Consider the following 102828-nt stretch of genomic DNA (forward strand, 5'->3'; position numbering starts at 1 on the left):
AATGTTTTAGATGGAATGCCCAAATCTTTCAGTTCAGTAAATGTTCTAAGCAACTTTTTGGGGGTGGGTTTCTCTCACAGGTATTGTCGACTACATGATTGAACAGGCTGGTCCTCCATCCAAACAGATTCAGGCTACCAAGCAGGTACAAGAATTTCTGAGGGATGGGGATGATGTCATCATCATTGGTGTCTTTAGTGGAGAGAATGACAAAACCTATCAGCTCTATCAGGAAGCAGGTAAGGAATGTTTTAAAATATTAATGGAATATATGTTTTGTTGGGATTCTGCCTAGGACTTTGGGCATGGAGAGATCATTTATTTCTGCTCCTAGTATAGTAGGGAGGGTTGGAGAGGAGAAGAAGTAGTAGGAGGAAGGGTGATCTTCTACTTGTATTCAAAAAATAAGCTCACACCAGATTTTGAGGCTGTAACTAAGGTGTCAGCAGGTCACAGAATATACCTCTGCTTGATAATTGTGTCACTAAAAACATGTGGACTAGAGAGGAGGGAAAAATGCTTTCCTGAGGAACAAACCACAATTTCTTGGCTTAAAGCCTGAATATGTTTGCTGTCAATTACTCTAGTTTCATATCTGACAGCCCAGAGTCATTTGTCACCAAACTCATTTTGGATAAGAGGTCTGGAGAAAGGATCCTCATCCACTTCTGGGTCAGTTTAGTTAGACCATTCCTGGCAACCTATGTCTATGTCTGATTCTGGGGCTGCTGTCGTAGCTGGATTAGGAGCTCATTTGTTTGCCTCAGCATGGCAAGACAGAGAACTGTTTCCCAGGCTGTCCCAAAGCAAATAGTTTGGCTAGCTGACCTATTTGGGGAGAGGCCAAGAGGTAAGAGATTGACAAAAGAAAAACTGTTTTGCTGCATATGTTTTGGAAGCTGTTCAAGGTGTTTGAGTGTGTAGAATAATTCACCAAGTAGGTGGGTTGTTGAACAGCATTAAAATAGTGCTGCTGGAATTGTATGTATATTCACGTGCTTCTCACCCCTGAATAAGAGCTGTTGTCTAAGACTGGGTTGTTCTGTGTCACTTGGAGAACAGGAAGAGCATTTCCTTGCAGTTATCTCAGTTACAGTCTGTAAGTTCACTTTCTAATGACTTTTCCTTCACCCTAACCTTAATTTTTCAGCTAATGGTTTGAGAGAAGATTATAAGTTCCATCACACCTTCAGCAATGAGATTGCAAAACTATTGAAAGTTTCTCCAGGAAAACTGGTTGTCATGCAGCCAGAAAAATTTCAGTCGAAGCATGAGTCCAAGATGCACGTTCTGAATCTTAAAGTGAGTAGATGGTCCAGAGCTAAAATGTTTGTGTGTGGGATTGAAGGTTCTCTTTCTCTGTAATTACAATCAGTTGGCATCTTCCTGTTGGAAGTACTCCTACTAGATATTTGAGTCAACCTGTTTGTCCACTGAAACTGTATCTCTTTTTCAAGAGGACTTTAGGAAATTAGTCCAGATGTTATGTTTTCAAATAATAATTTGTCCATACAATATTCAGTGCTCAAAGGTTTGAAGAAAATGTGGTGGCAGCCATGTTTTTTTAACATGTCCTTCCCTCTTTCGCACTCGTGTGTACCAATACTGGTTTTCTTAGTAGTGCGTAGCAGATATGCTGCTTAAATCTGTTTGCTTGAACTTTTGTCACTATTTCTTTACAGGACTCTACAGATGGATCTGAGATTAAAGAGCATGTGCTGAAACATGCTTTGCCTCTAGTTGGCCATCGCAAGCCTTCCAACGATGCCAAGAGATACTCCAAGCGTCCTCTGGTGGTTGTCTACTACTCTGTGGACTTCAGTTTTGACTACCGTGTTGGTGGGTTGGCTACAATTACCCTTCCTTCACTTTGAGAGGGAGCAGGCACTGAATAACTAGAAATTACCAATTCTGTACTGTTCTGGTTTTTCAGCTACTCAGTACTGGAGAAGCAAAGTCCTGGAGGTGGCCAAAGACTTCCCTGAATACGTGTTTGCTGTTTCTGATGAGGAAGATTATTCTTCTGAAATAAAGGATTTGGGCCTGCTCGAGAGTGGAGAGGATGTCAACGCTGCCATTCTGGATGAAGGTGGCAAGAAGTACGCCATGGAGCCAGAAGAGTTTGACTCTGATGTACTCAGGCAGTTCGTGGTGGCATTCAAAAAAGGTACAGTTTCTAAAATGGGGTTCTCCAAGCTATTTTGTTTACACTTCCAAGAGTTGTTTCCTGAGGCAATGGCTCCAGTAAACATAGTCTGGTTTATGTGCCTAAAATGTTCCTGTGGCTTTAAAGTGTGAGCTGGTCATTCATATTTGGGACTACTGTATTAAATCATGGGTTATTACTTTGTGGATGGACAGCCATAAAAAGAGAAGGGTTCTAGGGGGAATTGCAAAAAAACCTGTTGCCTGTATTTCATGAGGTTATTGGGCCAAAAGCTTACCATTTAACTAGCTTGTGTTTCATGCAGAGGCAAGTTCAATTGCCAGTGCAGTGATCTTTCCCTGGCAGGAGGATGTACTCTTCTGCCCTTTCTTAGGGGAGATTGTAAGGGCTGCTCTTACCACATTCTAATGGTGTTGTGTGTGTTTTGCTTCCTTCTAGGAAAACTGAAGCCAATTGTGAAGTCCCAGCCAGTGCCAAAAAATAACAAAGGGCCTGTGAAAGTGGTAGTGGGTAAAACTTTTGATACCATAGTGATGGATCCAAAGAATGATGTTCTCATAGAGTTCTATGCCCCATGGTGTGGACACTGCAAGAAACTAGAACCAGTGTATAATGAGCTAGGCAAAAAATACAAGAATGAGAAAAATCTGATTATAGCCAAGATGGATGCTACTGCCAACGACGTGACGAATGACCACTACAAAGTGGAGGGATTCCCCACCATCTACTTTGCTCCAAAGGACAAGAAGAACAGCCCGATTAAATTTGAAGGCGGGGACAGAGATTTAGAGCATTTGAGCAAATTTATAGAGGAGCATGCAACAAAACTCTCCAGAACAAAAGAAGAGCTTTAGATAAGATGAGGGTGGAGAAGAAAAGTTGTTTGTACAATGTAGTTAAAATCAAGTTACTGACAAAACTTGGTGAGAGAAGAATTAAGCAGTTTTGAGCAAAGAGATTCTTGAGCAGTAAAGCAATTTCAGTATCTTTTTTTTTTTATATGGCAGATGAGTTTTTTTCTGGACACTGAACTTAATACTCTAATATGAATGTCTTATGTTAGTTACGGTTTTGATCTTTGGAGAAAAATACATCCTTTATTTTTTGTGACTATCTCGAGCTTTGTTCTTTGACTCCAATGCAGCTGTTTTTAAGTTAAAGGATACTACCAAAAAGAGAGAAGCAGATCCCTCAGACAAACAGATTTGTCATATTTGTTGTTATGGTTACTGGGGGGAGCAGTCTTTTCAGCTAGTGTTTTCTGTTATGTTTCTTTGTACCTATTCATGTGACTCTATCACTGTATTCATAGCTGAGGATAAGAATGGAGGTTTTCTAAAGTGTGCATGAATTATTTGGTCCTACTGAGATAAGATGCAGGGACTAACTAAATATGCTCTAGACCTGTTTTAGCTTTGTGCCTCTCTGTAGAGAGGGTGATGCTAAAATAGCAAGTTTTTCTAATGTACCTCTCTTTACTAGTCCTTATTGATCCATTTACATCTCAGTCTTCCTGAATATGTTTTGGAGTAATTGGAGCATGGCAGAAAAAGAGCATGTAGTGGGTGGAAATGCTGGGCTTCTGGTGTCAGATCTATGTGTTACTGTCTCCTTTCCTTTTGCAGAGAGGAAAGTTTGGTAGTGATTCTTTGGGCAAGCAGACTGAGACCTTCTAACAGCCTTTATTCCTGTAGCAGGTATTGCAGGTACAAAGAATAATCACATCCTCTCTGTGCTGCCCTTGGGAGTATATGCATTTAAAAGTGGGTTTTTATCTGGAATGACCCAGTTTGGATATGTCCATAAATTTATGGGCCATGTTGAGGTTGCAGACCTATGCTCTCTAGAAGCACTGTCTCCCTCTTCTCAGAGCTGGGATGCTGCAGTGTGTGCGACTTGAGTGTCCCTGAGGCAGTTTTGATTCACATTTTGTTTTACAGGTAGTTCTCCTAGCAGCACTGTTTTCTGTCTTGCAAAATATGACCAGTCTTCCTTCAGTAATTGCTTCTTGCATTAGTTTTTAGATTTTTGGAGGGTGTGTTAATCTAAAACCACTACCCAATCTTTTTTTTTTTTTTCTTTTTTCTGGGGAGATGCATTCTTCTGTGTAGCAAGGATAAACCCATGTCCAGGAGGTGGCTGTTCAGGTAGAGTCTGGGGATGGGGACCCAAAGGGACTGCAAGGGGGTACATAGTCCTTATCCTTTCCTACTGCACTTGGCATCCCTATTGAAGGGGTGTCCTTCCCTTCTGCCTTAAGGGGGACTGTCCCCCACTGTTAACAACCCACACAACAAAGCATAACTATCAAATTATTCTTGTAAAGGTGTAGGGGACTGCAGGAAGGCTTTCCCTTAATTAATGGTTTAGCCAAAGATAGTGAACAAAGCTCACCAGCAGATTATGAGTGAGAGGGACAGTATCAAATCTCCTGGGAGTGCTGGGGTGTGCCTGAATGCTATTCAGCTGCTACTCTTTATCAGCAAAAGCTGGGAAATGCTAAGCAAGTAAGTGTTGAAGCAGTGTCATCATTTACCTCAGGCCCTTGCATTGTCCACCTCCTCTCTTTGCATTAGAGGCTTTTTCTTTCTGCTGTCCTTAAGTGGACAGATGGCTGTTAAGCTTAGACAGTATTTCATCTACCAGACTCTTACCAGATAAAGTGCATTATCTTCCCATCTACTGTCATTTCTCTTTGCAGCTCTTCTGTAGGCTTTCAAAAGCTATAATCTTTCTAAATGTGTTGTGCAGGCAACAGGAGTGAGACGAGACTTAGCTGAACACCAGAGGTGATTTTTTTTCAGCTTTAGAAAATATACATACAAGTCAAGTAACAAGTTCAGTCCTACCTGCCAATGTTATTAATTCAGTTCTTCAAAGAACTAGGCACAGGCTTTTTAAATCAGTTCTTAAAACATAGTTCAGGTTCTATGCCTAAGCAAATATCTCATACAATGCTGTGGGGAACTAAATCGCTCCTTGTTAGTTGTTTGCAGACTTAAAGGGGTTTATTCCAAAACAAGTGCTAACTAACAGGGGAATATGGATAAATATGGAACCAGGGTAATATGAATGAATATGGAATATGGATAAATATAGAAGGGAGGGTGAAGAGCCCCTTATTGGTGGTGAAGAGGCTTCAGTCAGGGCTGAAGTCTTGGGACAGTAAGGGTTTAAAGTCGAGCATGAGCATTTCTCACCTCTCTTCTGACAGATGCTAAATCATTAACATTTTCATTGCCAATGCTGTACTGTTCCTTTAAACTGCTTCCTCCCAGCAGGAGCCAACTCCTGTCTGGGGTGAAACCTCTGCAGTCTCCAGGGAGCCCCTCTGGCAATAGAGGACACAAGGCCCAGGGGAGTGTCCTAGATGTGCTGGCTCAATGCTCCTGCCACCTCTCTCTCTCTTCCTTGCCTCCACAGGTGGAGACAACACAAACAGTTCCTTCAGAGTATGGTGCTGAAGCCCTGACTCTTGTTCAGGAGCAGTAGTGCTTAAGTCAGAGCTGAATAGGAATACAGTAATTAGTACTGCTTCCAGTTTCTTGACAACAGTGAGCTGCAAGAGCAGGCAGTGCTACCCCTATCAGGTTATGGATTTAGGTTATGAGCAGTGGAGGGAACGAGTATTTGTTCCATCCTTTCACTGGTGTCACCTGGCCACATTTCCTGTGAGTCCTTGCTGTGCCACTCACCTTGGCATCTGCCTGTCATAATAAATGTATTTATAACTCCCCAGCAAGATGAGGATACTGTTGCCTCTAAGCGCTGGGCAGAGTCACAGTGGAAAGCAAATTGCTTTCCTTAGTTCAAGTATCCTATCCTTTGCTGTGTGCACTGTCAACATCACATGAACCCTCTGTGAAACTCGCTGGGATGGATACAACATAAGATCTGTCATCTCTATACAGAAAGTGATGCTAATGTGATTGATGCATTCTAAGGAGAACAGGTCATACCATCTTTTGGAATTTGTTAATGCATTATGCGTGCCTGCTTGTTCCTTCCTGAGGCATTAGGATGCTTCCCTAAACATTAGAAATTCTTTTATTAAAGAGTTACCTAAATGCTGCTGATTAACCTTGGTGTTCCTTTCTTATAGAAGAAAAAAGTGCAGTGCAAGAAAATAAGGGAGCTCCCCTCACTTGCTCTTTGCTACAGCTGCATGAGCCTATGATGTAATTTCTGATTATTCCAGTTGGAAGAGATCTGCAGTTTATGCTTCAGCACAGATTGATTTGTGTAATATTAAAAGTCCATGGAGCCTGGCCTGGTGTATCTCCCACACATGCATCCTCTTGGAAACAAACTTATTTCTGTAAACTGTAGTACATCTTAAAGTAGTCAGACTTGGGACTTCCTCAGGGTCAGCTCCTTTCCCTGAAGGGTTAAGAGCTAAGGTAGGCAGCAACTGTAGCACAGCTGGTGCTTCTTGAGGAATAAGTTTGTCTGTACTGTGTCTGTGACAGTAAATACTGGCCTGTGATCTTGATACTGCATTAAAGTTTTTAGTGCTGGGAGAGATTTGTTAACAGCAGAGGGTTTGCAATCAAGGTTGTTACCTGGTTTCTACTCTCTGCAATTTTGTATGTTCAAACTGCTAATTATGCTAGTGCCTGGGTATGGCCCAGGATCTGGCTGGTGGCAAGCAAGAAAGGCTCTGCAGAGCTGGTGCCACAAAGTTTTCTCTGCCCTCTTGTGTGTGAGGCTATGTGCTGAGGAAACAGCCTTCTGGAAAGCAAAACATGAATAAATGATACAGGTTAAAGGCGTCTCAGAAAGTAGCATTTACTGCAGTGATCAGACTGCTGTCTTTTTTTTTGGTAGGCAAGAGAAGCCTGTGCAAACTCTGTGCTCCAAACGGCCTTTTGCTGACAGCCTGCATTGGTAATGGACACTGGTCAGAGGGCTGAGTGTTGCAGTCTGTGTGCTCAGCCCTTGCTGTGGGTAGTGAGTCAAGCCCTGTGCAAACTGTGTAATCTGCTTAGTCAAACTGGTATAAACCCTTGTAGTTGTGCAATTTGGCTTTGGTTTGCTATGCTTGAGTTGCAGAACTCCCTTTGTCAATGCAGATTAGGGATCTATGAGTAACCCTAGCAAAATTCAGTGCAGTAGCATCTTGGATCAGTTGCCAGGCGTTCTAAGACTTCAGCACAGCTTGAAGAGTCACAGCAATCACTGCACATCACTGCAGTGCATTTGCCAGGGGGGAGCTCTCAGTTGCTGACTACAGAGGGCTTCTCTTCTTTTTCTGCCTGGACCCATGTAGGTTGTGTGAAGCCATGTAACCATGGGCAGAAGAAATGTTCTCTTACCATGCACAACCTGTCTTCATATCTGCCCAGAATCCTACTTACAAATCAATTGTTTTCGTTCAACAGCCTTGGAGGTTGCTCTGCACCTGAAGCCAGTTCCTTTAGACAGAGCTCTGCCTGCTCTCAGGCCCCAGACTGATGTCATGTTAATGTTAGTGCTGGATTTTCTGTGTCAGGAGCAGCTGGTTTTATGTGAAACCATTGTGCTGTAATCTGTCTGAACAACCTCTATATGTACCATGAAAAATAAATGATCATGTCGTTGTAGAGGCTAGATGAGGCTGCTTGGGTCTGGAGGGGCATGACCAGTCTCCAGTTTCATTTTTGCATTCAGAGAGAAAGGGATCTGGTCTGCGAACTGCTCCAAATCCTTACATTAGAAAGGTGGGAGTTTCAGTTTCAGAAATGCTGTTCACATCTCAAGTTGTGTGTGACTTGGTTAACAGAAACACAAAGAGGATAAGCTATATTAATCCAAACATGCAAATAAAACTGTTATCACAATCAGTAACCCAATCCTCTGAAGGATTTTCACAGGCTGGGGTTTTGAACAGCCAGTTGTTTCTTCATAGTGAAAGCTGACACTTGGCAGCCTGGCCTGCATTAATATCCTTCTACTTGCCTTTGTCTAAGTTATAGTGGCCTTCCTGAAATCTGGTATCTTTTGCCTTACATTAGGAGAGAATTGTTCTGCAATACTGTAAAATGCTGCTCAGAATGATAAAAAAAACAAAAGTACCCCAGCAGAAGGTGATCTCAGGGGAGGAGAAAAAGGTAATTTATAAATTTCCCCTGAAGTTAGAGAAATTGGTGCTAGACAGGGCCATTTACTCAGCTAATCTTATTGGTTTACACATCAGACCACAAGATCTCTGCTGTTTGCTTTCCATATTCAGCCTAATAACTTGCATTTAACCTATGGGCCTATTCCAAACAAAGTATGCAACACAAACTAGGCTCCACAGCTCTGCTGAGTGCTCCTGCTGCACTAACACTCATTTCTGAACCACAGAATGCATTCAGGAAATGGGATGTGCCACTAGAAATTGGTACTGCTGCTTTGGGTAAGGAAGTTTGCATTCAGTTTTGCATTCAGTTTGCAATGTGAAATACTTCATATGTAACTTTTGCTGGTGCCTTTGGACAGTGGACTTTAGTGATGCATTTTCATGTGGGAGTTGGCACTTCTTCTGTGATTTTGAGTTGGTTTTGGTCTTTTTCAGCCTCAAGATAACCTACTACCATATGGCAAGTAAAACCCCACTAGTTTAACTGAGCTGTAGCTTTTCCCAGCCAGCAGATTGTCACAGAGGGCCTAGTGACAAGAGGGTTGAGCTTTGTTTAAGCTCCTTTCCCTGAGCCTGAAGGGGAGAGCACCTGACTTCAGCAGATGCAAATTGAGAGCTGTTTACTGGTGTATTAATGAGTCCATGGAAATGTCAGTGGCCTTACTATAATCTGCCTGCCTCTTTGTTTTTCTCAGAGATCACCCTTAATGTTCAATTTGGACAAACCAGCCATTCTTTCAATAGAAAAATCACATTTTAAATAAAAAAGGGTCACAGTGTTTGGTTTTTTTCATTCTTTCACTTCCAAAGTGCACCATAATTGTTAATGATCTCCTTGAAGCATGCTGTTTGCCGTAGCTACACAGCAGTGGGTATAAGGATAGTGCTTGCTCATGCAGGAAAATGTCCAAAAGAACTTGTAAGGATCAAAAAGTCCTCCTTTGATCACAGTGCTGTGGTAACAGTTTCAGTGTTAGGATAAAATCAGTGTTTGTTCGGAGTTCTTTTCTTAACAATGCAGCTTGTTTTGCTGAAAATTATAGGAATGGTCAAACTTCAGTGTCACAAGATGTCCAGTACTTGAACACTTCAGCCTGAAGAGGAACTGTGGCTATATAAGGGGCAAGGCATCCTCTTGTGCATGAAACACTGCACTTTGAAGGGCCAGACCTAAGTCACTGATGGAAAACATAATGCTTGCAAAGGAAAGAGGAAATTAGGACAGTGTGTGATTATTACTACACATATGTAAATGATCACAAGCAGTACCAGGCACTACAGCTAAATACATGTATTTGCCACTAGTAACTACAGATCAATAATATATGAGAGCTAAAAAACAAGAGAAAACATTTAGCCTGAGACATTCATCAGCTCAGATATAAAATAAGTAGAATTATACAAAAAAGTTCTAGTGAGAATTGTAGACCTTGGGATACTGTTTATAGGGGAAAAAAATAGCATGGCCACAAAACTCTTGGTTTGAAGCATTCCTTGCTTTCATCTGGTGACTGGCTGAAATCAATAACTAATTTAGACCGTGCACTTTTATAGTGATTAAATAATGAACATTTTTAGACTCAACAGAGTCTAACAGCAAAATTTAGTTTCTTCAGACACTTTGTCTTCAGAGAATCTATCAAATGCATTCATAAGTATCCTGCTATACTCATTTGTTTGCCACAAGAAAGGAGTGGTTATTATGTGGTTCTCTGCTGTCTATGACATCTCCTTTTCCCTAGGTCAACTTTTCTTCCTTCTACTAAATTGAATCCAGTGTTAATCCTTCAGAATAAGCAAGATCTATCCAACACTATGGATGCAACAAAGTTTTCCTCATACCAAGCCATGATTTATTAATTCCAGTAAAAGATTCAGTATCAAAAATTAGGTGACTGGCACCTGCACTGGAATGTAAAGTCTGAAGTTTGGTATCTGGGATGGGGTAAAAATCTCTCTGGAGGGAGAGAAAATCCCAAACAATGAAGCTCCAGCCAGCAGAAAAGGGCCTGAAGGCTGCCCCACTTTCAGACCTAAACACATTTCTTAAGGTCACATAATTGTGCTTTCAGTCTGTGGTGATTGTCAGCATAGAACTCCCTTTTAGAAAGCAGGTGCCTTGACATGCTCTGTCAAACAATTTATCTGTGAGAGCAGGTGTGACCCTCCATGCTTTTACAACAGTGGTTAGCCCTTCTGCCCAAGGCCAAGGAGACGCCTCTGTCTTCCTGAAACTGCTCAGATGTGCATCTTTTCAGACAATACTTTAGCTCTCTGCCCATCAGAGACAGCTAGGCTGTCCCTTCTGCCACCTCTGTTCTGCTGCACCTGTCTGAAAATGAGGTTCCTATACCACTTCTCAAAAACGCTCGGCAACACTTTTAACTGTGCTCAGTGGTGTGTATTTATAAATACATAAATACATACCTCTGCTCTGCTCAGAGCACCCTGCTGTGCTTCTGGCATGTCACCAGGTTAATCTAAATTAGCCAGGTTTTATGTTCAGTGCTTTGGAGGCTGCAGGCAATGCCTGGCAGGCTGAACCACCGAGAATTTGGCTGGAAATGTGGATATTGCGATAGCAGGCACTGTCATAAATACTTTATAAGAGGGGATTTTTTGGCCGTGGTGGGAGGCTGTGCTTTCCCTTTCACTGGAGCTGAGAGGCTGGGGGCAGTGATGCTCAAATGCTGAGGGAGGGTCTGCAAAAGACTAGTCAAGTGCAGTAGTGGGAAGGGGGGAAAGAGAGAACGAGGAGATCAATCTGTAACTGACTGTGAACAATCAATTGAGATACCCCACTACCTTCGGACCAGCCGAAGAGCAATGCCTACCGCAGGAGTATTTATACCTCTCTTCGAACCACAGCTTCTAAGTTATGGCTACTCCTGGCACGGCGTCCCTCGTTTTCCACTGCCCAGGCATTCGGGTCTGCATTCCCGACAGCACGGTGAAAGTCACAGTTGCAAAGGCACGTCTTTAGGGACAGGAAAAATCCTTTCCTTCCCGCTGGGAGACCCCGCCGCATTCTGGGAGCGCTCTATGGAAATCACGGGTCCCGCCCCTGCTCCTAGCACCGCCTCCCACCGCCCTCCCCTGGGAACGGCGCAGCTCCGCAGAGTTTCTCCGGGAGCCTCCTACGAGATGGCTTTTCCCCCCTACCCCTCTCTACTGTGTTTTCTGGAGATAACTGAGCTTCCACTGGGAAGTTCCTTTGCATTTCCCTCCTTCAAATTGTTTTCATGGCTTTAATCGATAGAATGGCAAAACTAATCCGTTTCCGACAGTTAAGGGAAAAGGGGAGGGGAGGAAAAGGGGAGGGGAGGAAAAGGGGAGGAGAGGAGAGGAGAGGAGAGGAGAGGAGAGGAGAGGAGAGGAGAGGAGAGGAGAGGAGAGGAGAGGGCTCCTAGGCACTCTGATGGAGATGAGCTCTGCGGTTTCCAACCAAGGTGTTTCAAAGAATGGCCTGTGGAGAAGCTTCAGTAGTTCAATGTGTTTGTGCTTTGGGCTAATGCTGAACATTTGTATCAGCTCGCTGAGAAGCTTGATGAGCACTGGAGGCAGCCCAAGGGGAGCAGTGGCAGCTCATGTTTAGGATAAGTTAGGAAAGGAGAGCATCCCCACCTGCCAGAATCAAGCTCAGCTGTGGAAAGGAACTTCGTGTCTGAGAGTTTCCCTTCAGCCTATTCTTCAGCTTCTCCTGCATGTAATGAATGCAGACATCAATAAGCACTGATTAATCTGATTCATTTTCCTTTGGACTTCTCTCTCCTTCCTCAAGAGGGCTGCTTTTGTTATGGAATTCATAGACTCTTCTGCCTAGTGGAACCCTGACCCAGGCACAGTGGCATTCTCTCCTTAGGTAGTAAGCAGAAGGAACTGGTAGTTAATCTCTCCGATTGCTACATTTTTCCTTCCACAAAGGCTTGTCATTACTGAAGGAAGCTAAGTTTTACTGGACTTGGAGGAATTCCTGGGTTTTCTCTCAAGGCCTGTGAGCACTTGTCTCCATGGCTGTTGGTGTAATTCTTTATTGGAACTGTTTCCATAACTGACTTCAAGGAATGTTTTGCAGCTCAGTCTCTCTTCAAACACTTGAAAGTTTCCTCGATGCCAACACACATGCTGGGGAAAATCTGTCCTGGTCAAATAATTAGCAGGAGAACAAAGAGTTTTATCCCCATAGTCCTGCTCTGGTGAGTGTATAGTGAAATGTAACATGCCCAAGCTGCGTGGGATTTTAATGCTCACCAAGAAAAGACAGGAGTATTTGGTTCTTGAGTTTCCAATACATGTGCAGGAGGGGCTATCTGTCTCTCACCCACTGCTGTATTTCCATCTTGTCTCCTCCTTAACCCTTCCCAGAGACATGGCATCAGGTGCTCTTTTCCTTCTGTGGCCTTGCAAACTGCCACTGAAATTGCTACTGTGTGACCCATGGGGAGGAGCCCCAGTGAGAGTGGTGAAATAGGTTGTGAAAAAAACTGGTGGCTCCCTTGGATCTATAGTGACATGATTATGAAACCTGAGATAGGTAAAACTGGCTGTAACAGGAAGGAAATTCATTGCTCTGTCACACAGACCTCTTTCAGAATGGTTCTGTGTCACATAAAGAATTATCAGCTAGATGAACTATCTCAGCAGCAGTAAAACCTGAAATACAGAATATGTATACACAATACAGAGAGAAATCCTCCAAGGGCTGGACTTGCTGTATTTTGCATGGAATCATATGATGTTCCCTGCATTTTCTCCTGAATTTTCATTTTTTTAAGTGCTGAAGATACCCACCTGTAAAGAGGAGAAGTAGTGATAGGGTGGGGATTAACAAAGGATAGGTGTTTAAATGTTTGGGTGGATTGCTGGTAGCAAGGTTTTGAACTTTTTTTTTGACACAGGAACAGCAGCATTATTAGTTTTCCAAAACTTAAAACTTTCTTATCTGACTGATTTTTACCTTGTATTTTCAGAGCATGGGTGACAATTACATAAGGTCACAGATGATCACTGAGATGTTAAGCTCCTGCATGTTGACATCAATTTTTTTTTTTCTTCTTTCTATTCTTTATTTTTTCTACTTTTCCATTAGAAGATAATGGACTCAAATTTTTACCTGACCAGCTTTCTCTTTTGGAGCCAATTAAAGAAACACAAATACAATCAGACTTGGCCTAGTCCTCCTGCTTAGGGTGAGAATTCTAGAACAGCAGAAAGTATTGAAATTTATTTGGAGGCCACAGTGCCATTCATTGTGGCTATAGAAATTTCCATGAAAAAAAGAATTGTTTGCAAAATGCTTTATTTTATCCATAGTTTGGCTTCTCTGAAACTTGGGGATTTTTTTTCAAGGGGATGTTCTAATGTACTGTAGCTGTTCTATTCTAACTAACATGTATGATGGGTTTCCATTTAGTTTTATTTTTATGCTTGCTGATAATTAGGTCCATGCCTTTGGTAAGTGTAAAAGAGTATTGCTTTATTAACATCAATTACTGTTAGCTCTTATTGGCATGGAGAGAGCACCCACATGCCTCAGCAAAACCAGCTCCCCTTCTGACAGATGACAGTACCAAGAGCAGGCAAGAGACATTTCCCTGCAAGCTCCTTAAGGCATAGAATTAATGCATTCTGATTTACAGCAGACCCAGTCCTTGGAGTATTCACAGGGCTAGGATAGTGACAGGGAATGATGCACACTTATTGCAGCACATTCTGAAAGCACATCTCTTTTGGGTGTGTAACCTGACGTTATTTTAAATTGTGGGGAACAACTTCTTAAATTATAGATCTGTGTTTTTCAAGATAACAGAGAAAATTATTTAATATGACACTGTTAGCAGCACTTCCTTCTGAGGCCAAGTGAGACATGGTTTTCCCCTTTTCAGGGTATCAGTCCTAAGAAAGATAACCTGTATCACTGTGAAAGTGTTTTGTGTTTTCTGGGGTGGAAAAAAACCCTGTGAAGTGTCTGAAATTACACATCATGTCTCTTTTTTTTCTTGCAGAACTTCCATACAATTTAGAGATTGGAAAGACTCTCTCCCCCTTGGGAATTAATTAAAATGACTTTATTTAATCTCTGCAGACTATAGGTATTTGTATATTCAGCCTTCTAACATCTCTCCCAAGGGAAGGCTTGCTAAAGAAGCAGCTCAGCTTTTTCAGCAGAGGTAACAATGTTGCATATTTGCAATTACTATTTCTTACACTAAGCATCTAAGTTAATACTTCCAGAATTCAGTTTAAACAACAAAATAAACTTCTAGTGAAAGAATAACTCTGTCGAGAGAGAAGATACTTTAACTGTCCTTTGAACTGTGTTCTCTTCAAAATATTTGTTTTGTTTTAATGAGAGAATGTTGAAATCTGCTTGCCTTTTATAAAACTCTGCTAAAATAAATTGAGCAAATTTCACAAGAAACTTGGTAGTTTTGAGAGGAAGATTATTTTTCTGTAATTTCATTTATCACTTTTGACTCTTGCAGGTTTATGGCGTAGATGTGGCCAAAATGGTGGTGTTTGGTGTCTAAAGACTGATGTGGGAGCTGGGAAGGCAACAGTTTTCCTTTTGCAGCTTATCTTGGGGACAACCCTCTTCCCTCCTGCATAGGTGTAAACAAAACTTTTGGCAGAAACATAGCACTGTTTCTGTCACAGAGTGTCCAGCAGAAGGTAAAGGTACTGTGCCAGGTGCAGCAGGTGCCACACCTGTGTGGGGGGACATGGAAAGCATCATCTGTAGGTCTGAGGAGCCCAAAACCCTACACAAGGGCTTCCCCCAGTGAGTGACTGTCCCATCAGGCAGAGGGGCTCTGCTGCAGTGCAGTGAGACTCTCTGGTGCTGCAGGAGGCAGGATATCTCCTCTTCTCCAGAGGGAAGGAGCTCTCTAACTTGCACCACTGGGACTGATTGCTGTTGACTGGATTTTGTCTTCCAGTGGAAATTTCATTGGTCTTAATTAAGTTACCTTAACCTTTCTTTCTTGGTCTGCTGAACTCGGTGGGTCTGAGACGTAGAAAAAACAGTGGCTCCATAAATAAGCTGCTCTGATCATAAAAAGAACCATGAGTCTGTGGTTAAAAATCCCTAATGAAAATTCTGCTTGGGTGATCAAACTAAGAGCAGATGATTGCTATCACTGTCACTGACCTTTCGATCACATTCTTTTATGTGAGACTTGGCTGCTGCAGTTTATATCACAGTAATAAAAAGCTCACTAGAATTGGCTTTACAACGTTCTGGTAGCTAATATTCTATTAATTGATACCCTGGATGATTAATGAAAGCAGCCTATAAAATTTTATTTGAAACCCAGCACCCAGACACAAACTTTGTCGGTTCAAGGTGATACTAGGCAAGGAATTTTCTAGAAAAAAAGTCATCACATATATACAAAAGCACTTGGTGTCATTTTTACTTCCTCATGTTAGGTACAGTGTTTTAAAATGTCTTGAGATAGAGTTGTATTTAGTAGGAATTTATCTACTGACCTAATGACTGAAAAGCCAACCAGGAGACATAATGAGCAGAGCTGGCTGACACATTCTTATTGGGCTCCCAAATACTTCAAGTTAGAAAGTCTGCTGAGTCTTATTTGTTTAAAAGATTTCTTTAAAAAATGACTGTGCTTGCCTGGAGAATGCAGCAAGAGGTAGGAAAAAGTGTTTAAAAAAGAGAATCAAGATTGGGTTTCCAAAGTAGGAAAACTGAAAGAAAACTCATGAAAGCAGAGCACACTAGGATCATATAATGTAAAATAATAGAAAAATAGAAATGTGTCTGGATGCAGTGATGAGCAATAGAGGTGCCTTTCCTGCATGTGAAAAATGCATGTATTTCATGATTGGCTTTTCACAAATATAAAAATGAATATTATATGTGTTGTGTTAGACAGTAATGCTGTATTAATTCTCTTAAGTGGTGTGTTAAATATAGTTTTAAGTTATAAAAAATGTTGAAATAGAAACTATACTATGTAGGATACTTTTTTTAAAGAAAGGACTTGCAGTGAGATAGCAGCCACAGGACACCTACATCTTTCAGAGAAAAAGAATTTATTGCCCTCTTATCAGAAGAAACGAACTTCTTTCCCACCTTGAAGGTGCTGTTAGGATTCAGAGGAAGAAGTTGACAATGACCAGACAGAATTCTGTATTTGAATGGAATTTATGCATCATGTATGAAGTGTATGAATATACAATAAGCTATTGTTTTTAAGAATTAATCCTTTGTTAATGGGGGTCCTTTTTCGGGCTTGTGCTGCCCAGAAAAAGATACCTGGACATCCGTAACTCTTTGTCTCTATTGTCTCATATTGTCCTAATTCAAATTGTCCAAATTATTATTACTCTAATTGTATTACTATTTTTATAGCCATTTTATTACTATTAAACTTTTAAAATTTTTAAAACAAGTGATTGGCGTTTTTCACACTGCAGGACCATGGGGAGGCAGGCAGCACCTCAGCTTGGGCCAGGCTCCAGCCAGGGCCAAATATGTGGCTGAAAGCTGGGATGCGGCAGGGAAGAGAAAATGGCATCCAGGCCTGGCTGCCTGGGAGCAAAGGGGGCTGCCAGCGGGACAGGTGGGCCGGTGACACAAGCAGGGAGGAGGCATGATGGCAAAAAAAAGGCCAGTGACAGAAAAGAAATGGAGGCTTCCTGCACCTCCCAGAGAGGCCCTCGGCTCCCAGCTGCCCACACGGCCACTGGGCCATGGCTGCCGGCAGTGCCAGCTAAAGGAGTGGGGCCTGGCATGAGGGCAAAAAGGGCCTTTCCACAGGATTTGCAGCCATTCCTCCCCAAAACTGTGCTGTGTTGAGTTCAGAACCAGCTTCATAATTTGTGCCTGCTTGGCAAAACGCCTTCCAGGGCACCTGCTTGGCAAAGGAGGGTGTCTCAGCGCTGAGGGAACAGGCAGGCTCTCTGCTGGGATCCCAGCAGGAATTCTTGATGAATGGCTTGGTGGAGGGATGCCTCCCATACTAATTCCCATCATTTAACACAGCTCTCAGCATTATCCCTGGTGGGCATGTCCCTTGAGATTTGGGAGGGCTGTGTCCCTGTGGTGGGGATGGGAAGGGCTCATTGTGTGATTCAGACAGAGCTGAGTGTTTGCAACCACCACACCCACTGAAAGGAAAGGGAGCACAATTAGGAAAGGGAAAGAGAGCACACTTACTGCCACTGTGATTAACAGTGTTAAGTTAAATATTAATACGTGACAAAGGAGTGTTATTGGAAGGTTATCTTTAGCCCTCATTAGGATAAAGCTCCTACACCCTTGGAGAAGGGTTGTAGTAGCATACCTGTAACAGGGAAACTTGGAATTGATAAAGAAAATCCTGAAGGTGGGGAATGGGAAAAAAAAAAATTAAAAAAAAAGGATTTAAGTCTATGACAGCATGCAGGTTTCTAGTATATTCAGGCACAATCATGCAATTTGGGTTTATGGCGAGGTAGATGGCTCTCCATTTCCAGAGCTGTGCCTGAAGATCTTTTGGTGTGAGCACAAGAGAGCTGTCAGTGCCTTTGCATGTTCAGCCTGTGGGCATGGTTGGAGGCAGGTTGTGGAGGTGGTGATAGGAGTACATGGTACAACTTTGCAGCTCAGTCCACAAAAGGAGCTTTTTGTTCACTGGCTATGCATTTGTGGGGCTGTAAGGCATTTATGAGGTAGCTGTAGCTGAAAGGAAGGCAGTGGAAAAAACCCAAGGAGGGGTGGAAGAGAAAGGTCAACAGGAACAATAGCATTTTAGCCAGAAGGATTTAATAATTAAACAATAAATACAGATTTCAAATCGATGATAAATTCTGATTAAAGAGCCTACAGGAAAATGAATCTGTGGTGGCTGAGGATATATTCCTCTCAGCAATTAATATCTTGCAGCAGACTTAAAAAAATCCCTTGCACATTTCCCCCAGTCTAGAAAGTGGGGCCTAAGATGGCTCAAGGAAATGAGCTTTGAGCCTTAATGATTACTCCCACACACTGTGGGAGTGATCATTAAGGAAATATTTCAGGCTCACAACTACCAAAAATTAAGCAGCTTTCTGCACAAAACAAGGACCTCTGCCTTGTTCAGTTGCTGTATTCTCTGGAAGTCAAATGGCATGTTGGTCTGAAGCACCTAGAGCAGAAATTCTTGTGTTTTATAGGTGAAAGGTTTAGGCAGTCATCATGTACTTCTGCTATTTATCCCTTTGACTATTTCATTAATTGGTGAAAAGCATGCTGTGTATTAGAAATGAAAACCACATAATTAAAGCAGAATCTCAGGTAAGTGACTCCTCTTTCCTCCTCTGCCCCCAACAGTAACACTTTCAGCTGCTGTTGCACAAACGCCTTGGAAGCACAGTGCCTGTGTTGTGAACAATGGCAAAAATCAAGTAGCAGGTACTGGCTGTTCCATGAAGAATTAAGATTAAAATACAAACGCTTGACTTGATCCTTATTTATTCCAGAAAATCAGAAGTTTTAAAAAAAAGTCAAAAGAGACTGTCAGCTTGCAAATTAAAGGGAATTTCCAAAAACTGTGGACATTCCGCAAGAAAAGACTAGTCAAGTGCAGCAGTGGGTGTGGAGAAAGAACAAAGAAATCTGTAACTGACTGTGATCAATTATAAATACCACTGCCATCGGACCAGCCGAGAAAGTAGGCAGCATGATAGGTATTTATAGCTCTGAGAAAGGCACACTATTATGTTATGGTGATGTTGTTAATATTCTGACCTAGCAAAACCAAATGGTTGTGGGTTTCTCTTTGGAAAACCACATGCCGTATCTCCCCTAAAGTCCCATAGGTGTTAAATTTCGTGTGGGAACTCTCCTGGACGCATCCCGGGGCACCGCTGCCTGCTGGGTAGGCGCTATGCAGATGAGCCATGGAAATGCGTGGAGGCTGCGGGGGGAGGCGGCTGCGCTGCGGCTCTTCCTCCCGGCATCCCGGCCATCCCTGATGGCAGCAAAAAGGCAGCGCACAGATAATCTCCAGCCAGCGAAGCGTGCAGAGTTTGCTGTGTGAGTTTACTGCGTGGGCAGACACCAGCAAGCAGTCTCGCAGATATATCTGAATTATTGTATTGTTTCAGCTGTGTCTGCTGCAGCCCGTAACAAACAGCCCGCAGCTTTCTCTGTTCGGGAGGGGCTGCCGGAGCATTGGCTCCCTGCTCCGCACCACACCGGTGCTCCAAAGGAGGAGGTGGAGAGGCCAGGAGAGAGGGGACATGGGCGGGTTCCGGATCTCAACAGCTACTAAGAAACTGTTGTTGCAAAACGGAACTTTTATATCAGGGGTAAAATAAACACTGCAAAAAAGAGAGAAAGAAAGGGAGAAAGGGAAAAAGAAAGAAAGGGAGAAAGAAAGAAAGGGAGAAAGAAAAAGAGAGAGAAAGAAAGAAAAAGAAAGAAAGAAGGAGAAAGGAAAAAAAGAAAAGAAAAGAAAAGAAAAGAAAAGAAAAGAAAAGAAAAGAAAAGAAAAGAAAAGAAAAGAAAAGAAAAGAAAAGAAAGAGAAGGAGAGAAAAAGAAAGAGAGAAAGAGAGAACGAAAGAGAGAGAAAGAAAGGAGAGAGAAAGAAAGAAGAAAAGAAAAGAAAAGAAAAGAAAAGAAAAGAAAAGAAAAGAAAAGAAAAGAAAAGAAAAGAAAAGAAAGAGAAGGAGAGAGAAAGAAAGGAGAAAGAAAGAAAGAAGAGAGAAAGAAAGAAGAGAGAAAGAAAGAAAGAAAGAAAGAAAGAAAGAAAGAAAGAAAGAAAGAAAGAAAGAAAGAAAGAAAGAAAGAAAGAAAAGAAAAGAAAAAAGAAAAAGAAAAAGAGAGAAAAAGAGAGAAAGAGAGAAAGAAAGACAGAGAAAGAAAGGAGAGAGAGAGAAAGAAAGAAAGAAAGAAAGAGAGAGAGAGAAAGAGAGAAAGAAAGAAAGAGAGAGAGAGAAAGAGAGAAAGAAAGAAAGAGAGAGAAAGAGGGAGGAAGGAAGGAAGGAAAGTAGGTCGTGTTTTTTTTGGTTGGTTCGGTTTGGTTTGTTAGTTTGTTTTTTTCTTTTCTGGCAATATTAGAGCCAAAGGGTACCAGTGGAAAAGCAAACCCAAAAGGTAGAGTTTCAGTGAAATGCTCTCCTTGCAAACAAAATCACCTGGAGTAGACTCTTTCTCCTGCCCCAGGCATTCCCACATCCACCTGCCCCTCAGCGACTACTTCTGCCGCAAACCCTCACGCCCTGGGAGAAAGCAATCTCAATTTGCAAAGCAAAAACCCCATGTAGTATGTGCAGGGCCCTGGTTACTGCAGACCAGCTCAGCCACACAGTTTAAAGTCCAAAGGAGCACAACCATGAGGGCAGTGCACCCCAGCCCTGGGTGTAAAGGTTTGGACTGGGATAGGGTTGATTTTCTTCCTAGCAGCTGGTACAATGCTGTGTTTAGGGTTTAGTGTGAGAATAACACTGATAGCACACTGATGTTTTAGTTGTGGCTGTCCAGTGCTCACCCTAACTCAAGGACTTTTCAGCTTCCCATGCTCCACCAGGGAGCAGATGCACAAGATGCTGGGAGGGAGCATGGGATGGACAACTGACCTGAGCTGGGCAAAGGGATATTCCACAGGATAGAATGCCATGCCCAGCACATAAACTGGGGACAGCTGAGAGGAAACCACTGACCACTGCTGGGGGATGGGCTGGACATCAATCAGTGAACTTCTTTCTCTTGGGCTTTTTTTCCTCTGTCTCTCTTATTTTCCTTATCATTAACTTTATTTCAACTTTCGAGCAGCTCTGCAGCCTCTTCTGCTGACCTGCCCCTCAGGTCCTCCCTCCGAGGTTACACCTTTGGTTCCCACCGGCAGTCCCACCCTCTCCCTTGTATTGCCACAGTGAATCTTGGATAGCGATACAGTGGCAAGGAGCAGTTCAAATGTTACCTTTTCAGCCCAAGAGTGCACCCGGCAGGGTGAGGAAAGAAGGAATTGCCCCGGAAAATCTTCAGGAGCCTGATTTTAGATTGTCTTCAAATTGCTGTCTGCACAGTAGCTCACTGACTCATCTCAGGAGTAGGTTTAATAATCCTAAAGAGAGTAAACAGCACTCCTAGTGATTTCAGAGAGACAGGCTTTAAATATTCCAGAGACTCAATTCAGCTTGATGTCTATCATCTATCAGGTTTCTTTGGACTATAAAAAGTGAAAATGCAGTCATTCATTGCTCCAAAAGGAGACTAGAAAATGGATTTATTTTCAAAAATTTGGAATAATTTCTGAATTTCAAAATTTGGGCTATTCTGCTTCTGTATTTATAGCATTAGTTTGGAACCAGAAGAAAAAGTTTTAGGTTGGTTGTTTTTTTGTAGAATATTGGTATCCCGATGGCATCATGATTAATGGATGAATTTCTTCAGAACAGTGCTGTGATTTAATTCCAATACCCATTGAATGCCGGAATTTTTATATTCTGAAGCCAGATAAACCAGGAAGTGCAGAGTCAAAGCTTCATCCAATTTGTTCTTTTTGAAGACATAACATTCTGTTGTGCTTGAGACCCAGGAGGTTCAACCTGAGTCTGAGAAAGCTTAAAATAAAACAAGTTAGGGGCACCAAAGCAGTGTCTCTTTCGTGGGAATGTAGTTTACAGACAGCAACAACAACCAAATCTCTTGTCTTTGGTCTTCCTTCTTAAACTGAAGACATTATTACCTTTCCTGATTTATCAGAAAATCAAAAGTGGTGGGGTCCTGGTTGGTTTGGTTTTGGCTTTTTTTTTTTTTTTTTTGGCTTTGTTTGTTTATTTAATTTTGTTTTGTTTTGTTTTGTTTTTTGGGGGTTTCTTTGTTAGTTGGTTTGTTTTGGTTTGGTTTTGGTTGGTATTTTGGGGGGGAGGGTGATTTTTTTGGTTTCTTTTTTTTTTTTTAAAGTCCTGCAGAGTTCTTTTTGGCTGCATAGACCTACTGAGCATGAAGGGAGGCAGGAAAAAAAAAGAGCATGTCACTGTAGAATATTAGTTAAAATGCAATGCAAGGGATGCACACAAAATTTGGGATGACTCCTGAGATTATTTTCTACCTCTCATTTTTTTCAAATACTTTGGTAATGCTGCAAATATGTTTGGTTAAGGATTTGTTTACTCAACTCAGTCTGTTTGCACATGTTTTACATCAGTAATATTGTATCCAGGCTTCTTCAAACAAGTTCCTAATTTGACAACAAGTTTTTGGACTTTATCACAGTTGGAATCCACTTCACTTGCTGCTACTTCAAAATCTGTGTAGGTTTTTTGTGGAATTCATTTTCTTCATAAAGTTGCAAAATTGGGCCACTCTCACCTGCCTTTCAATGCTTTTTTGCCATTGTTGCAGTGGGTCCAGCCAATGCATATAATGGGAAGTTATCTTTTTTCCCCTTAAGAGGAATTGTGTATTTTCCCTGAGTTTTCATACCCCTTTTTTCATGTGTATTGTTTTACAACAAGACCCTACTTATCTTCACAGACACACCTTTTACCTATTGCAGAGATTCACAAGGGATTAAATTCTTGAATCTTATAATTACGTAAAACCCCCAAAATATTTGTAAACCCTGGCAGAAAATGGGAGCCTTAAATTAGCCTGCAGGGTTGTTCTGAGTGTTTCATCTTTGTCCTCCTTCCAGCCACATTCCCCAGGCCTCAAATTTGCTATTATTTTATCACACTAATTAGATACCAAACAGTATGAGCTGAGCTTCAGGGATAAATTTTGGGGTATGTGTTATCTTCTATATCACCTTTTTGAATGCAGATTTAAAAATATGGGCTGGAGCCTTGCTACATGTTCCAGAAGAGGCAATCTAGAGTGGAGTGTAATAAGACAGGGGTTTTTTTTGATAAGAGCTCAAGAGGATTTCTTTATGTATCTTGTGTTAATTTGCTTGCTGTGAACAACTGCTCTTCTGGCTGGCCCTGTTGAAAGCTGACTTCTCTCTTGTGACCCACTCTGTGTTTAGCTGTGTCTTTGGAGACTTAACACACTGCCAAAATATTTGACATGTTGAGTCAGAGGGTTAATGTTGCTACAGAAACCTTTGGGAGTACTTCTGTAAAGTTACTTTTAATTAAGTTTTACAAACTGAAAGGAAGGTGACAAAGATTCTACAATGTGCTTCAAATACAGTGTGCTACACAGCACCTAAAAAATCGAATGTTAGTGACAGGGGTACAGGCATTCACCAAAATAACCTCATTTGACTCTTCAGCACGCACTGCAAACAACATTCCTAGGAGTGTTTGAGGAATACAAGACACAGGATTCCATGAGCATCTTCACATCATCCTTACACCTGCCAATATGAAAAATGAGAGGTGTCTTCTTCCACTGTGTAGGAAGGGAGAAGTAACTTACATTAGTGAAAGCCTTTTCCTCAATGAAAGTAGATGCTTGAGAAGAAATGCTTGATGAATATTGCTGATTTTAGCAAACAATAGTATAGCTGGTGTCTCAGAAAGGAATTTTGTTAATCAGGATACTCATTCAAAGTACTGAGAAGTAAAACTTCCTCGATTTCCATACGCCTCTAAGAAAATAAATGACCCCACTGAGGGACTTATTCTGGATTTTTCCAAGTGAACTAATCTGGCAACAGGGTTGCACTGGCTGGAGATAAGGTCCCAAAATCATTATTACCATTAGTATTACCTTATAATTCCTAAGAGAAACATGGTTTAGTTTGTGGGCTGGGGTTTTTTTGTTGGTTGGTTGGTTGGTTGGTTTTTGTTTGTTTTTTCCTGAATGTCCCTGGATTCATAAAGTTTTAAAAAGCATCATAAGTGTAGGCAAGAAGCAATAGCAAAACAAGTGTTTGGTGATTCAAATTTCCCACTGATGGCTGAGCTTCCTGGTTGAAATCAACTCAATTTTACAGTATGGCACTCATTTGTTTTAAAATAACTTCTTTTTGTTCTCTGTAACATGAGCTCTCTAATTCACTGCAGACTTGCATGTGTCCACTGAAGACAAAGAGATTTACTGAATAACTTAATTTTTGCTAGTGTGTACTGCTTCCCCCTCCTTCCCAGGGGATTTAGTAAGACCATAGCACTACAGAATCATCAGAAGCCATTTGTAGCAGCAGAACAACTGCTCTGCTCTTCTGCTTTTGCTTTGTGTCTATAAATGCAGTAGTAAATGGCAGGATATTTCAGAGATTGAAGGGACATGATGAGTCATGGGGGCTGGGAGTCTTTTGCTATTTCACCTAAGGGAAAAACCTATTAATTGGCATTTGTATAATTAGAAATTTGAATACTACCTTTCAAGCTTTTTTAGACACAGGGAAAAATTATTTCCTAATTTCTCTCTTTCTATTTTAAAGGTACAGCATAATTTAGCAAGGTGAGTAAACTAAATGTTGCAATTTATTAAGAGAATTAAATGGAGCAACAAGTTTTTCCACCTCTACAGGCAAGACATCACAAGCAAAATATTTAAAGGCTTGTGATGTTCATGATTAATAGCTACTTGAAAATTATCTTCTCAAGGATTAAACCTAATTTTATTTGCTTCTGTCCAGACAACTTTAGAAAATGTCACCTGAAAATTGATTTCTATCAATTTCAAATAGGAAAATTATTTTGCTCTATTTTTTTTTCTGACAGCCCTAGCCAAGTCCACTCAGAAATTTCTATTGCAGTTTAAACTGACAACCAAGAAGTCTCTTGATAGTCTCCATACTTCATCTTTCTAATCCAACTTGTTCTTCCAAAGCTAAATTGATATTGCAATTTCCTAATTTATTATGTCATGTCATCTTATTCAGGAGCCTACAGTTGCTGAAATCTTAATGCAGTGGTAATGTTATGCCCTGTATAAACTGGTACATCAATTACATTTGCCATTTGGAACATCTCAGCTGAATTGCTTTGAGTGGGCCTGATCAGGGAATAAGACTGTTGTGGTGAGAATAGGAATTTAAATAGAAAAATATAGATGACTGTCAGGGAGGCTGATAAAATCATGTTTCAAAATATCTCTGTTCCAGATAATAAAGATTTTGGGCTGTCCTTGAGAAGCACTTAGTATATAATGGTTTTAACTTAATGTTTCAAATCATTTTCACTATTAGTACTTGGCACTCAGCTGACTTTCAAGTAAAAAAAAAAATTATGCCTCTTTGCATTATTTATTTATTTATTTGCTGTTTTATTTACAGTATGTGTTCTTATTAAAGTTGCCACCTTTTACTGTACAGGCAGTTCATGACCATATGAAAACCACTCAATGGTTTACGGCAAAGCATTGCTTAATCAAATCTCATTTAGCAACAGTGTCAACTGAAGCCAGCAAAAGATTTAAATAGATTTAAATACTGGCAGTACTGTAAGCATGCAGCTTCCCTTTCAATTTTGAAAATATTGTGCATGAGCCTAATCCCGAGTCAAGGCCTCTGTGCTGGTTACAGATGTTTTCCTGAGAAGGCTTTGGCGTGTTGCATATTTGTGCCACAAGTGGGAACCAGCCCTCCTCTTGCTGTTTTCACAGCATCCCTCCCCAGAAGCATGGAGTTAGAAAAGGCTGAGGCTTAGAGACACAAGAAAATTAGGATAATTCAGTCCTTAGGAGGCAGATGTGGAGTCCCTCCTAAATTTTGTGTGCTAAATGTCTCTGCAAAATCATTGGGTCCCAATGATTTCCTGAGTGGCTGTAAAGTAAACAAAACAAAAATAACTATTATTTCTCCTTTGCTCTTATCTCACCCCTTCCTCTTATCCAAACCCTTAAGTTTAATGTTGACATCAAAAATAAGACATCCTCTATTCTAGAAACCTAAATAACAGCTACTTTCTACACTTCAAGAATGTACTATGGAATATGAAAGCAGTTTATTTTGACAGACTGCACTTGCTAGGAAGGATTCAAATTTTGGAAAGATACTAATGTGTTTTTGTATCAGGGGAAAAATAACAACTGGTATGTTACCCTCAAAACAACAGCTCCATTTAAAAAGTTTTTATTCTAAGGAATCAGTCAAGGCTAATGAGGAAATTTAACATTTGTTGGAGAAAGATAAAGTTTTGTGATCCTCGAGAATGTAATTTAGTAAAGCATTGAATGGCATTGGGCAAGCACATACACACACATTACTGCATATATTCAAGCACAAGTAATGTTTGTGATGCTACAACACGCAGGAATGACCTAAGGAGGCCTCACTTGGATTCAGTTTACTTTTGTAGTAATGTAGACTGTTATACAAGGTTGAGCCAGAGATTCTTATTCTGGTTTTCCTTCCAGACTTTCTTTCCTTATATTGTAAATTTTTTTTTTCCCCAGATAAGTTACATTAAATAGAATGAGAAATTGAAGTTCCTTCTGAGTTTCAGGATTGTGATTTCTCCTGTCTTGTACCACTGCTGCAAAGGGGAAAAAAAGACCCCAAAACTTTGAGATATTGGATATGTTTTAGACTACTAACCACAAATAATTTTCCTTTATGTGTTTGTATTTCATTTCCCCCCTACCTAGAAAATGCTACCTGACACTCGACTGCTGTGAGGACAACCAGGTTAATTAAATAAATATACCCACCTCATTCTAGGGACAGTTGGAAGTTTTCATTAATAGTGGTCCCAGAATCTTCCCAACTTCTGTAGAACAATGTCAGGAATTCTTACACTCTTATAGTTTGAGGAATTTTCCAGCTAAAAATTACTGGAAAAAATCAAAATATATCTAAGAAAACAAGGATATTGAGAAACAAGCAAAGTTTTTCTCAGAGATCTATAGAGAACATTTATCTGGTATGGTAACTCATACCAAGCAAACAATCTAGAGACCAGTTCCTAGAGAAGCAGGCAAGAATCTCGAATCAATATAAAGATTTTTTTTCCAAGCCTCAGCTTTTTGTTGTTTTTTTTTTTTTTTTTAATTATCTTCTGCGCAAGATAATTACCCACACAAATGCCAGATCAGTGTCACACCCCTGATGCTTCTTTGGTCACTAAGCCACATTTATCATCGCTATTTTTAGGTAGTCTCCTTTATTGACTATTATGGGCCAAGTACCCAGCATGATGGAGTATTTACTTCTGCCAAAAAAACCCCTATAAACACCTGCAAATTCAATGCTCCATTCACCATACTAGAACTATTATTTATTTTTTGCTGCAGAGGCAAACGTGATATCACACAGTGAGTTTTTGAATTCTGTAGGCATCACAGTAGGTAGTGAAAATCGACACTGGCAGCACAGAATTTACCTAAAAGCCGCCTTCAAGAAGCTACAATCTCAGTATAAGTACAGATTGATAAACACGAGCCGCAGCTGCCAACCTGCCCTGTGAAAAGGCTAGTCAAGAGTAGTAGTGGGGTGGAACATAGAAAGGTTAGTTTTACTAGCAGTAATAATTTCTCTGTACCCACTACCATCGGACCAGCCGGTGTAGTAGCTGTACAGGGGTTTATATAAGTCTCTCCAACCCCTGATCCTCTCTGGTTAGGATGATTTTTACAGATTACTACAGACAAAGAAGGTGATTAACGGAGAGCACATACTTTGTGCCCTGGGCACCGCTAAACCGTGTCCCTGTCCCCTCTCCACATTTCTTGGGCAGTTCAGAGAGCAGAAATAGTTCTTGGCTGGCAACAAATGTGCATGATGGGAAATATAAGCAAATGACCGAGTTGTAAACTCTCCTGTCTGTGCTGCGGGAACATCGCAGGGTTGGGCGAGTACCGAGAGAGGTTTAGTTATCGAACTAAAACGAATCCAGTCTGCTTTGAAACTGCTGCCGGGAGACGGATTTTGTGGGGCTCCTACTTTCGGAGCTCTTCCGCGTGTGGTTAAGGGACAAAGGCACCCCATGAGCCTGCTGGTGAAATGCAGCAGATGGCAGCAATGTACAAAGGAAACGTGGCCTTCGGCTTATCTCAGGATTACTCTGAGCACGCAGATGTCGCCCTCCCCACACCGACTGCCTGGCCCTAGAGCTGCTAAAGGTCTCCATTGCGCTGCTCTGGATTTCAGTTCGCTCCAGTCTATTTATCAGCAAGTGTTCTAAATCAAGAATCAGACAGGAAGACTCAAAGCTGAATACCTTTACAAGTTAAAAGAACATCATGGAGAAGTAGTCATTATAAATAAATAACCTGGAAAAAAAAGCTGCTGATATTAAGACACACCTACTTGGAAAAAGAATGTCATCTTGACTTCATTTAGTAATATTTTTTAAGCACCTGGGCCAGCAATTAAAAGGGTGAAGCAGATAAATTCAATTTTATGGCTTTTAAAAAGCAGAACTTCATGGATTCCTGCCTATTTGAAAAAGTACAACTCTCTTCAATGTTGTTAGTTATAGAATTTAATCACATATTTCCTGCATAAAAAATTATAATAATTTTCAGCAAAATAGGGCAAGTCTTACAGAGAACCAGTAAGTATTAATGACATATTTTTTAGAAATATTTGACTGAAAATGAAGGGAGAAAAAGAAATTCTCCTTTTGATGCCACTCAGAAGACCTTCAGCAGGGAGGTGTCCAAAGGCATTCCTGCTCCCAGTTTCCATGCTGTCCCTGCCCCTTCTGTATTCTGTCAGATTAAGAGCTCTGGGCTCAACCTCACAGCTTGCACTGGAGCAGTACAAGACCCAGGTTGATGTTACAGACAGGTTTAGAAGAACTAGCTGAATGGTGCTGCATCTGCTTTTCAGCCACTGCTGAGATATGTATCCAACCTGAGATCAGTGATGCTCTGTGTTTAAATGCTGGGCTGTGACAAGGGGGCTGTGGCCACCCTGGTGGTTTGGCTGTGGAGGGGAGAGAGCCAGCATTGCCAGAGGTGATGAGCTGCACGGTGGCTTAGACATGACCTGTCAGGAATCATGAATTATGGGCTTATGTGTGCTCAGATTTCAGCCACTCTGTAGCTGCCTTTCCAACCGGCTGTGATTTACACCCTGGCAAATCTCACAGCACCACTATGACCTCATTGCACAGGGAGACATTTGCCTTCAGCACAGTGGTGCCCAAAATTCCCCATAGAGGTGTCCCTGTGGCCAGTCCCAGAAATCACCTCATCACCAATCTGTCTCCAAAAAAAGCACAAGCATGGCTTTGAAATCAGGAGTCAAGGAAAGGGGTTAACTGTACATACTGCAGTTTTCTGACCTCTTTGGCTGCATGATTTTATCTGTGTTAAGGATGGAAACAAACTGTTGTGAGTTGGCAAAGCCCAGGCAGCACCTAATGCAGAGTACTGAAGCTCCCTTGCATCTCCCCAATGCATCTGACCTTGATTTTAACCAAGAGGTCAAGAAATGAGCTTTAAAAAAATAGATGAGATTCACTGTTAATCGCAGCTCTCATTAAAAAGCACCCATGAGTAGTTAATTTTCTCTCCCTGCCTCTCTTCAGTGTTCCTGTGGCCCAGCTGCAAGGTTTGCTTTGACTTTCGTCTCTTGGGAATGCCATCAGCTACCACAGTTTGAGTAAAGTGCCTGAATACCTGGAACTCAAACCAATTTTGATCACTGTCTTTCTTGAGAAGATATTTTAATTTTTAAGGAACACTGATTCATCTTTCTCTTTTATCAGTGATCAGGAAAGTAAATTAATAGAAAAAAAAATGAACAGTAAATAAATACTTAGTTTCTTTTTCTTTTTAAAATGACATCCAGAAATTTTTGGCTTAGGCAGCCAACTCCACTTCAAAATAGTTGAACTAATTAAAATCTCTAGATGATAACACTCATCTCCTGCAATGCAGTGGTGACTAAGTTTTGCTAACAGGAATATTCTGCAGGTAAACCTTATGAGTATAGAGCCCATTTTCATTGGGTCCATCAAAGCTAATAGGTGCAATAGTCACAATTAAGTTTAAGCAAAAATACTTTGATGAAGAGAATCTGATCTGGAATAGTCCTGCAGAATTCAGTGCCTTTCAGAGGGGAACCAAGCAGAGCCCAGTCCCAGAAACTCCAACACAGAAAACCATGTGTCTTTTCTGTCTGGCTGGCATCAGCTCAACTCACTGACAGTTCAGCTCACTGGGGAGTGTGGATATTTTCCTTTTCACAATAAAATCAAAAAAGTGTTCTTAAAATGAGTCCTACTTCTCATGTATCTACATATTGGTTGCAACTCATCAGAAAAGCAATTTCTGGAACAAACTAGTCAATGAAAATGAAAGTAATTATTTTGTGACTCTAACAATAACCTGGAGGCCAGCCTGTTGGCATCCCATCTAATTACTTCATATAGCATCTTTTATTCTTAGGAGGTTATTTGCTTAAAAATTTCACTGCAATGTTATTCACACTTAGAGCGAAGCAAAACTCTAATTTCTGCCACTATTGTGATGGGTGTAAAGTAATACTACTGGCTGTGAAATAAATTAATTGAAATTATGTACAACCCTGTCTTGTTTGGAGCTGTATTCAGAACAAATATCTAAGCATTTATGTAAAATCATCTACAGGCTTCACAGTAACTAAAACAGCAGCTCTTTAGCCTTTACAAGAAAGATATTACTATACCATGTGTATCAAACAAACACAGAGAAGATATGAAGATTACTCACATAACCTCAGCTATCTTGGATATGTCCTTAACATAAAATTTAATCTTCCCATTTTTCCTAGCCAGCGAGGCATATAGAGTGTGATCCGCTGCTGCTGGGTAGAATGCTGAGGTACATCTGTGTTAAGAGAAAATGCTCTGCCCATATCTTTGGGATTTTAATTTCAAGTTATGCATGTCACTTAAGTTAAGTGTCCTTTTATGGCCTATTTTTTATTTTTATGAGGGGTATTACACTATGTTTTCTCAAAACCCCAAAACAATTATATTCAAAAAGGTATTTGAGGCAAATTCATAGTCTAAAGGCTCTCCATTTCTTAAAATAAAAAATTCTTAATTTAAGCTTTCTTTCGAATATGGTAAAGCAGAAATGATCTGCCAGTGATAAGCCATACTGCAGAGTAGCTTCTCTGGGTCATTCAGTGTGTAAAAAATAAGGCAGTGCTCAATTTCCTCTGCAGATGAATGCAGAGATATTAGAAAGGATAATTACAAGACATGGTGACTCAAAGAGGAAGAATATATTCTCTTAAATACAGCAAAATACCAAAAGGACAATAAAAACTCCCAAACCATGAAACAACAAATGCCAAATAAAAAAAAATAGGATCCTAGAGTATATATTCTTCTTGTATTTAAAATTATTTATTCCTACTCTGCAGGAAGCAGGGAAAGATAATAAAAAACAGGAAATGCGTTGGCTTACAAGAGTTTGTAAAGGTGGGTGTAAAAAGTAAGCATCATATGGAATTTTACCTGCTTATTTTATTACCGTTTTAACTATTTTACTTTAAATCATGGCATGTATTATTTATACAGACTTAAACAGAATATTAATTAGAAGTGACGATTATGCCTGAATATAAATCAAGATGTTAAGTGAGTAGTCTCAGTGGACATTTATAATTAGCATTTGAATGTATAAGTAGATATTCATTGCAAGCGAAGAACCGTAGAAAAATCCATAGTTTTGAGTAGGAAGGGGGTTGGGTTTTACACGACTGCGTTCTCCCATGCAACACCCTGGGATAAACATGGATCCTCGCAGCTCTCAGTTTCCCCGAACCCGCAGCGAGCAGATTTTCTTCAACACAACGACCGGGGCTTTCCCTCGGTCAAAAAAGGATCTGGCTGGGATTCCCTCGACGCCGGGGTGCTGGATGTGCTTTTCACAGAGCCAGCAGTGCCCGTGCCAAGGGGCATTGGAGCGGCACGTTCCGATAGCGCCCAGCTGGCAGCGCCCCGGCGGGGCGTGCGCGGCGCCGCTGCCCGGGCGGAGCGTCCCTGGCCCCGCACGGCCCGGCCCGGCCGTGACCCCGGCACTTCCTCCGCTTCCCCAGGGAAGGAAAGGCAATTTAAATGGTCATTTCATTCCTAGGTCTCAGTAAAGCCCAGCTGACTCTCCATCAGCTCTGCAGCTCTCTAAGCGCTAACAAGTAGTTAAGGGCGTAGCTATGTCAGCAGTACAAGCATGCAAAATTCAGGGAGAGATGAGATATTTCATGTAGTAAAATAACATTTTTTTTTTCCCAAAATGTTGAAAACAAATACTTAAAATCTTTTATGTTGTCTAAATATCTGTATTATAAATACGGTATTCTAAAACTAATAGTTTAGTTACAAATACAAACGTTTTAACTGCATTTTTTGGAAAGTATTATTTTTTTAAGTAGAAGCCTGCTTCCCAATCAATTTTTTAACACTGTGTTTTTGCCTGCACTAATCAGAACTCAAACCAGAAAAAAACCCACTATTATTAATTTATTCCCCTGTCATTATAACCACTGCATAACTTGCAGTAATTCGCTGCATATGTTAAAAATTCTACTCAGTATAGAAGGAATAAATTATACTATTCTGCTTAATTTTCCTGCATAAACCAGTAACCAAAATTTACATGAAACCAGTCTGAGCATTTGCATTCTGACATATATCTAAATTTTACTTTCATTTTAAAAAGATAAAAATAACAATGGGAAAAAAATAAATGAGCTGTGAATTTTCATCATCATCATTGCTATTATTACTTTTACTACTACTACTACTACTACTACTACTACTACTACTACTACTACTACTACTACTATTTTTGCAGGGAATATTTTGGCATTAAAAATCATGTTGGAAAATGAAAATAATTTTTTAGCTAATAGTTCAGCCAATTTTTAAGCTAATTATATCTGATGTTTTGCCAGCCAAGACTTATGAGGTGTTTTATAAAAGTCTGCATTTCATCAGTTTTCTCGTAAAAAAATAAAGAGGTGCTAAAACTGTGAATTGATCCAAACCCCAAATATATCTAGGAAAGTGAAGAAGAAACCCAAAGCCCATTGATTTGGATCCATCTCCTCTGTTGTGTAGCAATGAAACCATCACCAGTGAGAGACAAAAAGAATATGTAGGCTTTACATTTCTATGAGTGAATTTGAACAGGAGGTAGTAGTAAACTTATTTTGCTGGAACTGATTTTCTTTATGCTTGGTAGATAAGCTGGTGGTTTTCCTAAAGCCCATCAGCACAGATATATTAGCAGCTGGAGAAAATGAGACCAAAAGCAGAGAAAAAAATCCAGCAGTGCTATACCCCACAAAGTAATCCCCAAGATGCTGTATTTAGGACAGAAGTCTTCCAGGTATTTTCTAGCTCATCAGGTCTAACAGTAGCTACCACAAGCACTACATCCTGCAATTGATATTTAAACCCCAGCTGACTCCATAACTCTTTCTCCTTTTGCCTATTTACAGGCCACATGACATCTCAATGCCTTCCCCTCCTGCTTTGTGCATACCCCCTGTTCTCAGGTTTTCACTGATTTACACTCAGATATTTTTATTTCCTTCTTTTCCACACTGACTTCCTGACAGGGGTGCAGAGAAAACCCTCCCTTCCTCCTGCTGCTTACTTCTCTCTTTTGTCCTTACCCCTTTTTGGTTGCACCAGGGCAGCTCCATTTCAGGGAAAGCTTTGCATAACATTTAACACTTCAATGTATTTGAGGAACACCAAAGTCACTTAAAAATGCTGACACATTGAAACTGAAACCCTGGAAATGCCCAGCTACATAATTAATTCTTGAATGTGTATTTGTACTAGACAAAACTTACTTCAGGTGGCTCTCCTTGCACATCTTGCAGCTGAAGTGACATCTCAGATATCCATGGGCTCACCAAAGTAGGGGTTACTTCATATTTACCTCAGAATAGTCTTATGATTTATTAAATGAATTAATTTACTGCTAAGTAGAGTTTTATTCCATCAGTTAAAGACAGACTTTATTTAGAATTTATTTGCATTCATACTAAATTAGAAACTAGACTTCTGGTTTATCTACAAACTATAAAAATAGGGCCTATAAGAAATGTCCTTTTCTGTTATATCTTCACTGATATATGGAGGTACACAAAAGCATGGCTTCTGCTAAAAATAACTTCTCTCTAACATTAAGACCCAAGTTTTACTATTGCTCTCTGATTCCCTACAAGTATGCAACTTTCCTGTCCTCTCCTGATCACCTTGGGACTAGCAGAGATCTGGGCAGCTCTCAGCATCTGGAGCCCAAAGTGTGGGCATGTGAGTAAGGAACTGGCTGGCTCCTCCAAAAAAAGGGGTGGAGGCAAACAACTTTGATTCTGTACCTTAGAAAGCAAATCAATTGGTAAATACCTCTTTTATTTTCCAACAATATCTGACAGTCTACAACTGTTTTAAGTCTGCTGCACAGCAAATGTGTGCTTTATACTGCAAATAATCTTTACAGTTTATACACTTTGTATAATGTCAAAGTTGACCAACTGTACTACAAACACCTTCAACCTTTTCTGGTTTATTTTAGGTTTCATTGCATATTTTGAATGTGTATGCAATATATGGTAACAAGTAATAGCTGTTGATCCCTTGTTTCAGACCATGGTGTAATCACATCATTGTGGTCCTGAAGGTCTTGCTAAGCCTGACCTGCAGTGCTCACGAGCTGATTGTGAGGATACTCAGGCAAGAGAGAATGGATTCAGCTAAACTCAGGTAAGCCTAAGTAAAACACATCAGAAAACAAAATTGGGAAGAAGTAACTGGAAACCAATGATTATAAAGGACAGTAATTCAATAAAATAAGAATCAGTGAAAAGCATCAGTAATTCTAAAACTGTGTCTATCGTTCTCTTTTAGCTGTAGGATTAAATATTTCATGAGAGAATCACACAATCTGACAAAGTCACAGCTTTCAGTTTCAGACCAGACTAGTTTTTTAAATTTTACTTTTAATGTAAATGTACTCTTGACTCTTCCTCCAGTACAAAACAGTGTGTGTGTGTGATTTTCAGAGGTGTGATAAGCCTGCCAGCAAATGGGTCTAAGAGTGGAAAAGCTCTTGAAGAGAATAATACATAAAACAAAATTGTCAAATGGTAAATCCTACTAAAAATACTTTTATTAATAACTTGGAAGATACTACTGCTTGCTATCAAAAAGTTTTAAATTAGTTAATACTTATAAAACAGGTGTAGGTATTAGCACAAACCACTTAGCTAATAAACCCACAAAGCACCTGGATGAAGTGAAATTGTCATATTCTTACGCTATAAAAATTGCTGTGAAATATCAAAGAAGACAAATATTTATATTGGACACAGTATGTCTGTCATTTTGCAAAATGTGACATTTCAGCTGGTTGATCTCCTTTAAAAACTGAGGCATTTGGAAACAATCCAGAAAATCATTAGGATTGTTCAATTTACACAACACTATGGCTTAATTGAAGTAAGGCAGATACCAATAATTAAATTAAATTTTGAAAGATGCTGAACTAAACCGCTGCATCTATAACTCTTTCCCAGTAATAAGGAGGTGCACAGTCCTTTTCAGAGTTTATCTTGGTATCTTTGACTAACAAATATATTGCTTTCCTTTTCTTTAAAAATAGGTTCTGTAATTAGAAACAAGCTACCCCTTTTATTACAAGATATGCATGCTTCCAAAAAATGTTATTGACCCTAAGGATAGAAAACATGCATTATTTTTGGTTATTCCCAGTGTTAACATTTTGGTCTAATCCATTTTAGATCGCTGGCAGACATTATTTCCTTAATTAGGACACTAGCACCTTATGAGGTAGGATCACAGTGCCACATGTGATGCTAAATGAATTTAAAATCAGACTGATTTCATGACAGCATAAACTTGAATTTAACACTTAGACCAGCTCTGCATGAAAACCACAATGGCCATTGCAATTTGAAACACCAACCCAATATAATGTTTCAAGTGTGTTGATGGCCAGTGGAAGGCTCCAGTGCCAGAGCAGGGCATTAAACATCACAGAGCAGTGAACTGATGACCAAGTGATGGCTGGGGAACCACTGCTTCACCAAAAATATACTCAGTTCAGCTGTTGCTTTTCTGAAAATAAGATTACAATCTCCAGTGTTTGCAAGCCTTTCTGCAGCTTCTGTCAAAAGATTGCGGCACTAGGAAAAAGAAATCTGTTTATGCATTTTTTACATATAGAGAGGAGAAAAAATAATAAGGCCTACAAAACAGAATTTGTCTTGAGGTAAATTTTACAGGGCAGATGTTCTCTGTCCTCCTTGGATTTCCTCATGACAAACAGCTTTTTAATATGACTGAAAACTGGAAAAATATCCTGTAAAACTGCAGACTACTTTATGCAGGCCTACACTATCTCTATATTGCATATATTACATATGTCTAATGTGGCAGATGGTTCATAAAGAAGCCACAACAGGGCCCTCTATAATTTTTCAATTACACCCGACTATCCACTTCTACACTCGTATTTGGTATTGCATATATATTATTGATTTTGTCTGGTACTGGGACTAAATCTGAATATTTTTCAACCCACCAAAGCAGCCTCTGCTGATGATACAATCTAAATTTCAGCTACTTAATAACTGGGACTAAATCCTCTTCTGATTCCTTCATCTGCTACTCTGTGGATAGCAAGAGTATAGCCTTTAGTTTTCTTTTCTTTCAATAAATGTGAATTCTAGAAGATTAAAAAGATCCTATTTCTGAAATGAAACAGGAAAAAAATTATTGTTGTTGGTAAATTGGTGTATTCCATAGCTTATATGCATTATAAACAGGAATTGACTCCTTTATACACACATTATGTTTTGAAACACACAGGTAATTATAACTTTAGAAACGACAGCATGATGCATAAATGGAAGATAAAGTGCTCTTGTACAAATTCTGACATTACTAATCCCATGGGAAATGATAGGGGTTCATAAACATTTTTACTGCCATTGGTTATGGGCAATGAATACTGAATGGCCAAATAACAGCTACTCAAGGTCTCCACTTGCTTCTGCAAGCTGCATTTTTCTTTTCTCAGCACTCACAGCAGACTTACACAAGAAGCTTGGGACTAGATGTTAATTTGATGTCAGGGTAGGCGTATTTGCAAATCCAGCTCTAATGTATGACTTTTTCTCCTAAACAGATCAAAAATCTGTGATTCTTGGCAGATTTGATTTCAACTAGAAGACAGAACTGTAAATAGGTTTTGGGATCAGCAGAGCAATGTTTATCCTAATAAAATTGGGGATTTTTTCTACATGCTATTTCTATTGGTCCTTTCAGTCAAATGAAATATTCATTATCAAATTCAAAATAACAGTAAATAGTAAATGTTAAAATGTTTCCTCCTTAAAAAAATTAAACCAAACCTGGGACCACACTCCCCCCAGGGGGCACCTTCCCCCCAATAACTTCTTATAAATTTACAATATACACTGAACTAAACCTGAAATTGTTTGCATATTTAGCATTGTAAAATATTGGTGATCAATCATATTATAAATATGCTTCAGAAAGATTGTTAACCAGTTAATTCAGGTCTCAAACATTTATTTATACATTATTGCATTTGAAAAGTTGTTTCAGATAATAAATTGCCAAATACTGTATATTTTAAAATGAAGAACATGCTAATTAATAAAGATATTTCAGCAGTCCTTAGAAGGATATATATTTTGAAGCTGCTTCAGCAGAGGTGCTGGAATTCCTCTCTTTGTTAGTAACTTGCTGGATGTTGGTCACTTTGGACTAATGAGTAGAAGATAATTAAAAAACTCAAATCTGACAGCACAGAATTGTTTTCCAAGTCACTAACGTAGGATGTTAGCAACGACAGAATGAGAATATTGAGCTTCTACCATAATGTTAATTTGGTCACAATGTACATCTGGTTTATATTACAGCATACATTAAACAGCAGAAGTATAGCAATTAATGTATTCAGTTAACTTTATTAGAGTTTTATTTTTTTATTAAGCAAAGGCTTAATCACATTTTTACAAACAAGTGAGAGCAGTCTACTTGGTTTGATCCAGATGTTACTGTCTTTTTCTCAAAAATTGTGAAGTTTCTGCAGTTTGAGAGGAGCCACAATCTTCAATAAATATAACAAGGAAAACAAGAAGAGAAAACTGTCTCCATTCAGTGCAGCATTGCTGACATAAGAATATTAACTTTTGCATTTCCTGACTTCCTACATTTTAACTAGGTAACTGTATGTGTGTATGAATGTAGGGCTTCATTTATTTAATTTTGCATGCAATTTCCTAAGTTTGATGTTTTTTTAAATAAGAAGGAAAGCAAATAAAAACACAAAGCCTTCTGTTTGTGCAGTCTAATGAAGCTGATTTGGTGCTTTTGATGTGGTATTCTGTGTGCTGGGTAAGGCACACAGGGATAAGTGTTTCTCAGCTGTGCAGTTCAGAAAAGTCCTCTGAACTGCCAGTGTCCTTTGGATACAGCTTGAATCCCAGGATTAATAAAGTTTCTCTTTACCTGCCTTCATTCAGTTTCTCAGGAAAACACTGTATATACTATAAATAATTGAGCTGCAGCTCTGAGAACATGCAAAAAAGGCATGAATCTGAAGCTGTTCACACTGGACATTCCCAAAGCATTGTACAAACGGGTTTTAATGATGCAGCTTCTGTAGTAGTTTCCTTGTCCCTTGAGTCTATACACAGAGAATGGCAGCAAAAGCTGGTGAAATAAATTTGGATACTCATAATATGTGTCAATGAGCAGCTGTCAAATGACAGCAGTTCTTTATTATTGATCCTCTCTGTCTTCACAGTGATGTGAACTTCTTGACCTATGAGAGGCACTTTGTGAAAGAGGAACTGCGAGAGAGTATGTGATGTGCAAAGCCTACACATTCAACTTCCACGCTCTGAGGGAGCACGAGGAGAATTCTGAATAGGCTACATGAAGTATGGGCTAGGAAGGTGGAAAAGTGCAGCACTTCCAGATGGTAGTCCATAATCTTTAGTGACCTCATGCACAGAAGTATTCATAAGGTTCTCCTTTTGTGCAGGCAATACTATAAGGCCAAATATAAAATACAGAATTAATCATTCAGATTTTGATTTATTTTTGTCTATTACTCTAGTTTAAGAAACAGAGTGCAATCTGATAGCTTGTCACCAGAGGAGGAGGAGGTAACATGTGCTGAAGAGGCCCCACTGCATAATACATTATCAGAAAGAGAGAAGCAAAATGCCCTGTTTACTGATGGGTTCTGTCATATAGTAGGGAAGCATCAGAGACAGAAAGCAGTTGTAAGGAGTTCCCTGTGACAAGTCACAGAAACTGCTGAAGGAGAAGGTTTGAAGATGTAAGAGCTATCCCGCTGGCTTTAGACATTGCTGAATGAGAGAAATGGGCAGCATTTTATCTCTATGCTGACTCATGGATATTGGCAAATGCTCTGTGGGAGTGGCTGCAGTGATGGAAGCAGAATAACTGGCAGCACTGCCATGGTGGCATTGACACTGCTGTGGCAAGCTACTGATGCCTGGGTGGAGACCCTGGGTTTGAAAATACATCATCCAGATGGCTCAAGTACCCAAGAGTTGGGTCACTGAAGAAAATCAGAATAATCAGCAGATGGATCAGGCTGCTAAGATCAAAGCACCTCAGGTACATCTGGATTGGCAACATAAGTGTGAACTATTTTTAGCTCAGTGGGCCCATGACTCCTTGGGCCATAAGGAAGGGATGTCACTCACAGATGGGCTCATGACCGAGGGATGGAACTTATCCATGGACACTCTCACAAAGGTTATCCATGAATGTGAAACACGAGCTGCAATCAAGCAGGACAAGCTCATGTGGAGGATGGTGTCTGCAGTGTAACCATGAGAGGCCTGGCAGGTTGGCCAGGGCCATGTGCTTACACACTCCCACCAACCCTCCAGGGCCAGGGCCATGTGCTTACAGTGGTGGAAGCAGTCACTGGATGGCCAGACACAGATCCTGTGCCCCAAGCCACTGCCCAGAACACCGTCCTGGGCCTTGAAAAGCAAGGCTTGTGGTAGCATGATACTCTGGAAAAAAAGAGACAATGGGACTCATTTCTGAAAGAACTTCATGGAAACCTGGGCTAAAGAACATGGCATGGAGTGGCTGTAACACATTGTCTATAATGCACCAGCCTCCAAGAAAATCTACTGATGCACTGGACTGTTAAAGATGAAACATGGCAACGGATGGTGGGGCCTTCAAATATTGGGAGCCACTGATCACTGCTGGGAGATGTGCTGGATATCAACCAAGAGGGGGTGAGCGACTATGTTGAGCATCATTTGGTTCTCTTGGGTTTTATTCCCTACTCTCTCTCTCTCTATCCTTTTCATTACTATGTTATTATTACATCATCATCATCATCATCACCATTATTATCAGCTTTATTTCAATTCTTTAATTGCTATTGAGCCACGGGGTTAATCTTTTCTTTCCAATTCTCCTCCCCATCCCAGCAGAGAGGCAGGGGAGAGTGAGCGAGCGGCTGTGTGGTATTTAGCTGCTGGCTGAGGTTAAACCATGACATAACTTCACGAAGCAAATGCTCTTCAGTTAACCCCCATGATCCGTGGTAGATGTCAAGCCATGGCCCCAATGCAACCTTTTGAAGATCTGCAAGAATTACATTCAGACAAAGCATTTGCTTGCTCTGTGGTGTAACATTGCCCTTTCTTATCTGAAAAGTTGATCCAGATGTGGGCAAGGTTTCTGACTCCACGTATTTGGCCATCCAAAATAAATATGGAATGATTTAACTCCTACTTATCTTCCTCTACTGTATTTCAATATTGCATTCAGATCATCCAATATGGAATGTACTTTGAAAATAATTTAAATGTTTCACGAGTAAGTTTCCACTCTAAAAATCATATCCTGAGATCTAAAGCCTCCTTTTCTCTTGGCATGAAAAGCACTTTATTAACATTCATTAATCCCATCCTTATTTTGAAAATGTGAGAATTAGCACATGCAAATGTAGTTGCAAAAAACCACAAAGTAAACTAAAGGAAGAGTAAATCACATCTGTTCCCTGGACCATCTACTCCTCACACCTCAAGTTCCCCAGCAGTTAATCATAAACTGAGGAACTTGACTGAAATAACCTATAAACCCTGTTCTTTGAAACACAGTTCATTTCATAGAAATGTTGTTCAGCCTTCTCTATTCAGTGGCACTGTTTGGAATTGTTAGAAGGAGACTCAGAGTCAATTTTCAGTTCTTAATAAAGTGGCTGCTAACAGTGGCCTTAGATAGGAATACATGTTTTGATTGAGGAATTTTAAAACTTTTTAACCATCAGTTTAAAGCATAGATGGATACTTCACTGTTTTCTATAAAACAGTTTTGCCATTTAAAACTTTTTCAATAATTTAAACCTTTGTTTGTTCCTGAGTTTGATCACTTTTGTCATGGGACCTGAATGAAATTCTACCCTAGTTTTACCACTGCATGGATAACTAGGACATACTTACAGGACTTCCATCAGAGCATAAGTCACAAATTTTTACCTTTGGCACTGGGCTTGAACACACATCAGTGACAATTTTGCTTGTAAAATCAGATAGCTTTTTAGCTAGGAAAACCCAGAAGAATCCTAAAACTGTTACTCTCTGTAAAACTAGCCATGTAGTCTAAGGCATTCAATTCAAGACAAAATACACTTGGAAAAGATGGCAGCATATGCAGAACATCAGCATTTTGCTAAATCACTTTGTTCACCAAATCATGTCCTTCTCTGGAGGACTGCCATCCAAACCTGGAGGATGCAAAAAGCAAAGGATTCATGCTTTTTAAAGAATGGCAAAATGTTGTCAGATCATAAGATATATGAAAAAATACTACCAGCTGCTCAGTTTACTGAAACTGAGAGAGTGTAGTGCAGATGAGAGGGCAGAAATTGGCTTAAGATCAGGAAGTATCTTGTACTGGAACAATCAGCCAACATGCAAGAAAGAGCCTACAAAAACTGTAGGATTAATGATGTAGTATACATATGTTTCCTATAAACTTGACTTTCAAATTTAGAATAATTTACAATAATTAAAAGCATTCTCCAACTCAGGTCAAGACATCAGAGTTATTGAAATAGTGGTATTAACTAGTGCCTGATATATTTTCTTTGACCTTTTCTGCTACTGGAATTTACATTTTTTCTTTTTTTTAATTTTTTTTTTTTTTAGAAAAATGGAAGGATAAGCAAGTCTTCAGGAAGAACAAAAAAAACATTGGGGGAAAAACTACTAAGTCTTTCAAAATTCTACACCATTTTTTCATATCTCCACATCACACCTATAATTTGATTGAATTTCAGCTTAGTGTTGACTCCTATTCTCTTAATTGCATGCAGCTATTGAATGAAAAGTGACAAGAGAAAATGATTTATATATGACATAAGAGAACAAGGTTTTATTCTGCTTCTGTTTGTGCTATTTGAAGGAATAAGCTTTTAGGGTGCCAAAATTATTGCTAGCCTTGTTAACTACTTTGGAAGCAAAATAGTTGACATAAGGATAGCCAAATCTGTTCTTTTATGAAAGTGTAATAAGACAGAAAATCATTTCATTGTCAGATAATGCTTCAGTTTATACGACACAATTAGATTTGCAATAAACTACAAACAGATTTGCTAATGTCACTTACAACAATAATCCTGGAAGAAGCAATAGTGTAGCATTCAGCTCCCTGACACCAACCAACGAGCTGGAAGCAACCTGCCAGGGAGCAGCTGATTACCCCATCCAGAGTTACACGTATGAAACTGAAAACAGACTTTGACAGGCTATGGATCATATTTTTTTTAATTTGTCTCCCAACTACATAACAAGTTTAGCTCTTGTCTACATGCATTAATATTCCAAACACTCGGCTCATTAGTCTAATCAAGGGATGGGAAGACCACACAAATGTATGGATTGTTCAGCACGCCTGACCCGCTCATTCACACACATGTAATAGCCCTGCCATTCACTCATGCATAGAAAGGATCACAAAAGCAAACAATGCCGTGCTCACTCATTCACTTAATTAGTTAGTCACTGTTTCACTCACTTGGTTGACTCAGTCCTTCTTACTTACAGCCTTAGAATCTCATCTCGCTTTCCCAGTGAGTAATGCCAATTAAAATTCACTTAAGGCCCACATAGATTGAGAAAATCAGAATTACACCCTCAGTCTGACAGATACTAAACTTCATGAAGCAATCCTTCAATGTGACTTGGAGTATTTTAAGATCTTCGGCAGAAATTTAGTGCAGCACAGGCCTTGCTTAGTCTTCTCCTTTTCTCATCTTTAACTTTCTTGCTTTGAAAGCAAAAGATGGGTTTCTGCCCTCAGTATTATTTAAGCACTATTGAGAGCAAAATCTGACTTTTTAAATGTAAATTATAGACAAGGTTTCAACACTTATGTAGTTGTCAGCCATCTATCCTTCAAAAAACATTTCCCAGCATCAGTCTGCATAGACATTCAGCTATTTCATAATTTTCTTGGCTAAGGTCCAGTTCCCTTAATTTCTCTTAATTATATGTTTCATACTCATCGTGAAGGCTTCAGAGAGGAAAGTGATATGTAACATTTCTAAATTGTTAAACCAATGACCTTTTTTGTTCTATGATACAAGATGGATACAAAATCAAATTGGTCATTCTTTCCATTAGATATTTGCCCAGCATTTTCAGCTGACACATAAAATGTAATGTTGTCTGTCAGTCTCATGACCAAGTCTTGCATCACTGCATGACAGAGTTTAATGTACAGGTCTGTCTGTATTTGTACATGCATATAAATCACTGCAATGGCAATCCTTTCATAAAGCATGGTCATAAAGCATGAAAAGCTTATCGTCTTCTGATTCTAGAAATAGATTATTTTGCCAGTAACAGCTTTCTCAGACCAGCAGCAGAGTATACTTTTTTTTACCATTTTGATCTTCAGAGATGTCTATATTACAAAAACTGCAATTTGGCAAAAAATTATTTAGAAATAATTGGAAATCCTTATACCTAGGAAGTAAACTCACTGACACAATGTCACAATAGTGAATGGGTCTGGGTAATCCCTTTTCTAAATTTGCATTGATTTGTGGATGTTTTTATCAAGGGCTAAGACTGGAAAAGAAAAAGCCTGGGGTACAAATGTGATAGATATTATGTACTTTGTACATCTCCCTAAACTATTGTGAACATTTTATTTTTATGAATTGCATTATTTTACTTAATGGGTGGATGAGTATCATTATCTTTTTACTTTCACTGTAAAGTCTTTACAGTGAAAGTAAAAAGATACATCTTCTTATACTGATTTTTGATGATATAACTTACCATTTCTGGCTAGATTTAACAGTTTATCAAATCCACTTTCAGACTATAGGCATTCCTAGTTTTCTACCATAAAGGCATTCAGATTTTCATTCAGTTTAATCAAGTCTATATTGATAAACATTATTTTCATGTTTACATTTATGAATTTACCAACCTTGAATATGTCCGATCTTATGTGTATATACATAATATAATATATGTGTATATACATAATATAATATACATTATTTCAAAACAGGCATGTAGGCTTGCCTTAAGTGCAAACACTTCCTACTATTTTAGATGTCAGGATTGTGCAGAACAGGACAGGACAGTACCTTTACAAAGAAGGAGCTGAAAGCAGACGTGACATAAATATCAAAGAGAAAACGAGGAGGGGTAAATGATTTCACAACTGCATTCGCTTTTGCAAACACTCTGACTTATCTCTACATGTATGTTGCACGTGGCTGTCGGAAGAAGTACATTCTGCAGCCAAACATGAAGATTTCATTCTAGTCAGTGAACTCAGTCCATCTGCTAGGGTAATTTAACCACTGCCTCTGGAGAACTTTGACATATCAGAAACACAATATTCAAATAGAGCTCAGGCTTTTAATCTCGGATTTGGCCTGATGGGAGACCATCATCCATCAACACTTATTGAATACCCACTTGAACCTTTAAATTTGCAGCAAAATTCTCCCCTGTGAATGGCACACTCAGCAGTATCATACAGGCTACGCTGCCAAAACCACCTGGAAATGGGGCCAGGACTTTGCAATTTAAGTTCTCAGGCATATGTCTTTGTGGCAATTTTGTGATATTATACCATTTAGGCCTTTAAGTGGTTTGAATATAAGAGTAAATGCATATGAGGTAAGGAATAAAAAAGAAAAGGAAAATGCAAGCAGAAAAGGAAAGAAAAGGAAGAGAAAGTATTTTCCTCACACAACTTAATCAGCTCCTGTGACCACAAAATAATCAGAAGTAGATTATTTGAGGTGAAAGAATTTCCTACAGATAGTCTTAAAAACATTTCCAGTTGAAGGCAGGGGAAGTCAATTAATCCCTTTCACAAATTGAAATGGATGATCACATGCAATAACTTTCATCTCTGCGTGTTAGAAAAGTTAACGGGAAATCACTTATGCTGCTCAAGTTGTTGCATAAAAACAACGATGGAGCTTTCCTTTCAGCAAAATTTCTCTTTAGCCAAAAGGATACTGTCTTGCATTTAATATAGAACCATAGTTTGTGTCAGCTGTTTGTATCACTCTTACTCCCACTTTTATTTGTCTTGCATCCCCTGTAAAACCTTGAACACAGTATGACAGAGCTGAGGTGGCGCAGCATAGTGAAAACACTTATACCCAGCAAAAAATGTATTACATACCTTTACCATGACACACAAGGCAAACACTCAGTGAAAGGACAGGTAGCTTTCTGTTACTTGGGGATGTGGGTTAGAGGTGTGTGCTACTGATGCATTTGCAGAGCTAGGAACCAGCTGCATGTGTTACCATTCACAGCATCAGATGCAGGCAGCCTGTAAATGGCACAGAAATCTGTGCATTTTCCTCTAATAGTGCTGCATCAAATCCTGGCTATGTTTAGCAAGGTTACACCTTTTTTTCCATGCATGCAGTCTGTTTAATTGTCATTGTTAGACAATATGTCCACACTTGCCACTGAACATGTTTGACACTGAGAAACTCTCCTTTGGTTGGGTGAGTTTCCAGGTACTGGCTCTTGTGGAAAGTGCATCAAGTGAATTGGCAGCCACTCCTTTAGTTGCACAGCAGGCAAAGAGTCCACAGCAGGAGTAACTTCTGCTAGCAGGGACCCTTAGAGCACGGTGTGGTGCTTCTTTCAGGGGCATGCCTTTGGCAGTGGGTCTGTGCTGCTGTCCTTACCAGGCCCCAGGCCCTGTGCCTTCGGGCCACAGCACCCTACTTTTCCAGGAAGGACAGTGCAGGACCCTCAAGCACCATTGCTGAGACATGGCAGCTCTGACAGACACAGTTGTTTATGTCATATCTTGCAATGACTCGTCTTCTCCTCATTTAGCCTAATGAGCACCATACCCACAGTTATGTTGGCCTATTTTCTGATTATTAAATTCAATTCTGTAGAGAAGCATATGGCAAATGGGGAAAAAAAAGAGGTCAGAAAGGATGCACAAAACCGTTCATAAGGTTACATTTCTTTCAGGGAAATTGGTCCATAAGTACCAGTAAGATATTAATGTAAAACATTTAAAAACATAGCTGATCTTAAAGTGGCTAGTTACAAAACATGGTCGTTAATTGCTTGTTAAAAGTTAATATAAACTCCCCGCTTTTTATAATGTTACAAGAGGCCAATACTTTAAAAAGGTCTCTGATATGCCATTTTATGATATGCCATTTTATATGCTGATTTCTGTGTAATCATTGCTGTGCATAAGAGATAAATGCTATTACAGATTTAGACTCTACTTACTTTAGATCTTTGATTGTACTTACATTTCCATGTATGTAAACATTTTGTAAAATCTCATCAAATTCACATGGGCCAAAATGCAAAATTTCAGGCACACAACAAGCTGGGGTCTCTAGGAAAGTACAAGGTTAGGAAAACACAAAGAAACAAAGATCACGCTCCTAAACGTTCTACGGGATGAAATTCTACTTGCAGCGCTACCGGCTCTGATTGTAAGGGTAGGTGTAACCAGGACAGGGTGTGCATGCTCCTTCCCTCCCCTCCAGCGAGCAAGGGAGCTCAGACACGAGCAGGCTGAAGCTCTGGAGGCTGTGTGACCGATCCGTGGAGCCACCAGCCCGCGCCACGGAGGAGAGCCAGCCCAAAGCTGCTCGCAGCTTTGTTACGCTGCCATTCCGGAGCACAAAGGAAAGCGACGCTGCCATCAGCAAGTCACCAGCTTATCTACAAGAATTACACATGCAGCTACCGGCGTGTCTGCTCCGAGCTGCCGGTGCTGGGGGCAGCCTTGCTGTGCCTCTCCTGAAAAAAAAAATTGGTGGGCAAGGGGAAAACTGGCCAACATCTCTGGTTATTCCAGGCCAAGGTAGTTCCCAAACAGGTCTTGCTTGGTTCCCCCAGCCTGATGAAAAAACCCCATATGATTCCAACTACAAGGAAATCTTAGGATAATAGTGCATAAAGAATAATCTATGCTTTGGAAATACCACCGTACTTGAGATATTAAAAATATCTAAAATAAACCACTTAACTGTTAATTTTGCTTTGTAGCCAAATTTTGTTTATACCTTTTTTTCCTGGTCTCAAATGTCACTCTTTAAAGGGGGAAAAGAGGCACATGAGTATTCCCCCCAGAAGCAATCATAGTTAGGAGCATCCTCTGTTGCTGTCAAACAGTTGTTTTTTTTTTTTTTAATGTCTGATTGATGCTGGTGATTTAGCACTGACAAATCTTTATACTACTATTTTAGTCATACATACAATATGAAAGTACATGTTACATTCATGTGTGGGAACATAGAAAAAGCTCTTATACAGTGTGTTAGCTATAAAAATAGGGCAAATGCTTTCAACAGTTCCAGAAGGGTCTAAAACTAATACTTTTTTCTTGACCCTGATTTTATTTCATTGTCTTATAACACATGAATATTTCTTCAATGTTAGCCACTTTTCTCAAAAGCACTGTTCCATGCTGCCACCAGAATTCACTCCTTTGAGAAGGACTCCTCAAAATACCAGGTTTTGTAATCCTTTCAAAAATTGTTGCACTATTTTTGCCTAAAGATCCAATCTGAATGTCTCTGCATAATATAGATCCTTGTTCAAATAGTTGCTCTTTAATCACAGAAATACAGCAGAAACAGAAAACTACTTGGCTGGTTTGCTCTGTGAAAACAGAAAGTCTGTGAGGAGCTCGTTGCAACATTATCCTGTGTAGAGAATCAAACTGTTACTAAAATTCTCCAGGATGTTTGAGGCAGCCTGAACTATGGATCAGGAAATCATCACCTCATGGAGTTTCTTGACAGGAGTTCATCGCTTTAAGAGCCTAGAATAGAGCGATGGTGGAGAGATTGTTTTGTACAGTGCAAAGGAGAAAGAGTAACTCAGTTCAAAACATGTACGGTTTTCTAGTGAGCATCAGTTTCAGGTGTGAATAATGTGCTGTGCAAGAGAGGAAAAGGATGTGATCTGTGCTGAGGTTTAGTTCACAGGGTAGGTTCTGTGATGCAGATGTTTCTACCTTGTGGCTGAGCGTACCTGTTACATTAAGTCACTTAACCCTTATCTAGCAATTGTATTTTTTTCTTGTTGACCAAAACCAGATCTTATGAAGTGCAACTTGAAGGATCAAAATAAATTATAAAACCTAAATTGTGAAGGGACTGGGTAGCCATTTTGGTGGTGGCAGCCATCTTGGGGCAGAATAGATTCAAAATAGCTGAATTTCCAGAAAAGATTAATATTTTTCAAATGTAATATTTTTGTCAATTGTCAGCCACTCTATTAGAATTAGAGGAAGGTTATAGCTATCTACCACGATATGATAAGTAACTGTAACAGGAAATAATTTCTGCTGCATGTTTTTTGCTTGCAACTCATGAAACCCCAGAGATTAAAAAAAAAGAAAAAAAAAAGAAGAGCTACTATTAGAAACCCCATTTTACGGCCATGAGGTAAATCAAGAACATATAGTGCAGGAATGTCCACACTTGAGACCTCACTCCAAGTTTAATACACAATGAAGTCCAGAAATTTTAAGCACTTTCACATAGAAAGAGACTATAAATAAACACACAAGTACATTGCCTTTAAGTAGGAGAACACCGAGCCTCACTTGGCACATAAGCCAACTGCATTATTTGGGTATGAAGGTGCATATGTGATTTCCCCGCAAGAGATTTTTATCACTTAGGACCTCATTACAGTGGCCACTGCTCATTTTTTGGACTTTGACCCTGAAGAAGCGCTAAGGTAGCGCTAGGAAGCACAAGGAAGAGGGAAGCTGATATTTGGTGAGGAAGGATGACAAGGATGTGTCGATTGCTCCAGCGCACATCGAAGTGGCACTCGGTGTGGGACGAATGGGAAAGGGACCTGGTCACAAGGGAGGTGGAGAGTATAATTAGAAAACTTATCTTGGCAATTTTATTTTTCCCTGCTGAAGCCGAGTAAAGGCTGGAGCGACCAGAGAGCAGGACGACAGCAGAGTAAAGGTGCACGAACCCTCAAGGCTTAAATACAACCTCGGCAACAAGATTGATGAGCACGGCTCGTGGATTAGAAACGAGGGAAAACGACAGCAACCTTAGAGGCTGGAGACAGCACGTAGCGAGCAACAGGATGCGAGCCTGATGCGGAGCGAGCACTTTGCTGCTGGGATTTATGACATCCCCCCGTGCCAGGGGGAAGCCGCGCTGGATGCGAAGCAGCGAGGCAGAGGAAGCCGCCGGTGCGATGCCCTGAAGGAGGGCTGGCGGCGGTAAAGTTTGGGCGAGCAAAGGTCAGGCGGGCGGACGCGAGGCAGCAGCGCTGCGAGGTGACTCAGCCGGCCGAGACATCCGCCGGGAGCGGCGGGGCTGCCCCGCGGGCGTGGGCTGTCCCCAGCCTCCAGGGCTGATACATCCTCGTTTTCCCGACGTGTCACATCTGTGAGCCACGCAAGCCCACGGCATGATTTGGCAACGTGGGCGCGTTTGTGATTTATTTCCTCCGCGAGAGACTTGTCTTAGTCAGAACCCCCTTACAGTGGCCGCTGCTCATTTCTGCCCCTGAAGATGCGCTGAGGTAGCCACAAGGAAGAGGGGAGGTGATATTTGGTAAGGAAGGCTGGATGACGGCACTTGTGGAAGTAAGGGTACGGCTCCAGCGTATCTCGGAAGTGGCATGGGATGCGGTCACACGGGAAGGGCTAAGTACCCGCCAAGAAAACTTATCTTGGCAATTTCATTTTTCCCCGCGGAAGGTGGAAAAAGGCTGGAGTGACCTCCGGCGGCTGAGCTCCCGGGCCGGGGCAGCAACAAGCGGAGCGGCGGCGGGCACGGAAGACCCACTCCGGACATTCCCGCCCCTCGGGACCGTTAGGGCCGTTACGCCTCTCCCGCTCTCGGACCGATTCAAACTCGGCAGCGGCGCCGAGCGGGAGCGGGAGCGCGGCCCCTCCCGGTGCCCGCCAATCCTCTCGCCTGCCTCCCTGCGCTGTCCCCTCCCTCTGCCCCTCTCCACGTGAGGGGACCGGAGGGTTTCAGAGCCTCCGCGGCGCGGCGCGGCCCCGGGCCCGGCCCCGCCGTGCGGCGCGGGGGGGGCGGGCGCGCGGGGGGCGGGGGGCGGCAGGCGCGGGGGGAGCGCGAGCCCCCCGTCCCCCCGCGCGGGCAGCGCGAGAACAAAGAGTTCTCCCCACCCCTCCCTGCCCCCCCCGCACGTGGGGAGCGAGGCCGCGCCCCTCGCCCCGCCCCCCGCCGCGCCCGATTGGCCCGGCGGGGCCCCGGCCGCGTCCGTCCGGCCAATGGGGGCGGCGCTCGGCGCTCGCCAATGAGCGCGATGGCGATTGGGCCGGCGTGTTTGGCGCTCGGTCCGGGAGGGTGAATCCGGCAGCCGGAGGCGGAGGGAGGCAGAGCGGGAGCGCCGAGCGGAGCTGGCGGCGGCACCGGCGGGAGCGGCGGCGGCGCGGAGCCGGGGCGGCGGGGGGGCGGGTGAGTGAGCGGGAGAGCGAGCGACACCTCGCGGGCTTGAGGCGGCGGCGGCGCCGGGAGCGGCTATTTATACCCGGGTCCTTTGTCATGGGGGAGGGGAGGAGGGGAGGGGGCGGCAGGGAGGAAGGGAGGGGAGGATGGGGGCGGCGGCGGCGGCGGCTCCCGGGGAGCAGCCGCGTCCCCTTCCCGCGGGGCGCCGGCGGGCAGACACGCGGGCTCCCGGCTGGTGACAGCTGGAGGGGGGAGACATGGAGTCTGGAGTGCCCTTTGTCTAAGTTGGCTCCGTCCAGCCCGGCCGGCGGCTCCGATCCCCGCCCGGCGGGGCGCACACCCGGGCTGGGGGCGAGCTCGCCGTCACTCCTCCGAAGGGTGGGGGGCGGCGGGCGGGAGGCAGAACGGGGGGCAGACCCGGCGGCGATTCCCTTCCCTTCGTCTCGGCTCCAGCCGGCGGCACGCGGCGGCGGCGGCTCCGGCGCGGGCAGAGGGAGGTGTGCGTGTCTGTGTGTGTGCCCGTGTCTCTGTGTGTGTGTGTGTGTGAAATGAGGGGAAATCCGTGTGCCCGCTGTGGGCAGCGCGGCACGCAGCTCGTCCCTCTCCTCCCGGGAGGGAGGCTGGGACAGGTCCGCCCGGGCTCCCGGAAGCCGGGGCCGGCCGGGCGGGGAGGCTGAGCGCGCCCCAGGCGGGACGGCGGGGCTGGGCTGGGGGCTCCCGCCTCGGCTTTGGGGCGCCCCGGGCTTGGGGAGGGAGCTCGGGAGGGGCCGGGGGGGAGCTCAGTCTGGCGGCCGCTCCTGCCAACTTCCCCATCGTGGAGAACTCCGTGCGATCCCGATCTTCCAGAGCGCCGCAAGAAAGTTCATCGATAGCTGGAAATTGTGGGGGTTTGGGTCCCATATCGCCAAGCACGGCGATACGGAGCGCTGTATAAAGCTAGGGTGTCTGGGGAGGTGCGAAAGAGAGTACCGGGCTGAGCCGTCCATGAGCAACAAATGTGTGGCTGGATAAAGAAATCGGTGTGTTGTGGCATCATGCACGTGTATTTAACATTACCAGGTCTTCGTGGTGATTGCAAAATTGTTATTCATACACGAAAGAAAGGCTGTGTGTGCGCAAATGTGTGGCAGGAATGGGACAACAGACTTGTACATTACTCGAGATACTTGTTTCTAACTTACAAAACACCATACTGATTTTATTGGAGCAAGAGAAAAGTTTTTCATTTTTAAAGCTGGAAGTTCAGATTCTTGTTCTCTCTGATGAGAAGCATTTAACAGTTTGGAGAAGCTAATTTAGTTCTAGCAGGATAGGTTTGTCTTTGCTTAAGTCTAGCAACTCTAGTTTCAGCTATTGTGAGTTTGGTTCTTACTAATACAGATTTCAGTGAAGAGTTTTTACCAGCATGTTTAGTGTAATCTTCACATCTAAGTGGGGATTTTTCTCAAAGAAAGATTAATTTTTTTAGGGTTGGCACATTCAGATTCTTTATCCAATTAATAAAAAATTAAAGGTCATTCTTTGTTTGTCCCCAGTGTCTATATCAAATTGAGAGTCCGGGGAATGTTTTTTTTTGTGGTAACAATAAAGCATCTGCAGAAGGGTGAGTATTACTTGTACATAGTAGTATAACTAATCTCACTTGTGATTATTAAAATGTGAATATTTGAAAGCTACTAAGTCTTTCAGAAAACACACTGCCAGTATTTTAGGAGATGTGACTCAAAAGTTTTCTGTGATGCGTTGAATATTTTTAAGAGCTAGTACTTTACAAAGTACTGGATAAAAAAGTCACATTTCTTGTTCAGGAGTTTCCTTTACAAGAAAAAAAAAAAGGAAAAATATTTTTTTCCTTCCTCCGCCTCCATGAGAAATGAAAGTAACAATTAAAGTTAAACAACCTGTGCAGAAATCTGTGACAGTATAATGTTCCATGAGATGCCAACTGCTATTTTTGTCTGGAACTTTGGAAGGATTCAAGACTTAAATTTAGAAGGAAAATTGGGAAAAACTTTTGGGTTCTTTCATAGATTTTTTAATATGTAATTTCACCTTGAAAAGTGGCAGACGCTGGAAATCTGCACCTTCAAATAGTCTTAAAATGTCACTGCTCAGTTTAAAATGAGCTGAAGTGGTGGTGTGTAAGCTTAGGCCAGAGACTTGAAATTCAAGCTCAACTTTTTTCCCCCCTGCTGTGTTTTTTTCCTTTCTTCCTAAAACTGCCAACAGGCTGAAATATGGTGATTTCTTTGAAGACATGCTTTCAAATTGGTTTTTGTTTGTTCTGTAACATTGCAACCTTCATAGGTGAGATCTAAATGTTCCTGTGCTATTTCTTACCTGCAAAGAAACTTTGGCTTAGGGAGAAGGGAATTTTAGTGTATTAATTGTATGCATGGGCTGTATTAGATATGGAGAAAGTGCAAGGCCCTTTCTGTAAAAAAGCTTGTGTCAGAATTAACTACATCCAGAATCCAGTGCAGGCCAACAGTGCTCCCAGGAAAGTTGATGCACTCTAAAATTCCTCTTGCAATTGGTCAAAAGAAGTGCTCTGTCACCATTCACGAGACAGTTCAGCTTCTGTAGCTGTATAGATCATGGATGCATTTTAGTAAGTTCACAGCTGTAATGGTAAAACTGAATAACAATTTTAGGTGATAGTTCTATATTCATGTGATTGAACAGTGAGAGTTGTTTTTAAAAATGGCTGCAATACTGACAGAAGGCACATTTAATAAATGTCTGCTTTACATTGTGTTTGAGGACAAGTGCTGTGGAAAAACTTTAGTGTTGGCTGTAATTTGGAAGTTCTGTAATTCCACTGTTAATACCTACAGATGGATCTTAGGTGACTTGAGGAAAAGTGTCTGTGAAGCTTTAGGGAGAATAACATTTTCCCCAGCAGGGATGCTGAAAATCTCAGGAACAGAACCAGAACCTGGCCTTTACTAAGCAAGGAAGTTCACTGAATCGATAAAGTAATTTTGGCAGTATTACTTATCCAAGCAAAATTCACTTTACCAGATTTTTTAAAGTGAAGGAAATGGGCTGCATACTGTAAATACAATTCCTAATGATTTGATGGAGGCGTTTGCGTAACACTTACATTAACAAACGAGCCCACTGTTAACAGGAGCTGTAGGACAGTAACAGGAGGTTTATTTTAAAGTTGAAGCTGCTTCCAGCCTTCTGTTCCTTCCGTCAGCAGGGTCCATGGAGAGCTGTGCTGGGCCTGTTGAAGTGGTGTCTGATTGAAGACAGCATCTGTAAATGTATCTATCTATAAATGTATCTACACATTTAACACCTAAGTGTATGACTTGTACAACTGTTCTGGAGTGGCTAAGTCAGTCTTTAAATGGATGAGTTACTCCTGCACTGACATAGCTACTTTAACTAAAATTATTTCTTAAACTATGTCTGAGAGGAGAACAGTGAGGCAAACTAAATCTTGTATAAAATGTACCCAAACCAGCAAAATCTTGTAATAAGTTGTATGCAGAAGAGAGAGGGGTGCTTCACAGGGGAATGGTGACAACACTTGTTACAAGTTAGTCAAACGCTCAGGCTTATTTTTTAGCTGAGTATATGCCCAAGGGTTTTGTTGAGCTAAAGATTAAAAGGAAAACAATGTACAGAATTACTAAGCAGGTATTCTATCTGTTCTCACAGAGATCAGTTAAAGACTTTGGGATGATAGTGTGTAGGTCTATTTATGGATGAGGTGAAACTAAAAATAAAATTTATTGGGGGACGGTTCTATTTCCCTCCAAGCAAGAAACACAGAAGTTTTCTAAAACATGCTGCTTTCTGTAACTGATAGTAATAGGCAGTTTGGTTATACACCTAGATTTCCACTAAGATGGGTCAGGCTGTGGACTTGGTTCTGAATTAAAAGGTAAAGTAACATTACTAAACTTGAGTAGAGGCAACTATTAAGAAGAAGAGTGAAAGGTGTAATTTGCATACAAAATTGACAAATTAAGCTTTCTTAAAAATACTTCAAAAGAAAGGAATTTTTAAGTATATAATAAATATTTAGCCACAGGTTTGTAAATGGATTGTAATTTAAAAATATTGGGAGAGAAGAGGATATCTATGAATGCCCTTGCTGTGTCCACAGAAAAAACCACCAACCAACCAAACAGCACTCGCCCTCAAATTAGTGTGGATCATGCTCTTATTTAAGAAAGCTTTTGGCTACCTGGCTGAAGCTTGGACATATGATTTTTCATTTATTGTGCCTCTGCTCTGTTTGTAAAAACTGCTGTTGACTTGGAATGATTTATAATGCATTCTCTGCTTCCTATCTAGTGGTAAAATCAGTAGTATTCTTAAAGTAAGAAGGCCATTTGGACATTTAGATACATACTGTGCGTGATCTGAATGCTGTGGATAAAAATAACAGTGTAATGATGTGAGGGGATCAGCATAGTGTTGTCATTTGCTTGAAAATGTGATGTAGTACTTCCAAAGCTTCTAATTGGGATATATATATATGGTTTCATTAGCAAATGAGGTAAAACTGGTGTCTTACTGTGTGCAAATAAAGACTTCCTTGATACACAATTACAGAATACTGCAGAATTTGCTATTAGTTTTCTTTTTTTGTATATACATATGGTGCCTGCTTGAATAACATTGTATGTGTAATTATGCTAGCAAAGTAGTACAAATTGCAGTTCACATCCTAAGCTTTTTTGGATGTGAACTGAAAATAAATCTGTACAGGAGGGTATGATTTCTTTATATTTTTAAATTGTTTTTTGATCTAGAACCAGGCCTATTTCCCTTGTCAGTTATTTGTTGTATCTGGCTCCTTTCCATTCTGCCTTTTACATGGTTAGTTCAGTTTTTCCTGACATGCATTCTCTATTCACAGCCTGCATGTTCGGTTTAAATCCCAAAGCCATCAGATGTAATTTAAAGAAACAAAGCGTTTGAAAGGAAGGAAACTCAAATCTTATAACCCATATATAATTTTAATTTTTTTTAGTGTGTGCTGGTTTCCTTTCCGTGTTTCTTAGCATGAGTGGATCTGGCAAGCTTTATATTTTTGGTGTGTAGTCTGATTTCGTTTTTACTAATAAGAAAAAATTCCAGAGCTGGAATTAATTTTGCTGCTTCTGTAAGAAGTCGTATGGATGTGTGTTATAGATACTTGATTTACCCGTGGAACTGTACCATGGCAAATTACGGGATTAAAGTCGGTATTGTAGTCTCTTTTTTAGTGTTACAGTATATAACCAGGACAGTGTAAATTGTGTCCTTTGTGATAACTTCTTCCTGTTGTATGACTAGTTTGTGCCACGTTTCTAGTGAGTATTTATTGCCAATGTGTTTAGTGCAAAGCTAAATCCAGTAAGTATTGGAGGAAGAGGTCGATATACATTGTTTTATTCTTAACCTAGTTTAACCATTCATGGTGGTTAAACTATGTTAAGAATAAAACAATGTATGTACATGGTTGCTTTGAAGTGGGGAGAAATACGGTCCCAAGACCTTATTTAGTATTTGCAGTTCTCTTCCACAGCCTAAGGGAGATGTTTTTCACTGAAGGGTGGTAGAATTTTTGGGGGTTGCATGTTGGGTTTTTTTTTTTCTTTTACCTTTTTTCTGTGTTTTTTTCCAAGATAAACTGTTTCTAATTAGTTTTCTGTATTAAGTCAAGCTTCTGGAAAAGCAGTATCTGTATCTGTGGTTTTTTTTCCTTTTTAAGCAACATCTAATATAATGTGCAGGTGGATTTATTGCTGTATACCTTACAGAATAAGGATGCCATACGTTAGACCCAGTTATTTTGTGAATTTTTAAATTATTGTTTTTAAAATAACTCTTGTGGTTACTTTCATTATTTGAAACTCATTTTGGAATTATTCAGGCAAATGGCAAATACCAGTTCAGCTTCAGTTTGCCACACTGCTCTACAGTAAATTCTGCATACATGGAAGTGTAATGTCTTTCAAAGTTAAGCTTTTAGGCTATTTGCCTAAGCAGGGAAGGAGTAGGGAATAACTATTGAACCTGAATTGTTGTGATTCAGGATTTTTCCTGTGTGGAGTGTGCGTTGCTTTTGCAAGTATGGGTTGAACAGAAGAACCTATGGCTATTTTAGTTTTTAGAGTATAAAAGGTGTGTCCACAAAACAAGTTCAGGTGGAATAGACTATGCTCTTCAAATTCTCATCATAAATTATTTTGCCTGTGGAGACATGTCTTAAGTGTTCCTAGCAAGTGTTACTTTTTCTGCCAGATTTATCCAGGATATCAAAAAGCTAAATTTTTAAGAGTTGGAGGTGTTAGGCAATAGAGGTTAATTGGAATGTGTGTGGGAGTCATCTAACTCCTCTGGGTGTCTGTGAATGAGTGTGAAAAGAGTAATTCTGGAGGTATGCATTTGAGCAACTCAAAGGTGTAGCTCAAGCTTGATGCATAAAACTCTTTCTCCTGACAATTAGCCAGGCTTGGTTTGCTGTGAGGAACGTGGGATGGTTTTAATTGTGACTTGTAAAAAGTATGATCAAATTTGGGCTTGAAACTTTTTGTTGCTGCGGTGCTACTTGGAGTTTTAAAATGTTTTATTTGTTTTTTGAGCCAAATAATCTTACTCATCCATGCGAATGTTAGAAGTATTTATAGATGCAGATATCCAAGCGAAAAGCAAGTAGTTGCATTACCTGGTGCATGGTGTAAGGCTCACATTGCCCAAAGTGAAATGAGATGTCAGTCAGTTTCAGTTACTGCCAATTTGGTTCAGTCTTTAATATAAAATATTTGGTTATGGTCTCCCTGGTCTCCCTTTCCCCTCCCCCCACCCAAGTGGACAAGTACTTGAACTTCTTGTTTTTATTTCCAAACCAGTATTTTTCTAAAAGTATCAAATGTTGAAATATGCTGGAAGAAAGTGGTAATGGAGGGAATTCAGAAGTTTTTTTCTTTTAAATGGGTTACTCTTACTCTTTAAGTGGTGTTCAGTAATGATTTAATGTCTGTTTTTACTTCTCTAAATCCTGAAGTGGGGACACAGAAAGATTTTTTTGAAGGGAAGAATAGGTTTGAAATTTGCAGGCTTGCTTATCCAAATAGAACACTCCAGTACGGATTTATCTTTTTCTTTAAGGGCTGTCTGAAAACAAATTATGTTCTGTTACTTTTTGTATTCTACTGTTTTATTTGTTTAGGGAAATGTATTGAAAAACTAATTATTTGTATCGAAATCTTGTTTTCTTATAAACAGACATAACATTTTTGTTTTTCTCTACTGAAGAGAATGAAACTGAGAAGAATCCATACCAGTGTTTCTGAAAGAGTAAATGTTCTAAATGAAGAACTCCCACAAAATGAGATAATGTCAAAATAAATCTGAAGGTAGTTTGCTATTAGGAAAAAAGAAGTGATCAAATTGATGCTCTCCTTCCTTGTCTCAGAGAAAATCTGAAATAAGCTTAGGCCAGTGCTGTTGTGGGATCTTGCTCAGGCACTTCATGTTTAATCAACCTATAATTAGTTACAAAAACTTTTAAAATTGTTGGGGGGTTTTGTCATGATCAGATGAGTTCTTGTGGGTTTTCTTAAAGATTTTTACTTAAATTTCTGAAGCAGATTGTTTAAGATTATTTTAGATGTTAAGGAACATGAATTTGATTATTTTCTGAAATGCTTCTGGAAGATCGAGAGTTACTTGTAAACTCTGAGCTGCAAAGTTTTTAACATGCTGGCAGATAGAGTAAGGGGTGTTGAATACTGGCAGTTGCTTTGCTTTGTTAGTTTTCTAATGCAGAAAAATAGAAGAGTCTCATTTAAAAAGAGCAAGAAGATAAATTAATATTTCTCATGTTTTTCCAGGAAGCAAAAGGGAGTGAAGGACCATTTCTTTCTATTTAATATCCAAGAGCTTATTGACACTTCATTCTTTCCTTTCTTTCTTCCTTGTCTGAAGGAGTTTTTAGTATCTGCCTGGTCAGTATATAGTAATGGTAGAAACTCCTGAGAGGATTTTAATGCAGCATAGTGTTAAACTATGTATGTGAACTGTTAGGGGAGAAGGCAAGAAACAAAATGCTGTAGCAGGCAAACTAACATTTATAATTTAAAAAAAATCAGATGGGGAGCATCATGGAAGAAACGTGAATTCTGTGAGCCCTAGAGCTGACATGTTCCCCTCCTGTCTTGTGTGTCAGTAGAACTGAACTACTCTGCCTTACTAAGTGAGGAGAGCATTTACAAAAATAAGTGGTATGAACTGAGCATATCCAGAAACTGATCTGCAGACACAGGCATTTAATACTGTCACAAGGAGCTGAAAATTGGAAGGCCTAAGGCCATGGCTCAGTGTCCTTAGGTGGGGCCAGAATGGCTGGATGCTCACTTTCTTCAGTCAAAAGCAGCAAGATATTTTCAGCCAGAGAACTTCCTTGCTTCTGTCAATGGCTGCAAAAATGCTCCTGCTGTCAGGAGGGAAATGATAGCACAGGTGCTAGTAAAAGAGCTTCTTTTTGTAGCAATGCCAGCATAAAGTAGGGGTGATGCTTGAAAGTCAAAGCTGGCAGTTTTTGTCTGATATGTTTGGGCAGTAATGAGGAGCTGTGTTTGGTGAGATTACTTCAACTGTTAAAAACAGACTGGAAACAGTAATTGATGAAGGAAAGTATGTGTTATGATCTAGGCAAGGCTAAGTCAGGAGTTGAATACGTGGAGGGCAAACAGGTGCTCCTACCAAATCTGGACAAATATCTAAGATAGGAGCATTCCCTAGCAACATCTAGGTGTACAGTGCAGGATTGTAGCTGCTGTAAAATACTGTATGTAATTATGTTACATACTGGAGTAGAGAGCAGTGACAAGCGAGTCTTTGGAATGGTGGTTGGCTGCAGTGGCATTGCTTGGTAGGGGCTGCTCTCTGTTGACACATCAGTGTCTGCAGCCCTAAGTGGTGTTTCCCCCTAGTAATTTGCTTTTTAATGACTTCCCTAATCTCTTTAAGGTTGTTATTTTTCATAGAATATATGTTCATGCTGAAGTTTTTCATTATGCCAGAGCACTTGTAGTCCTTCATGAAACTGTTGCAGAACATATATGTAACTTACAGGACAGTAAACCATGTCACATTTGATTTATGTTTACCATTTGCATCAGAAGTTCTTGTAGAGTATGTATGCAGAGGGGTTCATCAGCCTTGTTATCACAAGAAGGCTAAAAGCCAACCATTTAGAGGAAATTCTGACACGCTGCTTAGCTCAGATTCAAGGTATTACCTATGTTATAATATTTTAATAACCCCTCCAGTGGTAACTAGTTTTGGTTTGGGAAATAATCCTGCAAGTAAAAATATAGTCATTAATATAGGTAATAAGTTAGCTTCGTAGTAGTACTACTACAAATAAGTAGTTTAATTGGATTAAATATGCCATGAAACTGTACTCTTAGTTCACTGAGATTGCTCTTACAGCTATGTACAAGTGGCTAAGGCTGTGCATAGTCATTTTGTATATCATAGATGAAGGTAGCACATCATGACCAGGTGTGAAATTGCCATAAAATGGGGATTTTTTTTTCTATAAGCCTGTTTTAAAATTAGCTGAAATTCTTACTCAAAAGATACAGGAAATCATCTCATTAGTATCCTGAAATATGAATTGGTGGCTATTAACTTAAAGAGCTAGTGGGGTAGTAACAAGGCCCAACAAAACACTGTGTTTGGGAAGAAATAGTTGAGGTGGCACATATTTCAACGTATTTTGGAGAAGCAAATCATAGAATAGTTGCTTATTGTGAATGTGTCTACCACTTGACTCACTTAGTGATTTCTTCTAGAATATGTTTAAGTTAAAAAAAAAAAAAAGTGGAAAAAAGCCAAAACAAACCCTGAACCAGAAGACAACCAGCCATTTAGTATACCAGGGTAGAGATCAGCCTTCTGATCTTAAGTGTGTCAAGTGCAAGCTAAGGCTGTAGTCACTTAAATGGCAGAAAGTAAAAGGTCTGAAAGAAGTGACACTTCAAAGGCACAAAGATTGGGCTATAAGAGAAGCAGAACCCCATTAGGATATGAAGACAACTAATTTGAAAATAACAGCCCTTATATGTGGTCTTTTATTTATTTTAAACATAATGTTCAGTTTAAGCATTCTAGTTGGACTGCTTTCTTAATTAGTGAAGAGTTTTCCAATCTCTTTTAATTACAGTTTCTAAGAGAGAGAGCTGAAAGTTCTAACTGTACTGTTAACCAGACAAGGCATCTTTCAAATGAACCAACACATGGAATAGTAGTGGAAAAGAGTGTGTGAACTAGCTAGTTTTTAAAGGAGACTAATGTTTCTACTGATTATAAGAATCAGTGATTGTACACCAAACCCAAGAGTTTAGTCTAATTAAGCTCTTAAGCATTTTAATTCACAAATTATTGTTCCTTTAAAGATAGTGTTTTTCACATTATGTCTGTAACAGATTGAAATACTGAGAGTGTTAGTGCTCATTTTCATCTTTTGAATATTAACTGAAATTTAAAAGGCAAACAAACTCCTTGGCATGAGCTTTAGAAATAGTGTGGTCCTGGTTTTGAGATGTTGGGCCCAGCTGAGAGATATATTGACTTGTAGAATAGCTTTAGATCTAGAAGTCCTCTGATCTAGTCTCCGACTTGGGTTAGGCCAACACTGAAATAATATTTTCCAGATCACTTTTAAAATGTTTTCAAGAATGGAGATTCTGACACCTCTGTTTAATACATTTCTATGCTGGACCACACTCACTGGGAAGAATTTTCTTGCTATATTAAAATGAAATCCCTTCTCTGAGTCTTGTCTGTTGTCTGAGTCTTGTCTGTTGTCTCTTGTATTTTCATTTTAGCATAGATTAGCATGTTTCAGTAGAAGAGCTAGAACAGTGCTCAAATTCTGTGATTGTCTGGGTTTAGCTCTGATTTGTGTAGGAAAGCAAGTTATTCAGGGAGTTAATTCCATTATGTAGTGGTTGAAATTCTCAGAGTGACTTGTTCAATTTTGATAAGGCCCAGAAACAGACAGAAGTATGACACATTCTTAAGAGTGTGCTCAGGAGTTTGGGGAGCTTACATGAGATATTGTAAAAGAGTATTTGTGGGAATAAATAGAATGTGCCTTGAAGCCTTTGCCTTGTGCTAATACTCGTTGAGTGGCTGTAGTGGGATGTGGAATGTATGTGGCAGAACGCAATTGAAGGAACCTACACAAGCTTTTCATCTGTCTTGCACTGGCAAGTGATGTAGACAAGTTTGCTGCTATTGTTTGCCACTGACTACATCTTTTCAGAGCAATCTTTCGTTGATCAAGAGATAGCAGGAAGCAGCTTCTTGAAAGCTACTCTTGCAGAAGTAGTTAACACATTAACTGCATTGATTGTGCAAAGTGCTGTAAAGAACAAAAAACTACACAGTGTGAATGATATGTTTTACATGATGTGGAAGATAAATGTTCTAGTCTAAGACAAGTGGATGATATGCTGGAATGGTTTGCTTGCATTGAAGAGGAGAGGTTTTTTTCTGCTTTCCCTTGACTCTGGTTTCATGGTTCCGCTTCTTCCTTGCCAGTTTGGATATTTATGATGCCAGCATGAACAGCTCTGGTCCAGTTAGAAAACTATGCTTTTGAGTGCAGAAAATATGTAATTTGAAGTAACTGATCAGCACAATCAAACTTGCCATATTTGCTATGTAAGATCTGTCTGAGATGCTGAGGTAGTGTAGACAGACTATGGAGAGAGGAAATAAATGCCATTTTAAGATCCCACTTCCTTTCCTACTTCTAGTTGAGCAGTGCACTAGGATGTATTTGTTATCAGCTTCCAAAAGCAAACAGGTAAGTGTATGTGTAAGTGTATGTGCTGTTTAGTTTTGGTTGAAATGTTGTTCTTCAAAGTGCAATTCTGTTAGGTAATTACTAATAAGCTAGTAACCATTGTTTATATCAGGAAGGAAAAAGTACACTGGCCTTGGTTTTAACAGCAGTTTCAGTGGAAGCAAAATCTTCAGGTTGGTGGTACATAACCCTACAACATTGTAGTGACAGGGTAGTGTAAAAGGGATTCTACTAACTGAAGTGTATTTTATTGTTGCAAATAGTAATTACAAATAAATAGCTGTCACAATAATAGGCGCTTACTTATAATGAGACTGCTTATAATAAAAGCATGACTATTTATAGCAGCAGACCTTTGGTTTTGGAGCTGCCATATTACCTGGAAAGCCTATAGCCAGTATCAGTCTGTGTTGGTGTAAGGGCTGACACTGAAATGTCTTGGATGTGATTGTTACCCATGCTACAGAATAGGTTTTTAATTCTGCTTGCAAGCCAGGAGTTTTCTGCTAACTTGAGGAGGAAAAAGAGGAAATAGTCTGAATATTCACACACAGTCATTGCTCCTCAGTTTGGGGTTGTCATTGGTACATCTGAGGCTGTTGATGGTTCTCCTCCTTCCATCAGATCAGTTAGTTAATAGTTTTGTCTTTGATAATAGCCTGTAGAAGTTTCCGTCTCCTGAGTGATCAAGAACATTCTTGCAGAACTGACCATGAGTGTTTTGTTAACCTACATCATCCACAACCACTGAAGCCTGTCAGAGTGAGGAAAACAAGATGACATGTTTGGAGTTACCTGCTTAGATCAGTTAACTGATCCTTTTCTTTTAGATACTCCCAAAGAGAACCTGTACTGGTTAAGCCTTTGTAGGCAAATACAAGCTGCTGGCCTTTATCTGTCCAAAGAGTGGCACAGCTGGCATGGATACCTTAATAAATGCTTCCTGTTTCTGTTTTTAAGAATATTTTTTCTGTACCAGGAAAACTGAGTATCAGAGGGATGACATGGTTTCACAAACACTTGTGTTGAAGCCTGAGCTGTTGCCCTCTCCTGTTTTAGTTCTTTGCCTCTTGTTTTTGCCCCTATGTCGCCCCTCTGTCCCTTGCGTGGATTAAAGAATTCATGGCTTGAACACATTGAACAAATCCGTGGCTGCTGAACAAACCAGCATGTGGAGCTGGTTTTGTTGAAAAAATGTATTTAAAAACCAAGTATGTTCATTTTCTGGGCTGTTCAGACAGATTTTTTTTTCCCCTGCCTGACCTAGTTTGATTACAGAATCATAAGCACTTAAGCACTCACAGTAGAGAAGGCTGTGTAGAAGTAGAAATGAGTGACCATTGATACAATGGACAGATGATGTCTTTTCCAGGTCAAACTGACACCAAATAGCATTTGAGGAAGGTAGTTGAACTGATGGTAGCATTTGATGCGAGTTATTTCTTGAAATTTAAACAGCCTTTAATGACACAGTACTTCAGCATATGGAATAACAACATGATATAAATTTAATATATAAATATTTTTAGGTATTTCTTGTTTAAAAATAGGTTGAACTGTACTACAGACTTTAAATACCACATTTCTGTGATATAAAATAGTAAAAACACACTACAGTTTATTCCCATCTATTTCTCTGATTATTTCTGTAAAAGATTAAATGTACTGTAGTTATTTTTATAAAATATTATTAATAAACTGTATTAATCTTTCCTATGTTGTATTTCAGAGATTCTTGTTAGTTGGTCTAGTTTGGGCTCTGAAATACCCAAGTTGACAGTGGCCTTGGGAATATTTTTCTTCCCATGGAAATGAGAACGTGGTATTTTACATAGATAAGTTTGAAAGAAAACCATGTTTTGTTTTGCTTTAGAAAATCCAGAAAGCAGAGTGGCAACTATAAAACTTCTGGTCATATCTTTTTTTGTGTTTGCTGTAATAGCACAGGTAAAAAGCCCTTTGAGTTTCTGTGAGTGTCATTTCCCCCCCACCCACCTACAGCTTGCATAACTTAATGTGAAAGACTTAGCAGCTCTGAAATCACAACTGAACAGTTTTTCTTATTTAATCCAAAAAAAGAATATTGGGATTTGAACATATTTTTTTTCTATGAATCTTGCTGTGCTATTAAAAAAGTTTGATATAAATGTAGAAGACAGATCTAGTAGATTAAAACATTAATTTATAATCTATTTTCAAGTTAGTTTTTTTGAAGTCTGGCTATATGTGTATGTTTTATTGGTTTGTTGTTGTTTTCTTTTTTTTCAGGTACTTGGTAGATGTAGTTAGAGTGTTGGAAACTGTTTACTCTGGAAAGATTTAGGATAGGTTCATGGACTGTATTATCTTGTTTTGGCATTTAGGGTGCTTGAAACAGAATGCTAAAAGGAAATTTCTAAGAGGTAAAGTTTAGTTTAACATATCTGAAAAATAGTTAGCTGCAGTTGAACAATCATTTTATTGTATTGTGCTGTGTAAAATCCTGTAACAAAAAGATTTTATTAGTTCTTTATGAGGTAGTTTGGTAAAGTTAACAACTTCAGGTCTAAGCTTAACTCATTGAATTTTGACACTTGAAATGCATTCTTAATGGGGATATTTGTTTTTTTCCTCTTTTCTAGCAAGTACTGAATTTTTCTGCAGGCTTGTGGAAAAATGTTGTTAATCCCTTCTGTTGCTAAAATCCTGCATTTTTGGGTTGAATGTGAAAGTTGTCCTAAATTCTGCTGCCCAAAGTAAAAAATTTTTTTTGGTTTGTGAATAAGCATAGAAGGGTGTGATGGGGTGTGGTTGGTTTTCCTTGGTTTTTTTTTTTTTTCTTTTTTCTCTTTACGTTCTGTAGATGCTTGAAAGAGTTGTGTGTTGGCTTCAGGTAGGGTTTATTATATAATAATTTGTCCATTAGTAAGATTGCATAAGCTCAGGCTGAAAGACTTGTATGCTGTCTGGATCTGATAACAGCTTACAGCTAAAGAGCATGCCTGCCACTCCAGAGCACACTGATGTATGAAACCAGTGCCCGTTTGTGGTTTCACTGCCTGCTCTAGTTTTTGTCTAGTGTTGGCCTGATTTTCTATAAAATTCCTCCTGCTTTATAGTTGTGCAGAGGATGCCACAGCTGTGGATGGGATCGTGAAACTCATCTGTGTTTCTGAAAACAAGTGCAGTCGTGAGGTTTTGTTTATCCTTAGTCAGTTGTATCTGGTTAATGAGCTGTACGGGGGTGAAAATAAAGAGTTGGGAAGGGTGAGATGATGGTAAGGTGCCATTGCTGCTGAGGAAGTTACTTTGTGAGGACCTGCATGATGTAGTGTTGACTCTAGATTAGTAAGGGTGTGGTATTTGAAATGGCAGCTCCTGGAGCCAGTGATGGCTTTTCCAGCAGTGTCAGTAGGTCACTGTACACAGGGCTCCAGTGGGCAGTGCTGATGGAGAGCTGGAAGGGAGATCAAGCAGCACTGTGTTGTCATCCATTGAGCTGGGTCCTGCACTTAAATACATTCCTTTGGACCTCAGCTTCTGAGTGTGAAAGCACTTGGCTTTGTGGGAGATAGAAGCAGTACTTCTCCCCTGCCTGCCCGTGCCCCATCTGATTTATTTTATACCTTTGTTACTCTCCCACTACTCCAGGCATCACAACCCCATGATTACTTCTTTCATTATTTTATTTGCATCAGATTTCAAATGCAGTTTCTCCACTGGGTTTTATGTTCTCCTCCAACCTCACTGTCCCCTCACCCCTTGCACTGAAACTGGTAGTTAAGAGTGCTCTGAAGTACTGTATTATATTACCATATATTTAAAGTATGTGAATAACCTTATGAGTAGATTAATTCACAAATAAAGAACTTGTAAATTATACTGTACTGTACAAAATATGTTTTGATTCATAAATATCTCCAAATAGGGATCCTGAGTAGTGGGAAGATAATGTAATATCATATACAAGTAGTGGGAAGATAATGTAATATCAAATACAGTTTAAAATATTGTGTAATATTAAGCGCAATTGCAAACTAATAGTGTTCTATTAAAAGGGCAGACCCCCTCATTTGTTCTCCCATGCTTCTTAGTTGAAATTTTTCATTAATTTATCTTTTTTCCTGAAATTTGGCATGGTAGCCAGAGGAGCTTAAATATAGTTTTTGACAGCTGTATGACTGTTTGAATAGACTGCCTAATTTAGAGAATTATCTGTGTGCTTGTCTGTTACTGATGGATATTGCCAAAATGATCAAAAAAAATAGGACGTTGTCTTTAAATAAGGCTATTTCTATGTTTTGTAGGCAAAACAGGAGCAAATTGAGCTGAAATTTTTCTACACTTCTTTGTCTCATTGTGAATCCTAGATGTATTGTATACAATTTGTCTGCTGAAAGTAAAGGTTGCCTGATTTAAACTTATAGGCATGAATTTTCTTAAAAACTTACTGTAAAGATGTGGGTCTTGTACAGAATTATGAAATGCTCAGCAGGGTTTCTTTAAAAAAATAAATGTATATGCTTTAGGACACTGCCTTTTTTTGTTTTTCATTTCCAGCTATGCAAGAATGAGTAGAAACTGAAAAGAACACCTATGTCTTTGTTTCGTTTTTCCTGTAGGTTTTTCTTTTAAATTTCTGTTTAGGTGGCTTTAGTATGTCACATTCCTAGTACCCCCTTATTGTTCTCCTTAAGAGAACAATTGTTATATTTTGTACTTGGTGGGGGTCTGGAATAGCATTGGTCCTCTTGTTAGTATAATTATCTCCTTTTTTGTCATGGCATTGGGGTGATTGCCCAGTTGGAATGAGACAGCCCACAGCATTCTCTCTTCTGCAAAGAGGGTCCATGGCAAGGTTTCCCTCCTTACTGTGATGCCAGGTGAGATCTGTCCGGGTTAGCTGAGGTTGTGCGTGGAAGTCATAGTGCACTTTGGGAGAAGAGCTTTCTCTAGAAACAGTATCACTGCTGTGGAGTTATGCTTGCTTTCTTTGTATCTCTTCTGGAGAGGCAATACTCTGCCCATAAATAACTTACTTGGCTGCTACATACTTTTTTCTTTTCTGTTTTTTGGATAGAACTTCTCAGGACTTGGCTTTTTGGCAGTTAGATGGTTTCTATGGACCATTTTAATCAAAAGGATTTAAAAAAAAATGGGAAAGAATAAGATTTCAAAACAATACAAACAACTGATGGGATTCAGAAGGGGAAATGGGAATGGAGAAGAGGGACAAGGCCTAAGGGCTCTCGGAGTCGGACCATTGCACTAAGATAATCAGTATCATGTTTTATTTATTAAATGGAAACTGTTTCAAACTGTGCTGTCTTAAGACCGACTTAACTATTCTCAGACAGATGGGATTTAGCTTGTGCCACTTCGGCTCCTGTAGGGAGTATTCTGAAACTTTATGTGAAAAGTTGGCTAGTTCTGACAAATTGAGCTTAACATTGACAAGCTTCTCTGCTCTGCAGTCCTAGCTGTGACTCCCATACAATACAGTTTAAGGAAAATGTGCAATTTTTCTGTCTTACCTAGCAAAGTGGGAACAGTGTAGTCTGTTACATTTCAGAGTACTTTCACCAGTTCTACTGTTTACGTGCACAAGAAAGTGATTTGGGAGAGGTTTGTCTTACACACAGGCTCTAGGCAAGTAGACCACTAGTAGGCTTGAGACAGCATCTACAACCCTGAACTTGCCCCAGTAATTCTCCAAATTACTTTTGCTTTCGGGGATGGGAAGTAGAGTACAGCACCCTGCTTTCATAGTTGTTGTTTTTTGCTCCCCAACACTGGCTGTCCTTGCCTGTGAAACTTCTTATCCCTGTTTCTCAGGTCTAGCTTCTTAAATTTAAAGTTTTGGGGACGACCTTTGAACTGACATGAGAAATCATCGATGGCATTTATCTGTGGTCCTAATGTGAAGATTATCAATAGCAGTATGAGTATTAACTCTGTGAATACGCTTTTCCTGCCCTGCCCCCTGCCTTGGTTTATTTTTATTCTGTACTTTCTTCTGAGATTTGGGACACAAAACCAATTAATTGTCTCCTACCACAGTACATGTGTTAGCAACACAGTAATTCTACTTTGGTTACGTTAGACTGCCAAAAACATACAAACACGGTTCACTTGGCTCTGCTCAGAGACCAGTAATATATTAATTTTGACAATCTCTGAAAATTTTTTACAAACATGCATCCAAGACACTTTTTTTTCCCTAGCTATAATTTTTTTTTCTGTGCATATGCTTCCTTTCCACTAAGTGCTTTGTCTCTTAATATGGATTTACCATTTAAGATGTATTTTCTGTAGTTTATGCACATTGGACTGAATGTATGATGTATATCCCACTGACTGTTGCACATTAACGTTTTGGCTTTATGTAGGAGAACTTTTTCTTCCTGTAACTTGATGTAAGCAACAGCGCAGATTTTTTCATATTCTATCACATGTTTTGGTGCCTTGACCATTAGGTTGTCTGTGCTGTACCCCAGATAGCAACTTGAAACTAGTGCAAGAGGAGAGTATTCTTAAAAGTTATGTTTGTTTTCAGATGAATAACCCGAGTGTAAGTTAGGCTGTTTTGAAAGGAACTGCTAATCTTAAGAATATTATTTTGTTACCATTTTAATACAACAGGTAGCAATGATGTTCATTCCTGGGAAATTTAATAGATTGGCTTTGTTTTTTTAAATTTTTTTAATGGGGTTGTATTTCTCTCAGGTCTTCTTGGGACTGTACTTAAGTTGTGTGAAAGAAAGATGGAAATTCTGTTGGGTTTGTCTGTTTATTGCTTTTTAATCCAATTATATGTGACTTCTGTATAGATCTACTTCTGATGAGCAGGGCGTATCTGGCAATTTAATTTCAGTTAAGAAAGCTTTTTTTTAAAGCTGGAGTCATTTGTTATTATCCAGGAAACTAGAATAAGAAGAGCTGTGGTTGGGGCAATATTAGAGTAAGTAAATGTAATTTGTGTTTCAGTTTTATGGGCTATATTATTTCAGTATCATCAGTTGAGCTTTCATTTATCTTTTGAGTGCATTGATGTTTTTGCCATGTCTTTTGGCTAAATCGTAACTGAAGCAATTTTGATGTTCTGTAGTGTTACAAATTGAGGTTGTCTGTTATTTAATGGTACTTATTCTATGTCTAATTTATTTCCAGTTAACGGGTTGTTTTTCAGTATTTTTACTTTGCCTAGTTTAGTATATGATAGTGTTTTTTCTATACTTCATAATGCTTTTATGCTGCTCTTTAATCAGTATCATAGTGCACTTTGAGTCACTGATTATCTTGTCTGTGTTCAAACATGAATGGCCTAGGATTATTTTTTTAAGTATTTTATTTTTTTGTCTTTTGTAACCGCTAGGGTTGTGGTGAATGAGGTACAGGTGCTTTTTACCTGCTGTCTTGTGCATGGAAGCAAGGTAACTGTGTTTGATGCTTTGTTCTAGATTTATCTCCCCATGGTGAGATAAATGTCCTCACCCTCTGTCTAGTCAGGTGCATCATGTAGTTATTTGTATCCTGCGTCTTTTTTCCTCATAGGATGTTTTCCATGATTTGGGTTGGAAATTCTGCTATCTGTTTGTCAATTATTTTTTCATCCTAAATCTAAAACCCCAGCATTTTTTCTTGCAAAATATTATTTTAAATCTTACTAAGTCTTGCATGAAAATGGGTTCAGGCTTTTATAGACTTACTACCTTTTTGTTCACTGTAAATGAATGCATAGTCTTGAGAATAAACAGGTTCTGTATTGATTTCTACCTCTCATCATCATCATAAAGTCTGGTAGAACTCAAATCTGACCTCTACAGAACTGCTGAAGATAGAGCAGTAAGCTTCCAGTAACTTGGATAAAGCTGTGCTTATGACTGTTAGGGGAGCTCTAGTGTGTGCCATGAAGGTAGCACTGGGCATTGCATTTGAGGCCAAAGATGACACCTGTGTTCACGTTGACCTGCCTTGATAATTAGAAGGGCTAGAATTGTTTCTGCTCAAACTGATTTTGCTTGCTTGAGAATGTTTTAGCCCTGGGCAACCGGATGTTTCAGCCTTTCAGTCCATGTGAATGATATTTTGAGCTATTCAGTGAAATATTGTAGGTTTTACAATGCAGCTCTTGAGAAGAAGCCAGTCTTTGATGTAGTGGTTTGGTTTCAGGATGCTGTCAAAATAGTCATTGCCAGCATAGCTGTAGCATACGGTCCTTGATTTTGAAAAATACGGAGCAGATTGGCATATTCTAGCAAGGCATTTGGATTATAACATAAAAATACAACTTCATTGCCAACAGTCCTGTAATGTAAAAATGAACCACTTGGCACTAGGAGGGTGATCAGTAAAGTGGAATCAGTGGGCAGCTTGTGGTCTTATAGAATACTTGAGAAAAGAGCAAAGTCTCTTTTCTCAAGTGTTTGGCTGTTTCAAAGCTTGTTGCCTGAATTTCTACAATTTTTTCATGCTTGAATGGCTGACTGGGGGGGACTGAGTACTCCTGGGGGTACCTCTGTACTTGAGGTCAACTGCAGAAGTCTGTTGTAGGAGTTGGTGTCTTAGTAAAGACGATCCTGCCTGCAAGGAGGAAAAGGTTTGTCTGCTGTGAACATAGTTCTCCAGAAGTTAATTTACAAGGCTACTTGGAATCTGGATTTGTTCCTCTTCACCCTTTAAAATCCATCAGATGCCTTTTTGTATCGAGGCATTAGAAGTGCAAATGTGAAGGGTCCACTGATTTGCAATTAAAATTACTGTTTTCTGGTGCCTATCACTTAAATATGTTTTCCTTTTTTTTCTCTTGGATTGGGATGGTATTGCAAGTGTGTGATTGAAAGGAATTAGATATGAAAGATATTGAAAGGAATTAGATATGAAAGATATTGAAAGGAATTAGATATGAAAGATATTGAAAGGAATTAGATATGAAAGATATTAAAGGAATGTTGCTTTCCTATCTAATTTCTGTAAGCAGTGGTGTCAGATTTGGTAATACAAACATGCTGTTGTCTCTTGTAGGATAATCATGGGTCAAACCGGAAAAAAATCTGAGAAGGGACCAATTTGTTGGAGAAAACGTGTAAAATCAGAATATATGAGACTGAGGCAGCTCAAGAGGTTCCGACGTGCTGATGAAGTAAAGGTACTTTATCTTTTGCTTCTATTGCTTATTAAATTTTACAAGTATTGATTATTTTCTGTAGTATGTGTCCTACAGTTAACACTTGCTATAACAATTTCATTGAATACTTTGTCAACCTACTGAGAACTTGTCTTCACTCTGTGGTCTTATAAACATGTATGATACATTTATATGTGATTGGGTCAAGAATGTTAAGTATCAGAAGAGGTTGTGGAGAGCTAATATGGCAACTTTAGCTGCACATTCTTTCAAATTCAATTTAGAATTTAGTTCCATGCTAAATGTGTGACTAAATGTGAGAACATGGTATGAATTGAAGAAAGAGACAATGAACTATATTGAACCTCGCTGACGTTTAAACTAAATTTGTATGTTTTGAGCACTTTTCTTTGTTATAACATGTCTGGTTAAATGTTAGAATGCCTTAAGATGCTAGCAGATGAATTTAGAGTCTTTCATTTATTTATAATGTTGTGGTTAATTTTTAGAGTATGTTTAATTCTAACCGTCAGAAGATACTGGAAAGAACTGAAATCTTAAATCAAGAATGGAAACAACGTAGGATACAGCCTGTCCACATCATGACTTCTGTGAGCTCATTGCGCGGGACCAGGGAGGTTGGTTAACATGTGTTGTGGTAATTCCACTTACAAGGTTGTTAGCACGTTTTCATTTTATTGCTGTAAAGTTGGCTGTTCTTTGTATTTTTTTTTTCAGCATGATATGACTTGGCAGCCCAATGTGTTTTGTATGAGTGTCTTAAAGGATTTATTTATTGTGTACTTTGATCATATGACTTCTGCAAAGGAATAAATATGTAGCAGGCTACCTGGCTTTGAATGACACAAAAAAGTGAAACTTCTTTATTTCTGATAATGACTGGACCATACCTCAGCATCCTTTAATAAAACTGGTCTGTCTCTGTGGTACTGGGAGTTTACTCCTGCTCCTGTTGGAGTTACATTAATGAATTCTTGTGTTGCACAAGCAGACTGGATGCTAAATTTGGGAAAAACATTTCCATAGTTGTGGCATAATTTGAGCTAAATGCCTAAACCTAAAATGGTTTCTACAGAATTGGTAAGGTTGAAAGGGACCACTGGATGTCATCTAGTGCAGCTTTCCTGGTCAAGCAGGGTCGTCCTAGAGCTTGCATTCTGTGTTGTGGTAGCTTCAACAGTGATTTAAGCCCATTCCAGCTCTCTATATTCATCCCAGCTTAATTTACCTTATTTTTAAGTTGCTCTTTAGGCACTTCTTCACACTTAAGAAGTTTAAAGATGTTTGTAATAATCTGAAAAGCTAACTCTTTTCAGTAGGGTGAGAATGAAAAGACTTTACTGTGAATAGGTTAAAAAAAGCAAACCAAAGAACTTCATCTGCAAATAAATTTGCAGAGTTTCTTTTCCTTAAAATTTCAGTGGAGAACTGGGGAGTGGGAGTGTGTCACACAGGTGCATTTGTGTGCATGCATGTTCAAATGCAAGGAGGAGAGGACCTTCATGTGTTATCTTTTAAATGTGCTTGAATATGCAATTACTCATGTACAGCTCTATAGCTATTGTGTGGGATCAGAACTGATAATAATTGACACAGGTACACATCCAATTTTCACTTTTTTTTGTTAGTAGAAGATTGTTCCTCTTTCTTTTTTCTTTTCTTTCAAGCGTGGTGTTCACTATTCTTTATGTTAATTTCCTGCCTGTATTGATAGAGCACACTAATTACTACATTCAATCCAGTCTCTGTCTCATGAATCAGAACTCTAATGCTTCATTTAAGGTTGCCATAATTTATAGTGAGAGAAGCGAGATGAAAAAATGCTGGGGACTTTAAAATATTACTTTAAAATCTTCTTAATATACTGAATTTCTTCAGAGTTGCATAAGACACTGGCTAGAAATAGAAAGGTTGTGTGAGAGCCTCCCTGTGTTTGGTGAAGAGTGCAGGGCATTGCTGGTCACAGTCAGCATCAAGTGGAGACCATTGCATGCCCCCCAGACATCAACCTGAGTTCCATACCAGGACAACAGAGCAGTGTAACTGAGGCTTAGTACCAAACTGAGGCACTTTGACGTAGCCCATTTGTCAGCCTGAGACTTCTAGTTCCAAAGATAAAAGTAATTAATTCTTTTACTTTTGTATTTTGCTTTAAAAATACATGAAAAATATGCTAGGTGGCTGCTAGCTAGAAAATTAAACATTAACCTGAAATGGGAATGAAGCAGTAGCATAGGATGGTGTCTAGAATATTAATATACACAGCAAAAATCTAATTTCATTTGCTGCAGATTAAAAAGAAAAGAAATAAATCTGGCTTGTGTCATTCTGCCGGGGTACTGTTTCTGTATATTGTTTGTTACATTACTTTGTGTATTTCTTTAGAAATGTGAAGCTCTGTTCATCTTTCCCTTCTGGAAAGGAGAAAGATCTTTTGTCTCCACTTCCTTTTTTCCTTTCAGGTAGCTATGATAGCTGTTCTAAACTTTGTTTTACCTATCTCCAAATCTTCTCTGTTGTACTTCCCCAAGCTTTTTCTGTTCCTGTCTGCTTTTACTTGTAACTTTTTTCCCAGAGTTCTTCATACTGCAGTCCAAGTATTTGAGAAAAGTTGATCTATGTTTGTTAACCATTGATTATTAAATGCAAGAATAACCTAATTGTTGTCTGTATTTCTATGGATTGTTTATCCTTTGAAGGCTACATAAGTCTCTGACTATCCAAAACAGAAGTCCTGTAGCTGAAAAATTCATTGATGTATCCATACTAAGAATTAATTTTCATTTTTCCTTTGCAAGCAGTGAGCATAATGAAAGACTTGAGGATAGGATAAACAGACAATAATTGGGAAACAAGGCAGGAATTAAAAAGACATATGGAGTTTTTATTTCTATAAGGTGTCTAGCTAGCATTAAAGTAAAATTTTATTTATTTTTATAACATAAATAATACATGATTTCTGCAGTGTATTGATCTGAAGCCAGGGGAATTCACTTGCCCCTCAGATGGCCTGAGTGAATACACTAACATCAGTGTAGCAGCAGCAACAGGTACTAAATCAGTTTTGAGATACCAAACCTAATTTGTATTGTAGGTTGAATAGTCTGAGTAAAATACTATCACAACCACTTAATAATAAGTGGAAGAATGCCATCATGATCTATGAATGAATATATTGACATAGAAATAATTCTTGAGGTTCTTTTCTCTTGCTAAAACTATTTTTTCCTATTAGGCCTTGAAAAATTGATGTATTTTTCAAAGGTTGATATGGCTAATTTTGAGAAACTCTTTGAATTTTGTACATTGTAGAGTGTTCTCTGATTTATTTTTATTTGGTTTTTTCCTGATGTTGCTATGTAAGTGTAACTTCAACTTCTTATTTCAGTGCTCTGTTACCAGTGATATTGATTTTCCAAAACAAGTCATCCCACTGAAGACTCTCAATGCTGTTGCTTCTGTGCCTATAATGTACTCTTGGTCTCCCCTTCAACAGAATTTTATGGTAAGTTTAAACAAGTGTAGGGAGAAGAAAGGTTTGGAGAAAAGGGAGGTGTTAATTTTAGAAGTATGCCAGCAAAATCTATTGCCAATTACCCTCCCTACTTTAGATGTTGGTAATAGGGTAGTAATCATCAGAAATAAGCTCCTGCAAATAAAATAAATAGAAAGGTAACTTTGCAAACTGAATCTCTGTCCTCAATGTACCTAAGTATCTCCAAAATCTTGCTTTAAAGTTTATTATCTTTGCTGTAAAGTTTATTTAATTCAGGTGACCTATTGTCTTTTGTGGCTGTTAACAAATGTAGTTTTATTTGAAAGTATCGAATTAGTGTAGTGAGAAATGTTTTCTGAGGGATATGAATGCTTTACTATAAGACAATCAACCAGCATATTTGTAACAGAATAGTAATTCTTGTGGAATAAAGGGCACTAAATCCTGAAATAGTTCCCCCACATCTTGGTCATTCTCATATCTGAGTATGCTTTTTTTTTCAGATTAATTTCACTGTGTGCAGAAGCCATAGCATTATATTTCTGATATAGGTATTTGACTTTCTGAAAATCTTAGCTTATTGCAAATCTTTATCACATCATTTTGTATATGACCACCTTTGCTGACTAGTTATTTTGGTAATAATTACTATGAAGTGGTTTAAACAACAGTTTTTTTTATCTGTATACATACACAGTTTTTCACACCTTTTTCTCCTTGCTTTCAATTCAAGACTGTTTGGATATTTTGGGTGGGTACAGAATCATGATCAGGAGGAAAGTTTAATTTTTTGACAAGAGAAGGTTCTTTTGTAGTATTGGAAGATGCAGCTGAGTATCAAGGTCTGTAAATTCTATTGATAAAACATGGGAGTATTAATGCATTTAGTCTATATACAGTTAAAAAAAAAGGACAGTGGAGTTCAGATTAAATTTTCAGGCATGTTTCTCTGTTTGCTCTTTAGACAACTTTAATTTAGAGTCTTTTTGTAGCATATTTTCTTATCTCTGGCCAAACAATGAAAGGGTGGTTCCCATTGTGCTTTCCTACAATATTGTAAGAGAGAACTGAGGGAGGACAAATGAATTTTCCAAATGCAAGCTTCCCAAAGCCAGATAACTTAATGAGTTTCCATATTTGAAACTTCTTGGAAATGCTCTGCTAACCTTAAGATTAGGAGCTGGTGTTAATATTTTGAGCCAGCCACCGAGAATGCAAAAAATTGTTGAGGGTTTTGTTTTGTTTTTCTAGTTAATGGTAAATGTGCTAAAGCTGTGAAGCTAGTTAATTTACTGTTGTAGGCAGATTCCTCTAGACAGTGAAAAACAATGCAGAAATGGTCACTTGGCAACACAATTTAAAGTGATTTGATTATCACTGTTGTTCCTAGGTAGAGGATGAAACTGTTTTACATAACATTCCGTATATGGGAGATGAAGTGCTTGACCAGGATGGTACTTTTATTGAAGAACTGATCAAGAATTATGATGGGAAAGTGCATGGAGACAGAGGTGAGCCCAAACACTCAGGTATACTAATCATTTTTTCCTATATAAATTATTGTTGTAGTGTTGCTTAAGGCCTGATGTGTGATTGTTGCAGAAGTTGTAGAGATACTACTGTTTTGTGTAAACATTGGGTATAACAGGCTTCCTTATTTAAAGGTGTTGTTCTGCATTTTCATTAGGCTGAAAAGTTTTAAGCAGTAGTGTGGAGAAATTAAGCACATTAACTTTTTTCTTATGCCATACAGTGATTGTATTCAATTTTGTGCTCAGAGCATTGGAATATGATATTGTGATGTGTGTATGTATCCTGCTTAGCAGAAAGTGGCAGGATGATTATGCAAAACTCTGATAATGACAACATTTGCAAATGTGATTCAACAGAATAACCTCTTGTAGGTTCGTGGGGTTTTATTTCCTCCTTTTCTTTAAGGAACTTGCCAGCTATTTAAAAACCCCCTCTCTGTGAATCAGCTTATAGAGCAAAGTTGTATCCTTCTATTGGTACAGAAGCATTACATGTATTTATTCTGAGGTGTAGTTTATCTGTTCTCCTGTGTGGGAGCTGGGCTACCTGCAGTGTAATATCTGTCCCTTACTTTGCTAAAGTCTCAGTGAAGTGGTGACTTTACACTTGCTCTGGGCTCCCTCAGAACTGGCTTACACAAGCCTCAACTTCCCTTGTAGAGCCTTCTATTGACTACTGTGATTCCCCCTTCTCAGAGATATTACCCACACACTCCACCCTTCTCTGAAACAGAGAATAGCTTCTTAAAATGAGTCATATTCCTGTTAATGCTGATGCATTTGAGAAAGAGAACCACACTTTGAGTTCAACGTGTACCATTCATGAAGTTAAACCTGTGATTCAATAGTAAATGCTACTCAGCCCTACGAGACTTGTTAATGTCCTCAGTATAGCTAGTGCCTTTGTATTTCATAAGAAACATGTAATGTTTCATGGGCTTTGGCCTTTGGATATTTTTAAACATTTCCTGATTGCTGATTTCCCTGTCAGAAAACTGGTTATGTCAAAATGATGACGTTACTACTAAATATCTTCTATTATTGACTTAATTTATTATTAAAGGAGTTTAGCTTTAAAATTAATCCTGTTTGAGCATCCTGAGATGCAAGTTTATGGTGGCAATTACTGTTACTACGGGTTCTCCATAATATGTAAAATATATTAGAGGTAAAGAGACTAAAAGAAGTCTCCCAATAAAAACTATTGTGTGACTGTAATTAAATGTAAATACTGTGGGAATCTGTAATCCAGAGGCATTCCCATGTAAGAGTCAGAATTCTAAACTAGCTCTGTAATTGCACTTTTGGGAGATAATTTATACTAACCTGTGTCTGTATATAAAGAGTCTATTTAAAACATCCGAGTGGTATTTTCATTGTCTTCATAGTAATAAAAGTCTTTATTTTCTGTCAAGTTATTTTGACATGCAAACCCAGTCCAGGTTCAAAAGGATGGTAATAAGCACTACAGTTCCCACACAGTTCATCATGTTTGTTGGTTTTTTTCTTTTTGTTTTTTTTTTTTTTTTTGTAAAAATAGTCTCTTGTCAACACTAACTATGATTTTTCCTTTGTGCAGAAATGCCTTATTGTTTAATCTGTTTTGCAATCTGAATGTCAAAACAGAATATAATCTAATAAATAGATATATGCAGAATATAATCTAATAAATAGATTTATTATCTATTTATATATAATAAATATAAATATATTTATATAAAATTCAGTTTTCTCTTTAATTTTTTGTGTATAAATGTATTCATTTTTTATCACTCAGCCGGGGGGGGTCTATTGTGGGAAGTAGATGCTAAGGAACAATCAACCAAAAATCTCTCTGGAGATTCCTTAGCTGGCTAAGGATTAGTTTATAGACTGTTAGCATGCATTTCCAGACTGGCTTGACCCTAACCATGTTGGAACTGGGATTCTGGCATAAAATCTCTTAAATAATATAGCTGGTAGTATTTTTTTATCTTACAAGGAAGAGAGCTTTATATATGTACATGGAGTTGGGAAAAAAAATTGTGGTAATTTTTCTTCTTTCATTCCCTGTTGTTAGTCTAAGAAATGAATAATGAGCTTTTTTTAACTGGTCTTGGTTTATACACTGCTATTTAAGAGGGGAAAACTATGAAATTGCTTTTCATAAATGACAGCCTTTGCCTTAGTTTAATTAAAATGTAGGGAGGATTAAAAAAACCTGATATACACCTTGTGTTTTTTTGTTTATTCCCACTTTTGCTGGATTTCAGAATGTGGATTTATCAATGATGAAATATTTGTTGAGTTGGTCAATGCCCTTGGTCAATATAGTGATGATGAAGATGATGATGATGGAGATGACAATCCTGATGAAAGAGATGACAAGCAAAAAGATCGGGAAGGTAACAGGATAGGTACGTCTATCTGCAGACTTTAGAAATGAAACCCAAAACATTTTGTTTAACCACTCAATAAGTTTGTTCAAACCCATCTTCCTATGTGATAGTTTTAAGGTCTAAAGTAGCATAATTTTCATAATTTCCTTTGTCATTTAGTTCAAGCTTTCTATTGAGAACACCATGAAAGGCACTTTTGCCAGTTTTTGTTCATTGGCATACTGAGACAGTCAAATACACCCAAAATCAGTCAGGTATCTGTCTAATAAATGATTTGGTACTCCTCAGAAAATGATGTATCATTATTCTAAAGCAGGCAGAGTTCTGAATTTCCATCTCCATCTGCTGGTGAAATAATGGTTTCTCCAAATTTTACTAGTAGATTTTTCTCATCAGGAAAGATCACTTAACACAGTTAAAATTGTAAGTGATTTGTAAATAAAAATCTTTACTTCTTTTTTACATTAGAATTTTGGTGAACACCTCCTTTCTCTGAACACCTTCTTGAGGTAGCAAAGAAGCAGAAATATTTTTTTTTGTTTTCCAAATGTTTTTGCTTCCTTGACAGAGAAAGAAACTCACCCACCTCGGAGATTTCCTTCTGACAAGATATTTGAAGCCATTTCCTCAATGTTTCCAGACAAGGGTACAGCAGAAGAATTGAAAGAGAAGTAAGAATGTATTTCTTACAGTATATTGCTGTGTTGCTTTATGAAACAAAGATTCCTCTATAAAATAAATCCTTCAGTAAATATTGGTTGATTAGGAATGGTTCCCCTTGCAGCTAGTTCTGTGGCATTTGTGTAACTTCTGCAAGTGACACTGAAAGGGACTTGGCTCTTTCCCCCAGGTCAAACAATACAGAAGTGTTTATTAGCCTTCCCTTTAAAATATTGAAAAGTGGGTGCTTATATATCTCTAATAATCTGTTATTTTTTGAGGTTGCAAAATAAAAGCTACTGCTAAAAAAAAATCTTATCTCCATTTTGGATGATACTATGATGATGATACTACTCCTTTTTAATGATACTATGTACAGGGTTGTGATGGTCTTGAAAACAAATGCATTATTTCCTAGTCAATTTGTATTAATGAGTATGGAATTAATAATTTGTCATTTCACTAACAGATTGGCCTTTTTAGCTGACACATATTTCTTAGGGATTTTTTAAAGTTGTCATTCAAAATGCAGAGTAGTACTGGAATAAAAACCACTTTCATTTAAAAAAATTATATTCAATAAATTATTTCTATTATTTTGCTGTAAAGATACAAAGAACTCACTGAGCAGCAGCTTCCTGGAGCTCTTCCTCCTGAGTGCACACCGAACATAGATGGACCAAATGCTAAATCTGTTCAGAGGGAGCAAAGCCTGCACTCCTTTCACACACTCTTCTGTAGGCGCTGTTTTAAATATGATTGCTTCTTACATCGTAAGTACCATTAAAGTGTGCTCCTAAATGTCTTACTTTTTTTTTTTGTAAGTCAGGAGACTTAGAAGTACCATAGGATCCAATGCAGAAGGAAGGAAAAGAGAAGAAAAATAAAACCAGGAACATCCCTAAAGTTTATGAAAACAGCTCGTACATGTTGACATTATTTTGCAGTGGAAATTTACCTCAGAAAACTGAATGTGCCTGTGTGGGTAGTTTGTTATCCTTTCTGCATTTAGGACTTTGTATAGAATTCCTGACTTGGACCAAATCTGTAACATCACTTCTCTTTTTATATAGTCTGCAAGAAAACGACTTTGTTTTCTACTATTGTTTGTGTTACACTTTCTCAGTTTGTGCATGGAGAATGGGATGTATTTTTCTATAAAAAAATCCTGGTTATTTATCAGACTTGCTTCATTTTCCACTGGGGAGAATGAGCACTCATGAGCAGTTTTCTTTGTTGTTCTGCTATGTTACTTTCTAGCCACATTAGTTGTACTTGGTTATTTGAAGAATTGTTTCAGAGTTGAGTTTTAGAAATTGTGATGTCTATTCTCCATAACTGCTTTCATGTTGCCCCGTCTTTTTGGGCCAACAAGCTGACAAGAACTTAGCAGTGATGTTGGCTTTCACTTGCAAAGTGTGAAGAGATTCTGAAGTGCTACTTGAGACAATTATTCTGGACAGAGAGTTAAATGTAAAGGGAAAACTAACAGCCAAATATGAAGTGGTTTCAACTTGTAGCCGTATACTGTGATATACCAAATTAATTTTTGCTTTTGACTTAGCTGTTCATTTGCATGTTCCACTGTGAGTGCTCATGCATGTTCATTTGGGAATCCTTGTGCTTTGTCAGCAGCTCCCCATCCAGCACACATGCAATCTGCCTGTGTTTGTACTCCACACTGAAGGCTTTGCACAGTGCTGCTGCTTTTTCATATCCCTTGGTTGCCTTTCAGTTTGAGGAGGAATTGGAGTTGTTCTCAGATGGTGGGGAGGGGGGAAGCTTTTCATGTTCCTGGTTCCTTTAGTACTTGAGCATTTTGGAGTTAGGTCTGTTAGTTTCACTTTCTCCTTATATTCTGTTGGCAGGCCTTGCTAGAAAATGCAAAATAAAAAATAAAAGGAAGCTGTTACTTCTGCATAATATTCAAGAACACTAAGTTTCTGGAGTAAGCTGCTGCCTTGACCAGCCAGCTTCAACACAGTGTGTTCTGCAAAGCTGTAGGGCTTGTGGTGTCTTAGTTGCCTGGACACTCATTCCAGGAAGTGCTGTGTGTAGTCTGTAGGACAGGTAAATGAAGCTGTATGCTGATTGTTGGCAATCCATTTGTCTGGCAGGGGTTTTAGGAGTTCTTGACACTCTCAATAGTATCTAGCAGAGATATTGAATGCCAATTTTGATTAAGTCAACCAAAAGCATTGTCTGGACATAGTGAGGACAGGCTTACTCTAGCAGCACCTCTGAAGACTTGAGATGTTTCTGCTGCAGTGATTTTAGGCATTTTTCTCAATGATTTTATAAATTTTTAGTTTGTCAGTCGAGATGGTTGCTCCTCAAAAACACACATATATTTCACTACTCTATTTCGTTAGTCTATGTAGATTTGCCTTTCATGGTCCTTTTTGCAGATTGATAGAAGGACAACTGAAAAGTGACTACCTGTTGGGTACCTTCTACATTACCAGACCACAGTTTTCAGACACCAATTCTGAGAGACTTTTTTTATAAAAGTGCTGTGAAGAATGGGTTCACAGTCTTGGACTTTTTCTCATGTTCTTGGGTGAGAATGTCCAGAGCCATGTCACTGCTTGAAGGACCTCAGCTCTCATACCAGCAGCATCCTTTAAGCCAGAAGCTCTGTGCCTTCTTTCTCTGTGTTCATAATCTTGAGATAGAAGACAAAGTGCTTATACTAAAAGATTGCCTAAGTTCTTGTTGCTGGTGACTTTTGATATGTCCCTTAAGCAAGCTGCAGTTCTTTCCAAAGCAGTGTATGTCCAAGGCTTTATTTAAACTGTCCCTCATGCTTAAAAGTGCCCAAACTTTAAATCATCCCTTCAGGATTTCAGGGCCATGACAGAAAGAGGGATGCGTAGCACTTTCAGTGTGGTAGCATTTAGGACTTTGTGTCAGGTGGAGGGTGCAATGAGTGGCTATGACAGTGCTCTTTGTGACAGTCTGTGCAGCTCATTAGTTGTCACTGATGATAATTTAGCAGTTGTCACTGATGATGATGTGTTTGATACATAATCACTGCAAAGAGATCTCTGACCTTCGCTGTGTGGGCTCAACGCTGGACCCTGAATGTCATCAACTGATGCTTTAGTTGCCACTCCCTGAAAACATACCCAAATTCCACTGCAACAATGACTGCCTGCTGCTTTGGATGCATTGCTTCCTTTTCCTTTTGTTTGTAGTTACACCAAGGAAAGAGGATTGTTTTCTGTCTGCGTGTCTGTCTGTCTGCGTGTCTGTCTAGAGCACGGAATTTTTTTGTTAAAAACGGAGAGAGTCAGTTGTTTGGCCTCTTTGTTTTCTGTGAAATCTTTAGACTGTTGGTCAAAATTCACCCAGCTCATAGCTTGGAATAAGTAACTCATCAAAAAAAAAAAAATTAAAAAGAATGCTTTGGTTATTGGAAGGCTGTAGTAGCAATTTTCAGTGTCTCTGCAACAATTTAACTTTTATTACATTTCTACAGTTGCCTCTATGTTCTGTTTCATGCACTTGCCAAGTGCTGTGGGATGATGTCCTGGCTTCTGCAGATGACATTTTTGATGAATTACTTTCGTAATGTGGTGGGCTACAGTGATCACATTGGTACTTTGAAAGGTGTAAATCTCTGGAGAAGGAACAGAGAACTAAAAAAAAACAACAGGAATTCTATTAAGTCTGTTTTTGCTTTTTATATTTCCCCCTCTTAAATTCCATTTTTATTAAGATTAGTTAACAATTAGTTATTTTGTGGAGTTTCCAATCTTTGTTCTAGAGCATTTGAGTTAAATATAGGAAAAGTTATCATTAGATTTTTAACGTGTCAAGTCCCCTTGACGACCTGGCAATCCCTTTATGTGCAGGTGATGACATAACTGAAAAAACTTGTGTACTTGTGGACTTCATTTGCTGACAGCAAGGAATTATGCCTAAATGTCTGGACTAACAAAGAATTTAGAAGAAGGAAAAATATCAGGTAGGGAGAATTTCCCAAATAGCTTGACTATGAAGCAAATGTACATTTCAGGCTAAACTGTTGCCTGTGTACTTTCACATTATTGAAAATGAGAGTTGAGCCTATTGGGGATGAGGCAGATAATAAATCTCAAAGACAGAAAACGTGCTCAGAGACACCATTTTAGAATGATTTCTCTTAAGGAAATCATTAAAGAAATACAGACTTTAGGTATTAGGAAATTCTACAAAGTTTTCTGTGATTTTTCATTTGAAAAAGATTACTACTGATATTTTAAAAAATCATAATACAGCGATACAAATAGTTTTATTCTTGTTCTGGGTCATTTTTTATAACAACCCTCCCAAAAAAATACCTCACAATAGAGGTGGTAGATTTTGACTGTAGTTGTCTTTACTGTACCATTTTGGGTGTTTTTAAAATAGTTGAACAAATATATGATTCTAATTTTAAGTATCATATGTAGTCTATTTTTGAGGTCTCATCAGTTTAAAAATAAAAAATAAAAATAAAGGTTGGTTTGTTTCATTCTATTACAAGTTAAGCATTTCTTCATTTTCTGAAGGAAAACACTTTTTAAAAAAACACTCATTTTAGGACCTTGCACAAATTAATTTGTGAGAGAAATGATTGCATCTGCAAGTGACATGTAAGAAGAATAGCTTTGATTTCTGTACATTGCAGCAGTCGGGTATAGATCATGGCTTGCAAATGTCTAAGTGTTCTTTTGCATTGCTGAAAAATTATTTTCCTTGTGGTATGAAGAGAAGGTAAAACAGTTAAGTGGAAAAAAATCTTGAATGAAATGGTATACTGTGCAAATTTAAAGATGCAGTGTTGAAAAACATGGGAGTTTTCCCCTTCACTTTTGGGTAAATGGCTCCCATCATCTCATTGTTTCTTAAAAGATGGAAAAAAAGTGAAATAACTTGGCATTAAATTGCATGGTTTCTTGTTACTGTAACAAAGTGTAACATATTTTACCTACCGAATACATGAACACTTGAAGAATATGTGAAACATGAGAAGTGGCATAGCAATGAAAGCTTTTAACTAATCTGGGGGAAGAAAGAGCACTAATGGCAACAATATACATAAATTACATTCCTATACTTGCTTGTAAATAATTTTCCCATATCTATATGCCCATATATAGCAAATTAAAGCTTTTTTGTGTTTCCAGATTTATAAAATATAACATATTTGTCTGGAGAATGGGATGCAATATTTACTTATTGTTACTTTTATTTTATTTGTACCATTTTAAGAAAGCCTTGAAAGAGTGCACTTCTTTCCTGTGGGGTTCCCACCTGCTGCTATCATTAATACAGGCACAATATTATAGAAATTATTATTTGATTTTTCAACTCACCCCCCTTTATGGGAGGGAAACATGAAGTGTTTGCAAAGTTCCAAGATGGAACTGGTCACCCTCCCAACTGCTGCCAAAGCAGGTGTTTGCTGCTGCACACCAGACCACTGAAATGAAGTTTGCTTTTGATAGCCTTGTCTGGGAAGACATGAGCTCTGCCCACATGCTTTAACAGGGATGGAAGTGCATTTAAAATTTGAGTCTTTAAGGCTTAGTGGGCACAGAGAGAGAAGCCTTGAGCCTCATCTGGAAATAAAATGAATAGCAAATGGCTTAATGAAGGAGATGTGTGAAGTGGTGGTGTGGAACAGCCCTTTTAGATTAACATGGGGAGGAGGGGAGGGATTTCTTCTTTAATTTTGAACATATTTGCGCTTTTTATTCACTGAATTCTTATAACCTTTACTGTAAGTTACAGTTACCCAACTACAGCTGCTCTAAAACTGCAGCATAAGTGCTTCTGCATAGTTTGGAAATTGCACATTTTAAGTTGAGCATCTTTTCTGGGCCTTTGTGGAGCATTAGCAAACAGACAGCTAGCACTGTTCTTCTTTTTTAAATTTCAGTCCATTCTTCATTTCTGTTCCTTGCAGTTCTGTATGCCACTGTTTACACATTTAGAGGGAAAAGGTATTTATTGATATCTATCTCTCTCTCTCCCTCTGTCTCTAAAAAACAAAGTATTTTTTTCCTTGAGCACAGACAAGTTGTTTTTTAAAAGACAATAATGATAGTATCTCAAAAAGCTCCTAAAATAATGTGGATGAATGTATGAGTTTTGGTGAGAGTCTAATGGCAGGTTTTCCAGGCTTCAGAAAAGCTCTGTAAGGGGTACAGAGTAGTTGCTGAGACTTCCAGAAAGCTGTGAGAAGTCAGTCTCCCTGAGAACACCCTGCTGGGAGACAGGGGTTGCCTGTGAGGAGAGCTGGCTCTGGCAAAGACAGTAGGTAGGAAACTCTGCCCTCCTGTTACCAAGGTGCTCATGTTGCATGTGTAACATACCCAGCTCTGCTCCTTTTTGAGTCACTGTTCTGCAGCTTTTTCAGAGCTGTACAGAGTCCCTCAGGTACAGGAGCAGACACTTCTCTGCAAGGTGCAGACTTGGCTCACTTATCCAGTGACTGTGCAATGCTTACTTGTTTTTACCCTGCAGCTGGGATACAGGAACTGATTTCTTATATCCTGCCAGCTTAGCTGGAGTGCTGGTAAACTAATAGAGCAAAAATGCTTATGTGTCCTTCTCACTGATGAAAATGTAAAGTGAATCCTATTACCTTTGCAAAGCGTGCATGAGGTCGGATTTTTTGACAAGATAGAAATTTAACAACTGAATTTTACACGTTGAAGTGATGATCGTTAATAGGAGAAGCCCTGAATAATTCTGTTTAACATGACAACAAAGTAAAACCTGTTCTTTTGTTGGAAAGGGTGATACACCAAATCTTCCTTGATATATGAAGCAAATGTGATGACTGCCTTTGTTGATGTAAAAGGGCAGAATGGCTTTTAAGTGGAAGAGGATAGATTTACATTTGGTGTAAGGAAGACATTCTTCACCATGAGGGAAGTGAGACACTGGAACTGGTTGCCCAGAGAAGCTGTGGCTGCCTCATCCCTGACAATGTTCAAGGCTAGGCTAGATGGGGTTTAGTCAGCCTGGTCTAGTGGAAGGTGTCCCTGCCCATGGCAGAGAGGAGTTGATTTTTAAGGTCCCTTCCAACCCAAACCATTCCATGATATGTGAAACTTACCTATGTGCTGTCTTTGTGTATTTAAGTGGTAAGTCATATGTCACTACATGGGGTTTCTTTTATGATTTATTTATTTGTTTATTCCCTTTATTAGTATTTTATTCTGGTTTTAGTAAAGTCTTGGTAACCTTGTGTTTTGGGTAGAGTTTGAGGTTACATATTTAATGTATTTTATATGAAAACTAAAAAATGTGATGTTTTGATTCAACAGCATTCCATGCAACTCCCAATACTTATAAGCGAAAGAATACAGAAACAGCATTAGATAATAAGCCTTGTGGACCTCACTGTTATCAGCATCTGGTAAGATAATTTTATATGTCACAATTTGCTGAGTGTTAGTGCTGGCTGCAGTATAGGGGGATACTTAAACTAAGGGCATGCTGGACCTAGGATAGTGCATCTGCTTGTGGGCCATTTGCAGTCAAGTATGTTACCTTCAGCTGCTGCAAGAGAAAAAGTAACTTTCAATCATCTTAAGTAGGAATACTTGTAGATGTAGCCTGAGATATTTGTAGGGAAGAAATATTACTATCCCCTAATAATGGTGTTGCTGCTATTCTGTCCAATCTCCTCAAGGAACTGCAGACTTTGCTCTTGTAAATTATATCACAACTAAAACTTACTTATAAAGTTTTTTTTTTAGTTTGCCAAAGGCTGAGTCCATCTGGGACTTCTGCTCTTAAGAAGTAATAGGATGGAAATTAATAAAGTGAAATCTTTAGTAATATAATTTCAAATCTCTCTCATAATGCCCCTAAATGTTTTACTATGAGAAACTATGCAATTTTCCCTGTCTGAAAACTTGCTACACTATATCATTCCCCTTTTCACTAGAAAACAAGTTACCAATGCTTGTATTTTAAAAAATGTAGAACACATATTGTCTAAGTGCTATGTGCAAGAAGAGTTCTCGTATTTTTATGGGTGTTTTCTGTGGGGAAATTCTTATTTATTTCTGTCATCTGGGAAAATAGCAATTTACTGCTGAATTATTTTTCTCTTGGCAGCCAAATTAAAAGGGGAACCGAAATATTGACATGAGTACTTTGTAAGTGTAGATGTTTTTCATGGTAGCATCAAAAGTACTTGTGTTCATGGTTGGTGTGCCTTTAACTGGAACTTTGGTGCACGTGATTATTTTGTAGAACAGTGGGAAGTTCCTCAGGATGCAAGCAGAAGGTGCTGACCCACAAGTGGAACCACTTCTGGATTTCTGTGCTGTAAACTGTGCTGTTTTGTGTCCAGGAGGGTGCGAAGGAGTTTGCGGCTGCCCTGACGGCGGAGCGCATCAAGACGCCGCCAAAGCGCCCCGGCGGGCGGCGGCGGGGCCGGCTGCCCAACAACACCAGCAGGCCCAGCACGCCCACCATCAACGTCCTGGAGTCCAAGGACACCGACAGCGACCGCGAGGCCGGCACCGAAACCGGCGGGGAGAACAACGACAAGGAGGAGGAAGAAAAGAAAGATGAAACATCCAGTTCCTCTGGTAAGGATGGTCAGTGCTGCTTCCTTCAATGAGCTGCGGTGCTTGGAGGGTGAACAGAACCAAAACTACAAAAAAACCAATGCTACAAAAATAACAAAGCCAAAACACGTCAAGCTGTGCAATCCTAGAAAATGTGTGTTTGGAATGTATGGAACTGAGTGAAAAGACAGAATAATAATAATATGAGTGTCTTGGCTTGGAAAGACAGGTGCCTGCTAAGGAAGGCAGGAGCCTCCCCTGAAATGGAGAAAATGAACCCCCCCTCCTCCAAATTGCTATAAATTTTAAATTAAGAGGCTCTCAGGCAACAAAAATTATGGGAGCAGGAAATAACACTTCTTTAATAGGGAAGAAAATAAAAGAATAAAATAAACAATGCAGTAAAACCAAAACAACACTGATAGAGTCAGAAACACTACCTGACACCCTGTTGGTCAGGGTGTTGGTAGCAGTCCAATTGGAATTGTGGCTGCAGTGCTCCTGGAGTGTCAGGTGTGGTTCTGTTGGAGCAGTGATCCTGTAGAAGGGGTGTAGTTTTCCTCTGAAGATCCAGTGGAAGAAGAGTCAGCTGCTGTTCCTCTGGGAAATCCAGTGGAGAAGCTGTGCTGGTGTTCCAGAATCTCCAGATTATATCCAGGTAGGAATGCTTGGCTCCTCCCTCTGGGAGGAGCATCTCCCAATGGGATGCTATAGTTCTTATCAGCCATGCAGTGACATTCAATAGCCTGTTATCAGCAGATGTCCCCTCCTGAAGGAGGGATGATTATGATCACTGAGAGAGAGAGATAAGGCAAACTGCCCACTTGACAAAAGACAACTGCCATACAGATGGTGATAGAATACATCTTGACTTGCAATCTGGAACAATGAGTTTAGTCAAACTGTAAGAGAATGTCTGCATTGTCTCAATTTACGTGTAGGCCATTAATTTGAGTAGCTGCTGTTAGCTTCTGTAAGAGGCATGTGAAAATGTTTGTTTTTTCTGGCACTTGGGAAACAACAAAAAACCTGGGATATTTTTTAACTGCAGTTAATCATAATGTGAAGGGCAAAGTAAATTTTGATACATAGCCTTGCTCTCAATTATTTGTTACAGAAGCAAATTCTAGGTGTCAAACACCAATAAAGATGAAACCGAATATTGAGCCTCCAGAGAACGTGGAATGGAGTGGTGCAGAAGCTTCAATGTTTAGAGTTCTTATTGGCACCTACTATGACAACTTCTGTGCAATTGCCAGACTGATTGGGACCAAAACGTGCAGACAGGTAAGCAGGGAAGATACTTGCTAAGGGTCAAAGTGATTTACTTTTAAAGCTAAAGTATACAAATACTAGTATTGATTACTAAAAGGGAAAATAATTAATTTTCTTGGTTTTCCCAAGAATGCTATGGTCCAGAATTCATACCACAAATACATAGAAGTTAGTTTTAAAACTGTTTTAAAATTAAATTTACAGGAGGTTTAAATTAGAGTATCAATTCTTAAATGACAAAAATAATCAACTTTAAATGTATTGAAAAGAGACTATGACTGGATATAATCTGTAAGTTGTTGGTTGGAGGAAATCATACTAACTTAGAATATGAGCAACTTTGTACTAGTGAGAGATTTATCGTGGATGTGTTATGGTATCTCTTGTTAGGTGTATGAGTTTAGAGTAAAGGAATCTAGTATTATTGCACCAGTCCCTGCTGAAGATGTTGATACTCCTCCCAGAAAGAAGAAAAGGAAACACAGGTAAATCTGTTACTAAATACCCTTAGCATAACAATAAATTGGAGATACAGGGGATCAGAACAGAAAGTATATTGAAAGAAAAGTTGTGCAACTCTTCTTTTGCTTCCAAAACCAAAAGTTGCAGCAATAAAACAAAATGATGTTTTAGTTTTAGACAAAATTTTACTGCACTGGCAACTATAACCTTCCTCTTCTCTTTCCCTTTCCTTTCTTTTTAAGTTCTTTAACAGCCAGGTTCTTGTAGGTGTATTGATGCAAGTTGTCAAAACTCCATTTAGATTAGAAATCACCTATGCAGCTTGTTGCAACATTTAAGATAGTGTAGAATGATTATTTTTTACAACAATAAACATTAAATTCAGGAGTGTTTCAATAGGATTGAGTAATGATTATATGATATTTTAAAATTAAAACTGATGTTTTTTTTAATGATGAAATGTGTTCTAGCAAGCTTCAGATAGCAAGCTAGTAGGATTGCCTTCTTTTTCTCTAGGAGAGACTTCCTTTGTGGCACCCCAGTTTCATTAGCACCTAGAACACCAACTAAAGAACTAGGTTAACAGGTTGTTATTTGAAGTGAAGCTGCAATGAAGAACAAACGATTTTTTGACACAATTTCTGTTGAAATTGCAAAACTTTGTGGCTGCTGTCTGTCAGTGAAATGCATTTTTCTTTTAGAATTCTGAGGTTTGGAGAATGCAGCTCTGCATTGATTATTTTTATTCTGAGAGATAAGAACATAGGAGCAATAAAAGCTGACTGAAAATTAGCAAAAACATTTCTTTAGCAAGCAATAAGTACACTTTTTCCCATGTAATTTCCTATTTCTCCCTTTAACTTGCTTTATTTTCCCACAAGTTTGTCCTTCCAGTTCTTCTCCCATCAATTCTTCTTGCTGCTGTCTTAGCTTGTCTATTTATTATTTCCAGGCCTAGTGAAATTCCTGAACTGGTTCAAAGATCCTGTTGACGTGGAGTAGAATATTTCTGCTTTGTAGTAGCATAGAGGCAGGCAACGTGAGCTGGGAAAAGATTGAGTGAGCATCTGGAAAAGATTTTGTTCTCAGCAAAAGCTATTGATTTTAATGCTCTTGGCACAGTTTTCAAGTGTTTGGGCATTTGGTGGGCTTGGCTGTTTAAATTTAGGTTATTAGCCATGGTGCAAGTTTGGAATATGTAGCTGAGAATTAGCTTGCTGTCAGATTCACACAAATTGCTATAAAAATGGTGCCACTACATCTACTTAAAAGAACAGCTAAAAGGTTCAAATGTATTTTTGCAGCTGAAATGGATTGTATGATTACCAGGCTGACATTGTTTTGGAAGAGTTCTCAGACTTTTTTTAGTTTAGGAGTTTTTTTTTTTCCCAAGTAAATGAAAGCACTCTCCATTGCATGGGGTTTCTTGACTTTATTTGCTTTTTTATTAGTTGCCGATTTGAAAACTTTATTGGTAGCAATTTAGTTTTGAAATGCCCTTTAATTCTTTAAACTCATATTTAAGGAAGGAGATAATTTTACAAATATAATGTCTCAGAATATGTGGCAATCAAGCTGTCTCCATTCTTCTATGGCAGTAGCCTTTTTAAAAAGGAAAGCAGTTTAGCCTGCCTACATCCTGCTGTTGAAGTTCTCCCACAATCAGCAATTGGGACAACCATCTGGAAAACTTTCTCTGTTTCTTACCTTTCTTTTAGTTGAGTTTACTCACTCTTAGAGTAAATCCAGTCCTAGAGCCAGTAAGGCTTTTCCCTTTTCCCTTTTCCCTTTTCCCTTTTCCCTTTTCCCTTTTCCCTTTTCCCTTTTCCCTTTTCCCTTTTCCCTTTTCCCTTTTCCCTTGCAGGGCTCTTACCTGTCTGCAGGTTGTCCATGTGTGCATGTGGCTTTGAGCTAAAACAGCAACACCAGAGAGAAAAGCAGCAGCAAAAAGCTGCTTTTGCTGGCCTCTTGTAACCAATTTGAGGGCAGATAAAGTCTTGTCTTGCACAACTTTGCCTATTTCCCATATCATCTTGGTGCCCTATGAGCATACTGAGCAACTAGCTGGCAAGACTGCATCCCTCTTGGATAATGAAATGTCTTGTCTCTCTCCTTCCTGTGACATTTTTGTTGAGATAGCTGTAATAAGGTGATCAGTGGGAGAAGACTTCTAATATAGTTGCTTTTTGGAGAACCAGTAAGTGTCAGAGCCTGGCCTGTGTATCAGATTTACCTGTTACTTTGAGAAAACTCTGCCTTGATGAGAAGTGAGTACTTTGCATAGAAGCCAGTAAAAAACCTGAATGAAGAAAGAATTCTGAAAAGCATGGGTGTATGCTGGAGGGAGAGTGTACTTCGGTACTGTTCATTCTTTCATGTGTATATTTTTCTTCCATTGCTGGGAGCTGAGTTGAATTTGCTTTAACTAATCAGCATTCCTTCCTCTATTTTGGTACTGATTTTAAAGCTGCTTCTTTATTATTTTGGTTTTCCTCTTCTCCCTCATCCCCTACTCAGAGGCCACTTAGTAATTTTATTTGAAAATAATTTATTTTTCCCCCCAATTTCTCATTTTCCTCCTCCTTCTGCTGGACTGCTGTTCACTGTATGTGTTTGAATATCTTTTGTAGTTCTGCCAAGAGTTCAGGATGCCTTTTTGTAGGGATTTAAAGTCTCACTGTTATCAGGCAAAAGGTGCAGCTGAGGCATTGGTACAGATACTCTGATGTGCTACCTGGTTGGAAGGCTGAGTCTTGGAGTGGTGGGGAGGCTGTGGGTAAGATGATCTGGGAGACTGAAGTCTTTGAGTGATGCCAGAAAATCAAACACTGCAAAGACTCAACTACATATTTGACATAATTGGCATGTATTTTGAATTTTTAGTGCTCTTTCTGATAGCAGAGTATTTCTGTGCAAAGCAAGAAATCCTGGAGCAGCTTCTTCCAAAGGGTGCTCTTAGTGCTGTCTTGGCTGACACTGCTGCTGCCCAGACCCACTGGCAAAAGTTTAGAGGTCTGGTAGGTTGTCAGGAGAGAAGAATGATATCTTTGACAGCTGCTGTCATGATGCTTCTGGAAACACTTGTTTTCTAAGCTGGCTCTCCTGCAGATGTCAGCAACCAGACATACAAATCCACTGGCTTGTTTGGAAACTTGCTATGCAGTTTCCAGTTGGCTTTTTGTAATGAAGCTTCAAGTTGTGAGTGCTTTCTCAACTTTGTCTTTTCCTTGCCTTTGCTTCCTGCTGCATGGGACCAGGTCTTGCCTTTTGCTTCTGTTTGAGATGGCAGATTTATATAGAGCAGATACAAAAATGACTCTGCCTTTAGTGTAGTGCTTGCTCAGGCTCCAGCTTTGTGCACTAACCGGCGGAACTTGAGCGCTTTGTGGCAGTTTTTTGGAAGTTCCAAGGCAGTGAATACTCTTGGATTGTGCCAGTGAAAACTCCTGTTGGTCAGTGTTGGCAGCCTGCTCCCTGTTGTCTTGTCATTGCCCACAGTTCCTGCTGCCACTGTGTCTCCAGCCCCCCTCTCCCTCCTGTGACAAAAGTTTCTCCAAAAGAAAGACGGGCAGAGCACATGGATGCCTTTCCCATTGTGACTGCCACCTATAGTTTTCCTTCTGCTTTGCCTTGTTACTATTAATGCTTTCTTGATGTGTATGCACATTTGTGTGCTTCTAAAGTATTAGGAGAGTGCTTACCTTAGGAGAAAATGTGAAGCTGCTAATTGCTAATGAAAGAGTATTTTAACAAGTCTGGCCACAGAATGCTTTTAAGAGTTTGCTGTGCTGGTAGGTTCTTATTATCTTGGAGTGACAGACAAGTTTCTGTGAAAGACTGGTTCAAAAATATGGCGTGTTATGTTTTCCAAATACCAGGTAGACAAGAAAGAAAGTCGTTTGGTGTGCATAAGAGTAATTTAAGTCAAAATTGCACTCCTTTCAGGCATATGGGAAGTGTCCTCTTGCAGAGTCAATGTCTCATAATTCATAAATATATGTTGGTAGCCTTTTCTTCTAGCATGAATCACTCTTAATAGGAATCTCATCTATTTATTACAGTACTCTGTAATTCTGGGCTTCTTCTTTCCTCTCAGCCTTAGTTACTTGGACAAGTCTGCCTTTGTGAGTTTCTAACTTGTATGGGTTCCTTCAGTGCTTGTAAGAAAATTGGTTATTGAGTTAAATCTCATAGTAATGCTTTAGAAGGGCAATTTTATAGAGAATCTTATTTATCTGAAGCTGTTGGAGGGCACTGCACACCATTTAGTTGAAGTAAAAGCTGCTATGCTTTTATGAAAGAAGTAGCAGCTAAAAAGTCCTATTTTAGTAGTTACAGTGGGAGATATTTTTTCAGAGTGCAGACTTCTGAGGAGTGTTGCATTCACTGAAAGGCAGAATAGCTTTTGTAGGTGTTCTGTGCTGGGGATCTTTTAGTACCTGTGCTCATGAGTGTTTTGGGCAGCTCGGTAAATCTGCAGAGAAAGTGAGGTTGCTTGACGCAGCTGGCAATGTATTACTTGGCCAGGGAATGAGGCTTCTCCCATATTGTCTTCATGTTGTTACATGATATACTAAGGAAGTCCAAGAAGTATAAACTTTGAAAATTCTTAATCTAATTTTTTTGTTATGTGTGTTTACTATATACAAGTAGTAATTAAAATGCATAGAATTGAAGGAAAAATAAAACAACTGATTTCTCCTTTAATTTTAAAGCTACTGAAATTAAAAGTCTGGTTTTCCTTTTGGTACTAAAGGTCCAGACAGGTGTTTTTGCTTGATTGTTTCTGACACACCGTTTATGGAATAGCTGACATTCCCTGGCCGAAGAGCTTGTAATCTGAAATGGATACAAAATAAAGGGGTAAATGTAACATGCAAGAACTTTCAAATATAGTGAATGCTAACCAAAAAGCACGTTACTCTTAAAAAAACACAGCAAAGCAACAAACACAAACAATAAAATCGACCACACAACAAGAACACCACTTCTGGCAAAGGGTGTGCTTGGCTGAGCTGCCTGAGAAAGGGACACTGAAGGAAAACTGTAAGGACATAAGAGAGAGGAGTGTGGGCTGTGAGGCAGAAGGGGAAAGGCTCAGTGCAGCACCACCAGCCAGGACAACTGGGGAAACATGTCCAGCCAGAAGGAATACTGAGGTCCCATCAGTGTGGCTGTGGCAGGCAGGCACTGTCTCCTGTCAGGTACTTGGAGCTCCTCTGGTGAAGGGCAGGACCTGGCTGTGGTCTGTAGGGGACAACCAGAGTGGTGCTGGGGCCAAGTCCTGTGCAGCAAACAGCTGCCCCATTTCTGTGCCCCTGTTCAGGCATGACCCTCCAGATCTGCACCTTCATTCCCTTCCCTCACTGCTGCTCCTGCCTGCCAGAAGCAGCTCCAGCAGCTGCTCTTGGCAGGGCTTCCTTCAAGGGCATCTGAGTTTAAGCATCTCTAGGTGGGGCTGGGTGGGGACAGCTCCTCTGTGCAATGCTGGGACTGGAGGAATGGTGTGGGGAGCGGGGGGAGCAGCCTGCAGAGCTCTGGCCTTGGCCAGCCCTAGACTGGGACAGGGTGGTTCTGCTGCAGCCCCTCTCACTCGTGTGCAGTTAGCAGGTGTTCATGTCTCCAGAAACTTTCCCATCTTAAGCAAGATTCAGCTGCCTTTCCCAGCCCACTGCAGGAGGAGTTCCTGTCAACCTTCTTGTTTGTTTTGTGTTTTTGCAGGTTGTGGGCTGCTCATTGCAGAAAGATACAGCTGAAAAAGGGTTAGCATCTTTCCATTCAATTTATGTCCTGAACTTTTAAGATTCTACTATTGCTTTTTTTTGTTTTAGTTGTTTGTGGGGGGGGCTGGTTATTTGTTTTTTTTAATGTAAGGCCATTATGTATGTTCCGTGGGGAGCTAGAGATTTTAGGGGAATGAAAATTAAAAATGTAAACTCTTGCTTACATGTATTGTAGGGACAAAGGGTACTCTCTGGTTTACATAGCTGGAAGAGCTCTGTATAATTACATAAAAAGGAAAGGAGGCTGAGTTTGCTGTCTTTCCAGTATGGCTTCATTGAAGCACAGATAAAAATGGTATTAAGGATAAGAGCTGCAGTAAAAAGTGCCTTTTTTTTGTTTTTTTTTTGTAAGCCAGTTTAATTTAGAAATAGTTCTCTGAAAAGTTGTTAAGAATAGTTGGGACTTGTAGCAACATAAATAATTGATCTGTTTGTCTCTCTCATTTTTTGTTGCTGATTGCTAGCTTGAGCATTTTTATAAATTTACAAATTCATGCAAACCCAAAACAAGCTCAAGAGTATTAATAGAAAAAATAATTTATCTAGCATCAAATTCTCCTAGCTTCTGTATAGGTAAAGCTCTAGACTTGTCCCTGGTAGTTCCTTTCTTGCCTAGAAGACTTCAGCATTGTCTGTACTGGAAAATTGACTTGGGAAAGCACAGTGGTATAGTAATAATAATAATGATAATAATGGAATTACATTACCAGTGTTACCTGTTTGAAAGTTGACTGTTGTTCCACATTAAAAATTGCTTTCAGTATTTAAGCAAATTTACTTTGCTGAATAATATCAGTGCTATTCCAAAACATGTTCAGACAGGAAATGATACCATTGTTGTTTCATTTCTCAGTTTTCCACATAAACAGCTTTCAGCTCTGAATACTCAAAGCAGCTGAGCAGTGGCAGAATGAGGTGCACTAGGAAGGGATCTAATGGTGTAAAACACCTCACTAATGTTGCAGTTCTGGTTTTGTGTCTTTTGGGTTTTCAACCCCACTTGTTGTGGGTTTGGGTTTTTTGTTTATGTTTGGGCTTTCTTAGTTAAATGACTAAAAGGGAATTTCTGCTTTAGAGTGAGGGGAACTGTATGTTGTTTGTCTGCAACTTTCAACTTTACAAAATGTTGCTATTTTTATTCAGATGGGTCATCGAATCACGTTTACAACTATCAGCCATGTGATCACCCACGTCAGCCTTGTGATAGCTCATGCCCATGTGTAATTGCTCAAAACTTCTGTGAGAAGTTTTGTCAGTGCAGCTCAGAATGTAAGTAAAACATTTAAAAGTTATCCATAAACTTCTCTCACTGTCCACCACGAGCTCTGTCCTACCAGTCTGTCTGTGCTGCAGGCAGTTCCAGGAGCAGCAAATTGTGTCCAACAGTGTGAGCATGTTCAGTTCAATTTGGCCCTTGTAATTGGCCATTGCATGAAGTCAGAAGCAGCCTTCAGACCTAAAATTAAGGAAGAGTTATTAAAATCAGGGAAGGGAAGAATTTGCAGTACTCCTGAATGCAGATATCAGTGGCTGTGTTACCAATATTCTGATACACTATAATCTGCGCAGTCTTAATTTTACACTGTATATTTTCATATTTGCTGTTTTTCTTTTCCACACATTCCTTTGTAGGCCAAAATCGTTTTCCTGGGTGTCGTTGTAAAGCACAGTGCAACACCAAGCAGTGCCCCTGTTACCTGGCTGTCCGTGAGTGTGACCCTGACCTCTGCCTGACCTGTGGAGCAGCTGACCACTGGGACAGCAAAAATGTTTCTTGCAAGAACTGCAGCATTCAGAGAGGATCCAAAAAAGTACGTCCAGAGTTATACAACTGCAGGCCTGTTGCCTGGGTCTAGAGGTGTTCTTATATTTTCAAGCCAGAGAATGGAATTTCTTTGCCTTCATACTGTCAAACTGGAAAAGAAAAAAAACAACAACAAACCAAACAGCAAGGAAAGGAGTTGTCACTTGTTAGCTTGCTCGTGTGCTGCTGTTAAGTCTATCTGCATTTTGTCATGTACCAATTAGTGTGTTCTGTGCAGGAGAGCAGCAGAATATCTCTTTTTCCCTGTTCAGGCTTTGCTTCTTAATTGCAAATAGGCTGCTGTTTTAAAGAGCTCAGCAGTCTTTCCCCAGATCAGCATAAAGAAGTTTATCCCAGAGTCTAGAAGCTATTTCTTTTTTCAGTTGTTGATTCAAAGGTATAAACTTGTATACAGTCTACTAAAGTCTTGAAAGCCCATTCAGTTCTGGCAAATAAATCAATAAGCCAAAGTTTATTTCTACTCTGGCATGTTTTCTCACAAAATAGTCGATTACTGAGCTATAATGAGTAGTGGGCTCCTGTCTGCAGACCTTTTGAGGTTGAAGTCTTTAGTAAATGAATTTTTATGTAATCCCGTCATTTCAAGATGTCTTGGGGTGGTTAAACTAAAATTTTTAGTAGTTTTCAAATACTTGGTCATTTTTCTTTTACATACATCTTCTGATGCACAAGCTGTAACTCTAGTGTGTGTTGATCATTAGAAGACTCTGGATTTGTCTGCACTCGTGGAGTCCCAACATATACATTCCACTAAGTGATACAAAAAAAAAATGGAAAAAAAACTGAACTCAAATCTAAGCCGGGCATATCAAAACTTCTTGGTTTTTCTATTCCCCAGCACTTACTATTGGCACCTTCAGATGTGGCAGGCTGGGGAATTTTTATCAAAGATCCTGTACAGAAGAATGAATTCATCTCTGAATACTGTGGTGAGGTAAGGATGGAGAACACTGGATATGAGCTTAGTTGGTAAAGTTATGCACTGACAGGGACTGAGCATGGGTGCCATTGTCTGTGACCGGGTACCTCGTTCAGACAGAGCCATGTGGCTGCCTCAGTGTCACAGGCTGTGACTGCTGTCACTCCCCAGACCCCAGGAGCTACACAATTGAAATGTCACAAAAATTTTGAAACAGGTTCTTGTGAGAAGGAGAGGCTGGAATATCCTTTTTATCTCAGATGGAATTTCAGTTCAGACATGCTTGGAATTTGGTGGCAAATTATTTAGTATAGTACTGAAAGTCAGTAGGAGCTTTTGCTAAGCTGTATTCTGTAGCAATAAAACCCCGAGTCCAGTATGCAGCCCTGATTTTGAGAGGAGAAGCAATTCTTGCTTTTCTCCTGCTCTGAAAGAGTTTATGTATGCTAAAAGCAAAGCATGGATGTTTGCTAAGTGCAAAATGCTTCCTGAAAACAACGCTTTGTTTGGAAATACTTTGAATCCCAGAGAATAAAAAAACTCCCACCTGTCTTTCAGAAGGCTGGGGAGGGGTTGACATTAAGCTGCTGTGGTTACACAATGGAGGAGTGCTTCTCTCTTTTACAAGTGGTCTTTCTTTCAGATTATCTCTCAGGATGAGGCAGACAGAAGAGGAAAAGTGTACGACAAATACATGTGCAGCTTTCTGTTTAACTTGAATAATGGTATGTATGCATCAGTTGCAACCCTTGGCAGCATAAGTAAAGTATGTATGCTTAGCATTTTGTTCAGCCCTGTTCTTCTGCAGACAGCAGGTAACAATGAGAACTTATTTCCACACATCTTTCTCTATCAGTGTGTGGATTCATCCTGCTGATAGCTAGTCTTTGGGATTTTTTCCTCTAAATGCTAGTCAGCTAGATGTAGTGATGAGCCTATTGTACAAGAGGAGTAGAATATATATAATAATTTCACAGAGTAAAATTATATATAGACATTAAGTAGACTAAAGAATGTAAAAAGTGTTGTCTGAAGTAATTTTACTGAATTAAATAATCAGTAATTTATGATGATAATTGTGTTGGGGGAAAAAAGCCACAGTGGTATGATGTAACTACTGCCACTTGAAAAATACAGACTGCACTGTGTCAAGCATAAAATACTGGAAAATAGTTGAAATGGGGAAAAAAACCTGCTGCTTTATGTCAGTGTTGACTTAGCATATTTATGGAGCTTGTCCTTGTGGAACAAAGGTAGAGAAGCTTCAGTGAGCAGCTCAGGTGGTGCCACTGTGGCAGGAGGTAAAGGAAAAGCACCGTGTGGAACAGCAGAGTTCAGCTGTTGTAGGGTGGTGGGCCAGCTCTTCCATGGGGAAGATGTGCAGTTATCTTCTCCAGCTGCTAAGATCCAAGCACACTAGGTAATAAACTCAAAAATGTGTTTGTAGGTGACCCACCCAACATTTGTGGGGTTTGTTGTTTTTTTCTGCCCCCTAGATTTTGTGGTTGATGCAACACGCAAGGGCAACAAAATTAGATTTGCAAACCATTCAGTAAATCCCAACTGCTATGCAAAAGGTAAGTTTCACATTTACTTGCTTTTCATCAATGTATGAAATACTGTGAGATATTTCTTTAACATGCATTTTATCAGTATTTGTACTAACATAGCTAATTTCTTTTAAAACAGTTATGATGGTTAATGGTGATCACAGAATAGGAATATTTGCTAAAAGAGCCATTCAGACTGGTGAAGAACTGTTCTTTGACTACAGGTGGGTAGATGGATTTCAGGTGGGATTAGCTTCCAGTATCTGTGCAGCTCAGAGTTAATTCCTGTGCCTGCCTGGCCCCTGCAGCCTCAGGTCTCAGCAGCTGAGAAGCAGCACTCCCCACACTGCTTTTGTTAAGCCAGATGCCATAGCAAGACTGATTTGAGCAATGCAGCTGGTTAAGAGCCTGCAAACTTGGAAAAGCAGTTCTCATAGAGCAAAGTGTAGTGACAAATGGGGACAGACTTTCTCTGGTTGGGTTACCTTGGTAGCAGTACAAGTTAACTCCCCCATCATTCAGAAATAGGCAAGAATTTCAGAGAATGAAATTTCAGAATTCCTACAGACGAATGCTTGATAAGAATGTGTCCTTACTGTCCCCTACAATCATCTTACTTGGCAAAAAGTAAGCTGTCCACTGGCAATACTGTGTAGGTCAACCTGGAGAAATGTAGTTGCTTTCCAGTACTGAAAATGAACTTCAGGACTGTGAGAACCAAGGTGAAAAAGTATGGAATTTTAGTGATTTGTCTCCTCTTGATCAAACACCTCTGAAAGTAGTTTCTTGTGGGTCAGCAGCATTATGCACCTGCAAATTCACACAAGGAGGAAACACCCCAGCTGGTGAGGAGATAATGGGAAATCTAAGGATAAGAGTATTCCAGGCTGTGGTGCCATTCTGTCAGAATAATGAAGCTGAAATGTTCCATGATACTGGCTTTTTGTGATTTTTTTTTTTTTTTTTTTTTTTTTAATTTCAGATATAGCCAAGCTGATGCCCTTAAGTATGTGGGCATTGAAAGAGAAATGGAAATCCCTTGACACCAGCTACCTCTTCTTTTAAACAAACAGCTGCCTTATCTTCAGGAATTTCTAGTACTGTGGGCAATTTTAGAAAAATACAAATGATGCAATTTGAAATTCTGTATTTGCAAAGTACTGTAACAGTAATTTATAGTAACGATTTTAAAGAAAACAACTTTTTATTGCCTTCTCACCAGCTGCAAAGTGTTTTGTACCTAGGAACTTTTGCAATAATGTGGTGTGGTACATTTTTCAACCTTGAATAAAGGATACTTGAACTTCTTCATTTTTACTGGCATTGAGTTGGAATTTTGTGTCAGCCCCTTGAGAAAGCAATGTGAATTTAACCTGTAACTTCTGTGCAAAGGCAGCTCCATATTTGTCTCCTTCTGTTACTCTGGGTCAGGTTTAAGATCAGTGTGAAGATGGAAACAGTGTAGATGGCAGTCAGGTGATGGGTGCTGCAGTGCCTAAGTGAGACAGGGGTGGTCTTGCAGTTTCTCAGCTTCCCTTGGATGCAGCTACATCCAAGTTCTCTGGAGTAATGGCTGCAGCCCAGAAATTCCTGCAAATGCCAGAGTAGCTGTGATTTCTGTGACAAACACTACTTTCAAGACAAAGCTGTGGTACAAGGTGCCCTCACTGTGGCTTCTCTGAAGCACCAAACTGAATGATAAATACAACAGTAACTACATCTGTGTTAAAAAGTTAAGAGATGCAGAAGAGAAATGCATAGTTTTCATCCAGAAACATTTACACTTGCAGTTAGATTGTACAGGGCTACCACATTTATTTCTTACTTGCTAGTGGATGTGAACTCTGCAGCCTTTTGTGAAGTAGAACACAATGCTCTGGTCAAACCAGTTGGAGTGGGAGGGCAGGCACAGCGTGGCATTATTGTCACACTGAGTCCATGAAATCCTGTCCATGGTGACCAGTTATCTGCTGCACTGAGGGGGATCCAAGCTGAGTTCATCTCTTCTGCTTTCACACTCCATGTACAGCAGGCAGCTGCCACATGCCCTCCACCTTGGTGGTGGCCCAAGTAAGAACTAAGAGTTCATGAGGAAAAGAACAGTCCAAAAGTATAAGCCTGCTTTTCTCCCTCCTCAGGTAGAGCACAGCTCCTGGTCTGAAGGATGCACAGTACACAAAGCACTGCTTTAACCGGCCAAGGGCTTTGAAAGGCAGCTCAGAGCAGGTGATTTCTGGCCTTCCAACTAAGAAAGGAGTTCAGGTTGCCTCTTTGTCATCATAGCACACACATCCTGCTAAAGAAATCTTATTAGCCCT

General features: G+C 39.5%; 2 protein-coding genes across 9 annotated transcripts in view; both read left to right on the forward strand.

Annotated features, from left to right (window-relative positions):
• The window catches only part of PDIA4 (protein disulfide isomerase family A member 4), a 13086-nt gene extending 9806 nt beyond the window's left edge, over positions 1-3280 (forward strand). The window contains exons 6-10 of the mRNA XM_054643155.2: positions 81-239; positions 1151-1302; positions 1683-1839; positions 1934-2167; positions 2606-3280. Of these exons, the coding sequence (XP_054499130.2) occupies positions 81-239; positions 1151-1302; positions 1683-1839; positions 1934-2167; positions 2606-3021 (1118 nt within the window). The 3' untranslated portion in view covers positions 3022-3280. The remainder of the gene's footprint in view (positions 1-80; positions 240-1150; positions 1303-1682; positions 1840-1933; positions 2168-2605) is intronic.
• A 46886-nt stretch (positions 3281-50166) lies between these two features.
• EZH2 (enhancer of zeste 2 polycomb repressive complex 2 subunit) lies at positions 50167-101827 on the forward strand. 8 transcript variants are annotated; one of them, XM_077178827.1, is made up of 20 exons: positions 50167-50245; positions 71946-72069; positions 72558-72686; positions 75458-75574; positions 76956-77094; positions 79350-79493; positions 80044-80146; positions 80745-80908; positions 87440-87531; positions 88477-88717; positions 89814-89983; positions 90362-90456; positions 96155-96195; positions 97360-97485; positions 97849-98027; positions 98880-98975; positions 99604-99685; positions 100457-100537; positions 100650-100734; positions 101493-101827. In XM_077178827.1, exons 2-20 carry the CDS (start codon positions 71953-71955, stop codon positions 101551-101553), a joined length of 2262 nt encoding a protein of 753 aa, XP_077034942.1. In that variant the 5' UTR covers positions 50167-50245; positions 71946-71952; the 3' UTR covers positions 101554-101827. The 8 variants fall into 8 exon arrangements, with proteins under 8 accessions (XP_077034942.1, XP_077034939.1, XP_077034960.1 ...); XM_077178824.1 differs by having other exon boundaries at positions 50190-50283; XM_077178845.1 differs by lacking the exon at positions 50167-50245 and adding an exon at positions 51021-51118 and having other exon boundaries at positions 76956-77076.
• Positions 101828-102828: the final 1001 nt, after the last annotated feature.

The sequence above is a fragment of the Agelaius phoeniceus genome, chromosome 1 (assembly GCF_051311805.1).
Source record: "Agelaius phoeniceus isolate bAgePho1 chromosome 1, bAgePho1.hap1, whole genome shotgun sequence".
Classification (NCBI taxonomy): Eukaryota; Metazoa; Chordata; class Aves; order Passeriformes; family Icteridae; genus Agelaius; species Agelaius phoeniceus.

Excerpts from the sequence above, each read along its gene's own strand:
- EZH2 (XM_077178827.1), top strand. The coding sequence starts at position 71,953 with ATGGGTCAAACCGGAAAAAAATCTGAGAAGGGACCAATTTGTTGGAGA. Across the intron at positions 98,028-98,879 it reads TTCAGAGAGGATCCAAAAAA|CACTTACTATTGGCACCTTC; the intron begins GTACGTCCAGAG and ends TCTATTCCCCAG. Across the intron at positions 100,538-100,649 it reads TCCCAACTGCTATGCAAAAG|TTATGATGGTTAATGGTGAT; the intron begins GTAAGTTTCACA and ends CTTTTAAAACAG.